General features: G+C 43.8%; 2 protein-coding genes and 3 long non-coding RNA genes across 5 annotated transcripts; 1 reads left to right on the top strand and 4 right to left on the bottom strand.

Annotated features, from left to right (window-relative positions):
- Window positions 1-25518: 25518 nt before the first annotated feature.
- Window positions 25519-27267, bottom strand: LOC125149269 (uncharacterized). The gene is made up of 3 exons (XR_007145879.1): window positions 27078-27267; window positions 25977-26374; window positions 25519-25765 (listed from the first exon to the last, which is right to left on the bottom strand). It is a non-coding gene; the product is annotated as an uncharacterized LOC125149269 (long non-coding RNA).
- Window positions 27268-29861: 2594 nt separating this feature from the next.
- LOC125149270 (uncharacterized) lies at window positions 29862-36895 on the bottom strand. Its single transcript, XR_007145880.1, has 3 exons — window positions 36567-36895; window positions 35047-35878; window positions 29862-30060 (listed from the first exon to the last, which is right to left on the bottom strand). It is a non-coding gene; the product is annotated as an uncharacterized LOC125149270 (long non-coding RNA).
- A 16890-nt stretch (window positions 36896-53785) lies between these two features.
- Window positions 53786-84294, bottom strand: CD3H18orf63 (chromosome D3 C18orf63 homolog). The gene is made up of 14 exons (XM_047826606.1): window positions 84222-84294; window positions 82374-82542; window positions 80260-80338; window positions 78420-78476; window positions 76214-76325; window positions 75613-75654; window positions 73974-74050; window positions 68673-68782; window positions 67756-67852; window positions 67540-67643; window positions 66180-66363; window positions 55787-56809; window positions 55509-55598; window positions 53786-54179 (listed from the first exon to the last, which is right to left on the bottom strand). The coding sequence occupies exons 2-13, from the start codon at window positions 82505-82507 to the stop codon at window positions 55542-55544; spliced, it is 2076 nt and encodes a 691-aa protein (XP_047682562.1). The 5' UTR covers window positions 82508-82542; window positions 84222-84294; the 3' UTR covers window positions 53786-54179; window positions 55509-55541.
- A 13799-nt stretch (window positions 84295-98093) lies between these two features.
- Window positions 98094-136294, top strand: LOC125149154 (cytochrome b5). The gene is made up of 5 exons (XM_047827895.1): window positions 98094-98369; window positions 127301-127429; window positions 129546-129575; window positions 134150-134184; window positions 135921-136294. Exons 1-5 carry the CDS (start codon window positions 98241-98243, stop codon window positions 136000-136002), a joined length of 405 nt encoding a protein of 134 aa, XP_047683851.1. The 5' UTR covers window positions 98094-98240; the 3' UTR covers window positions 136003-136294.
- On the bottom strand, window positions 99671-111713 carry LOC125149155 (uncharacterized). Its single transcript, XR_007145824.1, has 3 exons — window positions 111516-111713; window positions 100331-100527; window positions 99671-99801 (listed from the first exon to the last, which is right to left on the bottom strand). It is a non-coding gene; the product is annotated as an uncharacterized LOC125149155 (long non-coding RNA).
- Window positions 136295-144179: the final 7885 nt, after the last annotated feature.

The raw sequence follows: 144179 nt of genomic DNA, 5'->3' as shown, positions 1-144179 counted from the left end.
AATTTAATAAGATTATGGGCCAAGGCCTTGGAAAAAAATACGTCTATAAAAATCAAGGTTATTTTTGCCCGAATCCTTAGTGCAGTTCCATGAGTCGGGAAACAAAGCAGTTCGGCTCTCACGCTCAGAGTGCGTGCTACCTGCCTTCATAAGGCACCAGTGGGGCATCGCTATTTGTTTTCATGCGAGAGGTTTGATGTCATGTTTCCCGAAACTGACAATTATGCTTGTGAATAGGGCCCTTCTGTGGTGGACTGTGCTCCTTTGGGGAGAAAACCGTAGTACCGTGGACCCTTGAACAACACGGGCTCGAACCACATGGGTCCACTTATATGTGGATGTTTTTCTATAAATACAGACAGTACTGTAAATGTATATTCTCTTCCTCATGATATATATACACATATATTTAATAGGCTTCACCCCCAAGGCCCAATGCAGGGCTTGAACTCTCGACCCTGAGATTAATACCTGAGCTGAGATCAAGAGCTGGAAATTTAATCGACTGAGCCACCCAGGCGCCCCCTTCCTCGTGATATTTTTAATAACACTTTCTCTCCTCTAGCTTATTGTAAGGATACAGTATACGACACATACAATGTACAGAATATGTGTTAGCTGTCATCGGGAAGGCTTCTGGTCAACAGTAGGTTATGTTTCAGGGGAGTCAAAAGTTAAACATGGATTTTCAACTGCACAGGACGTTGGAGTCCCTGAGCCCTGCGTTGTTCAAGAGTCATCTGTATTTGAACCTACCTTTCATTCTTGAAATGCTTCAAGATTTAAAGCACTGAACTCCAAAACGTGTACTAGATGAAATTTGACTTTACTCTTGATACGGCTTCTTTTTTTGTTTTGTAGTTTTCTGAAGTAATTAATCTCCTATTTTATTTTTTGTAAGTAAGCTATACACCTAAATATAGAGACAAATTATGTGTCTTTAAAATCCTTTTCTCTCTCCACAAAGATGGGGCAAGTTTCTGGCTGTCATGAGAGCGTAATGGACCAAGGACATTGCAGTTGTGAAGCGTTTTCCTAAGGCTTTCAAGACACAGTTAAAAAAGAAAAACAAAACAGATGAAAGCAGGCAAAGAAAGCAGGTTGGTAAAACTTAGGACAGTAATTCGCCAATTTGGCGTCTTCGCTATTTTATTTTGCTTCAGTTTGGTTTTTGGTTTTTCTGCTTATGGATACTTGAGAAAACATATTAACTCTAGAACCACAAGCAAAGGCTATGGTGATGTATCTGAAATCCTCTCTGGACGGAGGAGAGGTACAACGAAGCCCATGTGTTTGGGCCCAACATTAGCTGGTGTGCGAGAGTCGGCTGGAAATGTTCATACGCACATCTGTGTCTCAGCCATACCTCTGTTCTTGGATCCACCTTCGAGAAGCTATTCTTAAGAGCTCCCTGGGACTGTAACCTCCCCACGGGGGGACCACAATGGGAGGGGCTCATGGGAGGACAGGAAGCACCATATGGTGACTTGGAAAGTTCACGGTAGGGTGGGTGACTCAAGGTCAACGGTGCAACTAATTTTCAGGTCCGTCGGCAAGGACGTCAGAAGACAGCTGTTCTCACTGCTGCTTCCCAGGGTCCATGTGGGCTCATAATAAATTCTGATGTGGGTTTTCCTTGGAACATCTAGGCCTGGGATCTCTGATGAGGTTGTCAGCACAACTCGACTGAGCAGCTGAGTCTGAAGATTAAAATAGGAGGCTCGGTTTTAACTAATAAACTAACAAAACAGAAGCTTTAGGTGTCTGCTGTAAGCAAATAGCTGGAATGTGTTTGGTTTGGGGAAGGATCTGTTAGCTATTCATTTATCCATCTATCATCTATCCCTGTCTGTCTGTATATCTATCATCTATCTATCTAGATAGATAGATAGATAGAGAGATAGATAGTATTTCCTCAAAAAAGAAATAGCTTGCATAGAGGTTGAGAAGACAGTTTCAAGTTCACAGCACTGTTTCTGGAAAATGATGTTCATGGAGGTGCTGCACGTATAAATGACACAGGTTCGCGCGGGAATTGGGGACCATTCCCAGTGGGGTGCCACATTATCACAGCCACACCAGCAGAGCCCATCAGCCAAAATTTGCAGAACATTCAGTGCTGGGAGTGAGACAGTCAGGAGTCGGGGGCGGGGTGTGTGGGCTGACGTGGGGTCCTCCCCAACCCTCTTCCCATCAGGGGAGTTTCCTTTTAAACTGCAGACCTTTTGTGTGGGAGTGAAAGGGGCAAATCACATTCCCCCAGCACCCCCCACCTCCACCCATGAGCTGAGAGGATGTAAGCACCGTTTTAAAGCTTTACCTGGGTTTTGTGAGGTCAAGACAGCCACCCTTCAGAGGGAGATGCCTTAGAAATGGGTCCATTTCTTATCCTCGGCAGGTGCGAAGAAGCAGAATCCGGAAGTTTTGCACCGCTCTGCCCATGGTGTGGGGACGCACTCCCAGCTCCCTACACATCATGACCTCGTAAGTCGTCCTTGGGGAAAAGTTGGCATCTTTCGTTCGGGTTTGACGGCCGCTCCTCGTTGGGGCTGAGATGGGAGCGTGTGTGCGCGTGTGCGTGCGTGAATCGCACCAGTTTCTGGCAGCTCCATGCTTGGAAGAAAAGGTTGGGGCGGCACTGAGGGGGCCACTGAGGGGAGCCCACACCGGCCTCGCCTGGTCTGCCAACACCCTCAGGACGGATTCTGAAGGCCAGCTCCAGCAGGGGGACACGTCCCGGCCACTGGGCTCACAAGCCAGCCTGCTGCTGGGCAGGTAGCTTTGTGAGGATCTCAGCATCTTCTGGCGACCTCTTCCCCTTGGACCTTCGCGGTGGCGCCACCTTGCCCCGTTGACAAATGTCCCTCACTACCTGGTATTTCCCCTTCGTTGTTGTTCTAAAACCTTGGGAGGCTCTTTCATGAGGTGGCCGTGAGGAGAATGGAGGGCTGGGGCAGGCCTGGGAGAGGGGTGCCTGGTGTCCCCACGGCTGGGACTGGGGTGTTGGGGGGCAATCCTGATGTGGGGGGCCCAACAGCGGAGTGGCTGCAGGGGCACCGGGGCAGCCCCTGGAGGAATAACTGAAGAGTGGAATTCATTCCTCATTCTTCATTCACATGAAGAAAACCTTTCAGTCAAGTAGGAAGGGACCCCAACAGTCAATTAGCGATCGTAAATAACATACAATGCTGGACAAATTGCTGAAGGCCAGAAAAACCAACCACTTGAAACCGTGGAGAGAAAAATGGGTGTTCCGTTTTCCATAGGTGGCAGGAAGAGTCGCTCAAGGGATTCTCGCAAAAGGGACCTAATTTCGGGCGATGTGATAATAAGCCCAGTGGCTAATGGGGATGCAGTAAACTGGAGTATCGCTCTGCTTCTTTTGAGCGTTTGTGGCTTCTCCATAAAACCCGTCTCAGAGAAAACCAGCTAGTTGTATAGCCACATGTTGTAGTCCCACTGGCTTCTGTTTTTTTCCCCAGTGAAATCATACACCAACTAATTATTAATAGCTCGATGTCAAGACAGGAGGAAGTATTGATCTGAAGAGAGCACTTATCTCAATTGCTACCAGCTTTGGAAATTGAAATTGATGGTGAGCCCTCTGATTCCTTGCAAGAAATACATGGGAGTCAATAAAAGAAGGCTCGTCGGGGCCTAAACAAAGAAACTGGCCGGGAAAGGAAAGTGAAAACAGCAAATGAAAATGGTGTCTATGGATGTGTGAGTGGACAAGAGTCAAGGAGAGAGACGCACAGCATACGAGACCCTGTCTGGGTGCCTAACGCAGCGGCTGGAGCCTACTGGTCATTCGTAAGGGAAGGCAAACTATCTGCCCCCGGAGAGGCTGTGTTCTGTGCAGTCTGCCCGGAAGGCCTCTGGGTAGAGTTCCCTGCCTCCTGGCGGGGTGGGGGGGTCACCGGCAGACTGCTGAGCTGCTCCCCCCTCCAAGCCCAGAAGGGCAGTGCCTGGAACCTGTCTCGGCAAAACTCAGTGGTAAGAGGAGGTGGGCTGATGCTTTCCGCAGGTCTGTGAAGGAATTTGCTGGTCCTGCACTTTCTGAAGGTAGATGATTTGGGAGCAGTGAGGCCGGAGGGGCTGCTGTCTCCACACGGTCCTAACGGGTCCCACAATTCCATGCTGGCTCAATGAACCCCCACCCAGCCGTCTTCCCAACACCCACCAAAGATCTCACCAGCTTTCTACTTTAAAATCCCCTTTGTCAGGAGCCTGTGGGGCTCAATCTGTTGAGCGTCAGACTTGATTTTGGCTCAGGTCACGATCTCACGGTTCGTGAGATCAAGCCCTGTGTTGGGCTTTGCATTGACAGCACAGAGCCTGCTTGGGATCCTCTCTCTCTCTCCCCGCCCCCCCCCTCTGCCTTTCCTCCATTCACTCTCTCTCTCTGTCTCTCTCTCTCTCTAAAATAAAAAATAAAAAATAAAATAAAATCCCCATTGTCTATACAAGTTTGTGTGAGATTTTAAAGTTAGTCTGTGTTGAATTGAATCATCTTAGCTCTGCACCAAGCCATGTTATTAAAAAATAAAAGAAAGACTATTTTGGGGGGCACGTCAGGGGCTCAGTCAGTTGAGCATCAGACTCTTGATTTCAACTCAGGTCATGATCCCAGGGTCGTGGGATGAAGCCGCAGGTTGGGCTCCAAGCTGAGTGTGGAGCCTGCTTGGGATTCTCTCTCTCTCTCCCTCTGACTCTCTCTCTGTCTCTAAAAATAAAAAAATAAAATAAAATAAAAATATTTAAGAAAAGACTATTTTTTAGGAGTAGTTTTAGGTTCACAGCAAAACTGAAAGTCCAGAGTTTCCAAGACTCCCTGCCCCACACATACACAGCCCCACTGCTATCAACACTCCCACCAGCTGCTGTATTAGGGTCCACTCTGCGGGTCTGGACAGATATATAATGACATGCACCCACGTAGTAGTTTAGCTGCCCCAGAAATCGTCCGTGTGCCGCCTGGTCCAGTAGGAAGAGGGCAGCTCGCAGGGAAGGCAGAGAAGGGCCAAAGGCTGACGAGCGGGTCAGGGTCAGAGGTGGGCTAGAAATGACTGGAGAGGATAGGGTGGGTTCTATTTCCCCATCCCTGAGAGAACAAATCTGATACACAGTGGTCGGCACCTTTAGGGAGCCTTTCAGATTGGTGGGTGACAGGATGGGATGGCCAAATGTAGATTCAAAGGCCAGGGCTTTTTATGTGTTTAGTTCTCTTTCATATTCCAGTGCCTGGCACACAGTAGGTGCTCAATAAACATGTCAGATGACAAGCCAGACTTAACCTAAAGAACAGGGACTTTAAGTTGAGGGTGATGAAGGCTTTCTCAGCCGGGATTGTTACCAGCCTCTGGAACTGATCACGAAATCCTACCTCTGGAGGGAATCAAGTCTCTGGAGCTGGGCCCAATTCAACACAGATTTCATCAGGGCTATAAATGCAGGGTGTTTGGAAGTAAACAAATGGTTTCTTATATTATCCAATCTAGGAAAGCAGCAGATACACAGTTAGCTTTAAACACAGAGGGAGCAGGGTGGTCAGAAGTGAGTAACCACGGAAGCGTGTGCAGCTGAGTTTCCCCAGGCTGGCTCAGCGTGAGACTTCCCCGGAGAGCAAGTGCACAGGCCCCGAACCTTCCAAATCAGATCTCTAAGGGTGACTCCAGAATCTGCTAAAAAAAACACAAAAACTTCCCCACATGATTCTGACGATCAGCTGGTTGGTTTGCCAAATGCTGGTACAGGAAGATAATCAAGTAGGACGTCTTAAAAATGGACTAATGCTAATCAGTGTGAAGTGACGTTTGTGTAAGTCAGCCGACACGGGGTCCGCTGGGCGTGGGTGAGGGGCCCTTCATGAATCTGCCTTGCATTCTGCACCCTGCAACGTGCAGATTAATTCCCAGTCCCAAGGACTGGCCTCCGGAGAAGTAAACACTCGTTTCAGGGAGCTCACACATCATGTCACCCTGCTTTAGTCTCCTGTGGCCGCTGTAACAGGTGCCAAACCAGCCTCACTGGGCTGGAGTCAAGGTGTTGGCTGGTTCCTCCTGCGGTTCCCGGAGGGAGCCCCTTCCTCACCCCCTCCAGCTTCCAGTGGCTTCTGGGTCCCTTGGCTTGTGGCCTCTCCACACCTGCCTCTGTCCCCCTGGTCACAGCACCTCCTTCTCTTCCACAGGCTGACCTGCCTCCCTTATAAGGAAGGACACCTGTGATGCTCTACAGGCCACCGAACCTCCAGGGTCACCTCCCCATCTCAAGGTCTGGTCACACCTGCAAAGCCCCTCCCGTCATATAAGGAAGCGTTCACAGTTTCTGGGAGTTAGGACTCGGACATCCGAGGGGGTCACCAGCCAGCCCAGCATAACGCCAGTCTAAATGCAGACATTTAACAAATTCACTAACCTCCTAAATGTGACTAAAATCAGCTGCACAGAGTGGTGACCATTCTGTTTGACGAGCAAGTGAACTTTGGGGCGGAGGATAGGACTGGGTATGCAAGCGAGGGCCACCGGTGTGAGAAAGCAAAGCCCAGGGAGGGCAGTGGGGGGAGGGGGGGGGCGGGACAAGGGCAGGAAAGCTCCAGGGAGAAGCGTCACCTGCTTCTGCAGGGATGTGTCTGAGGGAGAGGCGAGTGCGCCATGCATGCCTGCCCCCCTCTGTGAGTGACTGCGAGGCTGACGGGCATGGACGGTGGCGAGCGCTGGGGGCACAGGGACGTGCAGCCCCACGCCAGCTGTCATCATTGCTTCAACCTGTCCACAGAAGTCGGCTCTCTGCTGAGCTCGCGAGTTCCCAAAAGGAAATCCTCGATTTTCACTTGGTCGATGTTGTCCTTTTCACCTAAAGCCCCACTGCCCCGAGAAACTGCATTCTTCTGCGAAGCCAGATTTCACGAAGGTGAACGGGCAGGGAGGGATCCGAAGAGAGACTAGCAGACGGCAAATCACAGCAAGAGGCTTTCCGCAAGGTCTCGTTGGTGAGGTTGAAAGAAGGGCGGTATCTTTTAAAAGTACCTCAAGATTATGAACAGCAAGTCATTGACCTTAAATAACTAAAAAAAGAGAAACATTTTTTTTTTCCTTAAAGCAAGAAGTGAATAATGTTTTTGTCTCCAAGACCAAATAAAGTCACTTGAGCTGGAAAGTTCCTCTGAACAGCTAATGCTTGGAACCGGCTTAAAAATGGGTGTCTGTAGCCTCTACTCTGAGTGTGTGGGAACGCGTTCCTTCTCCGCGAGCTTTGCAAAGCTGTGGGACCGGCATGAAGCCAAGAGGAGACCCCTAGGGAGGTTATCGCCATCAGGGCCTCTGGAGACGGCGCAGACTCTCAGGGAGCTGTCTGTGTTTGTGTCGGAACGGAAAATGCAGGAATGATGACGTGTGTCCCTGGGCCCCTGGAGCAGCCCCTAGTCCTCGCTAACACAATCCCAGTTCCTCCGGCTGCTCTCAGCTGGAGACGATTCACCCTACGTTGCACGGAGTACTTAAGGAGCCTACTGGCTCGGGGTCTGGACCACGCACTGGTGTCCACATGAGAGGCCCACGGAGCAGATCAGGACACCCAGACCACTGTTGCCTAGGTGGTTTCCCTTGAACCAAACAGAGATGGGATCTAGCACTCCCAGACTTCACTGGGGCCTGAAGGCAACAAAGCACATGCTGAAATACACGGGTGGATTCAGATCGCGTCACCACTCATGCATGCGAGCCCCAGTCTCTCCGTCTGGCTACAGATGCTGTCCCCACGAGAGGCACTCAGCACAGAGCCCGTCACGCAGCCAGGGCCCCCAGGGCTTGTGGCCGTCTACACCTCAGGACGACACAGAGCCTGGCACGGATGGAGGTGGGACTCGAATGAATGCTGAGTGGCTTTGGAGAACAGCGTTTTCCAGACTGGAGCCCCCGTGAACAGAGAGACAGTGTTGATGTGAGGCCCTCAGTTCGGGTAGCTCCTAGCATCCCAGGACTTGACCTTGCCATTTGGGAATGGCCTCTCCAACTTGTTTCCTGCCTGCATTGATGGTTATTGTCTTTATCCAACATGGCAACGTGAAGGCCATCATTTCAATGTGGCCATCGTGTAGGACACGCTCCCAGCCGATCCCAGCCCTGAAACTGGGGAAGTGGGCCGGGGGCCCCTTCCTCTAGTTGCCGGCTCCTGTCTGCAGAGCTCCTGCAAGGGGGCCCTGGCCAGAGGAAAAGCTGCTGTGGCCCCACAGCTGACGTCGCCCAGATTCTTGTGTCCGTGTGAAATGACTCCATCTGGAAACTTCCACGTCCTGGCTCCGTGCTCCGGAGGTTTTATCTAGAGAGTGGCCCTGTGGCTGGACACCAATGACAACAGTGGAGAGACGCTCTGGGGTCTGGTCCTCATCCAAGTCAAACGGCAGAAATCAGGGGAAAGTACAGGCCAGGCTGTGGGGTCAAAGAGAGGCAAGTCTGCGGGGCCAGCAGAATCTGACTGAGAAAACACGTGAGAACAGATGATCCCGTCTGTGTCGTTACTGAGGCGTCTTCCTCAATCCGAGCTGCCAGGCGGCCTGGAGAGCTTTGGGGGAGGCCCCGCCTTGGGTTACAAACGGGTTTCACCCACGAAAATGCAAGGCTTTGCCCAGTGCGCGTGGCGAGCAGTTCACAACGCCGTGCCTGGAGGACATAGGTGTGTACTTGGCAAGGGAACAGGTGTGTAACATGCTAGGGGTTCCACCTGGCCCCCGGCCCCTGAGCGTGAGCGTGAGCCCGACACCATCTGCCAGGAGCTCAGCGGGCACATACAACACAGGAAACCCGCACCCTTGGGGCCCCCAGCGGCCTGGCAGGGCTCACAGGGTTTACATCCTACAAATTTCAAACCCGGGCCAGCTCTTCTAACACACAGATTGGCCAGACAACACGTGGGGGCCCCTGGGCGCCCACCGTGCCAGCCCTGGGGCGGCAAAGGCCAAGAGGACCTTGACCCTGACCTTGGGGGCCTCCCGGGGACCTAGGGCGACCTGCGCCTTTTTCTCTAGGAAACCCTGCAGCCCAGACGTGATTTCTGTCGAGACCACGTTGGCCCAGGTACAGGGTAGAAGGGGGGCGGGCGTGCTCCATGTTGGAACCGTGTGTCCCCTGCCTCCTCCTGTTTAGTCTGGGCCGGTGCTCACATCGGATGACACAGAGGAGCTGGGTTTTGTGCAGGGACCTTGCGCTCAGTGAGCAGCAGGAAATATTTAGGGGTTTGTGGACGGCCTCGGGCTACCGCAGATCTGAAGATGAGCCCCCAAGAAATTCGGCCAGGGCTCCACACCTGTCTGCGTCCACTTGGGCTGCAGCACAGAACGCCTCGCGCTGGGGGTCTGCAAACGACGCTCATTTCCCACAGCTCTGGAGGCTGGCAGCCCACGATCTGGCAGATTCCGTGTGGGGAGGACCCACTTCCTGGTTCATGGTGGCCGTCTGGCCTTCTCGCCGCGTCCTCGCGTGGTGGGAGGGGCGAGGCGGCGCTGTGGGGCCTCCCGCAAAGGCACTGATCCATTCATGGGGCTCCACCCTCACAGCCTCATCCCTTCCCAAGGCACCGGCTGCTAACGCCATCAGCTCGGGGGTTAGGCTTCAAGTTATGAATTCTGAGGGGACAGCCCATGGGTGGCTCAGTTGGCTGGGTGTCCGACTTCGGCTCAGGTCGTGATCTCATCGTTCGTGAGTTCGAGCCCCGCGTCGGGCTCTGTGCTGACAGCTCAGAGCCTGGGGCCTGCTTCGGATTCTGTGTCTCCCTCTCTCTCGACCCCTCCCCTGCTCGTGCTCTGTCTCTCTGTCTCTCTCTAAAGAATAAATAAACATTAAAAAAAAAAAAAAGAAATTGTTAACATGCTAATCCTCAATGGACACTGGGCACCTGGGTGGCTCAGTCGGTTAAATGTCCAACCTGATTTCAGCTCAGGTCATAACCTTGGGATTGTGTGATCGAGGCCTACATCAGGCACCACACTGAGTACGGAGCCTGCTTGGGATTATCTCTCTCCCTTTCCCTCTGCCCCTCCCCCCATAAAATAAAATAAAATAAAATAAAATAAAAACAAAATGCTAACGTGAACATTCAGACCGTAGTGATATCCTCCCTAAAACGCTAACGCTCAAAGCTTCCATCCTGTGCAGGCCCCTCCGTAAGACAGAAACAGCGGCACCATTTACAGCCTTCCCCCCTCCGCAGCAGGTGCACCGTCCTGTATGAACACCCGTCTGCCCTGGGAGGCTGGGTGTTTAGCAGGACTGCTCCTGGGGTCACCACCGGGCCTCTCAAGTGCAGGCTTCCCAGTGGGCTTCTAGGGTGAACTGTGCATGGGGGGGGGGGGCATGATAGTGAAAACAACAGCCCCAGGAGGGATTTAGTAATAATTCCTGATCTGTCCTCTTCCTTCATGGATAACCAGCAGAAGAGGCCCTTTTGGTGCTGTCACCTGTTGGTGGTGGTTGTTACTTTTTTCTTGTTCTTCACCTACAGCCCGTTGGGGGCGGGTCAGGGTGCCCATGTCTTGGGGTTACCAAGCTGGGGGTTCTGAGAGGGCAGAAGAAGTGCTTTCCCAGAGTTGAGGCCCCTTGGTGGGTGGGGGACGGACAGAGCCCAGGGCCTTTGGGAAGGCAGGGCTGTGGAGGTGAAGCCAACAGCCAGCACAGGACAACGGGCCCGGTGGGGGACTGGTTTCTACCAAGGCCCTGGCCATTGGGCTCAGCCACAGGCTCGTGTACGATGTGGACATGGGAGCAGAAATCTCTGGAAGGCTGAAAGGGGCTGCTGGAGCTGATGTAGCGACCCTACTCACTGATGATCCCCGTGGACATTCACACTCGCGGCTTCGCCCCCACTCACCCTGGTGACTCACGTCCTGCTTCGTGGACCCCAGAGCAGGGAGCTAATCAGTCTCCTTGGATTGGGGACCGAGTGGGCATCGATCCTGTCACCCGAGCCCCTGAGTCAGCACAGGCATATGGAGCTCCCCTCTGCAGTGGTGGAGGCAGAAGGTAATCAAAATCAATTGCTGGGAAACAGTTCAAAAAGCTCTGTCTCTCCCTCCTTCCTGGGCCCCTGCACCCTCTACCCCACCCCTCTGTCCTTTCTTCTCTTTCCTCCTCCCCTTCTCAGTTCTGCTCCCCTTTCCTCCCTAGCGAGGCTGTGAGACTGTCACGTGGGGACCGGCTGGGGGCCCACCCGGAGACATCGCCTTTATCCTGATCTTGGTGCCCACGGTGGAGAGAAAACACACCCAGTGTATGAGGCTCTGGGAACTGGATACCCCGCACGGTGATAGGCCACCCGCCGAGAGCCGCTTCAAGCTATTTGGGTCATCAATTAGATCAAAGGAGGCATTATAGTCCGGTGAATGGCAGGCTCTGAATAGATGTGAAAATAGCTTTTGCTAGAGTCCCAGCGTTCCAGAATCCAGGGTCGGAAGGACCTAAAGCCATCTGTCTAATCGCTCAGATCAGCTACTTGTTGGAATTCTGTTCGCAGGACCCCTGCCAGGTTGCCCCCTCCACCTGAGCTTTCCTAGTGCCCGGAACTCAGTACCGTCCAAGCAGGCCCGTAAGGGTGTTCTCAGTGGTATAAAAATTTCTCACGAGTCAAAATCCGTTTGCCCTTAGCTTCTGCCCATGAATCTTATTTTTACCCCTGAAGCCATGCAGACTAATTCCCCTGCTTCCATACTCGTTTGCCCAGCAAACATTCGGAAGGCCCCAGAGTGCCTTCCGTAGTGGCCGAGAACATGGACTTTGGACCCGGATGGACCTCAGACAGAATTCCCAGCTTTGCCATTTTCTAGTGAATGACCTGGGCAAGTGACTTTTTTTACTCTGCATTTCTAAGTGGGGTTTAAAGACATGCCTCCTTGCAGAAGCTCTGAGAATCGTGGGAGGCGTCTGTGAGGCACCTGCAGGAAGCAGCTGCCCATCGGTTGAGCCCCCGGGGGGCCTGGTGCGGTGTTGGATCCTGGGGTTCAAAGGAGGCACAGAGGCTGATTTCCTTCCCAGCCAGGGGGGCACAGCTGGCTCCAGGTTTGACGAGTAGGCTGCTGGCACTCAGACAGCATCTTTGGATTTTTGTTTTTCGAGCTGGACTTGGTTGTTTTATTAATTGAAGATTCCAACTCTGCCCCATGATCTCAGACTTCTGGTCGACATGACATGTGGGTGGAGCTGATATGAGAGACCCCCTTTCCCCCCACATGGTGGCCCCTCTCCAAACAGAGAAAAATGCTTGATAACATAACAACACAGTTGGAAATGCAGATCCAAGTGGAAAATTCTCCAGGGCCAAAGACAGGGGAACTCAAAGATACAGCTGAGAAGCAGGATGGCAACTTAGAGGCCTGACGGGCTCTCTGAATCTGCCTCACCTGCAGGAAGGAAGGAGATGAGACCGCAGGTGCCCTCTCTCTGCTGCCCCATCCGCCAAGTACAGCGCCGAGTTGGAATTTGACATTCCTGGGGAGCCAGGGAAGGCTGTCCCATCTGTGAGCAGGAGTTAAGAAAATTCTGCCCATCTGCCTGGGGATGTGGCTCAGAAGCATGCCTCCCACTCTGGGTCACAAGTGGGAAAAGAGCAGAGTTATGGGCCACTTGCAGGTAGGGTTCGAATCATACCACCTGTGAGGGGCAGAAATCAACATGTGAGCCTGGTCCGGAAATAGTGAAACCCGGGGAGCCCCAAAGAGTACCCCCACATCCTGGGGCAGGTGCAGAACTGCATGTGGAGACAACTCACACTAAACTGACCTCATAGCCAAGTAGTATGCAGCACGCAAAGAAACAAGGTGCCGCGTGAGAGCAAACAGATGCAGCGGCGAAGACAGAGAACCTCCCCGGGAGCACCAGCGACAGAAAAATCCAGAAGAGATGTCAGTGTACGGGTGCTCAACGTCTCACAACACAGGAGGCACTGAAACACGCACAGGAAGACCTAGCATGGAATGAGAAGAAACTCTAGGAATGGGACGGATGGTTATTCTAATGAAGACTCACCAGATGGCAGCACAATGAGCTAGATGCCATGGAAGAGAGCATTGGTGAATGGAAGAGTGAGCTGGGGAAGTCCCCTGCCGGCACAGAGAGCCAAAGAGAGGGAAAATGTGAGGGAAATGGAGCATCCCACAAGGCAAAATGAAGACTTTCAACACACGCCTATGGGGTATGTCAACTGGCCCGCAAGTGAGGATCCCTTCCTTCAGAAGGAAGGCGTGCAGAGTATGGGGAAGGTGAATTACTTGAAGAAATGAAGCCTGAGCATTTTTAGAATTTAAGGAAGATAAGCCTTGAGGTTGATGAAGCACACAATGTCCCAAATAGGAAAAATAAATACAACTCCACTTTCAGATTCATCACAACGAAACTGTGAATATTAAAGATAAAGACAAACTTTAGAGAGAGGTAACATCCCCTTACAAAGGGATGACAATTTGACTAAAAACAGATTTTTCAGGGGTGCCTGGGTGGCTCAGTTGGTTAAGCGTCTGACTTTGGCTCAGGTTATGACCTCACAGTTCAGGAGTTCGAGCCCCGCGTCGGGCTCTGTGCTGACAGCTTGGAGCCTGGGGCCTGCTTCGGATTCTGTGTCTCCCTCTCTCTCTGCCCCTCCCCCGCTCGTGCTCTGTCTCTCTCTGTCTCTCTCTCTTTCTCAAAAATAAATGAACATTTAAAAAAACTAAAAAAACCCAGATTTTTCATCGGTAATAATAAATGCCAATCAACCATTTTGAAAGAAAGTAATTGTCAGCCTCAGCTGACTTTCTCTGTCAAGAACAACCATGAAATAGCACCTCTCCCTATGGCATTTGCCAGGCCAAGCCCTTTCTGAAAAAAGTACTAAAGGGTGTGTCCGATGAGAAGAGAATGGACCCCCTGAAGGACAATGGGACCATTTGTTAAAAGGACAAATTTGGGGAAACTTAAAAACAAGGTGGGATTAAAATAAATAAATTAAAAACAATGTGGAAAATGAGAAGGAATGGGGAATGAAGACATTCAGAGGGAGTGATTTTGTTCCAGAAAAGAATAGGAATTTGAACTAAATTTAATTTTGAATGTGAAGAAGAAATTGCAGGGAGATTTCATGGAAACCCCTATTGTGTTAGGAGAGAGGGAGAGAGGGGGAGAGAGAGAGAGAGAGAGAGAGAGAGAAGGAGGTGGCGAGGAGGATGGAGGGAGGAGGGCTAGAAGGGAGGGGAGTAAGGGGGAGGTTTGGGAGAAAGGAGGGAGGGGGAGGGGGGAGGGGGAGGAGGGAGGGGGAGAGAGTGGCATTTACTTTAGCTACTGAAATTTATAGGACTTAAATCAGGAAGTTCAAGTCAACCAGACTTTCTGGGGAGAAAAGCCAAGCTTCACCCTATTATGAAAATTAGAATTCCAGTCTTCTGTTTGGGCAATAACATTCAAGTGGATGTTGGCCACCTGGAGGCAACTGGAGGGAAATGTGAGTTGTGTTGGTTTAGCTCAGCTAGGAAGGCTGCAGCATCAGTGTTCACACTCACCAGGATTTTCGTGGAAGCCGGGGGTGGGGGGGGGGGGCGGGAATGGAATGTGTCACAGACTTTTTGGTGGAGTTTTGCAGTGGCTAACCAGAGGCCAATCCCTTTACTCTCCTGGGGAAGATGGGACCACTGAGAGAGGGAGGGGCAGCTTCCAGAACCACCTGGCAAGCCTTAGATCCCCAGTCAGGGGGGATCCTGTCTCATTTGCTGTCTGTGGCGTCACTCTGTGGAAAGCTCCCTGAAACCAGAATTCCCTGAATTGGAAGAGGCTGAAGCTACCCATGACGAGCTGCAGTTCAGAATGGCTTGATCCAGAGCTGTCCAAGAAGAGTATTGTGGGGCGCTGGGCCTGCCCAGGGGGGCAGATAAATCGGGAATTCACACTCTGAGCTTTCATAAGAACCTGTTTTTTAAGAATGCATAATAAATTGGAATAGAAATACTAACTGTAACTTCCCAACCAGGAGAGAAAAGACAGGCGAACTGAAGAGAATTTGATAAATCCAACGGAAAATAGAAATTCAGGAAAAGGGAACCAAATAAAACAGCAGGCTAACGGGGAATAGGACGCCAGGCCAGAAGGAGTCCCCGCCGGACTGCATGGAGGTGAGAGACAATGCCACCATGTAAGAGGGACAAATAAAAAATAGTAAAAATGGGAAGCAAGTAATAAAACAGTCATTATTTTTTAGTAATATGATCACATATGTAGAAAACTGGAAAGAATTTAGGATTTAGAAAACCAAGAGGATTAAAGAATAAAAAAGAATCAAGAATTAATTATAATTAATATAAAATTTAGCCATTTTGCAAGAAGCAACAAATGATTAGAAAATGTAATTGATAGAAATGGTGTTTATAATAGAAAACTAGCAACAAAATACTTAGCAATAAATTTAGTAAGAGACGTGTATATCCTTTATGAAGAAAGTACCATCTTAGGGGCATAAAGAAGACTTTGGTGTAAAGACCTACAAAGACTGTGTATTCAAAGACATTATAAATATGTCAATTTCCCCTCATAGTTGCTACTGGTGTGTTAGAAACTCCTTGAACTTGATGGCATAAAAAGGAGCCATTGCCTCCTCCCCCACACCCTGCTGCCCACTCACAGATCCTGGGCGTTACCATCTGGAAAGCCCACCTTCTGTGAGGCGGGAAGACCCACTTCCTAACTGGCCCCATCGCTCAGCGTCTGGTCCTGGTCTCAGTGTGGCCCTGGGCACCTGCACGTGGTCTTGTCGGGGTTTGGCCTTCTCCTAGCTGCACTGTGTTCTGAGCAGGAGCCTGCAGGTGGCATTTCATCCCAAGGTAGAAAGTTCTTGGTCTTCCTGGTGCAAGAACGTTCTTCTTACTGATATCCCTTCCATAGTGTTCAAAGAAAAACGAAGCGGTCCTAGGTAGCAAAAGCGAATGTCCTATTAATAACACACACGTGTGCACTGCGACCAGGCGGTTGGCCACCCACGCTCAGGTACCACCCGCAATCTCTCCATTGTGGGAGAGATGAGCATGAGTGGATGTGTGTGTGTTGTAAACCTAAGTAGCCTGTTTATCTTCTTGATGTGTTCAATTATTATTCAAGGTAAAATTGCATATTTATTCCCTGCCTTGGAAAACAGAGAACAGGCACGGCATGAAGCCACCGGAGAGAAAATGCCAGTGGCATTTCTAGAATGGCAGAGACAACTTCCGTGCATGCTAATTACAGGTTTATAGACTACAAGTTTATAGATCTGCTGATTGCTCTCTTGCAGGGGAAGGTACTACACAGGACAAGGCTGGAAAACACACGATAAAAGAAAGCCTTTCTGCTCCTTTCCTGGAAATTGAGAAAATGTGTAGTCAACTGTTCGGGTAATAAAATGTCCAGGGTTTTTACAAAATTGGCTATTGCTCAGTGGAAGGCATTCTCTTACCTTTCCTTCATGGTTACAATAAATACGTATCTGCTTTGAGAAAAAGTCCTCAACATGAAAGGACTTAACTTCTTGTCTTTTAGAAAAAAATAGTGAAAAGAAACAGTGGCACAAATTAAATTAATTTTCTCTCAGATGACCTTTAAATGTGATGAAACAGCAGCTTTTCAAAATTGCTGAGAAGCACAGGAGAAGATGTGGAACATCTTCTGGCCGTGAGGAAATGCAAGTCAAAACCACAGCGAGGGGCAGCCACCTGGCTTAGTCAGTGGAGCACACGACTCTGAAGCTCAGGGTCTCAAGCTCCACGTTACGTGTGGAGCCTACTTAAGAAAAAAAACAAACCACCACAGCGAGGTACCACTTTACACGCACAGTGAGATACACTTTACACCAACACAATGGAAAATAACAAATGCTGGCAAGGATGTGGAAAACCTGGCCCCCTCATAACACTGCTGGAGGGACTGCAAATGGGCAGCTTCTATGTAAAATGGTTTGGCAGCTCGTCACAAAATGAAACAAGAGTTAACATATGCTCCAGCCATTCCACTCCTAGGTATGTACTGAAAAGAATTGGAAACAGGTGTTCAAACAAACACTTGCACACAGATGTTCTTAGCAGCTCTATGAACAATCTCCTGGAGGCAGAAACAACCAAAATGTCCATCAGTGGGTGGGTAGGTAAACCCAGTGCGGTCTCTCCAAAACCGGAATATCACTCAGCCATGAAAAGGGAATGAGACAGTGACGTACGCTACCATGTGGATGAATCTCAAAGCCACTCTGCTACGTGAAAGAAGCCAGATCCCACCAGATCCCAATGGCCACGTGCCGTAATGATTCCTCCTTTGGGATATGTCCAGAGCCAGCCGATCCGGGGAGACAGAGAACACACCAGTAGCTGCAGTTGGGGGTGGGGGGGGTGCGACAGGGAGAAGGGGCGTGACTGCTGAATGGGTAGGGGTTTTGTTGTGGGGTGATGAAGACGTTCTGGAACTAGGTAGTGAGTGCCCTGAATGCCACCGAATTATACACTTTAAGTGGTTCAGAGGGTACATTTTATGTAGTGTGTATTTTGCTACAATAAAATAATTGCAGATCAGAAAGCAGAGATGCAGTATTTTTCCATTAGGCAACTCAGGGTAGACAAAGTTCCCTGGACAGGCTTCCCCTGGAGACGGTTGCCCTCTGGCTGGGCATGGGACACTGGACTACTTTGTGGTAGGGTCCCCTTCCTAAGGAAAGAAAAAAAAGAAACTTCAAGGTAACCTGGCTATATGTGTAGGAGACAACATCCCTCACAACCTTGTAACACGAGATCACTTAATCAGACTACATGTTTGTGTGTTACCCTATATGGGAGACACAGAAGTTAAAAACATATAAAAAACTATGCCACGTGGCATTCGGGGCTCAGTTCTTTGGGTACCAACTGAGCAATGCCAGCATGAATAAAGTTGCTTCCTAGAAAGAAAAGTCTCAGGGTCATGACTCTTTGTGTGAGAATCCTGCTACATTACTTGGGGGCTCGTCCGGGATTCAGAGACAGTGCATTTACACCTCCTTTGCCACCAGGGATTCGAAATGCAGGGCCCTGGGAGAGGTGGACCGCTTGATCTGCAAGAGATTAACCCTTCAGGCACGTGGGGGCGAGGACCTGTGTGGCCCAGGAATCAGGTCAGGGAGCTGCCATCAGACTGGTAAGAACCCGGTTCATTTTGGCAGACCTGCCCATGAGAGGCAGAAGGGGAGCCTGATCACCTCCCTGAGTTGCTGTAGTAATTCCACAAGGGGTGAGGAATGAAGCTGCATCTCTAAAGCGCTGGGCACTGGGCAGCAGGTTGGAGTCGCCATGTGACTGTGTGGGGACTTGTCTCTCCTTCATTTCCTGGGTCAATGACTATGATAATTAGAGCCAACTGTCTCTGGTTACTCTATTTCAGAACGGGGACTATAAGAAGCATTCCCAAGCAGGTGCCAAAACTCCTTTTGTTTCGGGGAAATTCCCTGTCTTCTCCAGACTGACATGCACTGCCTAATTGCACCGGTGGAGAACAAAACAAAGGAAACCTGGAGTCTGCTCCTTTGTCTGAGCTGACAAGATTTAAAACTGGGAATTCTCTTTCTCTGCCTTCTGCTGGTACCTCGTCTCTTCTGCCTTTCCTTCCCTCCCCCCTGTTTCTGCACCACCTGGGGGGCAGCCTGAAGAACCGGCTCCTCCTTCCCCCCTAGATGTTGAGGAGTGAAGTCCCCCAAAGTCAGATTTCCCCACCAATGTTCCAGGTAAAAATTAATCATGGGGAACAAACTGTCTTAGGTGGACTCAAGTAAAACGTATTTAAGCTAATTTAAGTTTGCTGATTTGAGATAGACAATGTTTATCAACATTGAAAAAAAAAACCTTTTATTCTACCTAGATTTGCTGAAGGTCAAATGAGCTCGCTCAAGTTACCTCCATTTCGATTTGTTAACGAAAGGATGACTTAAAGTGATGGCTAATTGTGTCTGTCTCAAAGTCATGGGTAATTGTTCAGATAGCTTTCAAAGTCCTTGGTAACCTAAAAGGTTAAAGTTTTGCCTGCATGATAAATTGAGATTAAATTCATTGGGTATCTAATGAGATAAGAGGCTAAAGCACTAATTACTAGATGTGGGTCTGTGCTTTTGATTTGTTGCAAAAAACTAAGGATATTTGGAACTGTTGAAAAACATGCTTTGTGCTTAATGGATTCATAAGTTTGCCATTTAAAAAATTCTAAAGTAACATAGAGTTCACAATTGGTTACTACTTAGTTTTCACAGGAGACTAAGGCTTCTAAGAGTTAAAATTCTGCTAACTATAGTTAAAACTGATAAAAATAAGAAAAATAACTCTGTATGTAAAAAAGTAGGATATATGAATGGTATAAGAACTGGAGATATATTGTTGTTGAAGGTAAAAGAAAGTAATTTCGTCCTAAATGAGACTACTTATTTGGAGAGAAATGGCTTGGGACCAAATCTAAATGCAAAGAAAAGCTGTGGAAGGTTCGTGAAGGAAAATCTTTACAAAGAAATTTTATGTGTGGTCAGGGCGGACTAAGGTTAAAATAAATGGATTAAAAAAAAATTTTTTTTTAACGTTTATTTATTTTTGAGACAGGGAGAGACAGAGCATGAACGGGGGAGGGTCAGAGAGAGAGGGAGACACAGAATCTGAAACAGGCTCCAGGCTCCGAGCTGTCAGCACAGAGCCCGACGCGGGGCTCAAACTCACGGACTGTGAGATCGTGACCCGAGCCGAAGTCGGACGCTCAACCGACTGAGCCACCCAGGCGCCCCAAAATAAATGGATTTTAAAAGTACACGGGGTTAAGATGAAAATTCCTCACCCTTTGGTCCAAAGGCTGGGAAAATGATGGCAGTACCCTTGGTGCTGGCCTCCAAATCCTTGACTTTTGTGTTGTTCCTGTTCAGCAGAGGACTGGATGCCTCTGCCGTAGGAGGGATAGATAATATATAAAGAGCTTTTACTAAGATACATGGGAGCCATTTTACTAAACGTAGCCCACTGTGTGCCAAAAATGGATACCCACATAGATGAAACATATTTATGTGGGCATTGTTGAGAAAGGCAGGGGAATAGAATAGACCTTGACTCTGGCTCTTTAACCCCCTCCCTCAACGGCCAATGATCAATATGTAAGTTTCTGTTGGACCAAAATAAAATTAGTGCATCCTACGACAACCAGGAAAATCTTGCTTGGTCACAGTCCATACCCCCAAGGTCCTACAGGCCAGAAATGAAGGGGTAAGAAGAAAAAACAGGAAAGACCAGGCCAGCTCTCAGAGGTAGGGTGAAGGCTGGGTAAGAATGACTACTCCCAGCACCTCATGAGACTGACAGGGCTTCTGGCTGCCAGTCACATAGCCAGCCAAAATGAAGGGCTAGGAGATGAGGTTTCTCCTGGCCAGCTGTAGGAAACTGAGATAAGGGACAATTTCTTCCTTTTTCCTATAGATGGGTAATTCCCCAGCCAAGGCCATTACTCCTTTGGAATGCACTATAATTCATTTGCTTTTGCCCAAAGGCTTGGCCCCAATACAAATTGGAAGAGGGAACCTGACTGCCAGAGGAAATTATCAACGACAATACTATCCTACAATTGGACGTGTTTTGCAAATGTGAAGGGAAATGGGGGAGAATTCCCCTCTGTTCGTTGTTTTGGGGCCTTAAGAAAAAAAAGCGAGATATATGTAAGCAATGTAAGGTGGATCCTAATTTAATGGCAACCCTTTCTAAAGTCCAGGAATCAGGAGGGGATGAAATTAAGGGCCCCATACCTAAACCCAAAACAGACCTAGAAAAGGAGGAAAGGAAGTCTCCCACCTCAACCTCCTCCTCCTTGGGTCCTCAATCTATATATTAAAAAAAAAAAAATTAAGGACATCTAAGATTTAGCCCTTAAATTATGCCAAATTAGCCACTATTGTACAAACACAAAATGAAAGCCCAGTGGCCTTGCTGGAGAGGTTGAGGGACGTTCTCATTAAATATATGGCTACTGCCCTGGCACCCCTACGGCTGAGATGATTTTAAAGGACAAATTTGTCAATCAGCCCTAGACACTAAGAGAAAATGCAAAACTTGGCTGTTGGCCTTGAAGGGACCCTGGAGGAGCGCTTTCGAGCTGCCAGTTGGGTATATTACAAACAAAACAGAAAAGGAAGCTTAAAAAAAAATCTGAGGCCTCAGCTGTGGCCTTATATATATACCATGTCAGATGGGACTTCCCGAGGTCCTGGCACCAAGTGCCATTTATATGGCCATTCAGAGCACTAAAATGAGAACTTCCTCAGAGGGGACAACCAAAATGAAAACCGCGTAAACCCTGCCTGCCCCTTTTGTGGAGACAATCGCTGGAGATCTGAATGCCCTCAGGGACCTCTATCCCCCACGGCTCAGATAACCAATGTCCCTGGAAGGGACTAACCGGGGCCTGGGGCTCTTCATGGTTAAACCACCCCTAAACCAACTGTATATCAAACCTAGAGCCTCGGGTAACTCTAAATACAGAAGGAAAACTGGTTGATTTCGTTAACACCAGAGCACCTTTTCTGTCACCCTTTCCACTCCAGGCCAACTATCCAAATGCAGCATGATGATTAGAGACATCTTCGAAAAACTTCTAACTAAATTTTTCTCTCAGCCCTTGGGATGTATATGGGGAAACCTAATTTTTTCTCGTTCTTTCCTGATAATGCCAGAGAGCCTTACGCCCTTGCTAGAAAGCAACAGTATAACGAAATGAGGACTATGGTGCTACTAACTCCAGGACAGATAAACAATTATGTGAGTTTTTGAAAATTACTGGACATTGTAGGCTATAGATACCTGGGCTCAGGAAAATTGTTGCTGCTATATCAATTATTAAAGGAGACTCAATCCCACCTACTCTCTCCCCCCAAATAAACTGGGGTCTGACTTCTAGACACTGTCTCCAGCCCCTGGAATGGTTACAAACAGAGCAGGGCAATTACCATTACCAAGCTCACAGAGCTAAAAGATTGTTAAAACACAGCATCAGGCCTTTCATTTAGGGAGGGACAAAATTTATCAAATGGCCCAAAGGATGTTTACTAAAAAAATCCGTCAAGGACAGTTCTGCACGTAGTAATCAGGCTGTGAAGTATGTCTTAGAAATAATCCTCCCAACCACAAACTTGCTCTCCCAGACAATCAAGAAACTGGAGACTATCCAGGAAAGACTAACAATTAGGTCTCACTCAGATGCCAAGGTAAAAACACAAAACAAAACAAAACATTCCAACATCTGTATGGGTTAATACTTTTTACTAATTGGGTAAAGGCCTTCCTCTACAAGACAAAAAAGGCACAAAAAGTAATACAAATTCTGCTTTATAAAATAATACCCAGGTTTGGCTTGCTAAAAATTTACCTAAAAGTTTTATACATCAAAATAAAGCAGACTGTCTGCTTATACTCAACAAAACTCTAAATAACACCTCACAAACATCAGATGCTTAAAAAAATTTTTTTTAATTAAGTTAGGGCCAAACTCTCAGAAATAGGGCCACCATTGATTACTTACTGCTCGCCTGCTTCTCCATCACCTGGGTTAACGAGAGATTCCTTGACATATGTTGTTTGCGAAGTCAGGGTCTCTCCTAGGTTGTTTGACAGGTTTGCAAAGTGTAGACATTATCTTAAGATGCCATCTTGTTGGTCAGTATAATCTTCACTTTGTGTTTTTCCCTTTGTGTCTGCTGATGTTTATGCCGCCTCATGCCCGCCAGCCTTCCTGTAAAACCACAAGGGGGACCACTCGACCGACCCTTGGGTAGACTCTAACTGCTGTACCCTTACACCGTCCTTTATCAGCTTGAAGAAGCCAGAACAGTCATCGTCCCTGTTCCCTAACAGCAGACACAGGCCCTGTTCCAGGGGAGAAATAAATAGGGAAAGGGTGAACATTAGGCAGGGAGAGACAAGGGGCCTTCAGGGAGGCAGACTACAGCCGCAGGTGGGAGGCTGAAGGAGCAGGCGGGGTTCTCCCCTTATGAGATCCTTTATGGGCACCCTCCCCCCATTATCAAGGGCATAAGGGGGGGGGGATCTAAATGAGACAGGCAATCTAACCCTAAGACAACAGATGTGAGCCCTTGCCTCTACCCTAACCACCTTATACCACTGGGTCAGGGAGCGATTACCTGTGAGTCTGACCACAGACGCTCACCCCTTTAAACCAGGAGATGCTGTATGGGTGAAGGAGCGGGTTGTCCAACCCCTAAAACCCCTCTGGAGAGGACCGTTCACTGTCATTTTGTCCACCCCTATGCGGGAAAGTAGCCGAAGCGGGTCCCTGGGTTCACTACGGCAGAGTGAAGCCGGCATCTCGAAACTGGGAGTGCCTTCCTGATCCATGCAAGCTGACCACACGGAAGGTTCTGCAACTCCAGAGGCTCCAGGAGACCACAGCCCTGCTTCAGTCCCTCCGGAAGCTGACTGATCTACGCACGGCAGAAGCTTGAGGAACCGACGGTCCAATGAAACAAAAGACGGTCCGTATTTTTATAGGCTTCCTTGCTGTGAGGCACTGTCACGCCTTGTTGCCCACTATTATTGTGATTCTCGCTCTACTCTTTGTCACAGGATTGGCCGAGGCCGCCTTGGCTGCTAACACTCACCCTCCTTTTGTGGACAGGATGCTTCGTTGGTACCAACACGGGGAAACAGTGGCGATAAGAGACTAGAAAATTAGATTCCCACAAAGCTTATACTAAAGCAAAATACCCCAGTTCTACTACCGGGGTTTGGCTTCTCAAAAACTCAATTGTTGGGAAAAACCGTCTTGCCTTGTGGGGAGAAAGTTCGTCGTCGCCTTTGTTAAAAACCTAACATGCCTAGGCCAAAGATTTTATAACTCAACTGCGCAGAAAACCCAATGGTGGGGGACCCCCAGATCACCTTGAACCAGATCCCCACTCCTTGTCTGACTTCTATCATCTCCGAGAGGCCTGAGACAATGTCAATGCAGCCATCAAATGGCAGGTCCCAGGTGAACTATGCTAGGTATATGAAAGGACAGCCTATGCGGTACTTCCCTCAGTCTGGTCAGGGTCATATGTGCTGGGAACTCTTCGTCCATCTTTCTTCCTGCTCCCACTTGCCAGAGGGAAACATTTGGGAGTCCAAATGTATGGGCACAAGGGAGACTCAAAGAAAGCAGCATGCCTTAAAAATTAACAGTTAAGGGGCGCCTGGGTGGCGCAGTCGGTTAAGCGTCCGACTTCAGCCAGGTCACGATCTCGCGGTCCGTGAGTTCGAGCCCCGCATCGGGCTCTGGGCTGATGGCTCAGAGCCTGGAGTCTGTTTCCGATTCTGTGTCTCCCTCTCTCTCTGCCCCTCCCCCGTTTATGCTCTGTCTCTCTCTGTCCCAAAAATAAATAAACGTTGAAAAAAAAATTTAAAAAAAAATTAACAGTTAAAAAGATAATAAATGGCCTCCCGAGCATATAATCCAGTATTATGGGCCTGCCACCTCGGCAGAGGATGGCCGCACCCCCGTTTACGTGCTAAACTGCATAATCAGACTGCAAGCAGTTAATAGAAATTATAGCCAATGAAACTGCCAGAACCCTTAACTTACCAGCCAAGCAGCAAACCCAAATGTTCAACGCCATCTATCAAGATTGCTTGGCCTTAGATTACCTGATTGCTTCTGAGAGAGGTGTTTGTGGAAAACTTAACCTGAGCAACTGTTGCCCACAGAGAGATGATGACGGGAGAGTCCTAGAGGAGATCACAGATCAAAGAAAAAAGGTTGCTCATGTCCCCGTCCAGACCTGGACCGGTTGGAACCCCGGCAAGTTATCTGGAGGATGTTTTTCAACTCTCCAGGGATCCAAAACCCTCATGGAAGTCAATGCTCCTCCTCATTTAGGAGGCTGCTTAATCTCACCCTCCTTTGGTCCGCTGGTGGTACTGTCTGCCTCCAGTCTCACTGAGGCCATAATTTAAAAAAAGAGGGCCACTCGTGTAATGATGTTATAAAAATATAAACCTGTAAACCAAGATCATGCTCTTGGACCCTAAATAGAGGGGTCCGAGCATCAAAGGGGGGAATGTGGTAGGATCCCCTCCTTAAGGAAAGACAAAAAAAACAAACCTCAAGGCAACCTGGCTATATGCCCACGTGACAACATCCCTCATGACCTTGTAACATGAGACCACTTAATCAGACTCCATGTTTGCGTGTTACCAGATATGGGAGACAAAGAAGTAAAAAATATATTGAAAAACTACGCCAGGTGGCCTTCGGGGCTCAGCTCTTTGGGTACGAACCCATCTGGGCATTACCGGCAGGAATAAAGTCGCTTCCCGGAAAGAAAAGCCTCATGTCACGACTCCCTGTGCCAGAATCCGGCTACAACTTCTGGACCAGAGCGCAGAGACCCTGCTGCTGTGCCTCATGCCAAACAAAACCAAACAAAAAATACAACCCCCACCACCCCAAAACAGAAACCAAAGCTTTATTTCATACACGTAGAGCCCAATTTTCCAAGTGAGAGCTCTTGGGTAGCCAAGGGTCCGTGGGTTCCACTGAGCAGGTTGGTTCGAATCCTTGATCACTTGGGGCGGAATTTCCAGAAGTGTCTGGGAGTGAAAAATGGGAGTTGGCCCCTCTTCAGAAGGAGAGGCAGCAGTGATGGAGGTGGGGAGAGGATGGGAGGGCAGCACGCGCCCTGGCCCCTGCAGAGCTGGACGGAGAAAGCTGTGGTCGCTTCTGAGGGTGCTGGGGCAGGGGCCGGTGGTGCACGGGTCCTGTGTACGGAAATGTGCCGGGAGGAAGAGGACAGAGGTGGAGTCAGAGCCGGAAGGATGCCAGTCTGAACAGTGGGGGCGTCCCGTTTTCCCTGCCGCAGTGCCACCCCCCTCTTGCCCGCACACTCTTGTTATGCCTCAAGACTCAGTTCCAATGGGAGCCCCTGGGGAACCCGTCGGCGCTTGCCCAGCCAGAATCCAGCCCACTTACCGCTAATGGCTCATGGACCTTTCTGTATCTCCTCACGGCAGCTTTGTCACATTAGGAACTCACAGAGATTCTTGCTTTTCACTCCACTCCCACTCTCAGGCCAGAGTAAGTGTGTGAGAGACCGCTCCGCTGGTGTGCAATGGCCATTCTCTTCTTCCTTAATAATAGAATCCTAATTTTATTGAAAAGAACTGGTACACGTTTTTGGCCCTTCGCACCTTCCAGGTTCCAGCTGCCTGGAAGGCTGATGTGATGAACAGAGTTCCAGCAGCTATTTTGGATAACAAAGTATTCTTGAGTATGGAAGCCACCACTTGAAAAATGGAGAAGATTGCAAGGTCCTTGGATCTTATCATCATGGACCATCATGGACCAGCCTTGGACAGCTTACGGACTTCCTTTACATGAGAGAAGAATACATATGTATTTCATTTAAGCCAGTATTATCTTGGATATTTCCATTCTGCGCTGCCCAAATGAGTGTTAGGTGGTTAACCTGCACATCTTTGCACCTCAAAATTCTCCCACAAATTCCAGAAGGATGGATGAGTGATGTTCATTTTACTGAATGCTGGAGAAGGATGTTATATTGCAAATCACATGAATTCCTAAAATCCCCTTTAAAACATTTCTGTTCGGGGCGCCTGGGTGGCACAGTCGGTTAAGCGTCCGACTTCAGCCAGGTCACGATCTCACGGTCCGTGGGTTCGAGCCCTGCGTCAGGCTCTGGGCTGACGGCTCAGAGCCTGGAGCCTGTTTCCGATTCTGTGTCTCCCTCTCTCTCTGCCCCTCCCCCCGTTCATGCTCTGTCTCTCTCTGTCCCAAAAATAAATAAACGTTGAAAAAAAAAATTTCTGTTCCTTCTTCAAGATTCTTTTCCCTACAGCTGCTGTTTCATCCCTATTTATTCTCTCACTCCCTCCAAATCCTTTAAGCTTAATCAGCCCCTCTCTTCCCCAGCCCACCCTCAAAGTTTCGTCAACCTAAACACTCTAGCTTAGCCATCTGCTGAGTACAACAAGACCACCAATTGTGCACCAAGTGTGTCCCGTGGGGCCTCAAGTCATTCTTCCACATTCGAGATTGTAACTAATTACTTACATCTCTGCAGCTGCTCCACTTGCGACCCCCTACTCACTTGGTGGGGGTCTGCGTCTGCGGTGTGCAGGATGGCCGCGTGCACCCGCGGGTCCCCACTGCTCAGCACGGCACTTGGCACCCTGGGGCACAAACGATGGGCAGAGCTCCATCCGGTACCACCTGGCCATCTTTCTTGTGGCCACACCTGCCACCAAAGCCTGCAGAGTAAATGAAGTCTGCTCTGTCTTTGCCACATAAAGAACCTGCTGTACAGATTACACCCTGAGCCACTGGGGGTTCTTCACACCTCTTGACTTGCACTTGGGGGGCTGTATATTACCTGCTTTTTGGTTTCTTTCTAAATAGGGTGCAGGACAGGAAGACCAACTTCAATTGGTCTGTAAGCTACACATTTTGAAGTTAATGTACATCTAGGCTTTGTGTGTTTCTTGTGGGCTTTGCTCTGTGCTTTCTTTGGCTTTATCCCAAGCCTCTTGGGCAATTATTTTTGGCTCCTGCAGTGAATGGCTTTAAATCAACTTTTTCTGTTCCAAATGCTTAATATAGGGCTTGTCCACATGTATTTTTCGTAGTATTATTGGAAAGTGTCTCTTGTGAGTAAATCTTTCTGTCTCTAATCAGTTGCTGCCATGTGGGTGCAGCATAAACACTACGTGCCTAGCCTGACGGAGAATTCTAAGTGGGTTCTCCACCGGAGGAGCTGAATCTCACGCCTATTTCCACAGAAGGGGAAGGTACTGAAACATACTCTAGTAGGATTTCCACAATATTCAATCTCTCCAGACTAGCATAAGGCCTTTTGAGTCTCTTAAGATTTGTGGTCAACAATGGAGGTGAAGGGGCCAACCACATGTTTTTGGAGTGAAGAAAACCCTTGGGCAGGGCACTCCCACAGCAAGTGGGAACAGAGGTCAGTGACCACCCTGCGACAGGTAAGGAGAGACTATTATTTCCAGGCCCTGATCAGGTTGTGACTATGGGGGCACTCAGGCTGGTGCCCTGGCGGGGGGCTGGGTTGGGGGGGGACTCAGGCTGGGGCACATACTATCTCTAATTTCTTCTCCTTCTGTATAATTTCCTACTGCTGCTGTAGCAAATAACCACACTGTAGTGGCTTAAGACAACCTAGATTAATTGTCCTACAGTTGTGGAGAAGTCTGATATGGGCCCAGTGGGCTAAAATCAAGATGTCGACAGGATCGTGTTCCAGCCAAGAGCTCTAGGGGGGAATTCATTTCCGTGCTTTTTCCAGCATCTAGAGGCCCTTCCGTTCCTTGGCTGATGGCTCCTTCCTCTTTCTTGAGCCAGAAATGTACCATCTCCAAATCTCTCTTTCTCTTCCCTCTGCCTGATCATCACGTCTTCTCTCACACTCCTTCCTCCCTCTTTCCCTTAGAAGGACCCTCGTGATTACATTGGACCCACCCAAATATTCCAAGGTGGTGTCTGCACCTAAGATCCTTAACTTAATCACATCTGCAAAGTGCTTTATGCCACATAAGGCAACATGTCACAGGTTCTGGAAAGTAGGGCGGGCGGGCCAGCGTTGTATCTACCATCCCCCCTTGTGCACTGTGAGATCCTGGAGGCGAGTCCCATGCTGCTTCCTCTAATTTCACATCCCAACCCCACACAGGGACTACATCCAGCGGCCACATGACTGGTCAGGTGTTGGTTGCCTAAGTCCAATAAAAAACTTCTCTTGGCCGTTGATTTTCCGCTTCTGGAACGATGGCTGCACTATCTGCAGAAAGCCCACATCCTTCCCCCCACCTTCTTTGGTTTTTATCTTGGTTTCTCTATTATCAACCTTCCACCTCACTTTTACGTTTTTTTGGTTGCGTGAGAAACCTGCAGCGTTGGCAGAGGAAACAGACGGGAAGGGCTACTTGCCGAGGAGCACGGTTCCTTCTGGTTCTGTTCGCCAACTGCAGCTGTGGGCAGGCAGTGAGGACGTAGTTCTGTGGCAAGTGGGGCAGTCTGGAAGTGGATTATTTTAAGCACAGAAATGCGCTAGAACTTCAAATTATTGCTACCTCTGCTGGCTTCTTCCTCTTTTAGCCTGGCTTCTTTAATCGTCCTGTGCTCTTCTCTTGAAAAATAATAGCCTTTACATAACTCTGTGGCTGGAAAGAAAATAAGCCCACTGGTTGTTTAAGAAATGTGAATTTTAAGATTAGGATGCAAAAAAAAAAAAAAAAAAGAACATGTTGCTTGGGTAGCTGGAGATTCTCAATAGGAATATATGGGCACTATTCTGTCTTAAAAGTGACAGTTTCAAAGCCTAGGAATTTTCTTTAAAAACAAAATCCGGGGCGCCTGGGTGACTCAGTCGGTTAGGCATCCGACTTCGGCTCAGGTCATGATCTCGCGGTCCGGGAGTTCGAGCCCCGCGTCGGGCTCTGGGCTGATGGCTCGGAGCCTGGAGCCTGTTTCGGCTTCTGTGTCTCCCTCTCTGTGACCCTCCCCCGTTCATGCTCTGTGTCTCTCTGTCTCAAAAACAGATAAACTTTAAAAAAACAATTTAAAAACAAAATCCAAAGCGGTTCATAGGCTCTCTCTCTCTCTCTCTTTTTTTTTTTTTTTTTTTACCTTCAAAGCTTTTCTTTCTCCCAAATGATTCTGCTTAGACACTTTAAATACAGCGAATTGAAATATGGGGGTGGGGGTGGGAATTGCCACACACACCATGGATCAAACCCCGCACTTAACAACAGCGGTTAAGGACGGAAGTCAGGCTTAGATGCTTCTACACCTGCTTGAGGTTACCTGGGAAAGGTGCTGTCCGCCCCGAGGCTCTGAGCGCCCTGGTCCCTGCACCCACCGTGCAGTGTCACCTGGGACCTGGAGAGAGATGCCGGTCGGGACCCCAACTGACACTCAGGGAATCTGGTCTGCAGAAGCCAGTGTCACCTTCAGGGCCAACTTCCACGCCTCAGCTGGGAGATTCGACAGCAGGATCCTTCTTCTTGCCTTTCCCCAACTACGTGGACACATCAAGTTCCACAATCAGCAATGGGTTCCTTTTATATTAAGCATTACCTCCTCTTTCCAAAATAGAAGAGATTGAGAAACACCGTCACATATGCTGTGGTCTTTTGGGGACCTGCCAGGGCATCCCTCACACCAGCAGCTACTTTGAAGAGAAAGGGTCACAGGCGCTTTCCAGGTGCCTGGGGGCTCAGTTGGTTAAGTGTCTGAATTTTGATTTGGGCTCAGGTCATGATCTCTGTTTTGTGAGTTCGAGCCCCACATCAGGATTCTCTCTGTCCCTCTCTCTGCACCTCCCTCCCTCCCTCTCTCTCAAAAAAAAAAAAAGTTTAAAAAATAAATAAAAGGATATGGGTTTCTACACAATACTATTTAAATGTTACGGATGAGATGTAGAAGTATGAAGAAGACAGGGTTTACATGTCAGAGGAAAATAATACAAGTATTTTGCACGTTCTGTCTGGAAAGTCCACTGGGGTGAAGGGTTTCCTCTTTTGTTGCTAATTGGGTGGATGGCTGCAGTCACCACCTGATACTGGGTTATACACAGTTTTGTGCTGAGGAAGTGCTCCCCAAGTTCCACACACACAGACAAACCAGAAGACCGCGAAAGTTCCAATCTCCCTCACGTAGTCCATGGGGTTTGTGGGAATCACATAGCTTAACTTGTCTGGGGCAGAACCAACTTCTCACTGAGAGGTGCTGAAGAACAAATATCTTAAAAGCACTTAAAATTGGTTTTTGCAAGTGCAGGGCACTCTAACTCACAAATGCTTGCTAATCATTATTTTCCCCAGGCTCTTAATTTCTCCAGGTGCCAGAGAAATGCAAGATTAAATTAAACATTAGCAAATACCTTGAGTGCTGCATTTTCCACGTTGATACATTAACCGTGGTATTTTGAGCTGGGAAACACGAGACCATAATATATAAATTGGAATCCTAAGTACTCAACCATGCTCTCCCTGGGAGCTCTTCTAATAGACGTAAGTAGTGATGTTTCTTGAGAATATGCCCAGAGATCTGGAGCTGGGCAAATGTTCTCCAAGTCTAACAAGAGAATATGGTTTGCATTAGAAGTTTGAAGCATTTTTCTTTCCTTCATTTTCTCATGGTGTTGGGATCTCTCCCTCATTCTTTCCCAGGGGGTTTGGAGCCCCAGGTTGGTCTAGAGGTGAGTGCGTAGTGCCCTGGGATTTAACTGTGCACCTGAGCACCCAATTCTGGCCTACTGTGATGTGTTTAGGTCAGGGTTTACTATTTATGTTGCTATGACTAAAGAATACTCACAGATGAGCCATGAGCAATTTGATGTACAAAGTTTTGTTTTCCCTGAACTTTGTAATTATCTTTTTTCATTTGTTTGGGTGTCACGTTTTCATTATGAATTCACCCTCAAACTGTTCTCCATTTGTCCAAATCTCCTCTCAAGACATGTGGGAGCACTGATTTCATTTTTCTGAGCCTGTCTGAGATCCCTCTACTCAGCCTGGGCCTTGTGGTCACCTCCGGGCTCGAACCGGGGACCGCCCTTTGCTGGTGCATGGCAGACTCTCATCTCCTTTCTGTCCGGGGTGTCTTACTTCCTGTAGCCCACATCTTCTGCTTTCTCATCTGGGGGGGGAACACATTTTCTGGTAGCTTTCCAAGAAAGGGAGCATGGGAGTTAATCTATGTCCCCCTTGCATGTCTGAAATGTCTTGATCTCTCTGAAGCCTGGTTGACAGTTTGGCTGCACACAGACGTCTAAATTGGAAATTTAATTTTCCCTCAGAACACTGGAGAATTGACTTCATTGCCTTTTAGCTTCTGCTGTTGAGTTATGAAGCTTTTCTGATTCCTGCTTGTGTGAATGTTACCTATTTTTTCTCTCTGGACATTTGTAGGATTCCCCCCACCCCTGCTTTTTTTTTTTTTTGCCTCCAATATTGTGAAATGTCAGTCATCATGTTGGGTCCTTCTCAGTTGGGTCCATCAGTGGATCCTTCTCATCAGGAAACTCATATCTTGTATTTCCAGGAAATTTTCTTGAATTATTTCTTTGATGATTTTCTCTCTTAAACACATTGTTTGCATTTTCTTTTCAGATATTAGTCTTCTGAACTTATTCTCTCTTTTCTTACCTTTTCTCTCCTTTTTCCCATATTTCTCTTTTTGCTCGATTTCCTGAATTTTACTTCCTAATACTTCTACTGAGTTTTCCATCTTGCTAGGGCATTTTAATATCAAGGGTTCTTTTGTTGTTGTTGTTCTCTCAGTTTTCCTTTTTTTGCAAAATGGTATCTTGTTCACAGTTAAAGTATTTTCCCTTGTCTCCCTGAGAATACCAAAGATAGTATTTCTGAAGTTTTCTTCTTCCTTGGTTGTCTCCTGTGTTGGTCTCTCTTTCCTGTCAGAGGGCAGATGTCTGGTATCTTCAGATTTAAGGGTTGGGGCTGCGAAGCTGGTGGTGAGCTCTGAGGATCTGGGTGGCTTTTGTGGGTGTAGGGTTCGCCGTGGGGAGACCTGCTAAGCTCTGTAACTGGGGGAGTCAGTGACGCCAGTATTCGTGTTTAGGAACTTCCTCTTGAGCTGGTCAGCTTCTCCAGAAATGTGCTTTTCAATCTCTTTCCCGGGGACTTAGTTCTACGGACAAGGTGGAGGAGAAGAGCTGAGGATCTCTGTGCCCATCAGGGTTCTCCAGGGAAGCAGTAACCGGTAGGATTAACCTATAAATGTTCAGAGATTTATTCCAAGGAATTGGCTTCTGTGGTTGTGGGGCTGGCAGTCCACAGGTCTGAAGTCCACAGGGCAGGCTGGCAGGCTACACACTCAGGCAGCTTGAAGCAGGATTTCTTTTTTTCCTAGAAACCTCAGTTTTGCTCTTAAGGCCTCCAGCTGATTGGGTGTGGCCCATCCACATTCTAATCTGCTTTACTGAACGTCAACTGCTTGTAGGTGTTATAACCACATCTACACAGCATGTTCACAGCAACACAGTGTTTGACCAGGGACTGTGGCTTAGCCACGCTGACCCATAACCATCAGTCTTCTTATCTGATAAAGTTATAATTAATTCATCAATAAATAATAATTAATTCAATAAATATTTGTTGAGTCGCCAGTCTATTGTCTTGGCCTTTAATCTTCTCTTCGGTATGAAGAAGAATCTGCTCTCAGCTGTGAGTGGTGCCCCGCAGGACAGCCTGTTTGCACCCTGCAGAGCACCAGGAGGTCAGACTCACTGGGGAGTGGAGAGTCAGGACCTCTGGAAGGCAGAATCGAAAAGGAAGTGGGTTTGCTGGTAGACAAACCTCTTTTTTATTGCCTCACTTTGCCCCCACTCCATCCTAGGCATGCAAAGTCATACGTCACCTGCCCAGATGCTTTCCAGATTTTTAAAATCACATTACTACTGGAGTAGATCAGTAAATCAGTAAATGTTCCTCCATTCTGCGAACGCGCCTGTGCTGGCTGCATAGCTAACGGTACAAGGAGACCGTCTGGCCGGTCATACAGCCAGTGGAATTAACACAAACAGTGCATGATATATCTAAACATAATGGTTACAAGATTTCTGAAGCTCTTTTAATATGTCCTCAGGTGCTGGGGGCAAAAACAATCTATTAAGAGCAGGGCCAGCCCTCCAGGAGCTGATGGCCTGGGAGGGACAGTGTATCCTGTTCCAGGGAAGTGAGCGGACATGTGGGAGGGAAAGAGGGGGTGCAGGGGCTGGGTTTTAGTGGTGCCACATAGAGACACACACTTCTGACCAAAGAGATAGATTCTCAAAGGTACAGGAGTGAAGAGGCAGGTATATATGACATCTAGTTACATAACTATATGTGTATTATACTATATGCAATATACATCAGATATGATCACATATGTAATACCTGCCCTGAGGTCCTAGTTCCTAAAGGCAGGGACAATGGGGCTAGAGAAAGCTCCAGGCGTCCCTGACCCTGCTACACCAGGCATCAGAGGGGCTGACGGTGTAAGTAAGGCTGCAGGGTTTCACCAGGCTTTGCTGGACACACAGGGTGGCTGGCCAGTAGCTGGCGCATCAGCTCTCCGGAGAGGCTGCACCTGCAGGTAGGTCCGCCAAGGTGGGCGGGGTGCTAGCCTGCCAGCCCCGCGTGAGGACCCGGCTTTGTGGCTTTGTCCCGTTCCCTCTTTGTCCCTGACCCTGTCTCAGAGAGTAAGCCACGAAGGAGCAATGGGGGGAAGAGCAGAAGCTGCCCCCACTTTCCTCCTCACCCTTGCCCACCACACAAAGCATGCACACCTACACACATGCATGTGCACACATGCACACACATGCAAGCACACACACGCGCACATGCATCCGCACGTGTACACACATGCATCTATCTGCACGCACGCACACACGCAAGCACACACACAGCCATGCACACGGGCACACATACATCCGCACGCACACGCAATCACACACATACATGCATCCGCGCGCACACGCATGCAGACGAGCACACGCTCGCCACACTCACGCATGCACACGCGCACACGTACACGCGCACGTGCACACACACGCACCCCGCAACCCCGCTGGGGCCACGAATCTGGCCTACACTGTGGGCGAGTAGGGCCGCGGGTCAACCGTGAGACTGACGTCTCCAAACGGACACGGCTGCAACTTAAAGGACCCGAAAGAAACTTGCCCGCACAAGTGCAGGCCTGAAAGCCGGGCAGTGGACTAGGCGGCAGGAAGGAGCCTCCCGAGCGGCGCCCAGCGGAGCTGACCGCACGGTGGGCGGCAGATTTGAGGCGCATTTGTGAAGAAAGCAACAATTCGAACATGGCTCCAGAAGTGGAGGGAGAAGCTGGTGTGTCCCATCACCAGCGCTCCCAGGCGGCACGGCTGCGGGGGGGACCGCCTCCCCACTCCCGCCCGCGCCCCCCCCAACCAGCGGGACCCGCCTCACCCCACCCCCTGCCCCAGCAGACGATGCGTGGCGGCGTTTGCACCTCCTCTTACCGAGTCCCTGGAAGCCGGGCGGCAGCTGCACCTGCAGTTAGCTGCATGAGTCCTGGGGCGACGTTTCTTCCCTCCTCCTTGTTCCCTGGGTTTGATCCCCCGCATGTAAGGAAGGCGCCGCTCCTCGGTTTGTACGGTGACCTCACACCAGCAGCCGGTCCTTGCGTGGGCGCCGTGGACGTGGCCATGTGCGTCCTTTGCGCCTCCGTCGGGAGCGCGATCCGCTCGGCTCTGATTTTCCCGCGGCACGGCCTCCTGCACTGACCAGTGGGCGCGCGACCCGGGGCTGGACTCGGGGTTCGGGGTTACTCGTATCCAGGGTCTGATGCGCCAACAGCTCCGGCCTGTGCCGCGTCTGTGGCCTGCAAGCTCGCAAGAAGCCGGTGGCGCGGCCTAGCGACAATGTCCCAGTAACAACCCCCTGTGGCCGGGGCTTGGCTCCCAAGCTCGGCCCCCACGGGCCCACGGCTCGCCTGTGTTCTCCAGCCACAGGCAGGGACGCCACACTCACCTGCTCTTGTGGCGGCTCCGGGAGCTCCCCAAGCCACAGGTGTCTTTGTTGTCAGGTTTCTCGAGGTCCCGGACTGCAGGTCAGGTTCGTTTTCACCTGGCACCAGAGATTTGATTCCCTAAGGAGCTAGCGTTGGCAGCCCCTGGAACACGGTAGACCCCCAGTCAGTATTTGTTGGAGGATGGAATGCGGGGTTCTGGGGACAGCAGTCCCCCGCTGGCAGCTCCCACTGTGGAAAACATCTTTATTTTCCTGCACTGTGGTCTCTTGCCCGGAGAGTGAGAAAGTCTACTTTTCGGTGTCTACAGGGAAAGCAGCAGCCTGTGAAATAGAAGCGGTAGGGGCCACATGACTGGGGTGGAGGGGAAGTTGAGACCCACGTCTTCCTTCTTCCCTTTGCCCTTGACTTTACAAAGTTACCAGGTACCCATAAAGTCTGGAGCCCCTTCAGGGCCCCCCTATTTGGACCCCAGCCCGCCTTTACACCCTCTGCCCTGCAGCGTCTCCTCACCACCCCCACTCGGGTCAGCGACCGGATACACCTGTAACCTTCCGGCATCCTGTCCGTTTCCGGAGGCTTCCCTCGGTCCCCTCAACCACCCCAGGGGGAACGCCTGCACTGGTCCAGCACTGCTGGCTGGGCCACTCACTAGGCTTCAGTGGGTGTGCTGAGAGTTCAAGCCTTTTCCCCGTGTGAACACACCCTGTGAAAGAGGCCCCCGGCTCTTGTGACTCTGGGTTACAGAAAACACAGGTCTTACAGCGCCGTCACCGCCCGGAGCCCATGGTCAGGAAGCCCCCCGTAGCTTGGCTGGCTTGGGGTCTCCCAGCCTCCACACTGTCCACATTTGGGGTGACAACTCTGCTCTCAAGGGCTGAGGAAGCGGCCGCCGGGGCCGGCCCCGTGGATGCCAGTTCCTCTGCAGTAATTTCCACCGCTCTTTCCCAAAAACACATTGTCTTTTCTGGATTTCTTCCAGAATAAACGGTCCAGGCTCCCGCGTCTTACCTTGTGCCGATCAAACTACCAGATCCACCTGGAGTAGAGACGAGGCTTGCTCAACACAAAGCCAGCAGAAGCTTTTAAGGCACCAGCACAGACTAAAGAACTTGCACGGTGAGGGGGTAGACAGTGACATTTAGAGAACGATCTTACTGCCGAAGTCCTCCGTGATGATGGCTGGGGCCCTGGCAGCCGTTGGCAGCTGGTGGCTCCTGGGTGGTGATGTGACAGGAGCAGGGCCGGTGGCCTAAGGACAGGGACAGATAGTCACTTGCAGAGAAGCTGACTTGTTGCCCTGGCTTGGGAGCCTCATGGGATGTGGGGGGTTCCCACATTGCCACTCGAGAATGTATGACATCTTCTCTCATTAGGCTGTGGTTAAGGCAGGGCTTGTGGAATTCAAAACCGGAGCCTGATGGGGGAACTAAAATGAAACGCAAGGGTTAGCACAGCACTCAAGTTGCCCACAGAGGCACACGTGATCTTCTCAGATGTGGGACAGATGTGGCTAGAAGTTTCCAGTTAAGGGGTGTGGGTGGACATCATGGTTTTTAAGTCCCCCAAGAAGAAATAACCCTCCACAGAGAATAAAAAGTGCCCTCAAGCTGGTCTCAATTAAAGTTGCTTCAGGCTACCACACAACTTCTTAACCCTCTGTTTAGACCCTGATCTATTCCACGCCCTCTTTCAAAGTGCAATGCTCTGAATGACAAGAAAACCCTCCTTGCTTTCTTCCCTCTATATACTACTAAATTCCCTAGAATTCGTGACTTTAAGGAATGTGAGGAATTCAAACTACCAACTCCAGAATTTCCTCACTTATTTTATCAGTTGCTTCTTTGTACAGGGCTTCCTGAGGATGGCTTTGATCCCATTAAAGAGGATTCCATCTCTGTAATGAGAGAAATGACCAGTGTCTCAAAACTTAGCAGGACTACAGTGCTGTGAGAAAGAAGTTGAACAACCACTTTCCAGACACTATTCTGGTTAGAGAAGGGCAAAAGGTAGAGGGGTTAGGAGATGGCTTTAGATATCAATAAGAACCCACGTGGATTCAGAGGCTGTGCTTATGTTCTAGCTACTCACGGCAGACAAGGCAGAACCCACAATTCCCAGCTCATGTTCCCAGCTCGATACGTGATTCTCTTCCTCACTGAACAATAGTAATAAAGGGTGATGCCCTGGGTGAGGCCTGGTAGATACCGAGTTATATGTACTTATCCTTAAAGAAGAGAGAATGGCAATTGTAATCCTCAAGCTCCTGCAATGTCTTAAGAGATGGGAGGTTGAATTGGTCTTTGAAGCTGAATGTTTTTTTCTTCTGGGAAGCCACCCCAGTGGGGAGAGACCCTCTTCCAGGAAGGAGATGTTTGAAACCATGTGGCTCTGGCTCCAGGGAGGCTAAACTTCCTCTGCATAATAATGTAAAGGCTGTAATTATTGTGGCCAACGTCTTATTTCTGCAGACTGTGATTCTTTAGAGTAATTTTCTTTCCCAAATATAGATTTGCACTACAACGTGCCAATATTTTATTGCTTACTTTTGTGGAGTTGGTGCATAATTCCTCACAGGCAGTGTTGAGAAAAAAAATCCGCAGACGGCAGGAAATGCATGCAGGCCTGACCTTCTCTTCACTCCTATGCACTGAAGGATTGAAAAAGAAAAAGGCAAAGAATAAGTCATGTAAGGCAAGGTAAAGTCAGATAAAAAAGGGAAGGGAATCAACTGGGTTTGGGGCCCAGTACACAGACCATATACTGGGCTACAAAACAAGTCTTGGTAAATACATTTAAAATGAATGAAAACAGTAGCATTGAATTAGAAAACAATGACAGAAAGAGACCTGCCAAAGCCACAAATATTTGAAAATTAGGGAGCAAGCTTCTAATTGAATTTGAAAGTATTTTAAGCTGAATGAAGATAAAAACACAACATGTGAGGGGCGCCTGGGTGGCGCAGTCGGTTAAGCATCCGACTTCAGCCAGGTCACGATCTCGCGGTCCGTGAGTTCAAGCCCCGCGTCAGGCTCTGGGCTGATGGCTCAGAGCCTGGAGCCTGTTTCCGATTCTGTGTCTCCCTCTCTCTCTGCCCCTCCCCCGTTCATGCTCTGTCTCTCTCTGTCCCAAAAAATAAATAAACGTTGAAAAAAAAAAAAACACAACATGTGAAAATTGTGGGATGCAGCTAAAGCAGTGCTTAGAGGGACAGGAATAGCACTGAATGCTTATATCAGAAAAGAGAAAGATTGGATGCCCGTGATCTAAGCTTCCATTATATCAGTTAGCCACTAAGTCCTGGCAGCTGTACTTCCTGGATGTTTCTTAACCAGTGTATTTCTCTGCATCATGCCACTGAGTCCCTACATGATCCCCTGCCTCCAGTCTTGTGTTCTTCCCACCTAAATCTCCAGTCCCTCCTGCCCAGCTGCTCTCACTGCTCCTCCTGCCTTGCATTCCAGGTCTGCCAACCTTCTCTGGCTCCTTGGGGTTCTCCTGCCTTCCTCTGGATCTTCACACACACACACACACACACACACACACACACACACACTAACACAGTTCCTCTGCCTACACACCTCCAGTTCACACCACTAATTCTCACCCATAGAAATATCCTAGCTTAAACTTCCCTTCTTTCTGGAAGCCACACCCCTGCTGTTGCTTCCATGAAAGTTCATTGTGCTTCCTTTGTGGTAGCATTTGACGCATTCTCACAGCGTGTTGAATTTGTGTCTCTTCCCCACTGGACGGGGAAGGAGCAACTGTGGCTTTTACATGTGATATTGCGTATCAGTCCCCTAGTGTAGCTCCTGCACATGGTAGGTGCTGAATAAATATGTGGCAAATGAATGAACTCCTATTTTAGTGGAAATATACCACTACATTTGTGGTTCCATGTTGATGAGGTCAGGATTTTTGGATTACGGCTTGTGGTCAACATCAGTTGTTTCCTGGCATCCACTTGTGCTTCCAGCTTGACGACAGCTCTGAATTCTATTTGGGAATCTGCATGGTTCCTGGGAAGCATATACTTAGCCTGGCTCCAGCAGTTACTGAAATATTCTCCATTGAGAAAACTGATCTGCTCTTGTGGTTTCAACTGCTCGAAGCTGCGATTTCTCGATTAAATGAGTTACTGGGGTTTCCTAAAAGGCTCCGGGGCCCTCCTATTTCTCCATCTTCATATCACTAACGTGCCGGGTGACTTCACTGGCAATATTCCTGTTATGTTTCCTGGCAGGACTATTTAGAAGTATCTGGGCAATTGCCCAGTGCTCTAGAAAGAGCATAGACAACAACTTGGCACATGTCAGAGTGAAACATGCCTAACACCATGAGGAGATGCAACAGATAAGAGTGAAAAAGGAAAACCAACGTAGAATTAACCTAAATTTAAACAGTATCAGTCCTGTGATATTTTTGCACATTTCCAGCAAAAGGAAATGGCTGTCTGGCCAAAAGAGAAAATGCTGTGAGTTGCTACATCAAAATACTAACATGATTTGTCTTTTTCCTGAAAATACAAGTAATTCATGTTCATTATAAACACTGGGGACATTTTAAAAAGGTATATGAAAGAGAAAGATCACCCAAAACAGTACGCAAAGTAGCCACTGGTCATGTTCCGATGCATTTTCCTTTCAGAAGTTTTCACACATGTAATACCGATGTGTATTTTCCCTTTCAAAATTCGAATGTATGTTTCTGTAGATCACTTGTGTGCACACAGGACCCCCAAGAGCGATTTGCGTAACCTTCCATTTTGCAGATCTGCTATAACTTCTAGGAAACTCTTCTCCTACTGCTGGACATGTTGGTTTCTAAGTATTTCCTGTTATAAGTTATTTGGTGGTGAGCACCCTGAATATTAATCTTCACGAGCCCCTCTGCTCAAATCACAGGTCAGCTTCTCCTCTTGTGTTTGGAGCCCCTCTCACTTTCTCAAGGACACTCCTGCTACCTCAGAGGTCCCCACTGGAGAACCCATGCCATCAAGGTGCAGACACTCTCTAGTACCCTCCATCTTGCACAAAGAAAAGCCCTTCTCACCCCATACCCTCCCCAGCTGCCCTCTCTGTACCCGTTGCTGACCGATTCCCCTTTATCTGGTCCTAGATTTGGCCTCCACTTCCTTATCTCGTTTTTACTTGCATCTGCTCTGGGAGGGTGTGGCCCCACCCCTCAGGGAAAAGGGATTTTTGAAGGTGACCACATGTCTGTGCGCGTCTGTGCATTTCTCTGTCCTCAATTGTACTTCACCTTTTGGCACCATTCAGTCGAGCATACCTTCCTTCGAGAAACAGTCCCATCTCCTGGCTCCCACAATACCAGCCTTTTTGGTTCCCTTACTTCCACATTCTTTGGTGGCTCTTCTCCTTCAGTTTGTGCAAGAATGTTGGGGGTACCCTAGGGCCAGAACTCAGACCTCTTCCCTTCAACACCTTGTGTGGGTAATCTTATTTTCTACCAGGATTTTAACTACCAGCGATAATGCTGGTGACTGCAGACATACCTCCCTAGGCCAGACCTTTCTCCAGATTCGCAGATGAACTGCCTACCTGATACTTTCCCCCAGACATCTTTTAGGCATCTCTAGCCTAATGCTGCTAAAACAAAAACATTTATTTTCTCCATGTCTTGAAAATACGTCTGTCCTTCCTCTGGCCTTCTGCATCTCAGTAAATCCCATGAGTTGCTGCTTTTTTAAGGAAAAAATGTAGGACTCAAGCTGACTTCTCTGTTTCTCACCTTCACATCCAACCTACTAAGAAGTTCATGTGTCTATGTCCAAAATATTCCTGAGTTCAGTCTGTCTCTCCATCTCCACTCCTTTTCTTATCTAAGCCTTCGCCAGGTCTCACTTGGGTGACCTAGATGACATCAGAATGACCTGATGTCTTGTCCATGTATGACCCATTCTCCACACATCACCCTGAGTGGCCTGTTTGCCAGCCTCCCACACATCTACCTTGCCATGGTGTCTAAACCATGTGGCTTCTGCTCTCTCTTAGATCTCATCTCCTACCGCTCACCCATGGCTCTCATACTCCCGCCACCTGGGCCGTCTTGCCCTTCCTCTACCACTCCACGATCTCTCACCCTAGAGCCTTTGTGTTTGTTGTTTCTCCCCCTCAGGACATTCTGCTCCCAAGCTTCACATGACCGCCTCCTTCCCACCACCCGAGACTCAACTCAAATGTCATTTTCCAATTTAAAGTTGGCTCTCCTTTCACGTGTCAACTCCAGAGCCTGAGAAATTTGCACATATGCAAATCATACACAAAACAAATAAAAAAAAAAACAACAAAGAAAAATGCCAACTGGAAAGAATCCAAAGTCCATCAATGGTGGAATGGATAGATTGTGGTATATTCATGCAATGGGATAGTACAGCAAAAGGAAAAGGAATAGACAAGAACAGGGCATCAGCCTGGTTGGACCTCAAATCGTAATGATGAATGTGAGAAAGAAGTCACAGAGGATGCACTTGGTGTTGAATCAACCCACACAACCTACAAATATATTGTATGGGGATATAGCCACATATGTGGTAAAACTATAAAGAAAAACTATAAATAAAAGATTAACAAAGTATTCAGGGGGGTGGTTACTTGCCTTCCTGGAGTACAAGTGAGGCTGTGTCTCTGAACTTGGACGGTAGGATAAGGTCTTTGCTTTATTTTTAATCTTTAAGTTGCATGTGTATACTTTATAAATGCTTTTGAGTTCAGGGTATTTCTTTATGAAAAAAAGTTTTTTTTTAAGTTTTTTAAGTTTAAGTTTTTTTAAGATGGGGAGGCGCCTGAGTGGCTCAGTTGGTTGGGCGTCCAACTCTTGATTTCAACTCAGGTCATGATCTCATGGTTGTGAGATTGAATGCCACGTGGGACTCCACAATGAGCATGGAGCCTGCTTAGGATTCGCTCCCTGTCCTGCATGCATGCTCTTTCTTTAAAAAAAAAAAAAAAAAAAAAAAAAGAGCAAGATGGGACTGTAAAGCAACAGCATTATTTTTTCCTTATAATTATAATAATAATGTGAACTACGCTCACTCTGTGTATCTTGGTTCCCTCACTGTTGAGTGAAAGGAATGGACTGGACCTCCTTCTGTTCTTACATTCTATCATTCAGCAAAGAGCAGGCTGATTTGAAGGGACCTTGAGAGGACATCTGGTCTATCTCCATACTTTCCAGAAAATTGCCAGTTAATTAAAGCCAGTCCAGGCAAAAGTGAACCAGTTTGATTTGGAAATCCCACTCTCCCTCTCCCCAGGAAGAAATTACACAGCCTTGTTATATAATTAACTTTAAATATCTGAAAATTCTTCCTTCTGACCTATACAGACGGTTTACACTCTGGGGCCTCTTTTCAAACAATGATACAATACATTCAAAGTTGAAAAGTCTGGGGATGCTAAGTCTAAATGGAGCTGCCTATCAGAAATGTCATGGTTCCCAACACCCAGATGGAACCCTATACCCATTCCTAGAGCACAACAGCACAGACATGTGGCAGGTAGTATGCGTGTGTGGAGAGGGACACGGGGCTAATGCTCTCTTTGGCCAAATAAAATCTCTGTCAAGTTGCTGCTGCGAATACAACGTTCAGCAGTCTCTCAAAGGAGAACCTGTCTGATGCACGTCAATGTTCTTATATGGAAGGGACACACAGACTCATGTGTTTCAATAGAACTATTTTCTGATAATGTGGAAGAAGCATTCTGTTTCTCATAGCCCCCAGGATTGAACTGCACTTGAAATCAGGTTAACTAGAGCTAAACTTAATCATTGTGTGACCCGACTTGGTACATGCAACCTGGCGTATTGAATATCCTACTTTATGTTGTTTTTATTCTCAATTTCATCGGGTTATTTCCTTAGGGACCACAGAGCAATAGTAGGCAGCAAAGTAATGAAATGTGGTAAATGTGGTTAAAGAGAAATAGGGCTAAAAATACTTTCCTTTGTTTCATCTTAGCAGCCCCATATATAGCGTGGCTTACTTTATTTTACAAAGTCCTAACGCCAGTTCTGAGGAGGAAAAAGGCAACCTGAATTTATTGCTGTGGGAAACCATGGAGCTTCCTCAATTTTATAACATAGGAGCTCTTTGTTTTATAGACGTGCCATGAAAGTCTGGGTCATAATCATTACCTGCCATTTATACCGGGGCCCGAAGCAAGCTCGCTCGAGTTCGCAGGGACCTCTGGAGCTGGTAGATCGTGTGGGCCGCAGTCACTCTGCCAGGCCTGTGACATCTTCATCATCCACAAGGCATTCGCACGGCCTGGGTGAGGTTAGCATGGAAATGTGGGAACACCAGATGGACTCATGATCTCTGAGGACACAGGCCTTTCTGCTTCTGAGAGAAGCCTACACTGGTTTCTCAAATAGTTCTCAGTGCTGTAAGCTGGGAGGATTTGGGGGTGCCGGCCTCACCCGACTAAGAGTGATTCTCAAGGGAAACAGAGGGGAGGGGAAGGATTCCTCTCCTACACCCCTCGGCTCTTGAGGGGCCTTTTCAAATGTCAAAGCTCCAGGCACCACCGCCAAACCCTCCCTCCATCTAGAGATTCACTGTGGGAGTCACACGTGTTCTAAAGGGAGCGAGTTTACACGGGGGCGGTGAGGCAGAGGACTGAGTGAGAACTACTAATTGAAGAAAGCTTTTGAAACACTGCATGTGTTTGCAGATCGCGGATACTCATGAAAAGGATCACATCAGCATGTCTTCTAAATCCTTCTTTTATATCGCGTGTTAAGAAAATCTTGCACGTCGTGAAGCAACGAGGTTCAGCAGAGAGATCGCTGCCCCGAGTGCTCTGATCGTCCAGGCCAGTGGATCTGGTCCCTTTCCATCACCCGCCCCCACGTGGCTCCAAGGTACAGGCAAGGAATGTCAGTACCCCCCCTCCCCTGCAGACGGCCAGGGAGGGGAGTCAAAGGGCCATCACAACACTGAAAAGTCCCGGGGTGCCTGGGAGGGTTGCCCACCCTGGTTTAGGGGGTCCACAGGCTTCCCCGGAGGGACTGGTGTTGGAAATACTGGTGGGCGATCACCAAGGACAAGGACCTGGTGGTCTGCCACCGCTGACCCCCCCCCCCCCCCCGCCCCCAGCACAGTTAGATCGGTGTTTCCCACTGTGCAGCAGAGCGTGAGAAAAACACGTGTCCCAACGTGCTGGGCCATCTGACTCCAGGCCTCGCAGCTCTGCGTCAATGAAATGTCCTCCTCTTGCACACATGGGGAGCACTGCAGTGAGAGCCCAGTGGCTCTGCATGGATGTTTGCTTACATCTGTCATGTTCATGTTCTCGGTGCTTGCCTGGCAGTTTTGCTTGTGAGCCCTGTTCTTTGTCCTCATCTCCAAACTGGCCTGCTCTGTGGGTCACCTCTTGCTGTGTGACACGCTAACCCTGAAACCCAGTGGCTTAAAACCACCGTTAATCTCTCTCGTGATGCGTGGGTGTCTGGGTTTCCGGACTGGCTTGGCTGTGGGAAGAGATCCCAGAGGCCACGAGTAGCAGGAGAGACTCCCTGGGAGCGAGGTTCCTAATAATGCTCCTGAAATGCTGAATGAAGTCTATTTCCCACGGACTCTCCCCCTCCAACTTGTACTACTGACAGTAACTGTGAATTCTGTTCCCCCATACCCCATTCTCAAACAACGTAGCTTTTTGGTAACTGCGTATTTCCTGTTTCTCTGGGTCTTCTTTGGGGGGGAGGGCAGAGGTGGGGGCATTTCCTCTCCCTTTGAAGTTTACGTGATATGCTAGGACATGGCTATTTCTTAATAACGCTTCCTACCGCACAGTATTGTTACTTATACTTGCTTTCCACGTTAATAAAGGAATAGCTTTCTCATGCACTGTTGTTCTTTATACTTAACCCTGAAGCAAATCCACGAAATAAAAATAAGAATGCCTTAGGCTCATACTGGTCATGCACAGCTGTCACGGAACTTCCCTCCTTGCTTTTTTCCTCGGGACCACCTCTCAGCATCCTCATTACGTGGATGTGTGTTGAATAAAACTAAGTCGGAAGCAGAGATTCTAAACGAGTTTCTAATTTCAGAACTCACGTGAGTTGACTTTAAAACTGAGGTCCACAAGGTAAAAACCATGCAATAAGACCATTGTAGACTGAAGCTCGATTCACGGCTCATTTCACTAGCCATGCCTAATTGGAACTTTGCAAAGTGTCTGACCTGATTCCACCACTTGGTTCCATGCTATCCTGCTGCATTTCGGGTGCCCTCTGCCCTTACCTCATCCCACACACCTCAGTAAAGCAGCTCACTCTGCCATCAAGCCGCAGTTACATTGAGAGTCTTGGACATCCACCATCCTTCCGAGAACTGTCAGAAAGCAATCCTTACGACCCACAGCTCCGTATTACCGTCTTATGGTCCCAGACAAAAGCCCCTTCAGTCCTCTGCACTGGGTGAAGGTTGTTTTTATTGTTTCCATTTTATTTTTCTCTTTAAAGAACAAAACCCTGTGTAATATAACAGACACATTGAAAAGTACATAAACATATAGGTACTGTTTAATGAGCAATAATGAAGTCAATGCCTGTGTAACTACCACCCGGGACAAGAAATAAAACAGATGTTATCAGTATTTCAGAAGGACTGCCCTACCATCCACCTGCCCCCACTACTCTCTCTCACAATGCACCAGTATGCTGAATTTTTAAGTAATAATTCCCTTGCTTTTCTTCATAACTGTTCTACTTTTCTTGTGCTTGATCTGACTTGGGTTCACTGCTCTAACAGATGATGGGTTCATTTACTACACATTAAAGTTTGGTAGGAAAACCATTTTTTAAAACTATAATTAAATTGTTGTCGATAAACCCCTTTTTCTTTTTTCCCAAAAGAGGCATTTGTAGGCTGCAGAAACCTTTATCTTGTTTATGTGATTTCTTAAAGGATTATATGGTTGTCTGCAGAGAATTGGCACTTATATTATCAAAGATTTCTTTGTCTAATATATTTCAGCTTTTAAGAAGCATTGAAAGGAAGAATAAAATATTAATTATAGCAAAAAAAATCCTTAAACAATATGGTCGGATTTTTCCTGTTTTTGAACTTCATATGAATGGAAGCTCATTCCCATCTCACTTCTTACCATGTTAGTAAGATTCATAAAGGCCATTTGTGGCACGTGGGCCATTATGAACAGTAATTGTATGAAATCTTATTTATTTATGGTCTATTTTTGGGCTCTTTTGCTTCAGTGGTTTTGTCAACCTGAATACCAATACCGTATTGTTTTAGTTATTCTAGCTTTGTAGAAATCTTGCTATCTGGAGAGCAAGTTCTCTCTCTTCTTGTTTTTCTAGAAGAGTCTTTGTTTATTCTTGACTTCTGCATGCCCATAACAATTTTAGAATAAGCCAATCAAGTTCTAGAAATAAACATGTTGAAGTTTGGCTCAAAATCACAACTGAATCTTTCCATTATCAAGTTTCCAATCTATGAACATAAGCACAGGGCTCCATTTACTTTGATATTCTTTAATGCCATTCAAATGCCATTTAGTTTTCTCCCTAAAGTTTTTGGTATTTCTGGCACTTTTATATTTCTGATATTATTTTAAATTAAATTCGTGGTTTGGGTTCTCTTGGATCATCTTGGTGAATTTGGGCAGAGACAACGGGCATGAGTTTCCCCTATTCTTCTCACACTACAGCAGTGCACCCCCACAGTCTCCTGGGGGTGGTGACTGATTGGCTCACCTTAACCTTGGGCACCGTCTTCAGGGTCCCAGGAAACACGTCCACTGCCGAGTGAGGTGGGCATCTCCGTTAGGCTCCTGGGCTTTGGCAGGCACTCGTGTTTTACATTTCTGTTCCCCTCACTCCTCCACATCATCAAAACACAGCTCCATTTCCATCTGGGTTATCAAATATCTTAAGAACAAAAGTGATTTTGAATTCTCTGTTTACCTTTCTCGTCTTCTCCTAGTATTTATCCTGGTAATTCTTTATGTCATTTTGGTTCTTGAATGTTTCTATGGACTCAAAAAAATTTATCCAGCATTATTGGTTGGTTTCTGTGACAGGTTTGGTTTAAGTAACCATTTTTGAAAACAGGAACTCCAACAAGGAAGCTAGATGTCAAATTCTGACTTAGACCAGAACAAGTTCACTGAGTCCAGAACTGAAGGAGAAAGAGGGTAGGGGAGGCTCTCTGCTTCATAAAAGTGCCATCTTTATTTATCTCACTATGGCAGCATTGGTATGGAGCAACATTCGAAATAGATTTGAAAAAAAAAAACACTTTAAATAAAACTTTTAATAGTTTAAACAGTATGTTTATAAAATTCCATTATACTATTCACTTTAGTTAAATGATTATGCTGATGTATGTTCCTTCTTTTTAAAAATTTTTAATGTTTATTTATTTTTGAGAGAGACAAACAGACACAGAGTGCGAGAGGGACAGGGGCAGAGAGAGAAAGGGAGACACAGAATCGGAATCAGGCTCCAGGCTCCGAGCTGTTAGTACAGAGCCTGATGCGGGCCTCGAACTCAAGAACCGTGAAATCATGACCTGAGCCGAGGTCAGACGCTTTACTGACTGAGCCACCCGGGCACCCTGACATATGTTCCTTCTAAGTGTAGACCCAAGATTTTATTTTAAGGCAACTTAACTCATGTTTTTCAGATATTTAAATGTTTTATTCCTGAATTATTTTAGTGGTGAGATAAGTAGATATATAATAAACCATAGAACCAATTATGTTTTCCCAAGTTTCTCCTTGATTACAACTGCAGATTTCTATTTTTACATAGGAATATAAGCTAGCAACTAGAAATAATTCCCATTGGTACTCTGGAAAAAAGCTAGTGGAACAAAGTTAAAAAATATTATGCACATATTATATGTAATTTCTTTCATGGCTGAATGTCAATCGCAAAACATTCTTTGAATATTTAAATTCAGAAATTTAATAATATAATGACTATATGATAGCGGCCAAGATGATCTTTGTAGAATACAATAAAATATTGATGCATTTTATTTTTTTGTGGGAACTAGGAACATTGGCAGAAAACAGAATGAAAGGTACATGCAATATTAAGAAAATCATTAATGAACATTCCTCTTAAAAACAAAAGCTAATAAGCTAAGATGATCAACTATTTATGATTTTTTCTGTTAATATTTAGGGGCTGTAGGTTCCAGGATTTCAAAAAAATTATAGGGGAAAAGCTTAAGATGGAAAAATCCTATCACTTTGATATAATCTCACCAGCTATTTGTTCCTGGTTGTATTGAAGAGTTTTATCCTTTTGTTTCAGTGCACAAATGTCCCTTTCTTCTTGCCATCCCTTCAAGCCATCAGACACATGGTGCAGGTGTCCTTTCTGCAGAGGACCCCAGCACTTGTTTCCTCTGCACCTGACCATGCCCTCTGGGTCACCTTGGAACTGTAGCAGACACTGGGGACCTGGGAGACCAGAACCTGCTGTGTCTCAGGTCTCCTCCTGGACAGGCAGGGGTGCTGACCTTGTCACACCCACACTCCCCTTTCCTTGGCTCTGGGGCCCCTCCCCTCTTTCTGACCTTCTCCCTTCCCCCATTCCTTACACACGCTCTTCTCTTCACTTCCTACACTCTCACACAAACCTTCAGCTGATAGTTCTGTGTGGATGATACCCCAACTACATTTATTTGAGCTTTAATATAGTTGTCTGTTGGCTGTGGCTGTCTTTACCTGGAGCTCCTACTAACGCCGCCAGCTCGGTTCATGATGGACTGAACCCACCATCTTCCTGTTACATTTTCCCCACCACTCTTCCACTTTCCGTATTTTTAAAAGGTGACATTCTTCTTGTAGTGGTTCAGGATTGAAAATCCAGCTTCACCTCTGACCCCTACCTCCAGCACTTGTCATCGACAGCCAGTTTCCCTGGTGGCCACTTCTAGGTCTGTCAGTAGTGTCTTATTTTCTATTCTCTGCTGCCCGGATTAGGCTTCTGGAACAGCCTCCAGATGATTTCACTGCCTGCCCTAAAACTCTCCTTTATCTCCCTAGCCTGGTCTGCACTCATTCTGGTCCCTGTATAAAGCACATGCTAACCACACCAGAACCAATATTCACCGTTCCTAAACACGTGTACCTCTTCGTGCCTTTTCTCATTTGGTTTCTCTTTGGAATGCCCTTCTTCCCATTCCTTCTGTGTCCCAAATGTGTCTGGCATAACCACTGTTCATCCTTCCAGGTCCTTGGGTACTCAATGCCCATCAGTAAGAGAAACATAAAGTTTGTGTTCAGAGATGTAAGATTATAGAGGCTGTGGGAGAATACTCTTTCAAGAAGGGGATAATCAAAGGACAGTATTGTTAGAGGTAAAAGAAAATAAGGATTCTGAGAAGTCCACTGATGACACTTGAAAGAGCCGTCTACACTCATGATTTCCAATTCTCCCTCCTCTCTTCTCCCTTAAACCCAGTCAGGCGTTTGCCTCTGTCACTCCATGGAGTTGCTCATCATCAAGGGCCTCCACATTGTGAAATGTGATGGTCAATCCCCAGTCTTCCTCCTACTCCAAAGCCTGCTCCTTTTCATCTCAAGTTAGATGTGACCAAGGCAAACATGTGAGGCATCCTCAGCACCCCTCTTTCTCTCAAACCCTAATCCAGTGGATGGTAGCTTTCACAACACACCCAGAATTAGCCACTCCTCATCTCCCCCCTGGCTGCCATGTGGCACACCGCTTCCATCTTTGCCTGGATGACGTCAACAGCGTCTGGGCTGGTCCCCCTATTTCTTCTCTTGCGCTCCCCTCTGGCCTCAGTCTCTTCTAAATGCAGCAGTCAGAATGAGCCTGCTAAAACCCAGGTCAGGCCTTGTCCCCCTCTGGTCCCAACCCTATCTCAGTTAGTGTGAAAGTAACTATCCTTGCCAGTACCATCAGATCTTATCTTCTGGTCTCCCCCATCTGGCTCTTTTTACTCTAGCCACTCTGGGCTCCCTGATGTCTCTTGAACATAACAGCCTGGAGAGTTCACCTCCTTCACATCTTTGCTCAAGGAAGCCTACCTTAACCATCTCCTTTACTTTTCTCTATTTTTCATATACTTGTCACTTTCTAATACATTACATTATTTATTTGTCATGTTTATCATCTATCTCTCTCAGTGGTCACTGATATATCCCAAGGTCAGTGTTCATGGATATATCCCAAGCATCTACAATAGTGCTTGGCACATAGCAGATACTAAATATCTATTGAATGAAATGATGAAGAACTTTTGAGAATAAAACTTCTGTGAAGTGCTGATGACCTAACTAGTTTACATGGATGTGGTAGCAAATACATGTGAAGAAAGGAAACCATAAATGTAAAATAGTTTGGAATTTATCCAAGTCTTTCCATTCCTATATGCAGTCACTCCAACACATGGAAAATACGCCTATTTGAATACCTTTATTTTCTTATTTTAACTAAGACACTATGTAGGATACAACAACAATGGACATTTTAAGCACCAATAAATGACCATGACATCGTTAAACATTTATAAATACTAACCATTCCTAAGTATCAATAACTATCAATATATTGTCAGTTCCGTCGTAACACCTGATGATGTGCAATTTGAAAAAAGAGAGCAAAACTGGTTTGTGAACTGGTTAATAATCATTGACAAGCCCGTATTTTTTACCTATTTACTATGGTAAGCAAATACAAATAAAATGATATATAATAATGTATAATTTCAGAAATATATAATAAAAAATATAAACCGAAAAAATTCAAATACAGTAAGCAAAAAATACTGTGAAATTTAAACTATAAGTCGTTCAAGAAAGGATATTTACATTTCTATGAAGATGATTCTTTAGCATTAGTTTGGTATATTGCCACAGGTTTTTAAATGAAATGGCCAATCTTTTAAGTTTCTGTATACAGGCAAACACAAAATTATTTAAAATTGTAATGGTTCTAAAACTCACAGCTGGAATATGAAGAATGATTTGAGGGCAGGGTGGGGGTGGTGGCCATGATGCATATAAACCAAAATTTAAACAAGGAAGTACAATTTAGTTTTCCCTAATTAGATTTGGAATTGTCCTGGCTTTCAAAATTATAATCTTTAAAATGAAACAAAATCTTCATTAATTTCTTCAGGGAGTCTGAGCCAGTAATTCTCCCTGGGACCTCTTCTCTGAGCATGGAATAGTAAATAATCAATCAATCTGTTCAAGTATCTCTATAGTAAATCATCTGTACATATATATGTTATATACATATATATCATATATACTTTTGTGGTAAGTTTTCATTAGGATAAATATTGTAAGAGCAAAAATAAACCTACTTTACACCGGAAAATAGGCTGATCCTAACACAAGCAGGCTTTGTCATGTAGGTTAAATTTATCTAAATGAAATAGTATCCTATAAATTAGTTTTAGACACTAACGGAGTGCAGGAGGAGCTAGCAAGATTATTTATATAAAGAACTGGAAGATACTACACACTAAGCAGTGGATTTATCTTTTTAATTATTCCACTTAGTCTTAGAATAAAACAAGTCTTTATTACCTCAGGCATGAAGACTGGACAGCAGCAGGAGAGCGGCAGGAAGGCAGCGGGGAATGTGTGGAGCAGAGGGAAAGACTGGTTTTAAGAAAGTACATTCTGTGGATGACTGAGTGACCGAATATATATCCTTATTCATAGTATTTTCATTAACAGGTATTTTCAGCACAGCCTCACAAACACAATGATATACTATTTTTTATTGCAGTCTACTCGTTATCTACCATACCAGTTCTAGAATGAGCAAGGCACACTCAAAATGGGCTTTAAACCAGGTGTGTTTCCCTATGAAAATGGTAAAATAATATTATAAAATAGACTCTGGAAAAAAGACATGCTTATGGTAAAAGACACACAGTAAATGAATTAGCCAGGCACAATTCCAAGAGCAAGAACTATACTTACAGTCTTCAAGTAGAGCTCGTATTCGCTTTTGCCTTTAATTGTAATGTTTAGCGAAGGAGCAAAAATAGTGAATCTCATTTTAAAAAATCAAAGTTCAACTTATACTTGGTTCTCTGCTTATTTTTTTAAATTTAATGAAGAATTATTTCAGTGCAATATTAGTGAGGGTTTTTTATTTCTTTTAAATATCTTACCACAACTATTGTATCACATTTTGTAAATTGAACATCTAAAATGTTTGAAAGCCAGAAAAATACTAATTAGGTGAGAAGCTCTATTTCTGTTCCTCATTTTTTATACGCTCCATAATTTTTGTATCGTGGACCAAAACGTCACTGTTGCATTTGCTTCCTTACTCTCAGGCTCCTACATCTTTGCCAGGAGCCCAGAGTGGGTTGGTTGGGGACTAGACTACACAGCCAACGGCAGTTCTGTGATTTCGGGGACACGGTGCTCAGTCCACTGCCTGGCACAGAGCACACACATACAACTGAACAAATAAATCTTCACGTCAGTATTTTGGTTGTTTGACTGAAGGCTCTAGTTCTTCTGTGAAACAGATCGTATGTTTACTGAGGACTTCCTGTCAGTTTGCATGTTAGACTACAGTAAAATTTAGTGAGTCAGTGAAGACACTGCAGACGGTTCACAGTACGTACACATATTTTTTTCTTTATGCTATCCCTCGTCGGGTAGAGAGCTGTATCAAGGTGTTTATGGGTGAACTTTATGCCGTACTGAATCTGTTTTAAAATAGCACAGTAAAGAGACACCTGGGTGGCTCACTCAGGTAGGCATCCGACTCTTGATTTCAGCTCAGGTCAAGATCTCATGGTTTGTGAGACTGATTCCTGTGTTGGGTTCTGCGCAGACAGTGCGGAGCCTGCTTAGGATTCACTCTTTCCCTCTCTCTCCCTGTCTCTCCCTTGCTCTCTCTCTCTCAAAATAAATAAATAAACATAAAAAATAATTCAGTAAGAAAAGTGAATCTGTGAGAAATAGGTGAAATATAGTGGCAAAATATTAATAATCATTGAAGCTGGGTGATAACTACTTTTTACACTATTTTTTAAAACTTATTTATTTGTTTATTTATTTAGAGAGCACGTGAGTGGGAGAGAAGGACAGAGCGAGCGAGAGACAGTCTTAAGCAGGCTCCCCACTCAGTGCAAAGCCCAACGCAGGGTTTTGATCCCACGACCCTAGGATCATGACCTGAGCCAAAATCAAGAGTCGGACACTCAACTGACCCAGTCACCCAGGTGCCCCAGAGGCTCTTTACACTATTACCTATATTTTGTATAGCTTGAAATCTTCAATGATAAAAATAATAAATTCAAAGAAATTTCAACAAAAATGGTTAAGGGCAAAATAAAGACATTTTCAACTAACAAAAACATTTCTATACTTGTCTATCTTTTACAAAACAGTTTATACAATATTGTAACCACAGTGAAAAGTTGGAAACAACTTAAATGTCAATCAGTAGGGACAGTTAATGTAGTAACACCCCCATGCTACAGAATGAAGCCTATGTGCCCATGAGAATAATGAGTGTCAGGTGATAAAGGAGGTTCCACAGCAGTGCACAGAACCTGATTTCATGTTCATAGGAGTGTGTGAATGTCCATCCACATTCAGAGGGTTATGTCTGCAAAGAGGAATTACAGATTATTTTTTAATTTTTCTCTTGAAACTGTTTTGTATTATTCAAATTTTTACAAGGTATACATTAACTTTATATTGGGCAGAAATTATTTTCTATAACGATATCCTGTAGTTTTTCTCATTATGCTATTATTTCTAGGTCATGGAATGATTTTTTTTAACTTAAAAACTATCTTAGGTCTTGGGGCGCCTGGGTAGCTCAGTCGGTTAGGCATCCAACTTTGGCTCAGGTCATGATCTCACGGTTTGTGAGTTCGAGCCCCGCGTCGGGCTCTGTGCTCACAGCTCAGAGCCTGGAGCCTGCTTTGGATTCTGTGTCTCCCTCTCTCTCTGCTCCTTGCCCCCTCATGCTCTCTCTCTCTTTCAAAAATAAGTAAACATTAAAAAAAGTTTTAAAAATTATGTTAGTTCTTAAGTAATTCAAAGTGGGGAAGTTCTATACTTGTAAAAAATTATGAAATCTGGAATAGATTTATTTTTAAAATGAAAATGAAAACATTTAAGGCATTTTAACAAACACACTCTTTTTCCTCAACCACCTACTGAGTGTATTAAAATGTAAGATGTCAAAAACTACATGAACTACATGATTTTTTTAAAAAAGAACATAATTATGTACCTTTCAGTTAATTGAAATCAGGCTGAAATTCTATTAATTACAGAAAGAAACAGCATATATAGAAGAAGAAAATGTTTTCTATTTTGTTCATAAGGAATTTGAATTGAAAATATTCCAACAGTTCTGTGCAAAAAAAGTATTTGTGGATATTTTAGTAATACATTTGTTCTTAGAATAAAACAGATGGCAGAATGGAATAAAATGTAATTCCCAGATGCATGGTTTTCTGAATTCGGTGACTTGGACTCAGCACTATCAGTTAAATCTCAAGTTTGTCTTTAGCCAGTGCTGCAATTTTGTGGAGTACATTTTAATGACTAACATTATCTTGGGTAAAAGTCCCAAAGGTACATGTTCCAGTGGTTGTGGAATCTTGGATCTTTGGGCCATCTGCTACTGCTATGACCTCTTAGTCTGCAAAGACCATGGAGCAGAGTGGGAGGCAGCCACAGTGGGACCTCTATCCACCTCATCCCTCTGTGGGGTCATTTACGATTTGCAACAGACCCTGTGTATGGCCCTTATTAACGGACTGCACTGTTCCCAACATTTCCTATTTCCTTGTTGATTATAAAGCTTCAAAGAATTTAAAAGTAGCTCCTTCTTACCAAGAGGTTGGGGATTCCCTAAACGTGGCAATTCCACTTCAGATAATGTAATGAAAAATAAAGGAAAATAGGTCACTTAAGTTACCGGGTAGTCATGTCCTTCCTTCACATCCATGTTCTAAGTTTTAGGAATGATGAGAGATTTCTGAACTTTTGATTTGTCCACATCATGTATCTGTAATCAGATTGAAGAATCACACTTGATGAAAATGAACTGTATATACTTGCAGTTGTGTTAGAGCAGATATTCTATTTCTCATTATGTTTCTAGATGATCTTGGGCAAATCACTTAAATCTTTATTTAGGGATTTTAGGGGCCCACCATATGGCAAATAACCCAGATTAAAAAATTTTTTTTTTACCTTGCTCCTAGGAAAACTGGACTGTCCATAATGGATAGTATTGGAATGAGGTCTCTTTGAAGCTTTTGAAGATTCTTGACACAATCTTCTTTTAGATCTCTGGGATGTTTTGCTTATCATCAATTTGTGGTCACTTACATCAGCTTTTATAGTCTGATTTATTGATTGTGGCTGCAGTAGTTGGGGATCTTGTGTTTCTGTGTCTGATTCAAAAATGTATGGTTTTTTCATTTTTAGTGATTCGCGGCCTTTCCCCAAAATTTGTGTTATATATTTCCTTGTTAAATTTTCTTTTCTATTCACTTGGAAGTCAACCGCACTTTTTATTACACCTAAGCTGTTATTTGATATATGAGATACTGAACTATTAGAGAGGTGTTTACTTTCATTTAAACTCACAGTTGGTGATTCTCCATTAGAAGGGGGATATTTTGTCATATTTTCACAGGACTCAGTATTTTTTCCTTGCAGAAGTCTGGAAATCTTCTGATTTAAATTTCTAGCATTCATCTGAATGTTATGATTAGATCTTTTTTTAATAGCTGGATCTAAATTCAGCTTGTCATTTTGGATCACACTAGTTTTAAGTGAAAAGAATTTAGATTCTGTAACAACATGCTGTTCCCTTTTCAGGTTGCCAGGTTCTAAGATCTTTTTATTCATCTGCAAGTATCGATTTTTGAAAACTGGTATGAATGTAGGGGCAGTATTATTCTGGGAGCTTAAGTCTGTGCCTTGAACTTGAAGGTTTCCTGTGTTGGGCTTTGGTGCTTCCAAATGTACTTGTGGTGCCTTGTCAGACAGGGATTTCTTTCCGCTCTGAACAGACTGCTGCTGGAGATGCAGTGCTGAGGACACCCAGGTTTTCTTCAGCTGGCTTCCTGGAATCTCCATCCTGTGGTTCATGGCTCCTGAACCTGGTACAAGACACTGAGCCAGGACAGGTCTGGTGGAAGGGGCCCGAGTCAGAGAGGACCTAAACACTTGTTTCGTGGTCAGATTAGGCGCCTTGACTTTGTTTTCCTAAAAGGATAGAGATTGGGAAAAATTTAAAATGTAAAAATGTTAATGGAAAAGAAATAATATATAAAATATCATCAAAATAAGAATACCGAATAACACTACAATATATAAAATAGAAAAGAAAAACAAAAAAACAAATGAGCCTTCTTGAGGAAACGCTTACACTTCTTACGGTCTGCATCCTTTTTTACATGCCAACCTTTCAAGATATTTTAAGATGAAAATAGGCTCTACATTCTATACAAATTGACTATGAAAACTACAATTAGCTGCCCATTGCCCTCCAAGTATGTCCACGCTGTTCTCACTCAGAATGTCTTTCTTTCTCGTGTACACTTTTTTCCTTTTCAACTTCCCATGTTTCTACTATCAGTATTAGGCGCGCACACACACACACACACACACACACACACACACACACACCAGTAAAAGGTGGTGTTCGTAACTGTCAGCGTGCATGTTCCATCACCCTTTGAGGGTAGGAACCATTATTTATTTATTCTTATATACTTTACATTCTTTTATAAAAAAGTTTTTTTAATGAATCAGAGACAGAGCATGAGCGGAGGAGGTGCAGAGTGAGAGAGGGAGACACAGAATCCAAAGCAGGCCCCAGGCTCTGAGCTGTGAGCACGGAGCCCGACTAGGGACTCAAACTCACGAGCTGTGAGATCACGACCTGAGTGAAGTTGGAGCTTAACCGACTAAGCCATGCAGGTGCCCCTATACTTCACATTCTTAAACCCTTCACACAGTTACTACAAAATACTTGTTCCAAGAAATTAAATGAATGGAAGAGGTGGCTGCATCTATACCAGGCCTTTAGTAGGATTTTGACTGTAGGGCAGTGGCTGTCTGTGTCTTGATCATTTGTATTTTCATTGTCTAAAAAGTGCTGGTACCTGGTAGCAATTCAACAAGGATCTGTCAAACTGACTTGTCAGATACCCCAAAGAGAGCCAAGTATTTATAGTCTTTTAAAAGAAATTATGGGGGCGCCTGGGTGGCTCAGTCAGTTAAACGTCCGACTTCGGCTCAGGTCATGATCTCATGGTCCGTGAGTTCGAGCCCCGCGTCGGGCTCTGTGCGGACAGCTCAGGGCCTGGAGCCTGCTTCAGATTCTGTGTCTCCCTCTCTCTCTGACCCTCCCCCGTTCATGGTCTGTCTCTGTCTCAAAAATAAACATTAAAAAAAATTTTAAAGAAATTATGGTAATATAGATAAAACATAAAGTTTACCATTTTAACCATTTTTAAGTATACAATTCAGTGGCCCTGAGTGCATTCTTCATTGAACTTAAGTTGTGTAACCATCACCACTATCTGTTTCCACAACTTTTTCTTCATTCCAAACAGAAACTGTGTGGTCTTCGGCAGCAATTCCTGTTCTCTCTCCTTGCAGCTCCTAGGAACCTCTATTCTCTCTCTATGTCTATGAATTTGCCCACTCCAGGTATCCTGTATAAGTGGAATCATACAATATTTGATGACTTTTTTATGTCTGGCTTATTTCACTCTGCATGTTTTCAAGGTTCATCCGTGTTGTAGCAGGTGTCAGAATTTCCTTTCTTTCTATGGCTGAATGATATTCCACTGCATGGAAATCCCACATTTTGTTTATCTAGCCACCTGTTAATGGGAAGTGTTCACAGTCTTTTATTTTTTTTTTTAATTTTTTTTTCAGTGTTTATTTATTTTTGGGACAGAAAGAGACAGAGCATGAATGGGGGAGGGGCAGAGAGAGAGGGAGACACAGAATCGGAAACAGGCTCCAGGCTCCGAGCCATCAGCCCAGAGCCTGACGCGGGGCTCGAACTCACGGACCGCGAGATCGTGACCTGGCTGAAGTCGGACGCTTAACCGACTGCGCCACCCAGGCGCCCCAACAGTCTTTTATTTTTTTAAACATTTTACTTTATTTTTTGAGAAACAGAGAGCACAAGCAGAGGAGGGGCAGAGAGAGAGGGAAACACAGAATCCAAAGCAGGCTCCAGGCTCTGAGCTGTCAGCACAGAGCCTGGCATAGGGCTCGAACCCATGAATGTGAGATAATGACCTGAGCCAAAGTTGGAAGCTCAACCACCTGAGCCACCCAGGTGCCCCTATAGTCTTTTAAAATATGTATCTATCGAGTCCTAGTGTCTGTAAAAAAGTGACGTGTGACAATAATCTGAAACATGGAATGGCAGTTCTTTTCTCACTCTCTGGCATCAAAAACCCATAAAGTCACAACTTAAAATAAAATTTTAAAAACTGCTAGAAATAATGTGCAAACCCAGTGCAACTGACTTACCTCTCTCCACTACTGGAGATAAGCATTGGAAATAGGCAAAGAAAACGTAAGACAGCAATCCATTTATTGATTAGGCAGAATAAATCACACTAAAACTTAGTGGCTCAAAACAATACTTGTCTTCTCTCTCATGATTCTGGGAGCTGACTTGGCTTAGTTTGGAGTCTCTCACGGAGCTGCAGTGAGATGACCCGAGGGCTGGCGTCACTTCTTCACTTGCGTGTGATGGTGGATCCTGGCTGTAAACTGGATTAACTTCAAGCAGCCCCTCATTTTGCCTGAGATCCCAGAGCAAGTGTCCTGAGAGAGACAGTTTCTACCTGACCTAGCCTTGGAAGCCACACAGCATCACCTCTGCCACAGTCCTGCCCAGACCCAGGAGGAGGGAACATAGACTCCACCCTGCAATAGCCTGAGTGTTGTCATTGGTCATAAGGGCGTGTGAATGGACAATCTCATGGCCATGTCAAAAAGCATTCTGTCTCTGGCCAGAACCTATGTCATCCCTTACCGACTTCAAGCCTCCAATGTCACAGTACCAAAGGACTGGTGCACTTTGCAATGAAGTTGCACAAAAACCCGATGCAGGCTTTAGAGAGGCTTAAAGAGGAAATATGGTGGGAGATGAAGGAACCATGGCCCAATCATGTCTCCACACCAACAAGGTGCCACAGGATATCCCCCAAGGGGCTGAGTTGCCATACAGGCCTCACAGAGATGGAAATTCCAAGTGTAAATATGGTTCTTGCTTCACTTCCACCTTTCTCATCACATGTTACCCTAAGCCAGAACTACGTAGAGACAGGAATTCAGAAACATAGACTTCTAGCATACTTAAGTTGACATAACACAAAGTCTACATGGAGAACAATATTCATTCTCCTACCCTGGTTATTCTTGGGAGAAGTGGGAAGACTCTAAGAAAAATTTGGGGTGAGGTTTGAGTTGATGCTAAAAACAGATGAGGAGGGCTCACTTCTTGTTTGTCTGTGTATTTCTCAAGTTGGAGGCTTATCCATGTCAGTAGGGCAAGAATACACTTTACTTCCCCATAATTTTCAGAGGGCACCAAAGACCCAGACAGGTTTCATGACCCTGAGTGAAGGGATACAGAGGCTGACCAAGGAATAAGAGCTGGCTTATAACCCCTGCAGATTGCTACCTTGAATGAAAAAGCATGCATCACAAAGGGGTTTGTAGTAGTTTGATAGCGATGCTGTTCCTATGGATGGGGATGCCACTACCATGACTGAGTGGCTTAAGCAACAGAAATGTATGGACTCAAAGTTAAGGAGGCTAGAAGTCTGAAATCAAGGTGTTGTTAGGATTGGGGCCATGAAGAAAGTATCTGTTCCAAGCCTCTCCTCTTGACTTGTAGATGGTCATCTTCATGTTCACATGGAGGTCTCCCTGTACGTGTGCCTGTCTCCAAATTTCTCTTTTATATAACATTACCAGTCATATTGGATTAGAGGCCCATTCTATTCCAATATGACCTGATCTTAACTAATTATATCTGCAGTGATGCTATTTTGAACAAGATAAAATCCTGAGATACTGGGGTTAGGACTTCAACACATGAATATGGGGCAAGGAGGACACAATTCAACCCATAACAGGGTGTGATGTGTCCTTCTGAAGGCCCTCTGTACAAGGGAGCTAGGAGAAAACCCTGCACACTATCTTCGTCAAGATACTTCATGAGCAGAGACCACAAACATCAGACCAATCTAGGTCAAGAAGTGAATGCCTCCCTCACCCCTGCATTACCCAGCTGTGACTGTGGGATGGGTATGGTGGACTGAAGTTCATCATCCATCCTATCCTCTGTCTAGTGTTCCTTCCTAAACCGGTGCCTGGAAATCTAAAATGGACATTTTCTCCTTTGCAGCTAGGGTTCAGAATACAATTTAGGATCAACTAATCAGACACAATCATACATTACTTGGAAGGAAGAAGTGAGATAAAACCACACTTCTGCAGTTTCTGCTGGAAAGTTCAATTATGAATGCCTTTGCTATTTGAGTTGCAGAGTTAGCAGAAGTTAAGTATCCACGCATCATTTTTGTAGGTGTCCAGAAACAGAGCTTAGGGCATCATTCTCATGGACCATATTAAGCAAATACACCAAATGTCCTCAGCCTACACAGCCTTTTCTTGTATAGATACTACCATGAGGAAAATAAGAATTCTTAAATTTCAATGAAATTCTGCCTCAAAGAGAGCTTTTATCAGAAGTGACTGGATCATCTTAAAATGTTTCAATATGTATATATCTCTATTTGATGAAAAAAGGGTTGAAGAACTAAGCCATTTTTTGACCCTTGGGTTTCATAAACTATAGTAACTTTTAAACAACATACCTACTACTTGAGATTCCAAAAGAAAAACTTGTTCTAAGCAGATTCATATGAGAATAGATTACTTGTATTCTGACATAAAACTTACATAGAATATGTGTCTGAAATATGCTTATATTCACACCCTGTTTTGTTTTCACCTGTGTTAGGAACATACATCTGATGAAAATAACTTCCAAGGACTTGTTTTGCCCCCTAGCTTGTCAATGTATTATTTTCTCATTCTTTCAACTTCTAAAATAAATAGCCCAAAGGGTGAAACTTCTAGGTTTATATTCAAAATTTATAAAAAGACTACAAAAAAGTACTATGTAAATAGCAGATGAGATCATAAATAATTCATAGAGCTTAAAATACTTAAATGGTCAAAAACCAAAGCTTTATGAGGTCATAGCTAAAAAAAAATCATATGCTTTACTACATTATTATCATTATTCTGCCAGGTATCACTGGCAAATGTGGCTAAGTTGACTTTTAACTTCTAGAACTCTACATACAATTTACATAACTTGATGCATTAACATAAAGTGTAGAGGAAAACCAAAAGCCTTAACCTATATTATTTAGATATGAATAGATGTCATTTAATGGAGTCCTAGAATTAAGGTCATGATTAAATGAAACTTGAGGACTGACCGAAATGACTGATCAAATGTGTTTTATTAAAATCTGTTTCTGTGTAATACACCACCTGAGTGTTTCTTGATTAAAGTTGAACCATATGAGTGAAGTCATATGATACTTGTCTTTCTCTGACTAATTTTGCTTTAAGAGACAAAACAGATGAACATAAGGGAAGGGAAACAAAAATAATATAAAAACAGGGAGGGGGACAAAACATAAGAGACTCTTAAATATGGAGAACAAACAGAGGGGTTGTGGGAGTGGGGATGGGCTTAAATGGGAAGGGGCATTAAGGAATCTATTCCTGAAATCATTGTTGTACTATAGGTTAACTAATTTGGATGTAAGTTAAAAAAATTAAAAAAAAAAAGTTGAACCAGAATTCAGTTAAGCTTAGATCTAACCACAGGCTTGTAGGAAATATGAGGTTTAGAAGAGTATGTTAACTTCAAATGACATGACCTAAGAAAGCAACAGTCAGTTCCAGAATATGGTACATTCTCCAGGGCAAATGGTCCAGTTCTTCCAGCAAATAACTGACATAAATAAAAGGAAAGTGGGGAAGGGGGCTGGAATATTATAGAATAAAAGAGACTTAAGAGATAACAACCAAATGAAATTACGTGGACCTTGATTGGATTATGATTTAAACAAAACCTCTAAAATTAATCTTCGAGATTAATAGGGAATTGTAATATGGGCTGATACTACACGATGCTAAAGAATTATTGGACAATTTTTTAAAAGCTCCTGTCAGACAGAAATGCATACTAAAGTCTTCACAGATGAAACATCACATGTTGGGTTTCTTTTTTTTTTTTTTTAAGTTTATTTATTTATTTTGAGAGATAGAAAGAGAGAGAGAGAGAGAGAGAGAGAGAGAGGGAAAGTGTGAGTTGGGGAGGGGGAGAGAGTCCCAAGTAGTCTCCACCCCGTCAGCATGGAGCCTGATGCAGAGCTTGAACCCACAAACTGTGAGATCATGACCTGAGCTGAAGTCGGATGCTTAACTGACTGAGTCATCCAGAAGTCCCACATCTTGGGTTTCTTTTAAAATAATACTCCAGTTTACTCCCCACCCAAAAATATATCAAAGAAGAGCTAGATGCTAGACATATGAGAGTTTGTTATAGTAATTTCTTTTACCTACCTTTGAGAATTTCAATCAGTTTATTAAAAAAATCTAGTCTGGTAAAGCACTCCTGTTAATTTAATGTTTTAAAAAGTCAGCTGAGTTTTATCAAATAGTCTGATCAATTTATTTTTTACTTCAAAAAATTTTTTTAGGGGTGCCTGGGTGGCTCAGTCGGTTGAGTGTCCGACTTCGGCTCAGGTCATCATCTCACAGTTCGTGGGTTCGAGCCCCATGTCAGGCTCTGTGCTGACAGCTCGGAGCCTGGAGCCTGCTTCCGATTCTGTGTCTCCCTGTCTCTCTACCCCTCCCCCACTCATTCTCTCTCTCTCTCTCTCTCTCTCTCTCTCTCTCTCTCTCAAAAATAAATAAACATTAAAAAATTTTTTTTTTTAATTTTAATGTTTATTCATTTTTGAGAGACAGAGACACAAAGTTGCGGATGTGGGGAGGGGCAGGGAGAGAGGGAGACACAGAATCAAAAGCAGGCTCCAGGCTCTGAGCTGTCAGCAGAGTCCAAGGCAGGGCCTAAACCTATAAACTGTGAGATCATGACCTAAGCCAAAGTCGGACACTTAACCGACATGGGGACTGAGCCACCTAGGTACGGCTATTTTCTACTTTTTAAACTTCCGCATTTTAGACTACCTGAATCTTAGAGCTAACATGTGGTGTAGCAATAACAGGAACTAACATTTACTGAGAGCTCACTGAGTACAAGGAACAGTTCTAAGTATTATCTGATCCTAAAGCAAAAAACAAAATACCACAAAGCACTGTGAAGGACATGGTGACATGTTGCTCAGATCCCCTTCACAGAAGGGCTGCTGCCCCCACTCCTGGGAGTTGGCCCCTGCATGGGCCAACCTACCTCATCTTAGGACATGCCTATATCCCCGTGTGGTGCAAATCCAATGGCAGATGGAGGAGGGGGCACAAAGGTCTGGCTATTTGGATGATAAAAAAACCACCATGATGAGCTGTTTTAGCCTTAGAGCTCCTCAGAAGATTGGCCAAGGCTACCTGCTACCTGCTTTGCTTTTGACTTCTCCCTTGACCCCATGTTCTTCCATCCTCACTTTCTGCAAGTGTTCCAGGTTCAGCCCCAGTAAACATCACATGCACTAGACTCCAGAGTCAGCTTCCTAGAGAGCCCAATTTGCAACAAATGTTATTATCACCACCACTACCATGCCTTGTTTTACAAGGCAACTGAGGCACAAGGAGATCAAATAACTTGCCTAAGCTTATGCACATAGTAAGGGTTCCTAGAGCCAGAGCTCTTAACCACAGATGTAAACTTTTCCCGGTTTTGTGACTAAGAATCTGCCTCTGGGGTTTCAGTTCTAATTCTGCAATGTATTTAACTGTGTGGCTTTGGTTAAATTACTTGGATGCTCTGAGCTTCAGGTTCTTCTGCAAAACTTGGAAAACAATTCTTTATTCCAAGACTGTGTTTTTATGATTAAGATGAAATAATACACATAAAAGCAGCTGGCACACAGAAGGCACTCAATAAAACTGAGAATGATAAATTCTTACTGTCAAGAGGAATATAAAGATCAGGGTTTCCAATTAAGTGTTGTTTTACATTGAAAAAGCAAATTTGAACAAGTATACTGTCCAGATTCACTATTTCCAAAACATACATGGACTGGAAATAATTAAGTATTCAATAAATATATCTAATAAAAACGCATTATGTAATGACGTATTTTCTTCTTAATTCCACAGATACGGACTTGGCCAGCAACTAAACTTCTAAAAATAATTATGTCTGGGCAAAACTTAAGATTCATTATCATAAGGATGTCAATTGGAATTTGTTCACTCACATTCTTTTCTTCGAAAATGGCCTTGTCTATTGGCCCTGATATCTAAATGGGCTGCCATGTTTTTACACCATTTACATGAGGTGTCCCTGACTCAAGGATACCAAATCCCCATGCTCACCAGGGACAGAAAGTGCAGCCTGGTCTGAAAAGATAAATGGGGACTATCAGATACTAGCGCTGGCAAATTTTAGTTGAGGATTATAAGAGAATGACAATAGAAACAAAAACTGAAAAAATGCCATGAGCCACAGCAAGTCAATGCCATGTGAAACCTGAAATCATTGGAGCAGTGGAAACTACAATAAACAGAGGACACAGTGAACCAAGAAAAGAGATTAAGCAGACAATACAAATATTCATATAATTCATATTACAATTCAGACTACTCAAATTGTTCAAACTTTCTTCTTTCCCTTTTATGAAAACACAATTATCATTTATAAGAAAGATCATTGTTGAAATTTTTTAAATTAAGTTTCCTTATATTTGTTTCTCAAAAACTTCCCTTTCAATTTTGTTATCTGTTGACAAAGAAATCATATTCTGGTGAGTGTAAAGATAGCCCAGAATACTTTCTTCATCAGTATTACTTAATCGCTGGTACTTCTTCACAAGATTTCACTTCCCGTATCCTCTTACAATGAAAACGTTATTGAATTAATTCGATTTCTGTAAACAGAATTATACAAAGGCTTTTTTCATCAACCAGACTCAAATGAAGTGGCAATTCAAAGTAAACTTGGATTTGTATGAGGTGAATGTTTCCAAACTATACTATAAGATCATTTATTTATTGAAAAAAAAACTTTTAATGAACATCTATTTTGTACCAGGTACTTGGTATAAGAAAATGAATATGATATTTGTCCTCCAGGAGTTCATGCTAAATTAGAATAGATCAGTAAGCAACTATTACTATATTGCTATGTTAAATACAGTAATAACAATAAATGTCAGTGACAAATGATCAAGTACAATCACATCAAATAGCATTAGGGAAACACTGACCTGAGAGAAAAGAATTCTAGCACAATGGGCTAGGTAGTCCCTCACAGAGAGCAAGAGATCCAAGTAAGACAGGTGCATACTAAGTCCTGGAAAACTCAGTAGGATATGAAATCTCTTACCTGTACATGAGGCTTCATTAGTTCTTGTGTGTAGTAGCATGGTTTCGTTGTCATCTTTATGGGAAAGCCACATATATGAGGCAGTTTAGATTTTAAATCTGAAAGGAAACTTTGCAACACACCTTCCAAATCTACTCTTGGAAAGAACTGTAGAGGCTGACTTCTGATGCAGCTGAGAGGGTATCTGAACAATGTTAACGAATAATAGAACAGTTTTTGTGCTTAAGAGAGAGCAACTTCTATGGAATTAAAAAGTAATTACAATAGTAACTGTTAAAAGGCACACATAACTAAATCCTATTTTATACATTTCTTATTTCATATTTTCCAAAGCTAAAAGTATGTTTTATCACAGGGATCTTGATTCCTTCTATTTTAACACTCCAGACTGCTCACTGTATCCTTATTACAGAGCTGGCAGACTAAGATATTCCAAAAATGATTTATAACAAAGACACTATGACCTTTATAGATTACAAAAATAAGTATTTATAATAAACAATAAACAGGTTGCATCTCCAAATGCCGTAAAAATTCGGTACAGAGAAACAACACATACAGATTGTATTCAAGCTCCAAAAGCAGATCTTTGAGAAAAGTGGTTACTTTTCTAATGAAAAATATTCTGAGGACTTGGAACAATGTCTTTGCATCTAATGAAAGGGAGCAGTTTATCTCTGTCAGCCTCAATTTTACATTAAGATTTGGGTTAGGAAGTGTAGAATGCAGAAAGAGAACATTATGGCTCTTCCTTCTTCCAGTCTGAAACTCTAGCAGGTCGGAATACAGAGACAGGAATGTGACATCAGTATCAATTACAATTGAAGAGTTTCACCTGAACACATGTAATTATTATTAAATTTAAAATAATGTTAAGAAATACATTTTCTTAAATCATTCAGTTGCATTAAGTGCAAGTGAGATCCTCTAAATTTTGCTTGTGAGATGAAATAATCTTCCAAAAAGAAAAATCTCTGTTAAAAGACAAATTCTTTTAATTCCACCCTTTCAGTAATATCCAAAATGCCACTGGAGGGAGCCCCTGACTAAGGAGAATTCTAGGGTTATTTTCTAGGATTATTTACTGTCTACTAGCAATCATGTAAACATTTTTCTAGGCACTCTGAAGTTCCTTTTGTTGCCTAAAATGTTGCAATGGCGTTTAAGAGAAAAAATATCATTATCAAGCTCATCCTTAATTTAAAAAAACTAAGGAAAACAAGAAACACTCAAGCAGAAGAAAAAGAAGTTAGAGGGGAAAGCAGTTTCATTTAGATGCAGAGAAGATTGAAAAGGATGATGTACATCAGGGCCAGAAGCAAGACTGGATCATGAGGCTGGCAGGGGGCTTCTGTTATACATGATGTGTAAAGGATATGTGAAGATCCTTTCTCCTATCATTTTGAAGTAGATGCTGCAGTATATTTTAATATTTCCACAATCTTCTGGAAGTTTATAGCCATACTGAAAATTAAAAACCAAGCTGAAATTCTCTCAAGAGAAAGCTAAACTTGGGTTAAATCATAAGAAGCAAAATCAAATAGCTTCTAACATAATATACGTTTCTATTCCTTACCAGGTCATCCCAGTGCATCTGGAAATCTTCATATGAATGAAAAGGACAGTCAGGGGGTATGGTGTGAAGAATACTTATTATTTGTCCCCTTTTCATACTATGAAAAATAAGAGTTGATAAAATATTCTTGGATATCATTTTATTTAACTATGTAACTTAATTTAGGAAGTATTCAAAAAGATTTAGCAACTCTCTTTACATAAGTAAAAACTAATCATTTGCTCCTAGTTCCTAACACACACTGTAGTAAATCTCAACAACCAGAATTGTTAGGAAAAAGTGAAATTGAATTGATACAAACAACATGCCAGTTATAAACACAAAATAATGACTAATAAAATGTTGCCACACAGAAGCATGCCTATAACTGTTAGACATTAGGGAAAAGTCTATTAAGAGTTGAATGAATCAGAGTCAAACCTGTGTTCCCTATCTACCTCTTCCCTGCTTTGATGATTAAATTATCATGCATATTCTCTTAGTTAATTAAAGTTCTTTTTCCTAAGCAGGTTAAAATTTCATCCCAATAGTCCTATTTATATAAATAATAAGCCATTTTCCCCTACAGATGGTACAATCTTAAAAAACAGCTCATGTCAAATGATAATGAACTGTTAATTATACGTAAAGTTTATAAGGTTTTACTGATATTATAATAGTTGTAATTTCATAATGAGCTATCTAGAAATTTTACTTTTGTAAAAATTATATTTAACAAAAATTTAAGTGTATAATAAAATTATTTTACTAATTTGATAAAGGAAATTGATGACTTCTGTAAGTATGACAACACTTTTCAAGTTACAAGTCAGTTTCAAAAATTCCTTTATACTTTCGTACACATTGATGTCAAAGCAAAATGAGAGAGAACCACTACACCTTGGACCCACCCCAGATGCTACAAATTGAAATCTCACCTTGGCAAAACGTAGCACCAGTTGCTTAAAATTGAATGTCCTTCAATGATGGCATTCTTGTTAGTATCAAAATCCTTTATAACACTCTGAGAAATATCAAATTCTCTTAGCTTTTAATAGAAATAAGATTTAATGTATTAGCCCTCAAAAGATTTTGTGAAACAAAAGGAACATTAAAAAACACATATCTCACACACATGTACACACAGTCAATTACAAAGTCGTGTTAAAGGCTTGGTTACATTGGAGGTGCATGGCACCTCACATAATGCAATCAGTGTTTCAGTTCACCCTGCTTCTCTCTATACAACATATCACGTATTTTATGCTTTCTCTCACTTTCCAACCCCAATGCCTATCTTGTACTTATTTCAAGTGGTTTTCAATGTTTTGATGATGTTAGTTTATAGGAAGTTGAATTCTTTCTAAAGGAAGGTATTTACATTTTATCAGAATAGCATCTTTACTAATTTTTTCTTTACTTTAAAAAATTTTTTTAACTGGAGAATGAGTCAGAGAGTTGTTCCTCTATTTGGTCTTTGGGAGGGAGAGCCAATACTCAACTCTCCTTCTGTATCCTTTATCTCCTGGAATGCTTTTCCTCTGGTCCTCAGGTGCCCTATCTGCAGGGTATTTAAGGTTATAGTTTGCCAAGAATTCTTCATTTACATTTCCTCACCCTCTGGGACATTTTAATACAGTGAGTCAAAGATAAGGAGGGACTTCGTTGAAGTGAAGAATAAAGTATTAATGTCCTCCTAAGAGGACACTGTATTAGGGTCAGAGAGAATGGTTCATAATTTCATAATCCCTCATCCCCTTTTTAACATATCATCATACAGCTTTTGGGAAATAATGGCCTAACTTCATTCTCTACTGCTTTTCACTAAACTTCAACTAAACAGGCCAATTTTTTTGTTGTTGCCTAGACAGGTCATAACAATACACTTGCTGAAAGCATTGCCCTTACTCTGATTTATCTGAGTTCTACCAGTAAAAGCCTTATAGGCCTAGAGCTAGACCCATCTCCTCTATGTTCAGTGAGTGATCCTTCTCTGAATTCTGACAGCATTTATTAAGACTAATGGAAATGAGGGAACAGGGCAGAGCAGGAAAACATGAATGTAGGAACAGGAAGATAAGATGTGCTGGTTATGTTGTGAGGTAAGAGAGCAAAGACACTAAGAATGAATATTGTCCTGTGCACTGGAGATAAATCTTGCACTGTGACATACTGTGCTTAAGAGGTGAGTTGTCTAATCTGTGACAAAAGAAAGGATGGTCAGTACTGGGATGGCTACGAACATCAGGAAAGACTGACTACAGGTGAATAAGTAGATTATTTGAGGGAAAACAGAACCTAAAACTGAACCCAGAGAGGATAGATATGTCCAAATGTTCACAGTTTATGGGTTCTCATATATACCCACTTACATTAGCTTGAGTTTATATTCTTCTGCCTATCTCAACACTATTCAGAGACCCAAGAAAATTGCTGCAGAGATCTCCACGGTACCAGCACCTAAGGTCTATATTGGATTTTCTCAACACAGATCTTTCTGAAGACTGGAAAACTACCCAAGTGTTCACCATACACACCCCCCCAAAGACATTTACCCTCTTATATGTATTTACTTAACAAATATTTATAACATGTCCTTATGTGAACAGACCTTCACTAACAAGAAAGTACTCGGTAAATATCACTTCTGCCTTATAACACCAATCTAAAGAATTTGGACTTTATTTTCTCTAAGCAATGTTGAGATACTAGAGATATTTAGGTTGGGGCTGTCTGTTTTAGGAAGAGAACTCTGTCGACACTGTGAAGAATTAGAGAGTAAATAAGAGGAAAGGCTAGAAAAAAGGCCAATATGGAGACCAATTTTAATAGTTTGGGCAAACAAGAGGGCCTAAATTAGAGCAATGGAAATGGAGAGAGAGGAAGAGATTTCAGAGATCAAGGGAGGTTTTAATGGCTGACTGGATACAGGAAGCAAGAGCCAAGGATAACTCTGAAGTCTGTAGCTGGGTAACTTATTGGCTGTTGATGCCAGTAACCAAGAATAAGTACAAAGGAAGAACACAGTTGAGGCGAGGGAGGGTGACAAATAAATAATTCAGTGTTACACATAACCAAGACTGCACATCATGAGTACACTCCTGTGACAGTTTCTGAGAGGGCAAGCTGCAACTATACGAGAGTATTAGGGAGGTACCAGTGCACCAGCTCACCACTGAACTAGTTGAACCTGCTAAGGAAAAGACAGGCATGCTGAAAATGGAACCCTAGGAAATAGTAACACTTAAAGTGTGATAAGTACCACGAATGAATGGTACGAAATTCTGGATAAAGTAATTTCAGGGAAATCAAATTTCAGATGATTTCAAGAAGGAAAGGGTAGAAAACACTGTCTAAGTTCCAAAGGTTTCAAATATGAATTCCCTCAAACATCTCCTTTTTCTCTGAACTCTAAAGTCATGTAGTTCCTACGACACTTAGTTTGATACTATATTGTCAAACATGGTTATTTAATTGTTGTATTTTTTTTTCAATACATTTTAAGTATCCACTCCTGTCAGGCTCTATTGGACGTACAAATCTGAGTCAAGAAACCTAAGGCTAGGTGAAGGAAGTATGATGCAGTGTAGAAGAATGAACAGAGTCAAAGGAAAAACTGTAAATCCTGAATCTCTTTCTTACTACCTTTCATGACCCAGAGCAAGTTACTTGACCTCTGTCCCAATTCGCTTCCGTAAGGGGAATGAAAGTATAGAAAATAAACTAGAAAGGGGTGAGATGATAAACATCCTCCTCCTCACTTTTATTCCCCTCACCTGACCTATAACCAATACTAGATTTTGATAAAAGGAAAATTCAATGTAATTATCTTTTAGTCTACATGGCGAACAAAGACAAATAAGGCAAAACCAACACTCTCAAAGGGATTACAACTTAGTAGGAACACAGACATGTATGAAACCAATTTTTATAAAGGAATGTGAAAAATGCCATATCAAAAATTTAGGTACAGTGAGATTTAGAGGAGCTACTGGTCAATTATAATTTAGGGAATCAATAGAACAAGTGTGCGTTGAATACATAATGTTGAGTAGAAGACAGAAGTACATCTTCCCCATTTCTGGTGTTTGCTTCTATGTTGAGAAAGCTCTAACACATATTCCTGATATCTCCCTGCCCTTTCATTCATTCCTCCCTAGGGCAGATGGGGTGACTTACCTGGTTGATAAAATTGGGACAATTCCTTCTTCCTCCTCTTGGGAGCTGGCCTGCTGGCAAAGAGTAGTGTACTGCATTCTGTCATATTGGGGTTGGTGCCTGATCTCCCAAGGGAGCTCTGGGTTTCCACTACTCTCATACGTAGGTGGGGAATCTACTTAATTCTAGGGTTCAGATAGGCTACATTCTTTAACAACTGTTTTCTTTTCAATAATAAACAGTGTGACCATATATGAATTAAATAAAATGGAGACCAAACTTGAAAATTCCTTAAGCAGACAAAACCAGTTAAGCCATGCAAGTAAAACCTAATTTAGCTCACTGTATAACAAGTGAAATTTAATTTCAATTATTTCTTGTAAATACTCTAAAAATCATAAAACTTAAATTGTTTTCCAAAACAGAGTAAGATAATAACGTTTAACCAGTTACCTGTCATTTTGAAAACTCCATTACTATAACCAATCATTATAAAGATAAAATAGTTTCCACATTTTCATTATATAAGCTGTCCTGTCACAACACCCTTCTGGGCTTCATTCCACTGTTGGCTTGAAGACTCCTGGTTCACAAATTATTCTTTTATGTGCAATAAATGCAATAAATACAATAAATACAACTTTAACTGATCTGATTTTACTTTTAACAGACTCCAGTTCATACAGGTTAGGCCAGTATTCCATTAGGTTAGTGCCCCTTTCACTCTCAAAAGTATCCATTTTGGACCATAAATTATATTCTCATCCTAATAATAAAGGTGGTATTCTGATTTCTATATGTCTTATTCTTCTTTGTCAATCTCTAATTGATTCAAAACTCGGGTATATAAAACACAAGTATAATCTATAGAAAATTCAAAGGGCAGTAAAGCATGATATTAGTCCTTAAGAAGCTTATTATAAAGTAAATTGGCAATATGAAAAATGAGTATAATTATAATAAACACACAAATAAGTATGTGAGTATGCTGCATAATAGCATGAAGGTTTAAAAGAGGCTGGGAGGTCACCATGGCTCCAAGCTTTGGGACGTTTCCTCTCAGTACAAGATATTCATGTCATGCTGCCCATTCCATTTATTTTTATGCAGGTCAGTTTCCCTATTTGCTTACACAATTCTTAAGGGCCAGAAACTAGATCTTATTTACTTTTGACTTGCCTAGTGCCTCAATATAACAGGTAATCAAAAAATTAAAGAGAAATATGAATGGAGTAGCATTGGAGCTGGCTCTTAAAATATGAGTATGATCTATAACTAATCAGAGGGTCACTCTAAGCAAAGGAGGAGTCATCTGTCTCAACTTGGACACTACTGACACTTTGGGCTGGATAACTCTTTGTTAGGGTGGAGTTATAGTGATATCCCACGCACTATAGGATTTTTTAGCAGCATCCCTGACCTCAAACCACTAAACGCCAGTAGCAACACAACCCTCCCCCTATGTCATAATCAAATTTTTCTCCAGACATTACCAAATATCTCCTGGGGAGAAAAATCATTCATTTCCTTCTCTACCCCCCCTCTACCGAGAACCACTGAAACAGAAGAAAGAAAATAATATTTATTGAGCTACTATTAATCTGTAAGTGTCTATGTTGGGTGTTATGAGAATTAGTAAAAACAAAAGACATATCCTTCTACTAGGAAGGCAAAAACCATTATAAGAAAATAGATGCAAAAAAAATGCTACTAGAATGCTAATGAGGGGATATGATATTTAGTATGAACTGAAACAGTGCTTTAGTATTTGGAGGTGAAAACAGAGGCAAGTAGTGAATGCTGAGGCAAGGGAGGGTTGTCTTGAAAGTCATCTAAAGAGATTTTTTGAACAAGAAAATATGATTAAATCTGTGTTAAGCTGACAGTATGTTGTTTTCTTTGAGTAAAAGACTTAGAACAATATCAATATATTAAGCATATAATACTATGGATATTGATAATAAAAAGCTCTTATCACTCTTCTTATTAAAAACTAAAATCTACTAGCATGTTGGTAATAATAATAGTACATTAAGTATATAATAAATCTAGTAAATTATAGAAATCAAAATATGTGGTACCTCAGGTGGTGGCAGTCTGATTGTGTAAGCTTCTATACTTAGACAAACTTGAGTTTCAGTTACATTGATGTCTAATACTGAAAATAAAATATTTAACTGTGAATTTTATGGAACTATTACCCCATTTTATCAAGTTAACTATTTTAGTAATGAAAGAAAGGACTTTAACTTAATTTATCCACGTTAGAAACTCAGTTAAGAATATGTATTTTTTCCTCATGTGGTAAAATTTTTAAAAATCACCATATAATATTTGAGAGTCTGCAGATGAGACAGAGGCCTGAAACAACACTGATATATGGGCATGTATGTGTTGAGGGGTCATAGGGCAGGGTTACAATAAAACAGCGAGTCATCCTACAGTTGAGTGAAAAATTCAATGAATACCTTTTACAAGCCTCATGTCTATTATTATATATTATATGTGAAAAATGGACACTGTCTTCTTAAATCAGGAGAGGTACCATGCCGAGCTCCTGACTTCATAGTCTTTTCCCAACAAATGCTTATCAATATACCAGCAGATAAAATACAGATTTCATAGAGACCCAAAGCTTCTACCTTGCTTTCTATAATTAAAATTACTTCTGGAAGTCAGAGAGTGGTTATCTTGGGAAGGGGTAGTACCTGGATGAAAGCATGAGGGGATTTCCAGGGGACTGGTTATGTTCTGTTTCTTGATCTGAGAACTGGTTATGAGGATATGTGTAGTCTGTGAAAATCCGATGAGCTAAATACACTTAACAATTTGTCAGTTTTGCTGTAGAATATTACATTTGGTAAAACTAAAAGAAAAACCGTAATACAAGAGTGAGGGATTTTGCTCTCTTAAACTTTTCTCTTTAATCTCTGGCAGCTATAGTGTCTTGACAGTGGGGATGAAACTGAATTTCTGTAATGAACCCATTTATCCAGAGCTAGAGCACAGTGACTGCCACTGTCCAACTTAAAAATAAAACCAGTGTAAGGAAGGCAAATAGGCTTCAGCCTGAAAGTTAACTCAAAGCGAATAGTTTTGGATTAGAGGTGCTAGCTCAGGATTTAAGGCGATGAACAAATTGTGGTGAAAGCTACCATGATTGATCAATGTCTCCTTGGATTTAGGATTTCCACCTCTCTGCTCTCTCTAGACTACTGTTTAGGAACAGGTCTACCTGCCAAACAGCCATGCTTATCAATAACAAATTAGACTGTACTGTAAACTGTGTATTTTAGATCATCTTTGTCTCTTTAGACAATCTTTCTTTACTCTTTTAAGGAGAAGAATTGTGTTCTCATAAGCAATAAATCTTTTACTTACAACGATAGTAACAATTTTTAATTATATGATTCTGGAAACTATACATTACAAATGCCTGTAGAATTAAATTCCTTCAGGGTCATAATTTTAACTAAGTAGAGAAATTAAAAATATAGATTTTATTCCAATTAAGAGAAGTTAACTTTTTCTCTTATAGGTAAGAACATATATTTTGACCCAGAGGTGATGTCCTGGGTAAATTGTGATTATATTAACAACCGTTCAATTATGACATAACCTAATCATTGATTGTAAACCCAACAATCGGTAACATTGTTTTATTTAACAACTGTTGACCATATTAATGTTTTATCTATTGACTTCTACATTTTTACTTACCAACAGCACTTTGCTTTCCCATCTGAGAAAGAAATTCTCGTCCTTAAAAAAATTCATAGGACATGCTTTATTATTATAACTTATAAATCATGCTTGATAAATTATCAAAGCTAAGCAAAATATTTTAAAATGCAGTTTTACACAAAGGAATATCCGAAGACAGTTCGGAAAAAAATACAATCACTCAAAAAGTATCCAAGTTCAGAAATTCTTCTTTCTAATATTTATTTCCTGGCATAAAATACTTAGAAAATGGACAGACCTCAACACAAAATCCAGAAGAGCCTTTTGATTCCAACAATGTTGGTAATTTGTGTTCATTTTATCATAATTCTCCATAACTTATAGTTATTCCTTTCCAAACATCAAGTATTATATAATTTTTAAAAATTATTTGAAAAAACATCAGTAGGCCTCTGGATACCATCCTAAGTAAGGAGAGGACATTTATATTGTTGTGGACTTGCCTAAGAAGGCTTAGTTGGGGTGAAACTTTAAAAACTATTCCCTCAAAATGATATATCTTGAAATTTAAAATAGATGCCCATAATAGAAATAATCTAGTTCAGAAACCCCTGATGACTGAAAGAGATAAAGTCACCTTGCACCAAGAGATGGCCAGTTTTATTCCAGGCTGGAGCAAGCCTAGCCATGAGTGAGTATGAAAGGCAGTTTTGAAGAATTACAGGGATTACTCTCTGTGGAGCCTCCACCTAAACATATTAAAGAAAAAACATGGGCAAATTCACAGCAATTGGCATGCCCCTGTAAACTCAAAGAAAATGTTTGTTTAGATCACCACCAAACAAACTGGGTTATTTGGGATATGAGTTATAGTCATCACTATAGGTAATCCTATCTTGTTCTAAAGTTAAAGAAGTGTTAAAACATATTTGCTTTGAAACCAGGAAGACTATCATGCTACAATGCCCAAATTCTCCCTCCTTATCCTGGCCCAATAAACCTAAACTTTTGAACTCCTGTGGTAGGTAGGACCTTACACTTTACTTTGTATGTTGCTTTGCACAGAGGAAACCAGCCCAGAACTATACTATAATAATTTTCCTTGTTGTTCACTTTAATTCAACATCAGAAAACAATTAAATACTTACATAGGCACACATGAAACCAGCACCCTGTCTCTACTTGTAGAGAATTTTGAAAAATCACGACTTTTACCTCTGAGTAGTAAGAAGTAATAGGCTCAGATTTATCCTCCCCCTGGAATAACTAAAAAACTGGGCAAGTTATATGAAACAATGGTTCACCAGACACTGGACATCTAGCAATAAAGACGAGCAATCCTTAAGAGACGGGAAACCTACAATTACCTCCTGTGTATTGATTAAGGAGGGTTTCTAGGCTGTGGTGCAGGGAAGGAGAACCCTGGAAGAGCCATGGGTTCCCTTCATTGAGGAGCCAGCTGAGAGTCCAAGAAGCCAAGTGAGCTGGTGTTGAGGGCAAAGCATTAGAGGGAGAGAACTGAACAGAGAGCAAACTCTGAGATCAGCAGAGTCTGTCTTGAGTCATCAGCTAAGTACGGATTAGCACGTGCATGTAAGGAAAATACCCAGGGCTGAGGAAAGAACCAAGGTTGTTTTCTATACAAATATCCTTGCAAATATAGCCTAGAAGAAGATGCTGCCATTGCTTCTCTTAGCAAGACATGCCAAGGAGAATTGTCTCCCAAAGATTATTCACCCCTCATTTTTGTGACCTTTTGGTCTGGTGAATTTTCCCAGAATATAAGTAACTAATTTGCTGGCAAGGAAGAAGACCAAATCTGTTCAATTTGTTTCACAGATATTTTAATTAAGGATACTATCAATAGGACTTCAAGCAGCAGGATGAGGCCAACTTGCAACATTAAACTCAAACATGAACCCAAAGACCATATTTGGGGCCATAAAATAAGCCTCAATAAATTAAAAAAAGGTTCAAGTTATACAAAACACGCTCTCTAACTACAATTAAATTAGAAAACAATAATAGAAGTAGCCTTGGAAAATCCCCAAATATATGGAAACTACATAACACATTTCTAACCCATAGTTCAAAGAAGAAATCAAAGGAGAATTAGAGAAAAAATAAAAACAAAACATATATTTTACAGAAAATCTGTAGCACTAAATGTCTCTATATTAGAAAAGAATGTTCTCAAATCAATGACCTCAGCTTCCACCTGAAGCAACTAAAACATGAAGAGTAAACTAAACCCAAAATAAGCATAAGAAAACAAATAATGAAGACCAAAATGAATATCAATGACATACAAAACAGCAAAACAACTGAGAAAATCTACAAAACCAAAAGCTTGTTTTTTGCAATCAATAAGCTTGCTAAGCCTCTAGGAAGACTGATTAGGGAGGGGGGAAAAAAAGACACATGTTACCAGTATCAGGATGAGAGAGGTAACATCACTACAGATTCTACAGCAAAGGAAATTAAGGGAGTATTAGAAGCAACTTTATGTCAGTACAAGTGACAAGTTAGAGGAAATGAACACATTCCTTGAATTAGATAACTTGAATAGTTCTATTATCTATTAATGATATTGAAATTATAGTTAAAAACCTTCCCACAAGGAAAATGCCTGACCCTGATAATTTGATGAATTTTATCAAGAATTTATGGAAGAAATAATAAAAATTCGACACAAACTTCAAAAGCCAAAAAGGCAGGTTCTTTCACATGCATGGCAATAACTTATGAGAAAGATAGTTTAAGTTTTGTTTGATGACAAAAAGAAGTTGAATACAAAATCATTATAAATAGTATTTGGAATTATTATTCTCTTAAGAACTTACTTTAGCTCCGTGTTTTTCAATATAGGCATTAAGTTTTCCAGCTTTATAAAATGGTATCTACAACAACAAAACAACAAAAATCCACATTTATAAAAATTACTTAAATATACTATTAAATAAAGAAACACAAAAAGAATTTAAACATTATACAGCAGAGGACACATCATCAGGCCATCATCCTAACAGTTCCTATGTGTTGGAGAAGCAAGTGATAATCGTTCTCTCCCTAAAACAGAATCTGTAGGTACATTCTCAAAGTTAAGAAAGCCTTTTTGGGAGTGATACAAACCTAGAAAAAGAAAAGGCTAATACATTTCTATAATATTTAACATCTCTCTTAACACACAGTAAATTTCTAGGCATGAATAAAGAAAATGGACACAACGGTAAGATCAAGAGAAAGTTCAAAAGGCCAAAGTGCTTTAACTAACCAATGAAAGACACAGAAATTCAAAGAAGATACTATTTTTAACCTAACAGATTGGCAGATATGTAAAGGCTGCTAATATCTAGTGTTTATGAGGATATGGAAATACGGTTCTCTCAATATACTCTTTATGAAAATGCCATCCAGCACAAGCTTTTCAGAGAGTAATTTAGCATTATCTAGATTATAGTATAAAATGTATAAATATATATAGTATAAAATGCACTGCAATCCCTCTTCTAGGAATTTAACCCATAGAAACTTCCAGACCAATAAAAATGATATAATTTCAATGATGCTTTCTGAAGCACTATGGTAGTACAACTAGAAATTCAGACGTGCATTAGAAAATATTAACTAAATTATTATACACCAATACAATAAAATATTTCACAACCTCAACCATGAAACAGAATAACATCCAGGAGAGGCTGTTCAAGGGGAAATGGATGGCAAGTTTAAAATAGTATGTGTAATAATTCCATTTTCTACTTTAAATATAAAAAAAATTACGTAATATCTTTGTAAGAAAGCAAAACATATTTTTATATGCCTGCTTTCCTCTTAGTATTCTTGCCAAAATTAGGATATTTGAATTTATGAGAACTCTGAAACAATGTCCTCCTTGTTCCATAAAGATTTTCAGGCAGAAAAGAACACAAATAAGAGTTATTAGTGTTTACTTGTCTACGAACAGCTTATTCTTCTTAAAAATGATATCAAGAATGAAAAGACAAGATGACTATATAACCATATAACATAGAAGAAAAAATAAAGGAAGTAAAAGTTTATTGATAGCTTATTAATATTAATAAATGTTCATTTCACTGGATTCTGAGGAAATGAAATCTGAGAGTAAGAGGATCTTTTCTCAAAGATTTTTGACAAAAATCACAGAATAATATAATTTTTATAAAGATTTTTGGCATTTCATTATCATTCCCAGTAACATACAGCACTGGGAAAATTCATTCTAATTTTATTAAGTGTAAAAAAAAAATTTTTAAATATAGTTTCCAAATTAAAAACACTGTCGATCTAAGTCCTTTAAAAACAATTGGACATATGTTGGAATGGGAAACTTCTTCCTTTACTTTAATGGAATTCTAAGGAAAAAAATATAAGAAAAATATTAAGCCCATGCTATTTTTAAAAAATTAAGCTATATTATTTTACTCATTCATAGTCTTTATCTTAGTATTTATGACAGAAAAAAATATTAAATTAGAACCATGAAAATGAATTTTAAATATCAGGCATATCAAAGTTAAAGTCTATAATTGATTCACTCAAACTATAATACAGGTAATTTGGCTTCATAAACCACATTCAATTTGAGCTATAATTAATTCTCTTATCAATACTGCTCCCAATAATTAGTAATAACACTTCATAAAATTTTAAAATACTAACCGCCATCACTACCCAAATTTGGTTTAATATTCCAGGCACAGGTGATGTAAGAATATCTTGGTGCAAAAACAGCAATTGCCTGTGGAGATGAAATGTATTAATTGTAAAGTGGATTTGCCCACTGTTTGGTTTCACTTTACCAGAACATTTAGAAAGTTGCTTAGTTCTATTCAAAAGTTTACATTTCTTCTAGGGAAGGACTGTGTTATAGACGTCTGTATCTCTCCCCACACTTAACATGGTAACTTGAATATTTAGGTATTCATCCAAGATTTAAGAATGTTAGGTTCCAAATATTGATATTAATATGAAAACATGTCCCTGCATCTGAGTTTCCCAATCTCTTTTATCTGTGAACTTAGATTCCTCATTTAAAACTCCATTTCTGTCCAAGTATAGATTTGAAGATGTCTAAACATTGTTAAGAATCCAGCTCTTTTAACTTCTGTTTCTTCTGTTTTCCTTTTTTTAAGTGGTGATCAGGAGGCATTAGAGACAAGACTGTAAGGATTCATCTATCAGTGAAGTTATCAAATACTTCACCGTTACAACTATCGACTGGATGCTTTTCCTTTAAAAAGAAAATTTTTTCCAAGCCAAAATGAAGAGGGTGGTTGTTTCAGTTTAGCATTCAACAGCCAAATGAACTCATAACAACAATCACCACAATTCAAATTACCATCAATTTTGTTTCAAAGATCAAGGAAAAGGTGGATAAAACATGAAAGGGACTAGAAACGGAAATATGAAAAATTTCAAAATTCATCATCAGGAAAACAAACTTTAAAAGACATGGGTGTGTGTGTGGGGAGCGGGGAGGGGTTTCCTCAAAAAGTAAGATGGGCCAACCTGTTTCTCCTCAGAACGCTGGTGCAGAACCAAGTGCAGCAAGCACTTGATTTTTGCAGTGCCTGCCTTTGTCTGACATAGTGAAGTCTCCTCTCAATCTGTCCCAGCCTCTTTGTCAGCTACTGGGACTGAGTCAAGACATCCCACTCTGTGGGCATGGTTTGAGAGTAAACAGCAGAAAATCTCTGGTTTTCCACCTACTTGTTTCCAAAAGGAGTCGCAGGTAAATGTTCAATAGGTTTCAAATTACACCTTAGCAGGAAGGGTACAGGCTCCTGGATGCACTTGAGTGGGAGAATATACAAAGGGAAGAAGGAAAGTTTTGTAATTAAGAACAAAATGGGGAGGACAACTCGAGAGTGTCTTCTTTATTTCTGGCTCCTAGCAATATTCTGTCTGCTCCTATGCAAGAAAGGCAGCTACACATGTAATCTTGTCATGTATTCTAAGAGTCCTTCTTTGAGCACCTCAAACAATTTAAGGGACTAATACATGCTGGGTCCTCAGCAATCATGGAGTTATACTTTAGGCTTCAACCAAACTGTTTTTCAGACTACCTTGGGTCAGATATTTCAAGATAGTTCTTGGAGAAACAGTCTTCAGAAGTGATCTTATGCTCACCCGAAAATTAAGAGAAACTGTCATCTGAAGTGTTTACAGTATCTCCTAAAGTGTCCATAAACAGTAGGCACTCAATAAATATTTATTAATTTCTATCTCTAAGTTTTGGGGAGTCTGATCTAATTCATCAATGTCTGTAAAAAATTTAAATTAAGAACATCACACAAGAAGTCACAACTATAAAAACTCAATAGTGTGATATCCCATCTCAAGTATTTTAAGTCCTTCCCCAAATGTAATCTGATATACCTGGTCAGAAGAAAACTGAATTCCTTTATTTAAAACTATATACACAGATTGAGTAGAAGAGTAGTTTGCTTTAAAGGAGATACTTCTTTTTTGTGTGTGTGTGTGTGGTACTTTAACGTTTATTTATTTTTGAGACAGAGAGAGACACAGCATGAACGGGGGAGGGGCAGAGAGAGAGGGAGACACAGAATCAGAAGCAGGCTCCAGGCTCTGAGCCATCAGCCCAGAGCCTGACGCGGGGCTCGAACTCCCGGACCGCAAGATCGTGACCTGAGCTGAAGTCGGACACCCAACCGACTGAGCCACCCAGGCGCCCCAAAAGGAGATACTTCTAAAACAGCGCGCATAAGTCTCAAAAAATTTAGAAAGCCTCAGTCATAAAGTATACTTTTTACCTGCACATCTTCATTTGCGTACTCCTAATCTCAGTATCCGCCACCCCATTACTCAGTATTATCCTGACAGCACAGAGTTTGTGTAAATCTGGAGATGTGATGAAGAACAATGATTGCTGCCTCGAATCATTCATATTTTCCTGTCGACTGAATGTCTCAGCTATCAGGCCTTTAAAGATAAACAACAATAAAGCGGTAATAAATGCTCTTACCAATACGGATTTAATACCAACCCACCACAGAATATTTGATATTGTGTTGGAATAAGTCAGTAAAAACAAATGAGCAGACTTCAGCATTTAAATATCACTAACATTTTATCTTTAAGAATTTTTTACCTGCTAGAACTTTTTGGTACAAGTTTTATTAAGATGTAATGCAAATAACCTCCAACTCACCTATTTATATTATACAATTCAATGGTTTTTACTATGTTTGCCATTATGCAACCATCACAGTACACATTAGAAAATTTTCATCATTTCAAAAAGATGATCTAGAATTTTAAGCCCGAAGTTTTATATCCTAATTTGAATATAGTAATACGAAAAGCAGCTATTTAAATGTCTCCTCTAATCTAGGTACTAGATCTATTTCTATCACATTGTCTTTATTTAATAAACTTCTCTAATGTTCCTATTTTTTTAACATTTATTTGACAGAGAGAAAGACAGAGCATGAACAGGTGAGGGGCAGGGAGAGAGGGAGGCACAGAATCCAAGGCAGGCTCCAGGCTCCGAGCTGTCAGCACAGAGCCTGATGCGGGGCTTGAACTCACGAGCCGTGAGACCATGACCTGAGCCGAAGTCAGATGCTGAACCGACTGAGCCACCCAGGCGCCCCTGTGTTGTGCATATTTTAAAGAAGTTCAGTCAAAGACATAGGCGAAAGTTTGTGATTCGCTACTTTTATTTCTAAAACGCATTTCCCACGAAAATGACTTTGTCGTTCTTCCTTTAAGTATCTTCTGGCAGATGGGGCGCCTGGGTGGCTCAGTCAGTTAAGCCTCTGACTCTTGGGTTCCACTCAGGTCACGATCTCCGGGTTTCTGAGTTCCACGGGGCTCTTTGCTGTCAGCCTGTGGGCTTCAGATCCTCTGTCCCCATCTCTCCGCCCCTCGAGCAGTCTCCCTCCTCTTCCGCCTGCCTTCAAAGACTAGCCAGAAAAAAGCACGCAAACCGCACTGCTCTGTTCAGGAGCGCGCAAAAATCTGCTTTTCGAGTTCGCGACCAGGACAAGTCGCAGATAGAGAGCGTCTTCTCTTTCCCCGGATCCCCTGCCGCCGGCGCTCACGTGTCGTTCGGGAACCGCGGTACCACACTGCCCTCCCTCGGGGCGATCACCCAGCAGCAGGGGCCCGCCCTCGACGGCTCGCAGAGCCCACTGGCAAGCAAGCCTGGCCCCGGGGCCGGGGTCTGAGCAGCCCGCGGCCTGTGGGGCCCGCGGGCCAAACTGCGGCCCAGAGGCTAGAGGACCGCGGTGGAAACACGGCCAAGGTCTTCGTTCGGCTGAAATCCAGGGTGTAAGCGCCGACCCTGGGACTAACCCGTCAAAAAAGGTGCCCTGAAGATTGGGACCTGGGGCCCGTCCTCCCGCCCACCCCCACCTCCGCCATCACCACTGGCCCACACGGTCGGCTTGCGCTGCTCCGGGCGCTGGCACGGGGTCCCCCCTCCCCCCCGCCGCCGCGGATCGCTTCCTGGCGGGGAACCACGTCCGGGAGCACGTTTTTAAAACCCGTGGAAGCCACGGCCTCCCGAGGGAGAAGCACGAGCCTTCTCCCTTCTCGCGGGAGGGGAGACGGCAGGGCCTGCAGCGGCCTCCCCGCTCCCTGCCCGGCTCCCTCACCCCTCTGTCTCCCGGTCGGCCCGGGTTCGCCTTCGAGGGCCGTTCGCCTCCCGGCCTCAGGGCCCGCGCTCCTCAGCCGCCTCTCCCGCGCTCCCCTCTCTGCCCTCCCAGCGTGCCCCGCGCCCCACACGCTCCCGGCGTGCCCCGAGCGTCCCGGCCTGCCGCGTGTCACGTGCGCAGCCCGCCCCACCTATCGGGTGCTCCCGGCGTGCCCCGGGCGCCCAGCGTTTCCCGCCTACGTTGCTGACGCCGGCGCCCGCCCGGCGTCCGGGACGGGCCGGGGTTGACGTCCGCGGGGCTCAGGCGCGAGGCCCGGCGGCCCCGGAGGAAGCGCACGGCCGTGTGGGCGGAGTGCGGCCGTGGGGGAGCCGCAGGCGTCGACGCCGTGCGGGCCGCTTTCCCGGCCCTCACAGAGGCAAGCGAGCCTTTTGTGTGGCCCGCAAGGCCCGCGGTGGCCGAATCGGCCCTGGCCGGAACGTTCTGCCGCGTGCCGCGGAGAGGCAGCAGGGCGCAGGCGCCTTAGGCGTGCCTCCCGTCCGTTTGGCAGGTATTTATTAAGCGCCTGCTGTGTGCCTGGAGCTTTTCCAGGAGTTAGCGACGGGGCGTTAAGCAAACAGCATTCTGTGGCGTCGTGGACCTCACACGTTGCTTGCGTCTCACAAGGTCCTGTTCCTCGAGGGACAGGAAATGGGATAAATGAGCAACATACGAGGATGGGAGATGGTGCTAGGCGCATGGGAGAAACATAACGCGGGGCCGGGAAGACGGAGTGTGGGGAGAGGCGGTGACAGAGGCCAGGAGGCCTCGTGGAGAAGGCGACACGGGAGTAAGACATGAAGGCGGTTGGAGTGGGTGGCGACTCGGATGTTAGGGGACAAGGTTGTGGGGCAGAGGAGAGCGAGTGCAAGGGCCTGAGGCAGGAGGTGACCAGGGGTGCAGCGTGTCCGGAGAGGTTGAAGCCGAAGCCGGACAGCGGGCATCAGGCCTAAGCTGTGCATGTTGTAATAGGCGCACTGGGCTGCTGTGCTCAGAGGGGGCTGCTGGGGACACAGGGACAGGGAGGAGAGTGGTCAGGAGGCAATGGCAGTAATCCGGGAGAGAGAGGGGATGTGCTAGGTTCAGGAGAGGGCCGACGAGGTTGGATTGGGCTGTGAAGCTACTTGAAGTTATACGTAATTCTTTTTGGGTTTTTTTTAGGTTGATCTGGAGACACAGAGACAGAATCGGCGGGGGGAGGGGCAGGGACAGAGAGGGAAAGAATGCTGGCAGGGTCCAAACTGTCAGTGCGCAGGGCTGAGGCGGGCCTTGAACTCAACAAACGCTGAGATCATGACCTCAAACGCTGAGATCCCAACAAACGTGGGAATCAAGGGTCCGACACGTAACCGACTGAGCCATCCAGGCGCCCCAAGATACTTGAAGTTAAATCTAATACATTTTGGACATGGTATGATGTGGGGTCTGAGAGAGAGGAGTCAAGCTTCACTCCAAGGTTTTTGTACTAATGACTTGGGAGGATAGGGTTGCCATCATCTGAGAGGGGGATGACCGTGGGAGGAGCAAGTTTGGGGATGAAGATCAACACGAGTTCCGTTCTGGACATGTTGACCTTGAGAAGTGAAGAGGAGGAGGTCCCGGGAAAGATGTGTGTGTAATAGATGGTATTTAAAACCCCGAGGGCCGCCTGGGGGGCTCCGTCCGTTAAGCCTCCAAATTCGGCTCAGGTCATGATCTCACAGGTCCTGAGTCCAAGCCCCGCGTCGGGGTCTGTGCTGACAGCTCAGAGCCTGGAGCCTGCTTCCGATTCTGTGTCTCTGTCTCTCTCTGCCCCTCCCCTGCTCACGCTCTGTCTCTTTCTCTCTCAAAAATCAGCATTAAAAAAAAAGCTAATCTTAAAAGAATAAAATAAAATAGAGCCACAAGACCAGATCACCGAGAGAGTGTAGGAAGAAAAGAAGCCCTTACACTGAATCCTGGCAGACTCCAATAGAAGTTCCTGGAGAAGAGGAGGAACCTCCTGTGTGGAATGCCAGCATATTTTTTATTAAGCAAAGAGCCATTTTTCAACCTCACATCTTACCAGGTTCCGGAAGTTCTATCGTAAAAGGATGAGATTTCGTTTCGTGATTGATGTTTGATCTGTTGGAATCATTACTTATTTTGTATTTGCAAAATAAACTTTGGCAAAGAGGAGTCCTTTTAGGTATATTCCTAACTCGTTGAGAAAGTGCTCAATACTTAATTGTTTGGTTACTTATCACCAGCTGGGAGATCATAGTAAGTAATTAATTATTACGAGATTGATGAGCAAAATCAGCGCCCTATGACAAATGTAGTTTGCAACATTAAGTGAACAAAATAAAATCTTCTGTAACAAACATTCCAACAAATAAACTTTTTGTCCTAAACTTTTATACTCTGGTTTTATGTCAGCAATCATTGGAATTATTAAACCGCTGGAGATTACAGAAAAGCTCTTTATCCTACCTGGGATATACACATAGGGAAAAAAACAACTGCATGAAGACAATGTCAAAAATAAATATAGATTCAGCTTACATCTAACAATAAATGCATATTTCTCCCTGGTCTTTCTTATATATTTAAATAAAGATAAACCTAGTGTTCCTCATTCTGAAAAGCACACCTGTCAACACTTCCTGTTCTTAATATCTCTGCTATTGAACTTACGGCCTCTGACTTCAACAATTTTAACACGGCAGAATTAAAAATACTTGAAATCACGTAACACCCAAGTACTAAATATCCAGGTCTATTCCATGAAGATGAAATACTGCTTTTTGTGAAAACATGGACAAATCTTTCAAAATGTGAATAAGTCATAAGTAGACAGTTTTATGGTTTTTTGAAAATGCCCATCCTTGTTTACCCACCAGTCATATCTAAAAATAGAACATTACCTTCATGCATCTCCAACATTCCCCTTCATGCCTTCTCCCAGCCATTTACCCACTTCCTCCAGAAGTAATCACTGTCCCAACTGCGAAAATTGTAAGTTAATCTTGTTAATTTTGAACATTTCTATTAATGGAAGCATACAACATGAATTCTTTTATGTCTAGCTTCGCTCATAAACATGTCCATGAGATCCATATTGTTGAGAGTAGCAGTGTCTTATTTTCATTACTTACATTTCATTTCCATTACATAATGGATAGTGTTCCATTGTGTGTGTATATGCTTCATTTTATCCTTTCTGAGGTTAAATGGGCAATTAGATTGCTGCTAGTTTGGGATTATTATGAAGAATGTTGTGAAGAGAATTATTAAGAAAAAAAGTCTGGGGCGCCTGGGTGGCCCAGTCGGGCGTCTGACTTCGGCTCAGGTCATGATCTCATGGTCTGTGGGTTCGAGCCCCATGTCAGGCTGTGTGCTGACAGCTCAAAACCTGGAGCCTGCTTCGGATTCTGTGTCTCCCTCTCTGCCCCTCCCCTGCTCACGTTCTGCCTGTCTCTCTCTCTCTCTCTCTCAAAAATAAAATAAAACATTAAAAAGAAAAAAGTCCTAGAAGGCTACATACATTGTAATCCCATTTTTGTAAAGCTCAGTAGTTCTCCAAGCAAAGCTAAACAATGGGGGCTCCTGGATGACTCAGTCGGTTAAGTGTCTGACTCCAGGTTTTGGCTTAGGTCATGATCTCATGGTTTTATGAGTTCAAACCCCATGTCGGGCTCTGTGTTGGCAGCACAGAGGAGCCAGGTTGGGATTCTCTTTCTCCCTCTTTCTCTGCCCCTCGCCCACTCATGCTATCTCTGTCTCTCTCAAAATAAATAAACTTAAAGCTGAACAATGAATTATTGGTATATGTGCATAACTTTTTTCTACAAGCAAGGAAATGTTAAACACAATTCAGGATAATAATGATTTTTGGATGGCAGAAGGATGGGATATGGGAGGAACTGTAGTCCCCAAGTCAAGTGAAGGGTTCACTGGTGCTCATTTATGGTATTAAATTTCAAAACATATGTACCTGCACTTATACCAAACATTAAATCATAATTTTTAATTAATAAGGCACATAATGTCATAGGACCAACCAGAATTTTTATCCTGGGAAAAACTTTACTGACAGAATACATTTTGATGACAAGCTTGTGGACAGGCTAATTTACCAGGTATATGAGTTACTTATGTTTCTGTTTATCACTCACAGGCATTCCAGATGGGAAAGAATCCTCTTAAAGATTCCACCTCCAGCTTGACTGAATGTATCTCTTTTATGATGATTAAGGTTGTTGCATTGTATTAAATCATATTTAAATTTTCTGGACATACAAAAATTAGGCCTTTTGGGTAAGCTAGTACCACATGAAAATAAAGCCATTTATTTTTTAAAAAACAATTTTTTAATGTTTATTTTTGAGAGAGAGAGTATGTGAGCAGAGGAGGAGCAGAGAGAGAGGGGGACACAGAATCCAAAGAAGGCACCAGGCTCTGAACTGTCAGCACAGAGCCCAATGCAGGGCTCAAACTCACAAACTGTGAGATCATGACCTGAGCCAAAGTTAGACGCCCAACCAACTCAGCCACCCAGGCACCCCAGAAAATGAAGTCATTTCTAAGAAAGATTACGTGAGGAAGAGTCAGGTCTTTAGTCAGGAAGCTGGCATATGATGATAAGCCCCAGGTGGGGGTTGAGGCTGTGTTTACCATGCACCTTTGCCTGGAATTTGAAGAGTTTGGATGTCTAAGATTGTATTTATGGGTAGAGCATAATCAGCTGTCCTCAAATATAAGGAGGGAGCCTGGGACTTACTGGGTGTGCACCTCATAATCACTTAAGGAGATTTGAGAATTTGACGGACTTATTGAATTAACATTGCTGCTTCATTTATTAAAGATGAATAGACTATATCAGGCTCTAGGATCATAGTACGTGGTGGTAAATTATTTTTTTGCTTCCTTTAGCAAAGTTCATTTGAATATTCTGGCCCTGCTATAAGAAAGCAAAGAGAGAGCTATTTATCCATATTTCTGCCAGAGTGCCGAGGAAGAGAGTAGGGTGATGGCAGGTGGCAGGGAGTGATACAGTAATCAGTGATAGAATCAGGAAAAGAAGGATACCTAGAGAGTAATATTTACTTCCCTCTAGCATCAACCTTACAGGTCCTAAATGGTGTTTTTGTTCAGGTAGGTAACTTTCTGACATGGGGATTCCAGCTTGCAAGAACTCCATTGCCCTCTTCATCATTCACATTACTTGTACATTTATGTGGATGCATTGAGCACTTTGGGTAGGTCCTATATGTGCACATTGTTCATTTTAACTGTTACCATGCTGCTGCAGCAGTTAGACTCTCTCTGTTTCCTAGGCTGGGAAAGAAAGAAAACAATTTTACCTTTAGTAGATGTCTCAGGAAAATCTAGAAAACTTGGCTAGTTCTCTTGCTAGTTACAGATAAATTAGTTCACGTTTTTCTGTATGGTTGTAATAAAATTATATTTCCAAGTTCTTACATGCCATCTTCTATATCACATTTGTACCTGTGTTCATTCAAAAATGCTTATGGAGCACATACTAAATGCTAGGCCCTGTGCTGGAGACATAGCTATGACCAAACTGTACCTTCCCTCGAGGAACTCTGGGCCCAGTGAGAAAGACAGACCCATAGAATGATGACTTAGTGAGTGTGTGATAGAGATGATTAGAGAATCAAGGAATACTGAGAGGGCACTAGTGGGAGGGGAAAGTGTGATCAGCACATGCCTCCTCCATTGGTGACCCCTAGGCTGAATCAGAAAGGGTCCTGAGTCCTAGACCAAGAAAAAGGAGTTGGAAGGAAGGAGTAAGAAGGATACTCTGGTAGAGAAGGGGGCTTGAGAAAGGGTATGGGAGTGAGGAAAGGATGTTCTATCTCCAGGGATCTAAAAATAGCTCACTGTTGCTAGGCTGTAGGCTTGGGATGGAAATGGCAAATGATAAAGCTGGAGAGAGGCAGATTTTGAATGATTTTGGATGCTCTGGTAAGGAATTGGAACTTTAGTTATTGGACGACATTGGAAAGTCTTAGGCAAGAAGTGATGTGATCAGATTTTAATTTTAGACTCACTGTTCTGTGGAATATGGGACTGAGGAATTGGAGACTAGAAGGAAGAAGAACCTGTTGAGATATTGTAAGCAGGTAGTAGGCAACTAATCATGAAAGGCAGATCTGGCAAAATGGTACTAGGAATAAAAGAGAAGAGCACTCATTAGATGTTTACGAGGAAAAATCTCTGGGATGCAGTGATAGAATCAATTTTGAGGATGACCTGGATGATTTACAAGCTTCTGACTTGGGAACACCAGCAACTGAATTTCATAGAACTGTCTGGAACCCTAAACCCTTTAGAAAGTTAAATAGGATATCTGGAATTTTCCTTATCTATACCATCTTACTCTTGTTCTATTTACTTGTGCTAGAGACAAAAAGAGATTTTTAAAAATAAGTTTAATATTGCAACCATGTTCTACAATCAAATATTTACTCTCATTATTTGCCTACTCCTAAAGATGTATTTATAAGGAAAATGTGCCTAAGAATGTATTTACAATAAGATAACCTGCATATAATTAACTTGTCATTGTTTGAAGTCAGTGAGGAAAATTGCCCTACCTGTGCAATGAACTTCAGACATTTGTATGAGATTTGTGGTCAGATAATACCCATTGCTCTCTACTTTTCATTTCTGCTGCTGCAGTCCAATTGATCAGAGATTCTCAATTGACATTTGGTATTATAAATATACATGGATAAAAACAACTTCAGTCATAGGTGCTTTATTTGAAAGTGAATAAAAATATACAAAATTTAGAAAATTTTAGATATTATTGTTAATAGATAGGAAATTATTGAGGGATCAACCAAATAGTCTATACATATTAGAGATTTAGATATTTTTGAAGGAAAAAGTTAACGTATGCTAATATAGTACTTAAAAGACCTGGATAGTTTTCCAGACAAACAGAAAGAAAAACTAAAGGAATTTGTGACCACTAAACCAGCCTTACAAGAAATATTAAAGGGGACTCTTTGGGGAAAAAAGGACCAAAAACAACAAAAACTAGAAAGTAACAGAGAACATCACCAGAAACACCAACTTTACACAAGGCACTACATTAATATCTATCAATAATCACTCTGAATGTAAATGGAATGCTCCAATCAAAAGACATAGGGTATCAGAATGGATAACAAAAACAAGACCCATCTATATGCTACCCAGAAGATACTCATTTTAGACCTAGAGACACCCACAGATTGAAAGTGAAGGGATGGAGAACCATCTATCATGCTAATGGATGTCAAAAGAAAGCCAGAGTAGCAATACTTATATCAGACAAACTAGATTTTAAACCAAAGACTAACAAGAGATGAAGGGCATTACATCATAATTAAGGGGTCTATCAAGAAGATCTAACAATTGTAAATATTTATGCCCCTAACTTGATAGAAACCAAATATATAAATCAATTAATCACAAACATAAACTCATTGATAATAAATCAATAATAGTAGGGGACTTTAACACCCTGCTTACAGCAATGGACAGAAATTCAACAAGGAAACAATGGCTTTGAATGACACACTGGACCAGATGCACTTAGGAGGTATATTCAGAGTATTTCATCTTCAAGCAGCAGAATCACATTCTTTTCAAGTGCACATGGAATATTCTCCAGATTATATCACATATTGGTTCATAAATCATCCCTCAACAAGTACAAAAAGATTGAGATCATACCTTGCATACTTTCAGACCGCAATGCTATGAAACTTGAAGTCAACCACAAGAAAAAATTTGTAAAGACCATCAATGTATGGAGGTTAAAGAACATCCTACCAACGAATGAATGGGTTAACCAGGAAGTTAAATAAGGAATTAAAAAGTACACGAAAGCAAATGGAAATGAAAACACAACTGTCCAAAACCTTAGGAATGAGGCAAAAACAGACCTAAAAAGGAAGTATAATGCAATACAGGCTTACCTCAAGAAGGAAGAAAAGTCTCAAATACACAACCTAACCTAACACCTAAAGGAGCTAGCAAAGGAATGGCAAATAAAGCCTAAAGCCAGCAGAAGAAGGAAAATAATAAAGATTAGAACAGAAATTAAATGACAATAGAAACAAAGGTAATGGTAGAACAGATCAATGAAACTAAGAGCTGGTTCTTTGAAAGAATTAATAAAATTGATAACCCCCAGCCAGACTTATCAAAAAGAAAAGGGAAAGAACCCAAATGAATAAAGTCATGAATGGAAGAGATTACAACCAACACCATAGAAATACAAACAATTGTAAGGATATTATGAAAAATTATATGCCAACAAATTGGGCAATCTGGAAGAAATGGACAAATTCCTAGAAATGTACAAACCACCAAAACTGAAACAGGAAGAAATAGATAATTCGAACAAACCCATAACCAGCAAAGAAATTGATTTGGTAATCAAAAATCTCCCACCAAACAGAAGTACAGAGCCAGATGGCTTCCCAGGGTAATTCTACCAGACATTTACAGAAGAGTTAATATCAATTCTTCTCAAACTGTTCCAAAAAAATAGAAATGGAAGGAAAACTTACAAACTCATTCTACGAGTCCAGCATTACCTTGATTCCCAAACCAGACAAAGACCCAACTAAAAGGGAGACTTATAGGCCAATATCCCTGATGAACATGGATGCAAAAAATTTCAACAAGGTATTAGCAAATGGAATGCAATATACATGAAAATAATTATTCACCATGATCAGTGGGATTTATTCTTGGGCTGCAGGGGTGGTTCAATATTTGCAAATCAACCAGTGTGATACACTACATTAATAAAGGATAAGAACTATATGATCCTGTCAATAGATACAGGAAAAACATTTGACAAAATACAGCATCAATTCTTGATTAAAATCCTCAACAAAGTAGGGATAGATGGAACACACCTCAACATCATAAAAGCCATACACGAAAGACTCACAGCTAATATCCTCCTTGCGGAAAAACTAAGATTTATCTACAGTCAGGAAGAAGATAGGGAAATAAACTCTCACCATTATTATTTAACATAGTACTGGAAGTCTTAGCCTCAGCAATCAGACAACAAAAAGAAATAAAAGGCATCCAAGTGGGCAAGAAAGAAGTCAAACTTTCACTACTTGCAGACAACATGATACTACATAGAAAACCTGAAAGATGCCACCAAAATATTGCTACAAGTAATACACATATTCAGCAAAGTCACAGGATATAAAATAAATGTATGGAAATCTGTTGCATTTCTATATACCAATAATGAAGTAGCAGAAAAATAAATCAAGGAATCAATCCCATTTACAATTGCACCAAAACCCATAAGATACCTAGCAAGAAACCTAACAAAGAGGTAAAAGATCTGTATGCTGAAAACTATAGAACACTTATGAAAGAAACTGAAGATGACACAAGGAAATGGAAAGACATACCATGCACACGGATTGGAAGAACAAACATTGTTAAAATGTCTATACTATCCAAAGCAATCTGCACATTAATGAAGTCCCGGTCAAAATAACACCAGCATTTTTTTCAGAGCTAGAACAAACAATCCTAAAATTTGTATGGAACCATGAAAGACCCTGACTAGCCAAAGCAATCCTGAAAAAGAAAAGCAAAGCAGGAGGCATCAGAATTCCGTACTTCAAGCTACATTACAAAGCTGTTATCGTCAAGACAGTATAGTATTAGCACAAAAACCAGAAACATAGATCAATAGAACAGAATAGAAAATCCAGAAATGGACCCATAACTGTATGGTCAACTAATCTTCAACAAAGCAGAAGAGAATACCCAATGGAAAAAAAGACTGTCTCTTCAGCAAGTGGTGCTAGGAAACTGGACTACTTCTTTATACCATACACAAAAATAAATTCAAAATGGGTGAAAGACCTAACTGTGAGACAGAAAACTATCAAAATTCTAGAGGATAACAGAGGTGGGCTCTTTGACCTTGGCTGCAGCAACTTCTTACTAGACATGTCACTGGAGGCAAGGGCAACAAAAGCAAAAATGACCTATTGGGACTTCAAGAGAAAAAGCTTCTGCACAGTGAAAGAAACCATCAACAAGACTGAAAGGCAGTGTATTGAATGGGAGAAGATATTTGTAAATGGCACATCTGATAAAGGATTACTATCCAAAACCTAAAAAGAATTTATCAAACTCAACACCCTAAAAACAAATAATCCAGTTAAGAAATGGGAAGAACACGAGTAGACATTTTTCCAAAGAAGACATCTAGATGGCTAACCAGACATATGAAAACAATGTCAACATCACTCATCAGGGAAATACAAATCAAAGTCAAGATGAGATACCACCTCACACCTGTCAGAATGGCTAAAATTAACAACACAAACAAGCGTTGGCAAGGATGCAGAGAAAGAGGAACCCTCTTTGCACTGTTGGTGGGAATGCAAACTGGTGCAGCCACTCTGGAAAACAGTATGGAGGTTCCTCAAAAAGTTAAAAGTAGAACTACCCTATGACCCAGCAATTGCACTACTAGGTATTTACCCAAAAGATACAAAAATACATATTTGGAGGGGTAACATGTACCCCAATGTTTATAGCAGCATTATCAACAATAGTCAAACTATGCAAAGAGCCCAAATGTCCATGGACTGATGAATGGATAAAGAAGATGTGTATACACAATGGAGTATTGCTCGGCCATCAAAAGGAATGAAATCTTGTCATTTGCAACAAAGTGGATGGAGCTAGAATGTATCATGCTGAGCGAAATAAGTTAGAGAAATACAAATATAGTATGATTTCACTCATATGTGGAATTTAAGAAACAAAACAGATGAACATATGGGAAGGGGGAGAAAAAGAGGGAAACACACCATAAGAGTCTCTTTACGATAGAGAACAACCTGAGGGTTGATGAAGGGAAGCAGGTGGGGGGGGGGAGCGCAAAACGGGTGATGGGCATTAAGGAGGCTACTGGTTGTGATGAGCACTGGGTGTTTTAGGTGAGTGGTGAATCACTAAATCCTACTCCTGAAAACAATATTACACTATATGTTAACTAACTAGAATTTAAATAAAAATTTGAAGAAAAAAAAAGACCTGGAAATAATGCAAATTATCTGTGTAGATATTGTATTTGTATTGGGATTCCATCTTTGCTGAAGTGTCCATTTGTTTGAGGGAACCAGCTCTCTATGGTTATACCTATATAATGACAAATATAATTATCAATGGGTAGGAAAAGGCTGTTCAAGCACATTTTATGCACGAGTGACAGAAAGAATTAGAAAATTAAAAATATAATCAGGATTGCTTATTTTTGCCCTACAGTGGAAGAAGACTGACTGCTTTTTATGGTGTATTTTTACCTGAGGAAATTTAGGAGTGGATTTGGCTTTTGTAAATGTTTACAAAAATGTCTTTGCCAGGGGAAGTCAGGAGGAGTGTGTGAATGTTTGTGTTCCTTCAGTTTCTCAGGTTTGTTTGCAAATTTGCCTAGATTTACTTCACTTTGGAGTACCTGCCAGATAAAATGTTTCCTCATACCTGTGTTTTAGAACAAAGAAGTCTTGTTGAGTAATAATCATAGCACTAGCTAAAAATCTATTGATTGATTTCTATATGCCAAACCTTGTGCTAAGCTTTTTACAAGTCGTGGCTTAGAACAGTTAACTGACTAGCTCATGGATCAACTGAACAGTTATGTATCTGATAAGTCACTCAACCAGGGGCAGGATCCAGATCACTATAGCTGAAGTTTTGTTTTTAACCACTTCTGGAGTTGGAACTGGGACTGAAATCTGGAACAGTATTGACGTTGTATTACAGATGTAGCCATGACCTCAAGAGGCTCATTGCTCTGCTAGAAGTCATGGGGAGAATCAGCAGTTTTGAGAACTGTTAGGGAATCTGTTAGTATAATCTGGTTTACTATTTTTAAAGTGTATAGGAAAGGTATAACACTAAATGTATACATTTGAAAAGAGAAAACATCTCAGATCAATAATTTAAACTCTTGCCCTGGAGCAACTAGAAAAAAAAAAGGGAAAACAAACACAAAGCAAGCAGAAGGAATAATAAAGAACAGAAATTAATGAAATTGAAAAAAGAAAAATAGAGAAAATCAGAGACAAAAAGCTGGCTCTTTGAAAAGATCAGCAAGACTGACAAACCTCTAGTAAGGCTGACAACAAAAAAATGAGAGAAGTCACAAATTACTAGTATCAGGAATTAAACAGGATATCAATATAAACCCTGTAGACATTAAAAGGATAGTAAGGGACTATTATGAACAACAACACACATAGATTTGACAATTTAGGTGAAATGGATCAATTCCTCAAAAAGTATAAACCACCACAAGTCACCCAGTCTGAAATAGATCATTTGAATAGTCCTGGAACTGTTACGGAAATTAAATTCATGAATTAAAACCTTCCGAAAAAGAAATTTGCAAGCCCATATGGTTTCGCTGGAGAATTCTACCAAACTTTTAAAGAACAATAAGACCAATTCCACACAATCTCTTCCAGAAAAAATGGGAAAAAAGGAATAAGTCATTCTGTGAAGCCACTATTACTCTGATACCCAAACCAGACAAATACAATGCATGAAAGAAAACTACACACCAATATCTCTCATAAACACAGATTCAAAACCTCTTTAACAAAGTATAATTTAGCAGTAAACAAGTGGGGTTTATTCCAGAGATGCAAGGATGGTTCAATATATGAAATCCAATGTATTCTGTCATATGTAAAGGCTAAAGAATGTTTGGAATGTTTGGAAAAGTGTTTCCTTCTCCATGGCCATGCATTCCTATGGAGGAGGTAAGCAGGGGGAAGGGAACTCACATTTATGAGGCTCTAATGTGGAAGAGCTGTGTTGAGTCCCTAGAACCATGACCTGGATGTGTAACTTGTGTAGGTCTTTTTGGAATGAACTATTAATGCTGAAAAGGGCCTTAATAAATGTCGGATTACTTTATCACAGGCTGGGATTTCAAGTCCCCCCCCCCCTTTTTTTTTAATCAAACGTTTGTAAATCTTACTAGGAGTGCTCAGCTAGGGAGTTGGTATTCCAGAGTCCATTCCAAGTGCTATGGATCCTTTAGGATTTATGTAACCAATATACTGTTGAGACAAGACAGGGCATTCGTGCAGGTACTCGCCTACCTGAAGCGGAGAAGTGCTTCAGAGCTTTAGGAATAATTAGGACTTTTTGCTTTGTACAGAACAAATCATTTCCCCTTTTTTTTTTCCCCTGTGAGAAATGGGCAAGCCTGGGGAGCGGAGAGTGTCAAGCAAAATTACAGAGCGACGGTTCTGGCCAGCACACTGCTTGCTGAGGCGGAGTGATGGCACTGTGTGTTTTTAAGTCCCCGAGGCTAGTTAACAGTTTAATAGTTAACAGACTCGCTGCGGAGAGCCTTTGTTATACAGTGACAGCCAAGACTGGCTGATCTGATACGAGTGCGAAGTCGCAGTGATGCGCAGTGCGCTGGTCCTGGCTGACCCTCCTCCGACGGCCACCCAGCGGGGCCGGTTCTTCCCGCGCACTGCTGCCCCCGTCCCCGCTCCCGCCGGGCGCCTCCTACTCTCTCTCTCTCCCGCGCTGTCCGCCCCTCGTCCCGCTGCCTTCTGCGCAAACGCACGGGAAGCCCCGCCCCACCCCGCCGCGCGGCCCGCCTCACTGGCCACGCCCTCAGCGCGCTCCAGCTACAGCGTTTGGGAAGGGAACCTTCTGCAGCCAGTCAACACCCGCGCGCTGGGCGGGTGCGCTCTCGGGTTGGCGGAGGTTGTCGGCCGAGGGCGGGCCCATTGAGTGACGGGAATTCTGTCCAGTCATCGGAGGCCGTGCGCCATCGCCCCCTCCGCGGCGCGGGCCGCCCCACTCTGGGCGCTGGGCCGGGGCTCCGGGAATGTCCCGGGCCCAGCTAGCTGAGACGCGCGCCCCACTTCGCCAGGCTCGGCTGGTGTCTGCACGGCCTGAGGCCCACCGCGTTCCGAAATGGCCGAGCAGTCGGACCAGACCGTCAAGTACTACACCCTGGAAGAGATCCAGAAGCACAACCACAGCAAGAGCACCTGGTTGATCCTGCACCACAAGGTGTACGATTTGACCAAGTTTTTGGAGGAGGTGAGTTGGTGAGGCGTGACGCCGCCTGGGGTTTGGGGTTTCCGTGCGGCGACCGGTCTGTCGTTCGCGGCGCGGCGGGGTTGACGCGGGCAGCAGTGTGGAGTGTGCTCGCCGGTGTGTGCACCCGGCTCTGCACACCTGAGCGTTCCTCGCTTCTGCACGTCTGCGTGTGCATACCTGTGCGTCCACACCTGGGAGCGCGCCCCCGGAGTCTGCGCACCTGTGCGCGCACACTCGGGAGCGTTCCGCGGTGCTTCGGCCAGCGTCGCCGCCGGCGAGCCGTTGTAGCAGCCCGCGGCGTGCCCACTTCGGGCAGAAACTGCCTCCCTTCGCGGGTGCGGAGGAGAGCACCACTTAGCACTTAGCGGGAAGCGAAATCGGTCTGGAGCTGTTTCCCTAGGAGAGGGCGCAGCTGCGGAAGGATTTTGAAGGGACCCTTTTATGAGTTTGCATAAACGGGGTCTCCATCGCAGACAGGGATCGTCCTATTTCTGTTATTCCGGGAGTGGATTTCCAGTAGAGAGAGGCCGGTTGGATAGCACCCATCCTGAGAACAGTGGGATCCCACAAGAGAGGACCCTGAATTCAGAGGTCGGGGTGTGGTCCGCACCGCTGTCCCCGGGCCCCCCCTCCCCCACGGTCCATGCCCACCCTGTTCCCCAGGAGGGAGCGCGGTGATTGTTAACCGCATCCAGAGAGGACTTTACAGCGAGGTAGTGCTGGACTCCGGGAACTAGGAAGTCAACCCGCGGCCTGTGGGAGACTTTGGTGAAGAAGGAAGGAAGAAGGATAGGGTAGTGAAAACTGCCAGTGGGACTTGATCCTTAGCTTTGGAAGTTATAAAATAAGTTTGCCTAACGTAAAAGAAAACATTCCTTTGATAAGATTCTTTGCATTAGGTTATAAGTTTTGCGGCAAATTCTAAGACGCTTTTCTTTGCTACCTCTGGATTTGTTTTTGTCACTGTGCGGGAGTTTGAATCATAAATCTGAACGCAACACTCCCCCTCCTTTCTCTCCCCCTGCCCAGAGAATGTTTAGTGCCGGGCATTTTTATATAGTTGGAGGGGAAAATGAAAATAGAGGCCTGGTCTTAGCTGGATCACAATTTACATCAGAGGACTTTTGCAGAAAAGATATTTTAAACTTTTGAAAAGAGTTGAAGCTGATATTTATTAATAAGACATTTTGCTCCTAAATCGCCATTTGGTGCCGTGCCAGAAGATAAAATAGCGCCCCGATTTAGGAGTGGTTTAGAGTGGGGAGGCAGATCTGATCTGCCCCTTCCACTGAGCCCGGGCATGTTTGCTGCAGCATAAAGTCAGGGCTAATTGATGCCAAAGGTCTGCTTGCAACTATTCCTTGTTCCTCTCCCATGGTATGTGTGTAATTCAAGAGTTTTACGATTCAGCGTGTGCTTTCTTTGCTTCTGTCTGTAAAAAAAAGAACATTTCGGAAAGAGTAATGGGATATTTTTTGAAGGATTTTTTCTTTTTCCTATTTTGGGCGGCTCGGTCCTGTACATTGTGTTGTACAGGTGGCTTCCCTGGCCTGCCCACTCCTCCCCACCTCCCCTCGTCAGCACTCCCTGCCCCAGTTGTGACCACCAAAATGTCTCCGGTATTGTTGCCAAATGCTCCCAAATCCGTCCCAGTGGAGAATCACTGTCATAAAATGTATTCTGGATAACTTTAAGGGTAAATTCTTAGGAGGTCATAAGAAGGTGAAGAGTATTAAACTTTAAACCACTTACATTTCATTCTGGTGAGGCAGGAAAGAGGACATTGCACAAAATTTTCTAACTTGTAAGAGACGTGCACAAGCTGTTGGGTGGGTAAGTTAGCCGGCGGCCAATTCCATGATTTCTCTGCTTTCAGTACTCTCTCTCGAAGTGGCCTGAGAATGTCTGTTTATCACTCTTACTGGATAACTAACACAGTGAGATAAGTAAAAGTTACTTACGGTGCAGTAAATGAAAACGAGTATATGGTGGTTCCGGTTTCTTTTCTCAATTGACACCTGGTAAAATGCTCCCCATTGTAGCCTGTGACCTGAGTTTGGAGCCCCGCTGCTCTCTAGTAGTTATGCTCTTGCTTTTGACCAGTAAGTTCAATATCTTCTGGACTCTTAGAGGTACATCTCTCTCAGAAGACTACAACCTGAGAAGAAGAGACATCATTTTGTTTCCAGAAGCTTCCGTTGGCAGAAACAGGAGTAGCACAGGAAAAAGCTGGGGTGACTTGAGTCTAGTTCAGCAAGGAGTGGACCCCGGGGGGGCCTTAGGCTCTGTAACAGGACCTGAAGTCCACAGTGGCAGGCTGGAAAGGATGAGATAGGCCCACAGAGCGGGGTCTGGATCAAGGTAGCCAAGGAAGGTGGCTCACATTTTGAAGTTGGACACAGTGGCAGGATGGCGGGCGTCTCTGGGGTGATACCCCATTCTGGGATCCCTGCCTGTTGCTTCCTGCGTCTTTTTTTTTTTTAATTTTTTTTTAATGTTTATTTCTTTCTGAGACAGAGAGAGACAGAGCATGAGTGAGGGAGGGGCAGAGAGAGAGGGAGACACAGAATCAGAAGCAGGCTCCAGGCTCCGAGCGGCCAGCACAGAGCCCGACGCGGGGCTCGAACTCACAAACCGTGAGATCATGACCTGAGCCGAAGTCAGTCTCTCAACCGACTGAGCCACCCAGGCGCCCCAGCTTCCTGCATCTTGAACACAATTCCTCTCATTCAGAGAGCTTCCGCAGGACACTTTGCCAGGTGTTATTCTTCGTAGATCCCTCCTGTTTCCATCATTTTATTAGGCCAGTGCTGTTGATCTCCTACCTTCTTCTTTTTTTTTTTTTTTTAATTTTTTTTAACGTTTATTTACTACTAAGAGACAGAGAGAAACAGAGCATGAGCATGGGAGGGGCGGAGAGAGGGAGAGTCACAGAATCTGAAGCAGGCTCTAGGCTCTGAGCTGTCAGCACAGAGCCCGACGTGGGGCTCGAACCCACGAGCTGTGGGATCATGACCTGAGCCAAAGTCGGACACCCAACTGACTGAGCCACCCAGGCGCCCCTCTCCTACCTTCTTTTGACATAGAAAGGAGACCAGGATATCTGTCTCTTCCTTCCTTGCCCTGCCCCCTTTCTTCCATCATTTAAAAAGTTCCAGGATTTCAGGAAGCCTTTGTTTGCTAATTAAAGAATGTTCCGCTTTCCCTAATTTACGTATTAAGTATGAAAGGTATTTCACTATTTTGGAAGGGGAGGGGGCTTCCTACTCTAAAGGGAACTTTCCATCATTATGGGTGAGATCTCCCTGTGCTATGAATTTACACATCCATATGGATAGCAAGACTTTTCATGAGTATTTTCTCCTTTCGGAATATCCTACGTTTATATGCATAGCTCCATTCATGTTGAGAAAATGTGTAGTGTGATGGGTGGAAGGGGGTACTGCTCTACTATCCACCCCCTGCCTCAGATTTTAAGGTGAAATGGGAGGATGATGATAGTGTCTACTTCACAGGGTTATTGTAGGAATTCAACAGCAATTCTGGTTAAACACAAAACACAGTAGCTGACGTATGGGCCATGCCCGGGTAAACGCAGACTCCTGTACTAGTTTGGGGCAGGGTGGGCTGGCGGCTTTTCTTCTGTAGTATCCTGTGTCGCTGAGTGTCAATAGGAGATTTTAGGTAAAGGTGTAAATCTGGCAGGTGATGTTGAAATGAGAGAGGATTATCCAAATTCTAGCCTTCCAGTCTCGAGGGCACAGGTGAAGTTTCTAAGTTGTGTAACAAGCTTTATCTCTTGAAATAATGGCCTTAAAAAACTGGTTTGTTGTTCAAGAGGAGGGTAGACACCTGAGAGGGAAGACGGGCTCATTATTAATGGCAAGTTAAACAGCAGAGGTGTTTGGTAACTGTCTGATGCTGACCTACAGAATTATGAGCTTTGTTGCCTCCATTTGAACTAGGTTTTTTTTTTGTTTGTTTCTCAGCCCTGAGTTCCAGTTTTTGAATTTATATTTGTGAAGTTGGGTTTTGTCATCTGATTACATCAGTCGCAGGACTAACGATTATAGAACTTTGAGGGGCAGTGATTTGCAGTGAAAACGTAGGCATTTGGTGCCAGGCAAAGAAAATGGTTTGCTTTTCCCTTTCTGTGACTTGGGCGGCAGTATGCGTTCCTTTTTTGAAGGAGCTGTGGGAGGCAAGAAGAAAGTATCTGATAATCGATGAAGTTCTGTCAACTTGCTTTTGGTTCCAGTCAATAGATGTTTAATTTGTGAAATCCGTCTCTTCCTGAAAAATGTGGTAGAGAATAACGTCTTTGTGTCACGTTGCCCCCTTTTTGACGGGATCAAAACGGAGACTTGTTTCTACAGACCATTTTCTGGTCATCCTGGATGCTGATGCTCTGTGTCTGTGCCACGGATGTTCCTTAACAGCATTCTGCTTCACAGAGCTGTCGGCTCATTTTTGCTCAGAGACTTGTGTTTTGTTGTAGGGATTTACTTTTTGTTATTTTCTTTGAACATGGCTACCTGCTTTGCAGAAATCAGTGGTTCTGAGCCTGGGGGACCTCAGTTCTCCTGGACCCAGGAAGAGAGTGTAAGTGCTTGAAATTCTGAGAAACACAGAAGATATACCCTTGATATGGGGTGATATATATTGAGGGCTAAAATCCTAAGTACCTTTCCTTTTTTCAAGGGACTTTGATAATATTCTAAATCTGGTACTGTGGTTGCAAATACGTCTTGGATGAATATAAAATGGGAATGTTATTATTTCACATACATAGTTTGGTAAATAAAACTTAGAAAATATGAAGTCTTTAGGAGGAAAACGTAAGGGGATCCTTAGGGGTGAAGGTGGCTCGGGCGTCTTGGGGAAACAGGTGGAGAGCCACATCTCACAAGGCTACTTGGGGAATGTGAGTCTGGGCGCAGAGCCTCTTATATTTCTACATTTGTTGTTTTCTATTTTTTTGTGATAACTTTTTGCTACTTTTGAGAAGAGGTTTCAAGAGTGCCCGTGAGTTACTTTATTTTGGAACAGTCAGAACAACAACAGAACAACACTTGTTAATTCTTGTTTTTTATTTATCTTTAAGGTGGATGGAAATTCCAAAGGAAGGGAGACTAGATTATGCAGGCCAGTTTGGCTAAATCAAGGGGCAAATCATGCTCCTTTCTACTTAGTGCAGCTGTCTGGTATCCCAAAAGTCCTCCCAAACCATAGAAGACCACCGGTGAAGACCTTTTAATATAATGGGGTCTGAACAACCCAGGTCCCACTAGACATCCATAGGAAGTGTTGGATGGGGGTTAAGAAAACAAGACCTGATTTGGGATGAGTCAGGTAAATTCCCTACATCATTTCTTTATTCTTAAATGGGGAACATTCTGTCTTCTGCATCAGGTTTGTGAACATTAGAGTATGTGTGAAAACACTTGGAAAAGTAAGTATTTTGACTAGGATAAAGTTTTCTTATAAGTTAAGCATTATAATTATTTTTTGTTGTGTGGAAGGTCCAATATTTCTGGAGTAGGCACATATATCAAAGTATAATGTGAAAAGCAAAAATGGGCCAAAGTACAAATAATGCACTTGAACTATAATTTTTTTAGAAATATGTGCTAGGCCTGGTGGGATATCATCTCTTTTCTGGAGCTGTTAAAAGTATGACTTTATTGCACGGGGCGCCTGGGTGGCGCAGTCAGTTGAGCGTCCGACTTCAGCCAGGTCACGATCTCGCGGTCCGCGAGTTCGAGCCCCGCGTTGGGCTCTGGGCTGATGGCTCGGAGCCTGGAGCCTGTTTCCGATTCTGTGTCTCCCTCTCTCTCTGCCCCTCCCCCGTTCATGCTCTGTCTCTCTCTGTCCCAAAAATAAATAAACGTTGAAAAAAAAAATTAAAAAAAAGTATGACTTTATTGCTTTTGGGGGAAAAGAACACATGATTACTAAAGGAATTGGACAGTGTGGAAAAGAGCAAGGGAAAAATCAAAACTGCCCAGAGTCCCAGTCCCCGAGGTGACCCCTGTGAACGTCTTGGTGAACGTTGTCCCCGCGAGCTGTGTGCACACCCACCCTTGTACGTGGATTTGTTTCACACGAATGATAGAATACTCTGTAGGCTGTTTTGTAATCTGTCCCCATCCCCCTGCGTGTGGAGGGCACCATTCAACTTCAGCAAGTCCTACTTTCTGGTTGTTTCCGTCTTACCGAAACGTGTCCTAGAACACACGTAAGCAATCCTCTCTTCTCGTACATCTTGTTGTCCACGTAAGTGTTTATAAGTGGGATTGCCGGGTGAAGAGTTGCACGCTTTCCACGTCTGGTTGCATCTTCCCGAGGTGCCCGTGGTGATCACCCTCGTGGCCACAACCAGGGCTTACACACCGGGCAGACTTTGCTCCTTCCCCGGGAAGATTCCCCTCCTCCTTTCCTGTATGATTTGGGTGTGTATTTTTCTCAGAAGGGGTCATGTCTGGAAATGCTTTTTTCCCCTTTCGCGTGTGCATTTTCTTAGAAATGCAGCTGTTCCGAGTAGCACCTCGTTTCTCCTGGTGTTTCCAGCACTAGTGCATGTTGAAGCCCCGAGGAAAGTGGCCGGAGGTAGCAGCGGGCTAAAGGAGCATTTCAGTAGCCGTGGCTCACCGCCCTTCTCTGTGTCTTTATGAAGTGCGCTGCTTTTCCGTGACCTTTGATTTTAATTTTTTTTTTTTTTTACATTCATTCATCTTTGAGGGACAGAGACAGAGCACAAGCGGAAGAGGGGTAGAGAGAGGGAGACACAGAATCCCAAGCAGGCTCCAGGCTCCGAGCTGTCGGCACAGAGCCCGACGTGGGGCTTGAACTCACAAACCGCGAGATCATGACCTGAGCCAGAGTCGGACGCTCAAGCGACTGAGCCACCCAGGCGCCCCATTCCCTGTTACCTTTGAACTTGGCGTGTGTATTTCTTAACTGGCTGCTTGTGTCTTTTACTAAGCCCTGTGTGGGGACCAGGAGAGTGAGTTCAAGATGTGGGACTCTGCTCCCTCAGGGTGAGTAGAATTTGGTCTCAGCCTGTTGGTAATCGACCTCTGGTTAGTGGCAGCTGACATCTCACGGATGACAGCAAGAAGTCACTTTTTTGCATGCCCAGAGCTGTGTCCAGGATGGCGCTGAGCTGGCCCTGCTGATGGGGAGGGGCGGGATGCCCAGTGCGTGCCGGGGGAGGAGGAGGAGGAGGAGGGCGGCATTAATGGCTTCGGGCTCCGTCCGGGGTCTTCTGTACTGACTTTCTAGGGGTGGCCACCTGTTGCACTTTGGCAGTAAAGGCCGAGGGAGTGTTCTTTTCGTGGTGCCTGCTGTTGCTTATCATGAACAGGCTGTTTGCGGAGTCTTGCACAGCTCTGCCGAAAATTGGACACAAAATATACCCAGCGCGCTTTCCTCTCTTTCCTTCTTCAGAAAGTGTTTCCTAAATGTCTTTCCTACTCCCTCCCCTGGTAGAAATCCCAGTGGGCTAAGGTAAAAGGGACAGCCGTGGACACTTACTGAACGTTGATTAGCACGGAGCATGTGCTAGAGAGTCTCCTGAGTGCTTTTTGTGCACAGAGCCCTCCTTCACATTTGCACTTACAATGCTCAAGATGATCCTCCCGGGTTGGTGGTGGTATTCTCCTTCTTAATTTTTTAAATGTTTATTTATTTTTGAGAAAGAGATAGAGTGCAAGCGAGGGAGTGGCAGAAAGAGAGGGAGCCACAGAATCCGAAGCAGGCTCCAGGTTCTGAGTTGTCAGCACAGAGCCTGACGCGGGGCTCGAACTGATGAACTGCGAGATCATGACCTGAGCCGAGGTCAGACGCTCGACCCACTGAGCCACCCAGGCACCCCTCTCCTTTTAAAGATTAGAGAAATGTGGCTGGCGGAGTCAGTGTCTTGGTCCAATCACAAGGCCAGTGAGGACAAAGCCAGGATTTAAGTCCAGGTTGCAGGACTTCCCAGCCCACGTTCTTCAGCTAACTCCCCGACCAGGGCCTGGGGCCTAAGGTAACTGGGAGAGCTTTAGAAGACTAGAGGCATCCATTTGGGACCCAGTTGCTGTATTTGCTTTGAGATTTCCACCCGGTGTCTGGAGATCTGTGGGAACCAGGGAGAAAGTAGAGGGTAGTTGGGAATGGAAATATTGAACAAAAAAGGAAAACTCTTGGAAGGTCAAAGGGCAAAAATGTGCCTTTCTTTCCGTCTTTTGGCATTTTACTATGTTGCCTTCCAGAAGGTGAAGGAAACAGGCAGCCGTTCCGGTTTCTTGCAGGAGGTGACTCTGTTCCTAACACAGATGACACCTGGATGGTCTTACAAATCCATGTCTCCCGTGTTCCCCCCCCCCCCCCCCCCCCCCCCCCCCCCCCGTCCTTGTGTTTAAGGAAGAGACTGCTGTTTACATTATGTTAACAATATGAAGAGGTTAAAGGTCGTTTTGGAAAGGCCTCTTAAGTAAGTGCCCTGGGAGGGGTTGTTCTGAATGGAAATCTGATGAGGTTACTACTCTGATAAAATCCCTGCATGGGTTCAGCTAATCCCCCCTTGCCCCTTCCGACCCCCTGGCTGATCATGGGTCCTTGTCCTTGGAGCTGTAGGTGACACCCTGCCTTGCCTTGTCTGCCTGTGTCACCCTTCCACTTAGTGTCTCAGCCACAGGAGGCCCCCCGCCCCGGGAAGGTCTCCCTCTTTCTTGCCGCTTCCCTTTGGTCTTAGGCCTTTACGGTTGCAGCTGTCACACGGCTGCAGAATTGGCCAGAGTCTCAGAGCACATCCTCATGTAGCCCCCGGGATTTTACTGCTTTCACCAAATTGGTGGTTGCTTTGAGTTTTCCGTTTGAGGAACGTATGTTGTTATTATATTAGAGGATGTCATTTCTACAAGAAAATCAAAAGCTTCGTGTTGTGTAAATAGATTGCCATTTCTCTGTTGAATTCTTTTCAATGGCTTTCTGTGGCCTTTACAATAAAATTGCATCTCTGTGTCCTGGTTTAATAAGGTCTGCATGATCTGGCCCCCACCTCAGCTGGTAACACTATCCCCCTGCCCTCCACCCCTCGCTCAGGCTCTCTCTGTGTCTCAGAAAAGTCAGGCTTGTTTCTGCTATAAACTGTGTATGGCTTCCCCTCTGCGTGGTGTGTATTCCCTTGATCACTGTCCTCTTGAGATCGCAGCTCAGTATCTTTTCCCAGGATGGGGAATCTTCTGTCCTCTCACCTGGCTGTGCTTCTCTGTGAATACTTCAGTCGGTATCTGCTGTTTTTCTTGTTTGCTTGTTTACAGCCCTTCCCAGCAGACAGCAGGGCCCCTGTCCATCTCATCCTGGCACATAGTAAGTGCTCAGTAAATATTCCTTAAGTGGGTGGAGGAAGAGAGCCTGATGGAGGAACACAGACCCATTCTCTCTACTATCTTCTTTTTTCTTTTTTCTCTTTCCATACAAATGGTACATACTAGTTTTATTATGCTGTGGACCTTTCTTGGTCCACAGATGTTTGCCTGGAATTCTGTCCCGGAAGCTTAACATTTAGGAACTGGTGAGTTTTTATTAAGACCGTTCAGATTATGACATAGCCTCAGAGCGTGGAGTGTAAGAATGGCCCTGAGCACCACGCCTAGGAAGTGAGGAGAAGAAAGCGGAGAGTCAAAGCCGGGGGTTCGCGGCATGGTCCTGCCCAGAGCTAATGACCCCACTTCCCTCTTCAGCTGCCTGCTGCTCTTTCTTCTGCCTTAACAAGCCCTCTCCTCAACCCCCGGCCCACTGGGTGGTTCTCCTGGGCCGTCACGCATGCTGATACTGCTGCTGTCCTAAAACACATTCCCACAGCCTGTCTTGACTCTGCTCCCCTCCTGGCCCTCCTTGTTTTCGCTCCCTTGCTTAGTAGAACCTTCTGAAAGGGTTGTTAGGCCTGCTGTCCCCAGTTCGTCTTCGTTCTTCTCTTTTAAACAGTTTTCCAGAACTGTTCTTGCTAAGGTCTCCAGTGATGTCCGTTTGCAACTCTCCTCTGCTCGATTCACCTGCACCCCGTGACCAGATGTCCCCCTCTCTTGGAGACGCTTTTTGCACGTGGCTCCGGTGCCCCTTCTCTCCTGGTTTTCCTCCCACCTGCCTCGCCCCGCTCTCTGTGTCCCCTCTGACCTCAGGGTGGGAGTGCCCGCACGCCCAGTGTTGAACTGAGCCTCCTCATTCAGTGTCCTGACTTGAAACGTGCTGGCAGCTTGTGAATTTTTACCTCCAGGGCAAAAAGACCTCTCACCTAGATGTGGGGATTCTCCTATTCCCGGCCTGCTTCATATCTCCACTTAGATGCCCACTAAGCTTCTGGGCTCCTGACACCTGACATAAAGAAAACTGAGCTGACCTTCCCTCCTAAAACTGGCTCCATTGTCACTCTTAGCCACTTCGTTCCATGACCATTCTGTCCATTGGCTCAGGTCAAGAGCCTGGAGGTCACGTCTGACCCTCCTCTCATGTCACACCCTGTGTGAGTCCAGCAGGACATTCTGTGGGCTCCACTTTTATGATGTAGTCAGGTTTTGACCGATTTTTCCCACCTCTTCTGCTATCTCCCTCGTCTGTCTCCACTGCCCCTTGCCTGGTGTCCCTTGCTGGGACAACTTACTCTCACGATAGTAGAGTGACCGTTTATTAATTAATTTGATTATGTTTTTATTATTTTGAGAGAGAGAGAGAGAGAAACAGTGTGTGAGTGGGGGAGGGGCAGAGAGAGAGGGAGACACAGAATCCGAAGCAGGCTCCAGGCTCTGAGCTGTCAGCACAGAGCCCGACACAGGGCTCAAACTCATGAACTGAGAGATCATGACCTGAGCCCAAGTCGGGTGCTCAACTGACCGAGCCACCCAGGTGCCGCTAGAGTGACCTTTTAAAATGTTAAGTCAGAGCACGTCACTTTCCTGTGTAAACCCTTCCATGGCTAATAATACCACCCTATTTAAGACTGAAGTTGTGGCTACAGCCATCAAAGTGCGGTCCTGGCAAAGAGATATACATAAGTAGATCAGTGGAACAGAGTAGAGAACCCAGAGAGGGACCCATGCACATACTTTCAACTGAGGTTTGACAAAGATACAAAAGCAATTTGATGGGGGAAGGACAGCCTTTTCAAGAAATGGTTTTGGAACAATTGGACGTCAGTAGTTGAAAAATAAATCCTGCCTTAAATCTCACACTTGATTAAAAAAAAAAATAACCCAAATATAGATCATAGATCTAAATGTAAAGTGTAAAAGATTTTGAAGAGACTTAGGCACGGTTCTTAGACATGATGGTGCAAGTGTGGTCCAAACAGGAGCAAATGGATAAATGGGACTTGATGAAAGTGAAGAATATTTGTTCTTTAAAAGACCTTGTTAAGTGAATGAAATGACAAGCCACTGACTGGCAGAAAATTTTTTCTAATTTCATATCTGACAAGGGACTTAGATCCAGAATGTATAAAGAATTCTCTAAATTCAACAATAAGGAAGCAATCCAAGGCAAAAGACTTGAATAGACGTTTCTTCCAAAAAGACAGATAGATGGATAGCAAATAAACACACGAAAAGTCGTCCATCGTCATTAGCCCCTAGGAAAATGCGAGTTAAAACCACGGTGAGATACTACCAGAAACCTGTTAGAAGGGCTGCGATAAAAAAAATACTGGTGACCCAAATGCCGGTGAGGATGGGGCAGTATTGACTCCAGTGGGAATTGCTTCTGAGAATGCACACTGGCACACTCTGGAGCTCAACTTGTTTTCAAGAAGTTGAACGTAGGGGCGCCTGGGTGGCTCAGTCGGTTAAGTGTCTGATTCTTGGTTTCGGCCCAGGTCGCGATCTCACGGTTTGTGAGTTTGAGCCCCACGTGGGGCTTTGTGCTGACGGTGCAGAGCCTGCTTGGGATTCTCTCTCTCCCTCACTCTCTGCCCTTCCCCCGCTCGCTCTCTCTGTCTCTCAATAATAAAATAATAAAAAACAAATAGTTAAACGTACACTTATCATATGACCCAGAGATCACACTCCTAGGCATTTGTCCTAAAGAGATGAAAACTGTGTCCGCATGAAAGCCTGTGTATAAGTCTCAGCAACTAGAACAATGCTGGTGTGTAGGAGGACTTGGCGTTCATGAGGTGAATAATTCGCAGTTCACAACGGTCAACTATTGGAAAATTGATACAAAATGGCTATTGACTAGTAGCTTTATGTGAAATAGCGCCTAACTGGAAGCAACTTCAGTGTTCTTTGGTGAGCTAGGCTCCATGCGTGGAGTAGAACATGACTCCGCACTGGAGAGGGAACAGAGCAACCTGAGCAGGTCTCAAGGGCAGTGCGCTAAGTGGAAAAAGACCGTCTCAGAAGATTGCCTATGGGGCAGTTCTATTTACGGGACCTTCTCAAAATGACCTGATTACAGAGCGAGGAACCGATAAGTTATGGGGGTGACCAGACGGGCAGGGGGGACCCTTTGTGATGATAGAGCCATTCTGCCTTACATGAATGGACACGTGGCCCAGCGCTGCAGGCCGGATGCTGGCACACCGGACCACACGAGTGCCCGCAGCGGCTCCCTGGGAGTCGGTCTGGTGGACTGTGTTCTGCCAGGAAGCCTAGGTTTTGACAGTGCTCTGTAGGCCTATAAGGTGTCATCACTGGGGAAGTCCGGGGGATGGGTTCGTGGCACCTCTCTGTGCTGTTTTCACAGCTGCTTGTGGACAAGTATTTCGATACAGTTAGAAAATACCTTCGGTGGCTCGCCGTCTCTTTCATGGGTGAAGCCAGAGTCTGCTTGATGGCTACAAGGTCCCACGTCACTCGGTGCCAGGTTCTGTCTCTGCTCTTTCGTGCTGCTGTCTTCTTCCCGTCCTGTCCCACGCCAGGTGTACTGATGCCCCTGTTCTTCCGTGGACATGCCGCGACCCCTCTCACCTTAAGTGCCTTGTGCTGGAATTTACTCCTGCAAATAACCTGCGCGGCTCACCCGTTTGCCTTCTCAATAAGGCTTGTCTTGACCTGCCCCCCATTTAAAAGTGGAAGTCCGCCTCCACCCCTGCCCCCCTAACCCCATCGTGCTGCATCACCTTCTGACAAGCTGTATAATTTCCTCACTGTACGTCTCGCTTACCTGCCTCCCTCTGCTAGGATGTGGGCTCCGTGAGTCTAGTAGCACACGTTTTTCCAGCATACAGAGGAGCATGTATTTTTCTGCCTTATTCTCTGATGTTTCCCAGCAACCAGAACAATGCTGACAACAGTAGAAAGGACTCAACAAGTATTTATTGGATGAATAATTAAAAGTTTGTAAGTGTAAAATATTAGAAAATACAGCAGAGCGGCTATGGGGCTGGCTTGGATACTGTCCTGGCAGCTTGTTTTATTTCTGTCTTGCCCTCAGATACCGCTTGAGCCAAAGTCATTCTTAACACTAGCCGTGAAAGGAAAACCAGGCCAAGGATTTGAGGGAGAAAATGAGAAAACACAGAACTAACTGGTGCCTCCATCAGCTCTCCTCTCCTGCCCCCCATTCTCGATGCAGGCTGTCCTGTCATCGCCTCATTGGGCTCTTCTAACCCGAGGTGGGTCACAGACCGTAGACTGAGTAACGGCCTCTTAGATCACAGCCCGCCTGCCCCTGGGCCCTCAAGTTTGGTGACTGTGCTTAGTCTCATGAGGGCCATATGGGGCGCGAGGTTCATACTGTGCTTATTCTCATGAGGGCCACATGGGAGCTGTTCCAACTCCTCTCCTGGCCTCACTGTCCCCTGCTCTTTTCCCTTGCTCCATGACCTGTCCCTTCCCTCTACCCCGAGGTCTCACCTCAGAATCAGGGACTTAGGATCCTTTCAGAGATCCAAGGATTAGCTCTGTCTGTAGTTAACATACTTGCTTTATTCTACTGCTGAGAGTTTAGTGACGGTAGAATGAAAAGTATTGGCCACAGGGCATTCTCTTTCTTCAAGGAGAGGAAGTTTTCCCAGCATTCTGTGGGATAATCGCAGGCTCACAGCTGCACCACCTATCTGTCCTCATCTTCACGACCTTTAGAATGCTTTCATGTAGGCAATGTTCATTGTCCTTGCAACATGTGGCTTCTGTTAACTCTTGTCATTTGGTTGTATGGCTTCGGACAGTGAGGCTTAGCACATCTGTGATTTAATCCGCAGAAATCTCTTGAAGGTGAAGGGCTGGGTAGAAAGAGCTGGGGGTCTTCTGGGTTTGCAAACTGGCCTTCAGCAGTTTACGGGGGCCGGGTACCATGCTACGTCCTGGACAAGCTTCTCTGTGTCCACCTGTTACATGCCGGGCATTCTTCTCCTTGTATTGTTTGCTCTCCTGGGAAGGTATGTGTGATGTGGAAATGGAGGCTCAGAAGGATCTGGCACCTTCCTGGGTCACGTCACTAAGATGTGGCAAAGCTGGACCTTGTGCGGGTGACAGTACTGCCCAGACACAGAAACTGTGAAAGCTGGGGTACAAATCACAACTTCTAGAATACTGACCGTGACATGGGGACCTGAGGAGTGTAAGAAGGTGGATGTTGGAGCCCACGGAGGTGGTCAGGGAGGTGTCACGAAGGTTAAGGGGCTTGCAGGGACTGAAGAGGGGTCTCATTTTGCATTTTGATAAGTGATATGGGAGGTGATATGTGCTTAATTCTTCTAATTGCCTCCCCCAATCCAATAACAAAAACAAGTGAAAAAACTATCAAACGGGGCATCTTTGTACAGGTGAAATCGGGTTATTTTAGTGCCTGCAGTCCCTCCAGGATGCCCTTGTGTTTCCTTTGCATAGAGCGTCCCTCCGTGGGGCCCTTGCAGAACAGCTCCTGAACCTTCTTCGCAGGCCACCTTCCCGCATCCCTCCTTACCTAGCACCCTTGTTGGCCTCCAGCTCCTGGGAGGGGATCCCACCACCTGCTGTGCCGTTAGCAACGGTAGCAGGTGCTTACTGTGCTTAGCTACTATTTGTTGACATGTCTGTTTGCTCACTTAGACTGTAGCTCCCTGAGGATGGGGGCCATCGTTTACCCATCTTGGAAGCGACAGAACTTGGCATGACACTTGGCAGATGTTTGAGTGAGTAGGATGGGTCTCAGGCTAGCGGGAGAACACAGGGATAGGCCTGGTTTTAAGTTCCATCCCATGATCTTCGAGGGAAACCAGGAGAAATAATTCAGATGATGCTGTAAGCCTCTGGTCCCTGGGCTTTGAGAATTCAGTGAGAGCCCCTAGGCGGTGCAGAAAAACTGTCCAGAAATTATAGAAAACATATGGTTGGGCTCTTTTTTCTAAATCTTGTATAAATTGTTTATGTTCCAAACTCCTTTGAATTGTTTTCATTTTTGACTTAACTATTAAGAGCTTTAAGATTATTAAAGATAACCTCTTTAAATAAATATTTTTGCCTAGTCATTGTTTATGGACAATATGTTTATTTGACCTTTTTTTTTTTTTTTTTTTTTTTTTGGCAGTGTTGAGTGTTTGCATTGGAAGATCCTATTTGAAACTTTAGAACTGGTGGACTTTGGGGCCACATAACATTACATTTAAGTGGAAAGGGTTTTTTTGTTGATGGCCTTTGTTTTGCTTGTTTAAGCAAGCTCTCAGAGGGAATGACTTTGACCTGACACGTTGTGGTTCAGTAGTGCAGATCCGTGTACCCTCCTGAGTTTTTTTTAATAGGGGATAACCTCACACCGGGTAGAACCCCGTGATAGAAGGGTGTTTGTGTCTGGTGAATCTTTCTTAGTTGGTAACCCAAGAAGTCGGAGCAGGTAACAGAATCTCTTGGGGTCTAGAAAAAGTGAGAGAGATTTTCCCCTAACTTCCCTAAACAGAAATTTATGGAGAAACTTTATTTTTAAGGGTATCTTACCTAAGGTCACTCTGATCAGAAACATAAAGACGGTCATTTAATTGGCATGTTCAAAAAAGAGCGGGGGAAGACTGAACTACAAGTCAGACACCAGGGTCCTGGTCCCGCCTCCTCCACGATCTGTCAGTGTAATGCTGGGCTTCCTTTCTCTGGGTTCTGGTGTCCTCATCTGTGAATCTCAAGATGTGGAGTCTCTGAAGGTTCTTTCCGACTTGCACTTCTGAGATTTTAACCTTCAGTCTACTTTTTTGAGTCCAGATCTTCAGCTCAGTTTTATGCTTTTGATGCCAGGCTCACCGATAGGGTGGAGGATGGCAGGACTTTCAGGGAGCTGAGAGAGCTTTATTATGAACGCTGGAGCTATTAACGGATTGAGGGGAGCGGGAGGCTGGAAAGGCCCACGTCTGACGGCCCAAGATGAGATGACCTGGCTCAGCCCAATCCGTGAGGTGGAAGAAAGGGGCAGATTCCTCCTTCCCGTTTTTTGTTTTGTTCAAGCCCTCCGTGGATGGATGATCCACCCCCATATTAGGAGGGCAGCCTACTCTAGTCCGCTGATATGAATGCTCATCTCCTCCAGAAACACCCTCTCAGACACACCCAGAAATACCGTTTACTCCGGGCATCCCTTGACCGAGTCAGGCTGACACACAAAATGAGCCATCACACGGCCTTACGTTTTGCTTTATTCACAATGATCTCTTCACAGACCCAAGCCTGCCATGCACATTTCAGCCAGTAAGCGTTCATTGGGAATCATACTCTTGTTAAACTTATTCATCTTTATCCACCGTTTATCCAAATTCTAACTCTTGCCTAGATTATTTTTTAACAACCCCTGCTTTTCCAGACTTCTTTGTTCAGTCAACAGTTAATATTGTTAATCTCTTAATATTGCTCTAATTGTTTACCGTATGTGAAGATCATTGTCCTAACTTGGTTTTACGTTTCTAGACACTGGGAATAATGTTTATTCACATCTTTTATATGCTTTAGGACTTTAGTGCCTGGCACGTGGTATTGACAAAATGATGGATGTAGTGGTTAGAATTAATCTCAGATGATCTCCAGGGGCCCCTGGGTGACTCAGTCAGTTAAGCATCAGACTTCTGCTCAGGTCATGATCTCGCAGTCCATGAGTTCGAGCCCTGCATCGGGCTCTGTGCTGACGGCTCAGTGGCTGGAGCCTGCTTCAGATTCTGTGTCTCCCTCTCTCTCTGTCCCTCCCCCACTCACATCTGTCTCTCTCTCTCTCTCTCTCTCTCTCTCTCTCTCTCTCTCTCAAAATAATGAACATTAAAAAAAGTTAAAAAAAAAACAAGAACTCCAAATAACTGTGCTTAAATAAGAAATTTATTCATCTGTCATAAAGAAGCAAGCTTTGCAGTCCAGGCCTAGTGGGCTGGCTGTGTTCCATCAAGCCCTCAGCACTATACCTCTGGTGTATTTCTGGGCCGTCCATAGGGGTCTGGTTCTCATCTGCCAGTTCAAAGGTAGCATTCCCATTCCAGACAGCAGGATGAAGAGAAAGGGCAAAGCGACACACTATTCTAAAGAGAAGACCTCTAGAAGGTGGTGCTGACACTTCCACTTCTACTCCATCAGCCAGAATGTAATCACATGGCATAACACAACTAACTGCAGGGGAGGCTGGGTGAAATCTCTATTCTGGGTGGCTGTCTCCCAGTGAAAAGTTTAAATGTAGTGGGGGGAAGAGAGAGACACAGTGAGCCGCTTTGGCCCCACGCGTGCTCATGTAGCTGAGGACACCCCTGTGCTGGGCAGGTGTTGAGGCTTTCTTTGTTGAGATATTCAAAAGGCATTTGATTTGCCTGCAGAAATTCACCACTGTAGACTTTGGAGCGGGATACACGAAACGGTTGGTATTTGAGGATGAACATTCTAGCAGTGGTACAGAAGATGGGTAAGAATGGGGAGGGGTTGGGGAGAGGAGGACCAGTTTGGTGGCTGGAGCCATGAACTTGATGAGAAGCCATCCCTGGTTTTATTTACAAGAACACAAGGTTTTCCTGTCCTGTGAAGAAGACCTAACTTTTGAGCACAAAATTTTACGGTTTCTTTTTCCAGACTGACTAACAAGTAGGAATTCTAGGAGTTAAGGTCAAAGACTAAGCAAAAATGTTATTTTGTATCAAGCCTAAGACTGTCTCATTTATGAAATTGTTTTTATTAAGGGGGGGATAGCACTAGCAAAAATAATCCCAAAAATATAATTTGTACCCATCTTAATTTTCTGGGAGGAGAATCCAAGGAACTGTAAAAACGGCTGCAGAGGGGCGCCTGGGTGGCGCAGTCGGTTAAGCGTCCGACTTCAGCCAGGTCACGATCTCGTGGTCCGTGAGTTCGAGCCCCGCGTCGGGCTCTGGGCTGATGGCTCAGAGCCTGGAGCCTGTTTCCGATTCTGTGACTCCCTCTCTCTCTGCCCCTCCCCCTTTCATGCTCTGTCTCTCTCTGTCCCAAAAATAAATAAACGTTGAAAAACGGCTGCAGAAACAAATAGTAGGCACGTAAAATGGACCCGGAGAGTATTTTCACCACTAATTAGTTTAAGAATTAATAGTAGTCGCAGGCTGCATATTTGAATCTAGAATGATTTCGACTTTATGTTTTCTTTCTCATTCAGGTTATTGCCTTCCCAGGGGAGATGGATGGGGGGCGTGAGTTAAATAGGTGGTGGGGATTAAGGAGGGCACTTGTGATGTTGTGTGAAAATGCTGAATCACTGTTCTGTGCTCCTGAAACTACTATCACACCGTATGTTAACTAAGTGAAATCTAAATAAAAACTAAAAAGAATTTGCAAATCACACTATGGCATAGTAAGGATATAACAGATCTTTGCACCTTAATGGAGTTTAAATAACAACAAAAGAAAAACTAATGACAATACTCATTTGAAGAATATTAAGCTATTTCTAAAAGTGTTGCTACTGCATGTGATAAAAGTGGAAATTCAAATTTTAAAAAAGTACTCGAGAAAAAAAGTAGAAAAAGAATTCCTTAGAAAAAAGATCATTGCCTTCCCAATGAGAATTTATTACTTATTGAAAACATCTGCATCAGGAGAGGCACCCAAGTTTATCTTTTTTATCTTGCCATTTTTTATAGGTCCTTTTCTTAGCATAGTATTACTATTATTATTATTTAGTGTATTACTAAATAGGAAATGGAATTTTACTGCAATTTAAAAAATGCTGTAATTATGCATGTATTCCTTTGTTTAGCATTTCTCTTTGGCCTCATTCTAAAAAGGATTTGAGGCCTCAGTCTCATTATGTCAGTACTAGAATTCTTGGCCTCTTAACACAAATAATCTGAGACTTGGCCTTCATTGACTGCACTTATTCTGTACCTGACCACGGATATGTGTGTCCTGTTGGGCGCTGGGGAAGCACCTTGTAGTTTGCTCTGATACTTTTTTTTTCCCCCAGTGTGTGGGGAAATTAGACTTATTCTCATTTGAACAAGGTTACATGTTGTATGTGGTATCTCTAGTGACTGAAGTGACTGAAGTTGTTACTGAAGTGTAGAAGATCCAGGGGTTAGGGGATGAGGTGCAAGAAAGAAGCTGTCCTAGGACCGGCCTTCACCCCTTGAACAGTCCTGCTGTGACATCAGTGGACCATGGGAGTCTTGCCATTGGGTTTGGGTCACGTTCTTTTTTGTAATGACCTGGGGTGGAGACGATTGAGCTGCTTAGTGTTAAATAGACCACATGTCTTCTCAGTGAGATTATTTAGACTTTGGTTATGAATGAAGCTTATCACATTTTCTGAAGGGAGGCTGTGAGTGTGGGGTTAGCCCTGATAACCTTGGTGTCCCTCCTGAGCAAAGCAGTCAAAAGAGTACTTGAGCTCCGCTCACCCTGAGTGTTTTTCAGATTAGAGCAAATTCTTACCAGTAGGAGATATTTGGAAAAAGGAGTGGGTGGTTGGGGTCATGGCTAGGTTGGCTCTGTAGATGAAGAGTGACAAGTTGGTCATTGGTTTTAAGTATGTGGATCTACCCTTTCTTTCTTTCTTTCTTTTTTTTCTTCTTTCTGTTTATTTATTTTGAGAGAGAAAGAATCCCAAGCAGGTGTGGAACCTGATGCAAGGCTTGATCTCAAGAACCATGAGATCATGATCTGGGCCAAAATCAAGAGTCAGATGCTCGTCAGACTGAACCACCCAGGCACCCCCACCCCCTCTGTTTTTAAATAAACTCTAGTCACAACATGAGGCTCCAACACAAGAATCCCGAGATCAAGAGTCACATGCTGTATGGACTGAGCCAGCCAGGTGCCCCAAAGTGTGTGGATTTTTCACAGCACATGACTCATCAGTGTTTACCTGATAGTACTACCATAAGATCATTACCTGAGCCAAAATCAAGAGTCGGATGCTCATTGGACTGAATCACCCAGGTGCCCCCGCCCCCTCTTTTGAAAATAAACTCTACCCCCAACATGGGTCTCGAACACAAGAATCCCAAGATCAAGGGTTACGTGCTCTGTGGACTGAGCCAGCCAGGTGCCCCAAAGTGTGTGGATTTTTCACAGCACGTGACTCAGCAGTGTTTACCTGATAATAATACTAGCATGGTACTATTCATTTAAGATGAAACGAAAATCTGAGTTTATTTCTATTTATTAGTATTGTCCAAAGGACTGTAAATACTCATTAACTTATAATTGATACTTGGTGCCCAGGGAAGAAATATTGATCAAGTTTGTAATATTTTCTCCCTTTTTGAGCTCTTAAATTTTTAAGAAAACAGGTAGTATACCTATTAGATCACTGAGTACCATACAGGCTCAGCAAATGCCATTAATGAGGGAGGGGTGACCTCACCATCCCCATTTGGCACGTGGAAGGTTCTGTTGTTGCCTGTCCTTCCTCTGGAATGACCTACCCTTTCCTTGCATTTTGATACTTATTTAACACTGTTTTCTGCCTTATTCCTCTCATTTTTGTATATATTTGTGAGTCCCTTATAAATCCTCAAATTCACAAGTATAATTACAACTGTATTTCTCATGTTAAATAGAATGTGCCTGAAAGGACTGAGACCCTTAGTGATTGTAAAAGGACTAAAGCCAATAAACTAGTAATTTGTGTGAAATTAACATAAATCAATAAAGTAGTCTGTGTGAGCCTAGTCTTTATCGCATTGTCATTATACAGACAAGAACTTCAGTATCCTTACCCTGTGGTGCCCTGGGGTTGGTAAAACAAGTCAGGCTTGATCCTACAACCTGCCAAAACCACAGAGAAGAGTTGTTGGGTCCTTGGTCATTATCAGCTTTTATCTTGGCCTCTCCTTCTTGGATGAATCAGTTGACAAAAGCTTTTTCTTCCAAAGCTGCTTGGTTTGTGCTGAGCCCTTGTTCTTGTCCAGAGGCTCTTGCCTGTGAGCCTTCTCACCTTGAGAGGAGGTGTACTACCACGCACATATATAATAAAAACATATCCTTCGCTGCAAATGAAACGCCTTTGCAGTTTTCACCCAGGTTGTCTCTATGTCTTGGAAAAGGTTCGTGTTGTCTGTAGCTACAGCGTCCAGTGTGGTAGTTACTGGGCATATGTGGCTATTTACACTTAAATAAATGAAGTTTCCCTTCAGTTTCTCACCCCCATTTCAAGTGTTCAGTAGCCGTTTGTGAAATCTGGCAACAAAACCATTGCTTTATCATACTCCTCTTGATGTTCTCTTCACTTCCATCGCCATTATTAACCGGTGACTTTTTTTCAGAGCTACTTGTTATGAAGAAGGCTTTTATCACGTGACACAAATCACAGCCTTGAAAAGAAGTTGAGAATCACTGAGCTGCAGAATCACTGTGCTATGGATGCTGGGCAGTAGCTAAGTGCCTCATTTGCTCCTGACCCTCAAGGAGAGTGACTCAAGTCCATGGTTAGCAGTGTTGCATATTACTGCATGTTTAGGACCTGGTGGATCATTCATGATTAGTCAGAACCATGAGGCTGTATCAATGGAGGCCAAGGGTTTTTTCTCTGTTATTTTATTTCTTTAACTTCAACTTAAGTGCATGATTCTTCAGGATCAAGTCACAAATTGATTTTTCTTGTACTTTTGGTGTCCCATACAATGTCTTGCTCAGAGTAGACAGTAAATATTTTGATCAAGTAAATTAGACCACAATTAAATATGAACTTATATGGTTTCTGAATGGGAAGAGCTAGTATAGTTCAGGAAAAGGAGAGAGAATAGTTGAAATGAAAAGTTGTCATCAACCACATAACTGGTTATATGTAACGGTTCCAAAACTAGTGTGTCCGTGTAATGACCTGTGTTCATCTCCTCTAGTTATCCAACAATTACTTATAAATATTTCTTTGTGTCTGCCACGTGCCAGGCACTGGACAAGGGTTTGGGGCAGTAGGGGTGAGCAAGATCAATTAAAGTCTCTGTACTCGTTGAATCTTACGAGGAAATTGATAGAAATATAGATAGTAATAAATGGTGTGAAGGCAAAACAGGAGGCGGGTAGAGAACAGGGTGTGTGGGGGGGCTCTTTAGATAGGGAAATCCTGGAAGGATCTGAAGAGCCGACTTGAGTATCAATGAGGGTAGATGGAATCACATAGAAGTTGGGAGAGGAACATTCCAAGCAGAGGCAGTTGGGAGGGATCTGACATGGAGAACGAGTTTGGCAAGTCTGAGGACCTGCCCCAAGACTGGCTGGAACTGAGTGAGGGAGGACTCACTTCACCCTCACCCTGTCTGGAGGAAGATGGAAGGACTTGGGATATTTGCAAGTGTGGGCAGAATCCACTGCCTTCAGTGCGTCACTGAAGCGTGTCTGTTTTCTACTTCCCTCTTAACTCTCCCCACTTCTGCCATGACTAACCTCCCTGGACTATCTTAATCTTCTTCTAAAAACCCTCATGGCGTGACAGTGTGAGGGAGCTGATTGTAGAAGGTGCAAAAGGAAGCAGACCAGTTAGGAGACCGTTGTAGATATCCACGCTTGGTGTTGGTGTGGTTGGATCCTGAGTCTGCTTTGAAGAGCGTCACCTGGATTTGCTGGTGGATTGGAGTGGGAACGAAAGAGGAATAAAGTTTGACTGTAGCAATTGGGTGCATGGTGGCACTGTTTCCTGAGAACGGAAATTCTGTAAAGCAGCGCGTTGGTTTTTACGTTGTGTTTGGGACGTGCATCAGATGCTGAGTGCACGTGTGAGGCGGGGGCGACTGCAGGGGGGAGGACTCCGGAGCTCGGGAAGTCGGGTGTTGTTCCACTGCACTCACTAGGGAACGGTGATTTTCTGGGTTGGAGACCAGATGAAATCACTGGGAGGGCTGGTGCAGGTAGAGAGTGGGTGGGGACCACGGCCTTGAGCCCTGGAGTGCTCCCGTGTTGAGACTTGGAGACGAAGAGATTAGAAAGTAGTGGCCAGTGAGGGTGAAGCCAGGGGTCCTGCTGTCCCAGCAGCCACGAGAAGCCAGCGTTTCATGAAGAGATCCACCGTGCCACGTTTGCTGAGGCCTTGTATGCCGTGAGCCGTAGAGGGTCCTGTAATTTCAGGCCCTGGTTGCCAGTGTTACGGTCGACGCCACGGAAGTTCACCTTGACTTCCTGGGAAGTGTCCTTGGGAGTGGGGGGGGACTCTGGCCGTTAATGTCTTCTGAATTATGGCTGTGCCAGTCTTTTATCTTTTCAAATCTATTTTCCTATAAATAACCCTTCAACTATGGATGCCAAGAGCAAAAGCTAGTTCCAGTTATTTTATGGGTATTCCCTGGTTTGTACCTGGGGTTTCATATGCCGTGAGAGCAATGTGTATTTGGATAACTTGTGTGGTGGAGATTTTGCAGAGGCAGGCAAGGGGGTGACTGGCTCACCAGGCACGTGGACACGGTGAGTGCGCAGAGGCACTGATGGAACCAGCCTGCCCACCGAAGCTGGTCTGCCTCCAGGATTCCCGTCCCCGGTGGTTGGCATCGACGTCCATTCGTTCGATTTTGCAAGCCCCAAATCTGTGTCCTCGCGTTGCATCTTGTGTCTCATCCACCGTCGTCATTCCACCGAGACGCCCTTCCTCTCTCGCGTTCTGTGTCTTCTACGCCTGTTCGTGTCCCTGGCTGCTACCAGCCTTCCGTAGGCTGTCTCTCGCTAGATTACGGTATTGGCCTTGGCGAATCGCCTTCCTGAATCCTCTCCTGCCCTTCCACCTGTTGTTCACTCTGAAGACTAGGTTATATTTTTAAAACTATGGTTATGTTTTTTTAAAAAAAATTCTGCTTTTGTCACCTTCCCTTCTTAGATCTTCGCAATGGCTTCTCATCACTTGCAGGAGAAAGATCTAGAGCCCTGTGTGGCCTGCCCTCCCCGGAGCCAGCCTCTCCCTGCCGCAGAGCTCACTGTGTTCCCTCCCCCATGGGACACTTCACCCCTCTGTCTCTGCCCCTCCTTGACCCTGACTCCTGCTTTGTATCTTAGCTCAGCGGAGCCACTCCTGAGTCCCTGCTGTATCCTTCATGGCGGTGTGCTGTTTTGTTTCAGAACATTGATTTTCACCCGCAGTGGTACAGTTGCGGATTATTCCTGTGAGGTCCCTATTAGTTTATAAATTCCCCAGGCAGGAGCTGGGACCTTCTCTGCTCCCCGTGTCTGGTGTCTGTCGCATAGAGACATTTGTTGTGTGTTTGTTGAGTGAATTGACTTTGGCACGTAATATTGCAAGTGGAAAAAGAAATCTTCGTCTGGAAAAATGGGAGACTTTATGTCAGAAGGACACAGCTCCGGTGGAAATGGCTGACTTTTCCATAGCCGCACCCAGTTCTGTCCTGCCTGTGTCCTCCTTACTGTCACCCCTGGTGTTCCCTCCCATCGCTCTCTCTTTGGGCTGCTGACTGCCACCACATGGTGGGATGAGTGGGAGCCCCAGTGAGTGCTGCTTTCTGAGGACAGACTTTTGTTACAGAATTCACCAGTGCTTGGCTCAGTCTTCAGGAGAGCCTCACCTCTTTTGTTACCTCTAATCTTGCCTGTGTGTATGACTAGGTACTTCGGTCTTTTCCGTAAATCTTTCAGAAAATCTTCAGATAATTTTCATCACCTGTTAATTCTACTGTTTACCTCTTTTGAAGCCTTGCCTTTTCTTTGAGTCACTCTCCAGTTCTAGAAGCTGCCTAACAGATAGCAGTAAGTTTTCTCAGGGTTTCTGGGCAGAAACTATAGTTGTACACCATCCCTGGGAGTAACCAAGATGGCACCAATGCCAGTGTCCCCAGGTCTGTCTCTTAAGAATGCTGACAGTCTTAAAATGAGATGTGTGCAGTGAGATGTGTGTATATTAAGACTGCAGCATGGGGGCACCTGGGTGGCTCAGTCAGTTGAGCGTCCGACTTCGGCTCAGTTCATGATCTCACAGTCTGTGAGTTTGAGCCCCGCGTCGGGCTCTGTGCTGATGGCTCAGAGCCTGGAGCCTGCTTCGGATTCTGTGTCTCCCTCTCTCTCTGCCCCTCCCCCACTCATGTTCCGTTTCTCTCTGTCTCAGAAATAAATAAACATTAAAAAAAATTAAAAAAAAAAAGACTGCAGCGTGAATCTGCTCACGAGTGAAGAGAGTGACACGGTGAATCACCAAGTTTCAAACCGTCGTGATTAGACTTGATTTACTTTACAAAGTGTGTGTCTCTGTGTCTCTTCCCCACATCATAAATATGTTTCAAGGAAAATATTTGATATTATAATGAGCCAGTCCTGTATCTTTTGCTGTCTTATCAAGACCTGAGTTATTTTGTTTAAAAAAAAAATCAACTTTTGGGGCATCTGGGTGGCTCAGTCGGTTAAGCCTCTGACTTCGGCTCAGGTCATGATCCCATGGGTTTGTGGGTTTGAGCCCGGGGTCGGGCTCTGTGCTGATAGCTGGGAGTCTGGAGCCTGTTTCAGATTGTTTGTCTCCCTCTTCTCTCTCTCTCCCTCCCCTGCTTGTGCTCTGTTTCTCTCTCAAAAATAAACATTAAAAAAAATCAACTTTTAAACTTTTTTTAAGGTTTATTTATTTTGAGAGAGAGAGAGAGAGCAAGTAGGGGAGGGACAGAGAGAGGGAGACAGAACCCCAAGCAGACTTCATGCTTTCAGTGCAGAGCCTGATGTGGGGCTCGACCTCATGAACCCTGAGCTTACGACCTGAGCTGAAACCAAGAGGTGGATGCTTAACTGACTGAGTCACCCAGTTTGTTTTTTGTATTTGTTTATTGTTTAAAAAATCCTTAAGAGTAAGGCCAAAGGTATTTTAGTGTCAGTTTGTTGATGCTATAATTTTTCTTAAATAGTGGTCAGTGGAACCAGTGGAACCCAAGATGTTTTACTTTTTTTTTCCCCCTGAAAAAACTACCTCACAGAGATGGTTTAGGCAGAGCTTGCTTAAATCATAGCTAGATGCACGCTTATGTACACGGAGAGACATACTCTCCTGTTTCCTTGCTTGGTCAGAAGTTAAGTTGAGAACTTGCCCTTTTTTTTTTGGGTGAGGACTGTTGTGTTGCTCTAAGAGTTTGTGTGAGTGAGCCGGGGAGGGGTGAGGGTGCGAAGAGAGAGAGAGAGAGAGAGAGAGAGAGAGAGAGAGAGAATCTTAAGCAGGCTCCAATGCTCAGCGTGGAATCTGACGTGGGGCTTGATCCCACGACCTCAGGATCATGACCTGAGCTGAAATCAAGAGCCACCCAGATGCCCCAGGATTCTCTATTTTAAAAACTTGTTTAGTTTTATGATGCTTTATTAAAGGCCAGTCTGTGTTTTCAATCTCATGTGCAAATTTCCTTTGAAGATAATAGGTCATAACCAGAAAGTAGTGGGTCCGTTCTGGGAGATTTGTCTGTATTCACACACCCTTAACAGGAACCAAAAGTTAAGGAACTCATGAGTTCAGCCACCCACATGGAAAGAATACTGTGTGAACTTACATAATTTGTGGGTGCTGAGCTAAATTAGTCATTTTATATCTCTCGTGTTTTGCTTCTGTACTCCTCAGTCCATGTCCAGTATTAAACAGATTGTTACAGAATCAACAGACCATGGTTTCCATTGCCACAGCCTTGGAGGTACATCAGGAAGCTTCGGATTGGCTGTCAGAGTGAGCCAGTCAGCTGCCTGTACCCCTGTTGTGGCTTCTCATGTTTGCTTATTATTATTATTATTATTATTATTATTTTAACATTTATTTATTTTTGAGACAGAGACAGAGCATGAACGGGGGAGGGGCAGAGAGAGAGGGAGACACAGAATCCGAAACAGGCTCCAGGCTCCGAGCGGTCAGCACAGAGCCCGACGCGGGGCTCGAACTCACGGACCGCAAGATCATGACCTGAGCCGAAGTTGGCCGCTTAACCGACTGAGCCACCCAGGCGCCCCTCATGTTTGTTTAAAGTGGACTTCTGATCTGTGCCCCCAGTAGAAGACATTTAAATAAGTTTGGAAATTCCTGCGGTATGTAGTATTATGTAGCTGTTGGAAAAGTCATGTTGAGGAAAGATGCTTGATGACATTGGGAAAATATTTCATAAAAATGCTGGGTAATGCTCATTGGTTGTATGTTACGTGCTAGGCACATATATCAACATGTTTAATCTTCAAAAACTATGAGATAAATACCATTATTTTCCTAAGTTTACATAGTAGTAGTAAGTAACCACTAGGCAATGCTCTCAGTACCATGTATTGTAATCTGCTTTTTACCTAACAAAACAGTATGCATAAGGTAATGATCACAGTTTTCTTGTAAAAATTATTCACACATATACTTATATGTATATCCAGCCCTATTGAGATGGCAAGACCATACGTGATTGGGCGATTTTTATTTATTTCTTTGTGCTTTCAGTTTTTCTATAATGCAGATGGATAACTTTTACAATAGGAGAGGAGAAGAAAACTGGTAGATTTCTATAGCAGTAGATATATTTACACAAAGTAGGAGGGGAAATGGATTTGAGAACAGAGCAATCATCTACCCTTCTTTGTCATGTACCTCTATGTTTTCCATCACTGGGAGAAATTAAGAACCGAGTGCAGTCAGTTATGCAAAGGAGAGTTGTTTAGTTATTGGACACGTACTTATAGATGATTTGCTTAAGGGTGGGGTAAATTTGAACTAAGGTAATACTGAGGCTCAATTTAAGAAGACTTTTTTCCCGATGGAAGTATTTAGGATGCTAATAACCAAGCTCTTTCTTTTGACTTGAATGAGAACTCCTTTCCTTGCCTGAAGATCTCTGGACTTCATCTGTGTTTGCGCCTTGGCCGCTCTTGTCAGTCCCCTTGCTGCTTTGTGACCATCCTTTGTTTTACCATTTGAAGCACCTAACTAAGAGCACTGAAATGCTTCCGTTCCACAGAGGTCTTCTTCCTGACCCCCACGTAGAGTGCTACTCTTTCTTCCTTGTCTCCGCAGTCCCCAAAAGTAATCTGTCCCTCTGGCAGCAGCTTGAGCAAGTCACTGGTGCACCTGCTTGCTTTCCTTTAACTTTCTCCTAGAAAGTTCTGCGAGAGGTGGGGGATGTGCTTGCCTGTCCAACAGGCTATCCTCTGCCTGTGCTTGGTGGGCAGACGGGGTGCTTTTTGAAGATGAATTATCACACAGTTAATCATCTAAGGAGTAGTAGCATAAGTCTACACTTAGACCGAAGAAATCAAAGGTCAGGATATAGGACTGAATTAAAATTAGGTTGGGTAAAGATTAAGAAGAACAATTTTGCGAGCTTTCTGGAAAAGCAAAGAAGACATTCCCAAAGGATTAAAAATATGTGTCTAATGTGTGTATTGTCATATGAATACCTGGGGAAATGGACATCTTGACTATTGGAGAAAGATTTTTCTGTATTTCCAAGAAGGAAATTGAATACAAAAGAGTATACTGTTTTCACCCACATCATGGATGAGTTGTACTCACACATTGTCATCTATGACTTCTAAAGTAGCCTATTTGGTTAAATAAACTGACCACTTCCTTTTAACTCATTTGCTTGGAAAAAACGTATTTTTTTTCGTATCTCCTTCAAACAGCATCCTGGTGGAGAAGAAGTGCTAAGGGAACAAGCTGGAGGGGATGCTACTGAAAACTTTGAGGATGTCGGGCACTCTACAGATGCTAGAGAATTGTCCAAAACGTACATCATTGGAGAGCTTCATCCGGTAAGTACCTTCTTGGGGGCCTTTCCTTTTCTTTAAGGTTGTGAGTTGACCTTGCTCAAAACGGTAGACTTGCATACTACGAAATCAAAGGAGTAAAGCAAAAACAGTTCCTCCTGATTTTAGAACACCAGTCTTGTCGTAAATCAGCTGGAAATTTCTTTGTATTTCCCTGGCTTAGTTCTCACTTGGAGTCAGGACTCTCTACCCCAAGGCCATGGTGCCTCTCAGACTATGAAGTGTCTCTCAGAGCAGCAGATTGATTGATTGATTGATTGATTGATTGATTGATTTACCTACCTATCTACCTACCTACCCACCCACCTACCTATCTACTATCTATCTATTTATTTATTTAACGTCTATTGGTTTTTGAGAGACAGAGACAGAGCGTTAGTAGGGCAGGGGCAGAGAGTAAGGGAGACACAGAATCTGAAGCAGGCTCCAGCCTCCGAGCTGTCAGCACAGAGCCCGACGCGGGGCTCGAACTCACGAACTGTGAGATCATGACCTGAGCCGTAGTCGGATGCCCAACCGACTGAGCCACCCGGGCGCCCCGTGGAGCAGCAGATTTTAGAAAGTGGGGGTCATTGATCCACCATGGGTTTTTTTGTTTTAGTTTTGTTTTTTTGAGTAAAATATTTTACTTAACAAACTCCCTTCTACTTTCATTAGTCTGAGGATATTTTAATTCTAAAAAAATTAAAAAAAAATTTTAACCCACCTCTGTTAAATGAGTGCACTCTACCTTGTATAAAACCAACACGTTCTCCTCTTTTTTTCTCACTTTACCCCAGAACTTTGAGAATGTTACCTTTGGTGTCAGTCCATGGACTGACTTTGGCAAAATGTTGGCCTACTTCAGCTTTTATATAAACCTAGAGGGGTAATATGAGTTTAGGCCCTTCTGTGGCAGTTTCAAATGAGCATGTGAAACTCGGCTAATCTGAATGCGGCTGAACACTTGGCAAGAAGCAGTGTCGTTCTCCAAGCAGGCAGCGGATCCTACACACTGCGTTCAGCTGTTCTCACCTCTGGAGAGCACTGGGGTCTCTCAGCACGGTCCCCAGTCTGCTTCTCAGCTCATGCTGCCTCACCAGGAGCCATCCAGAGGGGGCTGAGGCGCTGTGAGAAGCAGGCTAACAAGAAGCAGCATGGGCGTGTGGCCCTAGCCCAAGCAGGCACTCTGAGAGACCCCGACAGATGAAAACCCATATGAAAAAGTTTTGTTGATTGACGTTTCTTACGACGATCAGGGATGAAGGAAAGCTTAAAGTAGGCTTTTTATGGAAAGCCTGAAGATCAGAAATGTGCTGTAGAGCAATTTCAGTTGAAGGGAGAGGTGGGGTTTTTTGTTTGCTGTTTGGTGGCAGGAGGTGGTGCTCTGAAAGTGTCCCTCACTTATCCGGGGAGTTTATTCATCCACCTGTTTTTATCATCTTCATCTTCACACTTCATCAAAGTGCGGTACTTTCCTGGTAACTGGAGAGGACTTCCCTTAAAATGTTTGATTCTTTCCTTTCCGAAACTTGTGGGTTTAGAGCAGGTGGGTTTTCAGGCTGTGACTACAGCATTTCTGCCTCACCTGCCTACTGGGCTCCTCTGTGGTCACCTTTAGATGCCCCTTAATTTGGACTCCCTCAACCAGAGGTTTAAGAAAATTACGGCCCTGCAACTGGGAGATTGCAGGAATTCACTAAGGATATCACACAGAATTACACACACACACACACACACACACACACACACACACACACAGACTCATTTCAGAGGATAGAAGAGAAGAATCTAATTAGATCCCAGCTGCTCTCTGAATTGAAGATCAAAATCCAAGTCTAATATATATGCGCATCAACATAGAAATAGGATTATCATGGATGATATTCTAAACCTTGGAACTCTAGATTGAAAATTAATCACTTAATCAGTTGTTAATTTTAGCAGTCAACTCAGATGGATCAAACTATGTGAATAACAACCTAGGTAGATGAACATAAATTGCTAATAATTACTGAAGAGTAAGGTTTTTTAAAACATCTCAGTAAAAGCGAGTGCTTTGGACATGGTGCTTTCGTAAACTTTCTTTCATTCCATCATGTGCTTTTTTTCTCCTTTGCAGGATGACAGATCAAAGATAATCAAACCTTCGGTAAGTGTATCATCTCAGCATCTCAGGACCGTATGTGTCTCCACTGTATTTAATGTCTGTCAAACTGGAGGACAGAGGTCTTTTACATATTGGAGGCCAGCATAGGTCTCTCTAGGTTAGATGAATATGTAACCTGTTGGCTCAGGAAAATACTTCACGTGTGGATCGGCCATTGTGTTTCATTAGAACAGCTTGTGTGTTCTCCTCGTAAGACCCTCAATATGTAATTTTTTCCTCATGAATGTCAGTAGCTACCTCTTCAAGAGCTTCTTTTTATAAGTAGCACTGTGCTTCTAATCTGAAAGATTTGACACAAACCTGATTTTCAGAGAGCGTAAAGTCTGATTGAGGACAGATCTTAGTACTTGAACCTTGCAGAACACTACCCGTGTCGTCGTCATCTCTGTGTCCCCGGGACACATAGTAGGTGTAAAATAAACATTGGTTGCATGGATTTAATGTTAGTCAAATTAAATAATAACTTTTGGGGGCATTTTTCCTTAGGAAAGGAAAACAGTTCTAGGGACACTAGTTTTATGTCCTGGTTCACTAGCCCTTCTCTCTGAGCTGATGATCTCACACCTCTGAAGGTAAACCCATAGTAAGAACTGATGCCAACAACCAGAATCCCTGACAAGTACGAGCAGACAGGATGGTTGCTGGCCTGTAATTAAAGGATCTGGAGGAAAGTTTTGCTTAAGCCACAGAAACAAAGGATAGTTTTTCCATTTTGGTTTCTGCTCTTGCTTTTACTGGAGGACAACAGTGGGACTCCATGGGGCTTGTGTGAAGAACCAGCTGCTGTTGACAAGACGTTGTCTTTAATCTATAGCAAAATCCAAGCAGTGAATCCAATAGAGCATGAAGGCCATGCTTACCTTTATACCCCCGGTAGTACAATAAAAGTCTTGCATCGTGCTGTTTCCTACACAGCACCTTCATTTATATTCTCTTCTTTCCCTATTCCAAAGGCTTAAGTTCAATGTTGGTGATCCGAATACCTTGGGAAGATAAGAAATGGACTTGAGAATTTGAATTGCCTCTGTAACAGTTGCTGCCTCTGTAACAGTCCCTGCTGTTCATTCATACGACATTAGCGGCTTTTGGGGGGCTACTTTTGTTGGGGGCAGGTGAAATCCTGTGATGCATGTGGTTTTTGCTTTTTCTCCACAGTCTGTCAGGGAGCAAATACATTTTTTTTTCCTGTTAGGTGTTCAGTATGTTAATAATCTCGGGGCAAATCATTCAGCTATAATAAAACAAAGGTTTGATGAGGCTCATTGTATCAAGTTAGATTTAATGTAGATCCAGCCGTATCCCAAACCATGACGCCCAGAGACAGAAATCAGGGCTGAGGTGGTCAGCGGGCCCCCTACCGTGCTGCCGCATTTCTGGAAGACAGACTCTTTCCTCTCTGAGAACACACATGACAGTGCCTCTATCAGCAGGAGTGGAGGAAGCGGCCGAGAACTTGCCCTCTTCCTTAGAGGCCACAGGCAGATGCAGTGAAGGAAAATTTGTGACCACATTTCAGGATTTTTCTTTCTGGGGCTTCTAGTTTGCCAGGCGAGAGTCCTTAGATATTTCTGTTGTTGTGTCTCTGTGTAACCATCTGTCTGTCTCTGCAGGCTGATCAATGTAAGCTGTGCTCTGAATTTTTTCAGCGTTGCCTGTTTAAAATATCTAGTTGAATTGTAAAATAAGATGCAACAAAGTTGACTAGTTTGAACCCGCCCAGAGGAAAACGTGGTGTTTAGTTGCCAAAGTAAGATATTGGTAGACAGAAATGACATGTTTCTGAACAAATTTGTACCTATCACATTTGCTTACACGGAGGATGTCAGGAGTGTCAATACCTTTTCTTGGTTGTGGTTTTCAAATCGTTGCTGTTTAAATGACCTTATTTGATTCTTGTGATGACCCTGTGGGACCCAGAGACCTTCCAGGGAGGGTGAGAACAGTGAAGCTCAGACCTTGTTCCGAGCGTTGGCCTTGTCTAAGGTCACACGCTGCAGAACCATGGCTAGCACCCATCTCCAGCTTGGCAGGTGCGGTTTCTTGAAGCTTCTTGTGTGGGCTCTGCACGGGAAAGGCATGGGTTAGGAAAGCCTTCCAGTTAGGGACTAGGCTAAGGAAGATGAATGTATAAATGAGAGGACTTTGATTTACAAAGACCCGAGGCGCTTTGCATTATTTTACATAGAGCTTCTCTTGCACTGGTTGAATTATTGACCTTTCTATGTGAAGTTGAACTCCTCAAGGTCATGGAGTGAGCAGGTGGCAGAGCCTATAATAAAAGCCATAGTCTTTTCTGCCTGTTGGTCTTGATGTATTTGTTAGTTACACATAGAAACCCAGCTTAGGCCCCTCAGACCACTGGATCGACAAGACTGTTTCAGTTTCCTTTTCCAGCACGGTGGTAAGTGATAATTCAGACTTTTGCTGTAACTCCCAGGCACCTCTGGGTTAAGAGCCTAACAGAAAATAAACACTTGGAAATATATATAATCTCTTAAAGTACAGCTCTTTTTTTTTTTTTTTTTTAATTTTTTTTTTTTTAACATTTATTTATTTTTGAGACAGAGAGAGAGCATCAACAGGGGAGGGTCAGAGAAAGAGGGAGACACAGAATCTGAAACAGGCTCCAGGCTCTGAGCTGTCAGCACAGAGCCCGACGCGGGGCTCGAACCCACAGACCGTGAGATCATGACCTGAGCCGAAGTCGGATGCTCAACCAACTTGAGCCACCCAGGCGCCCCAAAGTACAGCTCTTTAGAGGATCAAACACCCTAAGAGTTTTTGTTTTAGCATGAGCGCTCAGGGTAGTGTTCGGAGAGTGAGGACAGGCGAGCCTAGTTTCCATAGGGTGGTCAGCATGTTTGGTAAAACGCGTGTACTTGGTATAAGCAAATAACAGATCTGTGCTCGCGTTCTGTTTTACTCTTCCGGGCTTAACTTTCTATTGTGACAATAATATTTTACCTTTAATGAACCGTCGCACTCTGGTTTTCACAACTCATTGTGTCTTCTAATCGCTGAATAATAATTTCGCATAGTCCACTGACTTCTGGTAATGCTTGTTAATTTTATTCATAGATACAAATTTGAAAAGCCTTGCCGTCGTTATGAATACTTTGTGTAGTCGCTAAGATTTAACATTGCTTAAAGAGATAATAGATGTGTGACGTTTCCTTTTTAAATGACTTATTTTTTTCCCTCCTATTGTGTCAGGAATCTTAAAGGCCATGTTTCCAGGTTTGTGGGTCTCCTAACTGTTTTGCTTGCCCTTCCCTAAAAGTTCTCTGCCTTTTCATGGGGTTTCTCTAATGCGCCCTGCTGTGTGTCGCTTTGCCTCACTGCAGACTGCTGATTGTTTTGCTGCTGGCTTGTCTTGTGCTTGGGGAAACTGCGGAGATGAACTCTCTGAGGAAGCTGCCTTACTTACCTTCCTTTGAGGCACTAATACTTCTGCTGGTGTGAAATTTCAAAAGAATGCTTCTTAAGTTTTCAAGCCCAGAACAGTTTATTTTTTCTTAGGCCTTAGTTATTCAGCTGTTTGGGGAAGTATGTATTGTTCCAGAGCCAAAATTAGTTCACTTTCATGGTACCGACAAGAAGAACTTCTCTCAGAAAGTTCTGGAAGGTAAATTAGGCTGCAACTGTGAAAGACCCCAGCACACGCACAGGGTGTCCTTATTTTCAGAGGGCTCTTGGCTAGTGACGGTGTGAGAGACCAGTCCCTAAGGCCTCCGGTATCTTTTTAGAGCCGTCTTGTCAGAGTTGGAGTCCAGGAAAGGTGGTGGTCCACAGTGTTACAATTAATTAATTTAATTATTTTCTGAAGTTTACTTATGTATTTTGAGAGAGAGTGTGCACACACAAGTTGGGGAGGGGCAGAGAGAGAGGGAGAGACAGAAAATCCCAAGCAGGCTCTGTACTGTCAGCGCAGAGCCTGACTGGGGGCTTGATCTCATGACCCTGAGATCTTGACTTGAGCTGAAATCAAGTCAGACACTTAACTGCGCCAGCCAGGTGCCCCCAGAGTGTTGTAATTTAAATGACTGTTTTTACTTCTCTCTTTTTGCTTGACATGTCTTTTAATACAGTTTGGGTGACTTTACTTCATATAAAATTTGAATGAAATAACTAATGTTTTTTATGGAATGTTTCATCAGTGCTTTTAAAAAATTAAACTGCTCTTCCTGAAGGTAGTGGTGGGGTTATATGTATGTGTACATGATAATCTGTTTTCAGTTTCTCCATTAAAATATTCAGATGTGTACTGTGTACAGGATATTTTCTATATAGGCTATTTTTAACATTTTCTTTCAAATTATCTAGGTTATGTTTGTAAGTAATTTACATACAGATGATTCTTAAAATTTTTTTCCTTCTGAAAAAATGGTGAAATTGGGCATTTTAGTGAAAAGTTTATGATGTTAATTTTCCCTTTCAATGTGTTTGGAAGAATGTACTGAGTAAAATACTGTGACCTACTTATAAAAGAAGTTCTTAGTCAACTGAATAAATGTTTAGATGTTCCCTTTACATTTACTTTTTCTCTCGTGTTTCAGGAGACTCTCATTACTACTGTTGATTCTAATTCCAGGTACGTGATACGTGGTAGTTTTCTTTTAAAGTAATTGTGATCAGAAGGCTCATAGAGTCAGAGTGGGATTATGGGACCCTCCCCCATTTGAGGTGCAGGCGTCCACTGTGCCCCCCCCCCCCCCCCCCCCCGTCAGTGGACATCCCAGGATTGTCCCCACTTGGCACCCACATGACTCAGGACACTCTCTCCTCAGCTGTCAGCTCAGACTCGGGACCCTCTTCAGAACAACCCCGAATCTCACCCTCTGGCCATATCTACCCTATAGGACAGACTGAACAAATGGGTCTCCTTTTCTCCACGGTAGTCCTGTGGCCAGCACAGTCTTTTACTCTCCAGGCAAACATCTCTTTCCTTTCTCATTCAGTATATGATCCGGTTTTAGCATAATAGGTCTCTCTAGGCATGGTTCAGTGTTCTTCTAAGTGTAACATGAGTCCCTTGTTCTAGGGACTGGATTTCTGTGGTATAGTCCAACGTTGTATTGACATTTTTGGCAGTTCTAGCATATTGACTTGTGTAATTGGGACTATATGTATCTGTGTATCTGGTAGCTAGAGATATTTGGCCCCAAGCTCAAAGCCACACATTTATGCTTATTTATTCTTTCACCCTGTCAAATGTAACTGCCCCAGTCTCTGTCGGTGTTCTAGTACATTACCTGCCTTCAGGCAGTGGTTAGTACTCACTTCATCCTATGTTTCATGGGCAGGTCAGTTTCCTTCTAAATGAAAACTGAAAAGCCCACCAAGATGAAAATTGCATTTGTAACCCTTGTGCAGGTTAAATCTTGTTAATGAACTCCATCTTTGTATGGGTTGATGTGTGAAGTTTTACAGGGTCGAAAGTTTATGCCAGAAAATGTATGTCTTCATGGGTGATTGTCTGGCTTAATTCACATTCTACAAGCTGTATATTTTGTTTTCTAAGTAATTAAAGGTTCCTATCTAAATTGAAGATCATCCTAGCTTTGTCCCTGATTTGATCTGTCATCTGCCATTTATAGTAGATCAGAAGTTCTTTGCACCAGGACTGAAACAGTGTGTAAGTTAGGGAGTTTTCTGGGTTTACACCTGTGGACCACAGATGAAGTCGTTTGGGCATGCTGTTTCTTCCCGCATTAAATCTATTGTGCATTTGTACAGATTAGATTTTCAGAACAGAGTCGGAGAATGGAAAGTTGTGATGGACATAGCAACCTTAATCATCCTGTGGTTCAAAGTCCTTAACTTCACAGTCGAGGAGATGTGCTGTTCTCCTGGTTATAGACCTGTTGATGCCTCTGCCAAAATGAGAAACTTGATTTTCTGGTTCTCAGTTTAGTACTATTTTAAATTCTTAGTGTATGTGAGTAGAATAAAACCTGTAAGGAATATTTGCTTTTATGAACTTGTGATCCGTAACTCAGAGTTTGTGTCCTTAGATAAGTCACTAGTTATCGGTAGCATCTATTGGGGGAGTGAGTGGTTCATAGCTCTTTGTATAAGTTTATAGAACTAGATTTAAGTGGCACAGGGGTGGGGCCGTTTATTTTCTTATAAAGCCGAGCAGGTGCTGGTATATTAGGGCATGTGATGTGCTCATGTCACTTTTAACGAGTTAGTTGGCTTTTCATCCAGGTACGTTAGAGAGGTAATAAAAACATGCCACAGTGGTTTTCATGGTAATCAGAAGAGCAGAGGTTTTGAGTCCTGTGTATCGAGCACCATACAAGCATCATTGCCATTTCTTTCCAGCTGGTGGACCAACTGGGTGATCCCCGCCATCTCAGCCCTGGTGGTAGCCCTGATGTATCATCTCTACACAAAGGAAGATTAAACACACTCTCAGAAGTCAATGAAAGAAAAGACTGCTTTGGATCAGGGAGAAAGACGCCAATGTTAACTGCTTCAGCTGACAGAAACCTTCACCTGAGATATAATTTTAGTACACCTGTTTCTCTTTTCTCTTACCTTAGAACCAAACCAAAAGGAACTCTTCTGTTCTTTCTACTCTTGAACTCTTAGAATGTGCCTTTTTGTTCATCAACTTTTTTTTGATGTTCCATCACTACATAATTTACTTATTGTAGGCATGATCGTTTAAAAATATATCTGGCTTTTAAAATATACCACCACGTTTGTCTGTCTACTTGGTACATAATTGTCTTTAACGTTTAGAATCTGATTATTCAGCAGAGTCATTTAATGCACTGGTCATTCAGACCCAAGTTGTCCCTATGGTGTGAGGAAGGGAATGTCCTTGGATCTCTCCTTGTGCTCTTCCTCATCTCACTGAACAACCAGTTCTGCCTCTTCCAGCAGAGTTTCCCTTTCGAGGGAATTAGGAAGGTCTAAAAAATGAAAGATTCCTTTTTTTTTTTTAATTTTTTTAATGTTTATTTTTGAGAGTGAGAGAGAGAGAGAGAGAGAGAGGAGAGAGTGCAAGCGGGGGAGGGGCAGACAGAGGGAGACATAGAATTCAAAGCAGGCTCTAACCTCTGAGCTCTCAGCACAGAGCCCCATGTGGGGCTTGAACTCAGGGACTGTGAGATTGTGACCTGAGCTGAAGCCAGACGCCTAACTGACTGAGCGACTGAACCACCCAGGCACTCCCAAAATGTAAGATTTCTAATGATTCTACTTGAAACAGATGATAAAGAGAAGGTAGCCTATAGGACCTATAAAAAAGAGACCATCTCGTCTTTGATTAAAAGAAAGAAACCTGTGAACTATAAAGAATAAAACCTGTGAACCATGAGAGGACATTTTAGCCCTCCCTTCTCACAGACTGAAAATATTCTGAAGAGGTTCACAGTCGTATAGGTTCTAAAGTTCAAAAAAACTACTCATTCAGAGGCCAAAAATGTTAATGTGCTCACGTAAGAAAATGTTCATTCCCTCCTTTGCAAAAACAAAATTTGAAAGAGATACGGGACATTTGGAACCTGAGTTCTGAAGAAAGTTAGCTGGTGCTGATGAGCCGTGAGGAATTCTGGTATGGCTCTGTTCATTTTCTCATTGGAGTTCCAGGAGACTAATTCTGTCGTCTTTGTTTATTATCCTCGGCCCCATGCTATTTTTCTTCCGAAGGTGGAAACTAGAAGGACGAATTAGATTCTAAGTGTGACTTAGTTATGTGTGACTGCAAGTTTCCATTGGCATGCTGGCCAACTGAAAAGCAATGGAGTTCTTCAGAAATAACTAAAACACATTGGAAAGGACTTTGTAAATTACAGAGTATTATTTAAAAAGAGGCAACAGGCCCCAAATTGTGCTAAGCCCACATCACCAAACAGAGGCTTAATACCTAAACGGATTGCAGTTTCACCCTCTCCCAGGAGTAGAATCTTAAGCTGGGCAGTCTGGAATTACCTGGCCAGCACTAGTGAGATAATCCGAGATGGATCCCTCCTCCCCGCTGCGGTCCCCTCAAAAGAAGATGGCTCTGCTAAAATAACTTCCTTGTCCCACCTCTTTCTGCCCGTAACTCTAACGTTTTCTGCAGCTCCTGGGCACTTCTTTCTATGTGCCAGGTGGGGTACCACCCCATTTGTGAATTGTTGAATAAAACTAATAAGATCTTTAAATTTTATTCAGATGAATTTTGGCTTTTAACAGATTTGGTGGCAAGGATGGGATCTGAAGGAAGCCTCTCACGGCTTTGGGGGCGAGAAACACAGGCAGGGTACCCACAAACCCTCTGTCTTTCTAGCCCTTTCAGAGGGCCGTGGGTAAGTTCCTCTTGGTTCTGAGCTCTGCTCTCTCTGTGTCAAGCTCCTGACCTTGTTGGCTCTCTAAGCTGTCGCTTGCTTCCGGTCCCTGATTCCATGTTGAGAAGTGCTGGCAGTCGGGACTGCAGTTCCCCGTCTGGTCAGAATCCTTACTCTTGCTTGAATCTCAGATTCCATGTTGGTGGTGGTTCATTCCAGAGTTCTCCATTTGTTTGGGGTCTGCTGGCTTAGTCCTATCCCCAGTCTCATTGCTGGCAGTTGCCAACTGGAGTCAAACTAGGTGTGGCTTAAGCTGGCCTAGATCCAGTGTGTTTCGTGTAGGTAAAGGCAGTGGAGATCTTGGAAGCCAAAAGCTGCATAATTGACTTGCATGCGTTGAGCACTTAAAAACTGTTAGAATACTTGCCACCTAACTTTATCCATAAGCTGGTCACAGAACAGGTTACACTGATGCTAGATCACCTGCCAACCTCAAGAAAGTCTCCGTGTGGTGAGGTCCAAACATCACACGATCCCCCAGCCCAGCCACACATCCCCTTAGGTGTTAGTTCGGCTCCAAAAGACCCAGAGTCTTAGCTCAGAGAGTTGAACATACCACCTTTCGGCACAACTACTTATCTGGTGTCTAAGAACTGGGGTCCCAGAAGCTGTAGATATTTACAATGACAAAGTCTTACTAAAAACAACCTAGAATTACAATGGCCATTATGAGAAACATTCCTGTTAGACAAGATTTTGAAAGCAAGGGCTCCCAAACCAGACAGAATGGGTCACCCCAGGTTGCAGGAGATCCTCCTCAGATGCCTTAAACTCCTGAGGCACCGGGGTAGGTCAGTTAAGTGTCCAACTTTGGCTCACGTCATGATCGCATGGTTTGTGAGTTCGAGCCCCGCGTCGGGTTCTGTGCTGACAGCTCAGAGCCTGGAGCCTGCTTCGGATTCGGTGTCCCCCTCTCTCTCTCTGCCCCTCCCCTGCTTGTGCTCGCTCGCTCTCTCAAAAATAAACATGAAAAAATTTTTTTAAAGATATCTTAAACTCCTTGGTCAAAGAGTGAACTACCATAGTAACAGAATTTCCTAAACCTAGGGAGGATCCCTAGAAGTTTCCTGAAGAATTTCATCATTACCAGGGCCAAGGACTGCAGGCTTCCAGATCTCTATGAGCTTATGCACATGCAGGTTGGCCCTGAGGAAGCCCAAACATGGAGTCAGGAAACAGATCAGTGTAAACCCAAAGATGCTCAGGATCCTCGATCTTAAACACACTTCCCTCGTGGACCAGAAAAAGTTCATAAAATAGTGATTGATCTCTTAAAAGCCATCCTTTGGAGGAGTTTTCCCTGACGCACCATTTGGTTTATTAGTGAAACATGCAAACAAAAAAGATGAATCTGTGGCAGACATTAAAGCCTGTGTGGAAGCACTCTTCCTGTGGCATTCAGGTTCCATGCAAAAAATGAGGTCACCCAACCTGCTCTAGCTGCGCTGTTTGTAAATGGATCAGTCCCTGAGATTAGTAGACTGATTAAAAATTCAACAACAACACCAACAAAAACAACAACAAAAACAGGTTGGAACTGAGCCCCCATCAGTCTGATGGAACTCATGACTGCAGCCAAGTACTTTGAAAGGACTTTGGAATAAGACTGAAAACAAAATTTGCCAACTGAGTGGCCTTATAGATGCCTCCATATCTACCCTTAAAGGAGAGCTCCCATATGGGCCCCTTCCAGAGTTGTTGAGACTCTGAGGAATTTTATGGTAAACGGCTGTCACTCCCTTAAACAAACAAGGGAAACTACAAATGAATGAAACATTTTGCCAGATTCTGGTAGATACTGAAGCTACACTCTTTAAGCCCTCTTGGAACCTACAGATGGGGTTTGGGGAAGACTGACAGAAGTCGGTGAAAGGTGAGGGTTCCTACCAGAGTCAGCTCTCCTGGATCTCTGCATGCCCAGTCAAGAGGAGGAAATAAAATTTCTTGAGTTGTCTCTTCCTTTCCAAACCCAACCCACTGATTCTCGACTCTTTCTGTCTCCTCCAGGGAGAGTTCTTGCCTTCTTGCTTGTCTTGTTTTGTGTCCTAAGAACTTGGCTTGGCTTTCTGCCTGCCTTGAACACAAAAGTTGTCAGTTTTTCCTTTTGGCCATATTACAGAGTGACTCTGAATCTTGAGAAAGTAGTATTCTTTGCCTCCTCTTAAACGCAACAAGGGTTGTTCAATACCACCAAAAATAATTTATTGTTCATCTCAGCTGAAAACGGGCAAAATATTTAAAGGATTTTTGTAAAGTAGCTCGGTGGTCAAAAGTTGGTGAAACTGGAAGCTGATATTCAGTGCCTGACATAGACATTTTTCCCTAAGCTAAAATAAAACCACACATCCAGAAGGAAAGAACAACCTTCTGATGTCTGTGAAAGGATTTTGTAAAACATCCTAAAGACAAACAGGTCTAAATCCAGAACATAGAAATCTTGGATTTTCATCTTAGTTGGAAATCCACTCCCTGATGTAAATTGAAGGTAATTTGGTTAGATGGACAGATCAGCCCCTTGGTATCATTAGGCTGTAATCTAATTCTTTGAGGAATTAAAAACAACTGTTTTTATCTTACACATCTTAGCAAAACTAGAAATGTGGCTCTAGGAACAAGTCACAAGTCACAGTTCACCTATAGTTAGCAATCCTAAAACCACCTCTATTTATCTCAAAAGATGTGTAAGTATTGTAAAAATTATTCTTTTTTAAATGTTTATTTATTTTTGAGAGAGAGAGACAGAGTGTGAGCGGAAAGGGGCAAAGAGGGAGAGGGAGACACAGAATCCGAAGCAGGCTCCAGGCTCTGAGCTGTCAGCACAGAGCTGGATGCGGGGCTCGAACTCATGGACCACAAGATCATGACCTGAGCCGAAGTTGGATGCTTAACCAACTGAGCCACCCAGATGCCCCAGTATTGTAAAACTTCTGACCTTAGAACATGAAGTTTCTTCCGGGAGGAACTTGCATTTTTTCCCCTGTGCCTTTGGCATGTAAATGTTCTACCTGGTCTCCCAAGACTTAGCTAGGCCATGTCTTTGAAATAAAAACTTCAGGGAGGTAATTCTTACCAGAAGGAAAACAAAAGGGGAAAAGGTTATTTGAAACTTAGGCAAATAAACAAATATTAGTAAAAAGTTTTAGTCACCTGAGCAGGTGACCTTTACTTATTTCATCTTCCAGACACATGATTTGGATCCAGCATCTTTCACAAACCAGTGAGTTTTGCATTATCCTACCGTCGCATCGCTAAAATTTTGAAACAAAAGCTGTAAGGTCTCTGTTTACTTCTGTCTATATGTATGTTTATATATGTGTATTGTACATGTGTGGGATTTTCCACCTCCAGATTGTATTGCCAAAATTAATTTTTTTAAAGAGCTCTATTCATTTGGCTTAAGGAAAAGCACTTATATGAATAAAGTGTTCATAAAATTCTCAGAAATGTAATAGAGACCTAAATGCTTTTTAGGTTCACGTGATCTGGGAAAATATTCATATTAAAGCTGATGAAAGTTCGTTGGTTTAGTCAAGACAGACATGTCTATAGAATTATCAACATTAAATATAATGCACACATACGTCCTTTATTCTACCTGGATTTATTAATCAAATAAATTCATGTTATCACTGTTACAAAATTTGTCAGCACAGAAAATAACTTGGTTTGATGAAATTTTCATCCCACATGCTGGGAACAAGTGAACTGAATACATGTAAGTGGGGACAGAAATTTTTCGGTGAACTTTAAAAAAAATTTTTTTTAAAAATGTTTATTATTGAGAGACAGTGAGAGAGCATGAACAGGGGAGGGGCAGAGAGAGGGGGAGACACAAAATCTGAAGCAGGCTCCAGGCTCTGAGCTGTCAGCACAGAGCCCAACGGGGCTCAAACCCACAAACTGCGATATCATGACCTCAGCCGAAGTCGGATGCTTAACCGACTGAGCCACCCAGTCGCCCCTCGGTGAGCTTTTTAAATAGTTACCCCAAATCTTTTTGGTAACCTGAACACTTAAAGTTTTATTAAGTTAAATTAGTACTTGACTGTCTAGATCTTCTCTAAAATACCAAAACGTTAATTACTGAAGATGGATAGGTTTATCTACTTTCTGACTTATTTTTACAGAGCAGTTAAAGCTATTTGAGGCTATGAGTGAACGTGTTTGTGCCACATGGAGAAAGCATGTGTTTCTAGAAAATATAAAATGTATTTATACATTTGCCAAGCCGTAGAATGCTAAAGTAAAAAACAGCTCACAATTGTCAACTTCTTATTTTCATCAGAAATTAAGGCATTTTAGGGACGCCTGGGTGGCTCAGTCGCATAAGCGTCTGACTCTTGATCTTGGCTCAGGTCATGATCTCAACAGTTCGTGAGATCAAGCCCCTCATCGGGCTCTGCGTTGACAGGGTGGAGCCTGCTTGGAATTTCTCTCTCTCTCTCTCTCTCTCTCTCTCTCTCTCTCTCTCTCTCTCGCATTCTTTCTGCCCCTCCCCCGTGCTCACACACGTACTCTCTCCAATAATAAACTTATAAAAAATCATTTAGAAATTAAAATATATTAAGCATTAAAATTTTTAACATATGTAAGGTACTAGAAGTAATAAGGGACACATTTCTGTATGCAAGGAAAGTAAGATGTGTGTTTTTGGTAAGAGAAGTTAATTATTTTTTTGAGGCAAAAGAGCATGATTTTTTCCTAAAGTGAGGCTGGTTATTTCGGAATGGGAGAGGAAAAACAGGACAACATCTGAAGGGGTGTTTAAAAAGTTGTAGAAGTTTGTGGAAAAGGAATCTTTGCAGAACAATTTTATGTGTGGTCAAGCTGGCTAAGATTCGAATAGATTTAAGTTTTTAAATAAATGGGTTTAATATCAAAATTAATCTGCAAAATTAATGTTTGGTGTTCTTTCTGTTAAAAGGACAAAGTTTGCTTAGACTTTTGGTCTACTCTTGATAAGAGGTGTAAAAGAGTTTTTTTTATCTTTTTAAGTAATCTGCCTAGAAAACAAAAGATTATATTTTATCAAAATAATTTCCTGTGTTTCTTGATGTGTTTATCAGGTCTTTGATTACTAAAGAGAACTGAATCTTGTCTGTTCAAAGAGCTAAGGTTTTTGTACACAAATGTTTAACTTTCCGTATTTGCCTGCAGTCTTTGTCATTATGATTAAATGGGTAACTAAGCAGCGTTTCATGGTGACCTGTGAACCTTTTTGACCAAGTGTTTTAAGGCCTTTTGATACTTTCGACAACCTTCCCCCAAGCCAAATTGTAATTGATGTCTTTTTGACCTGGAGATAACTTCGGGATTTTCTAGAGTCCCTGTAGCATCTCCGAAGATTTGTTCTTTCTCCATACATTCTTAGAGAGGTGTTACACGAATTAGTCTTATTTGATATGTTAGTTACATAGGAAGTAGTTCTGTCAGAAAGTAATACTGGGTGTTCTTTGTGTTCTGTAGGCGTATGTTGTACGTATTCTAGAAAGTTGTATAAGATTCCTAGAAATCTGGTATGTCCTGCTATGTTGTCAGTCATCATTTCAGTTATGATCTTAAAACGTTGTATATCACAGAAAAACTACATTTCCCTTTTAAGTGAACTCTCATCAGATTTAACAATGGGGATCTTACAGTCTTGTCATGTACGCACAGTTACTGTTTTGTTCTGTTGCTTTTACAAAAATGAGACGGATGGAGAGGACCCCCTCAGGACTCTTTGGTCACCGTCACTGCTGCCAAACGACCGAGTGTGATACTTGGGTGAGTATGTCACAGCTGAAGAAGGCTCCACCAGACCCCTGGTCCTATGTGAATCCAGAGACCGCAAAGTCAAATTGACAGAAGAAATAGTCGACATTGACGTGGGCTGCTTCCACACCAGATGCCAGATCGAGACTTCATACTTCACCTAAACATGAAGGCCTCTCCCCTTTCTTTCCTTTACTCTGGCATTGGCTTGGAAAGGTAATACCCACCATCTGTGTCCCTCAGGCCGTTGCCACGGCGGGGGTGGGAGTGGGGAAGGTGACCTTTCAGACTGTTGGATTTGTCATCAAAAACTCTGATCTGTCGTGATGCTGGAGACCCCTGGTCTTCCCTGGACCAGTCTCTCTTCTGTTCCCAATGCCTCCATAAACTACAGTTGCCCCCCCCCCCCCCCGCCCCACCCCTGCTGCCTTAGAAGTCACAGACTCTGACTTTTATGGCCAGAACATCCAGTGCCTTGTTTTTGCCTTTC

This window comes from Prionailurus viverrinus, chromosome D3, assembly GCF_022837055.1.
Source record: "Prionailurus viverrinus isolate Anna chromosome D3, UM_Priviv_1.0, whole genome shotgun sequence".
In the NCBI taxonomy this organism is placed as follows: Eukaryota; Metazoa; Chordata; class Mammalia; order Carnivora; family Felidae; genus Prionailurus; species Prionailurus viverrinus.
The sequence above is the reverse complement of the archived record's forward strand: the minus strand, read 5'-3'. Positions and strand labels throughout refer to the sequence as shown.

Excerpts from the sequence above, each read along its gene's own strand:
- CD3H18orf63 (XM_047826606.1), bottom strand. The coding sequence starts at position 82,507 with ATGAATGATTCGAGGCAGCAATCATTGTTCTTCATCACATCTCCAGAT. Across the intron at positions 78,477-80,259 it reads AAATTTGGGTAGTGATGGCG|ATACCATTTTATAAAGCTGG; the intron begins GTTAGTATTTTA and ends TTGTTGTTGTAG. Across the intron at positions 74,051-75,612 it reads GGGAAAGCAAAGTGCTGTTG|TATTAGACATCAATGTAACT; the intron begins GTAAGTAAAAAT and ends TTTTATTTTCAG.
- LOC125149154 (XM_047827895.1), top strand. The coding sequence starts at position 98,241 with ATGGCCGAGCAGTCGGACCAGACCGTCAAGTACTACACCCTGGAAGAG. Across the intron at positions 98,370-127,300 it reads TGACCAAGTTTTTGGAGGAG|CATCCTGGTGGAGAAGAAGT; the intron begins GTGAGTTGGTGA and ends TCCTTCAAACAG. Across the intron at positions 134,185-135,920 it reads ACTGTTGATTCTAATTCCAG|CTGGTGGACCAACTGGGTGA; the intron begins GTACGTGATACG and ends ATTTCTTTCCAG.